Source organism: Coturnix japonica, chromosome 18 (genome assembly GCF_054131305.1).
Source record: "Coturnix japonica strain WE chromosome 18, WE-NBRP24, whole genome shotgun sequence".
Lineage (NCBI taxonomy): Eukaryota > Metazoa > Chordata > Aves > Galliformes > Phasianidae > Coturnix > Coturnix japonica.
The window spans coordinates 9,398,883-9,536,162 of record NC_140680.1 but is presented as its reverse complement, the minus strand read 5'-3'; the positions used below and the strand labels follow the sequence as shown (position 1 = coordinate 9,536,162).

The 137,280-nt window shown below is 52.5% G+C and overlaps 7 protein-coding genes and 1 long non-coding RNA gene across 58 annotated transcripts in view; 5 read left to right on the top strand and 3 right to left on the bottom strand.

Moving 5' to 3' along the window:
• SH3TC2 (SH3 domain and tetratricopeptide repeats 2) overlaps window positions 1-7,295 on the bottom strand; it is a 13,087-nt gene extending 5,792 nt beyond the window's left edge. The window contains 14 exon segments of the mRNA XM_015876347.2: window positions 1-1,362; window positions 1,454-1,495; window positions 1,755-1,891; window positions 2,669-2,864; window positions 3,372-3,445; window positions 3,714-3,915; window positions 4,010-4,153; window positions 4,471-4,576; window positions 4,765-4,892; window positions 5,100-5,201; window positions 6,140-6,259; window positions 6,904-7,050; window positions 7,053-7,125; window positions 7,128-7,295. The exon segment at window positions 1-1,362 is cut by the window's left edge and continues 342 nt beyond it. Of these exon segments, the coding sequence (XP_015731833.2) occupies window positions 1-1,362; window positions 1,454-1,495; window positions 1,755-1,891; window positions 2,669-2,864; window positions 3,372-3,445; window positions 3,714-3,915; window positions 4,010-4,153; window positions 4,471-4,576; window positions 4,765-4,892; window positions 5,100-5,201; window positions 6,140-6,259; window positions 6,904-7,050; window positions 7,053-7,125; window positions 7,128-7,295 (3,001 nt within the window).
• Window positions 7,296-16,004: 8,709 nt separating this feature from the next.
• On the top strand, window positions 16,005-49,687 carry ABLIM3 (actin binding LIM protein family member 3). 44 transcript variants are annotated; one of them, XM_085518917.1, is made up of 23 exons: window positions 22,029-22,204; window positions 35,303-35,440; window positions 36,886-37,069; window positions 37,163-37,275; window positions 38,703-38,829; window positions 39,040-39,133; window positions 41,436-41,523; window positions 41,912-41,970; window positions 42,180-42,251; window positions 42,603-42,758; window positions 43,204-43,233; window positions 43,463-43,592; window positions 44,250-44,348; window positions 45,447-45,497; window positions 46,603-46,737; window positions 46,953-47,017; window positions 47,167-47,314; window positions 47,549-47,578; window positions 48,042-48,100; window positions 48,435-48,495; window positions 48,684-48,691; window positions 49,200-49,280; window positions 49,517-49,687. In XM_085518917.1, exons 1-23 carry the CDS (start codon window positions 22,186-22,188, stop codon window positions 49,628-49,630), a joined length of 2,061 nt encoding a protein of 686 aa, XP_085375043.1. In that variant the 5' UTR covers window positions 22,029-22,185; the 3' UTR covers window positions 49,631-49,687. The 44 variants fall into 44 exon arrangements, with proteins under 44 accessions (XP_085375003.1, XP_085375000.1, XP_085375002.1 ...); XM_085518877.1 differs by lacking the exons at window positions 22,029-22,204; window positions 49,517-49,687 and adding an exon at window positions 16,005-16,277 and having other exon boundaries at window positions 46,618-46,737; window positions 48,684-49,280; XM_085518874.1 differs by lacking the exons at window positions 22,029-22,204; window positions 49,517-49,687 and adding an exon at window positions 16,005-16,277 and having other exon boundaries at window positions 48,684-49,280.
• Window positions 49,688-50,701: 1,014 nt separating this feature from the next.
• On the top strand, window positions 50,702-68,373 carry AFAP1L1 (actin filament associated protein 1 like 1). 2 transcript variants are annotated; one of them, XM_015876278.3, is made up of 19 exons: window positions 50,702-50,842; window positions 60,446-60,574; window positions 60,736-60,819; window positions 61,089-61,186; window positions 61,321-61,432; window positions 61,707-61,805; window positions 62,199-62,410; window positions 62,746-62,925; window positions 63,532-63,618; window positions 63,843-63,936; window positions 64,044-64,196; window positions 64,322-64,533; window positions 64,645-64,790; window positions 65,328-65,406; window positions 65,526-65,640; window positions 65,841-66,005; window positions 66,236-66,414; window positions 66,628-66,756; window positions 67,148-68,373. In XM_015876278.3, exons 1-19 carry the CDS (start codon window positions 50,827-50,829, stop codon window positions 67,169-67,171), a joined length of 2,313 nt encoding a protein of 770 aa, XP_015731764.2. In that variant the 5' UTR covers window positions 50,702-50,826; the 3' UTR covers window positions 67,172-68,373. The 2 variants fall into 2 exon arrangements, with proteins under 2 accessions (XP_015731764.2, XP_015731765.2); XM_015876279.3 differs by lacking the exon at window positions 61,707-61,805.
• A 164-nt stretch (window positions 68,374-68,537) lies between these two features.
• Window positions 68,538-75,480, top strand: GRPEL2 (GrpE like 2, mitochondrial). Its single transcript, XM_015876281.2, has 4 exons — window positions 68,538-68,633; window positions 70,120-70,288; window positions 71,027-71,108; window positions 71,960-75,480. The coding sequence occupies exons 1-4, from the start codon at window positions 68,572-68,574 to the stop codon at window positions 72,313-72,315; spliced, it is 669 nt and encodes a 222-aa protein (XP_015731767.2). The 5' UTR covers window positions 68,538-68,571; the 3' UTR covers window positions 72,316-75,480.
• Window positions 75,481-75,650: 170 nt separating this feature from the next.
• On the top strand, window positions 75,651-78,529 carry PCYOX1L (prenylcysteine oxidase 1 like). Its single transcript, XM_015876280.3, has 6 exons — window positions 75,651-75,860; window positions 75,962-76,168; window positions 76,470-76,644; window positions 76,725-76,936; window positions 77,011-77,151; window positions 77,729-78,529. The coding sequence occupies exons 1-6, from the start codon at window positions 75,770-75,772 to the stop codon at window positions 78,385-78,387; spliced, it is 1,485 nt and encodes a 494-aa protein (XP_015731766.2). The 5' UTR covers window positions 75,651-75,769; the 3' UTR covers window positions 78,388-78,529.
• Window positions 78,530-78,756: 227 nt separating this feature from the next.
• Window positions 78,757-79,924, bottom strand: IL17B (interleukin 17B). The gene is made up of 2 exons (XM_032447415.2): window positions 79,644-79,924; window positions 78,757-79,421 (listed from the first exon to the last, which is right to left on the bottom strand). Exons 1-2 carry the CDS (start codon window positions 79,901-79,903, stop codon window positions 79,163-79,165), a joined length of 519 nt encoding a protein of 172 aa, XP_032303306.2. The 5' UTR covers window positions 79,904-79,924; the 3' UTR covers window positions 78,757-79,162.
• Window positions 79,925-85,736: 5,812 nt separating this feature from the next.
• LOC107320490 (uncharacterized) lies at window positions 85,737-92,961 on the top strand. Its single transcript, XR_001558282.3, has 2 exons — window positions 85,737-85,989; window positions 92,438-92,961. It is a non-coding gene; the product is annotated as an uncharacterized LOC107320490 (long non-coding RNA).
• A 7,555-nt stretch (window positions 92,962-100,516) lies between these two features.
• CSNK1A1 (casein kinase 1 alpha 1) lies at window positions 100,517-131,444 on the bottom strand. Of its 7 annotated transcripts, none has more exons than XM_015876159.3 (11): window positions 130,912-131,444; window positions 130,153-130,259; window positions 121,429-121,555; window positions 120,013-120,111; window positions 117,547-117,630; window positions 114,142-114,281; window positions 111,840-111,918; window positions 110,780-110,854; window positions 109,722-109,828; window positions 108,735-108,883; window positions 100,517-103,240 (listed from the first exon to the last, which is right to left on the bottom strand). In XM_015876159.3, the coding sequence occupies exons 1-11, from the start codon at window positions 131,032-131,034 to the stop codon at window positions 103,233-103,235; spliced, it is 1,098 nt and encodes a 365-aa protein (XP_015731645.1). In that variant the 5' UTR covers window positions 131,035-131,444; the 3' UTR covers window positions 100,517-103,232. The 7 variants fall into 7 exon arrangements, with proteins under 7 accessions (XP_015731645.1, XP_015731647.1, XP_015731648.1 ...); XM_015876161.3 differs by having other exon boundaries at window positions 108,771-108,883; XM_085518870.1 differs by lacking the exon at window positions 100,517-103,240 and adding an exon at window positions 108,143-108,280.
• Between the last annotated feature and the right edge of the window lie 5,836 nt (window positions 131,445-137,280).

The window sequence follows — 137,280 nt, the reverse complement described above, 5'->3', positions numbered from 1 at the left end:
TGGCAAGGAGGTTGTGCACCACTCCACCCTGCGTCACACTGTCTGTCCCGTGCAGGGAATGTAAGAGCTGCCCCATGATGTCTGCTGCTGGGCCTGGCTGGCTGCTCAGAAGGTACATCCACCCCAGAGAGAGGGAGGACTCGAAAGCCTCCTCCTCGCCTATCAACCTGCTGAAGGCCACAGCCTGGGCTGCATAGCACACTGCCCCATCCAGCACACCATGCTGGAGGTACAGCCGGGACAAAATGATGCACAGACTCCTCTGAGTGGTCACTGCTCTGCCCTCACAAGAGAAGCGCAGTGCCTGCTTGAGGTAGGAACACGCCAGGGCTGGGATGCTGCTCCTCTCCAGCTGGTTTCCCAGGAGCTTGGATGTATTTTGGAGGATGAAGCCAGCTTTCCAAATGGGTGTTGGTGTCCCTTTGATGCCACTGGGAACAAAAGACCTGGCAGAGGCAAGTGCAATGCTTGGCAAGCACTTCTTGTCATACAAATAGCTCAGGATGGGGGTGGCATCCAGTGGCACAGCTCTAGTGTCCTGTCTGAATGAGGTGGTGCAGAGACACTGAAGATGCTCAATAAATGGCAGCACTTCATCATTTTTTCCCAGCTGGAGAAAGAGCTTGACAATGAGGAAGCAGACTCGTGCTTCCAGAGGAGCATTTCCCACAGCAATGGCCTCTCTTAGGACGTACATCATCACCCTCAGCTCGTGCTCAGAGCTGAAGGAGCGGCTGGGCAAGCAGACAAGCAAGGCCACCATTTTTCCCAGCAATGAAGAGAACTTGTTTTTCATGTTCTGTTTCAGGTAGATGGAAGCAAGGTTCACGTGCAAGGCAGCCAGCAGGGGCAGGTCCTCAAGGCCCCTGTCCAGGGTGCTCACGGCTTCCTCAAAATAGACTCGAGCCTGGGAGAACTTGACTTTTTTCATACAGAGCTTACCCAAGAGGAAACAGAGCCTGACATGGGCCCAAACTGAATGAGTCCTCTTGGCCCAGTTTCTGGATGTCTCGAGGTACAAGACCAGTTCATCCTCATCAGAGAAACCGTAAAAAGTGGAGTTGAGAAAGGAGAAACTGAGATCGTAGAGGCTTTGAAAACAGGGCATATAACTGTCTTGGTTAAGGAAGGTCAGTATAGGTTCAAAGACATCAGCATCTTCCATGTGTCCAGCATTCAGGTCAATGAAGAACTTGGGATCATCAAAATCATTCAGCTTGTCCAGGAGAACATCTTCCCATGTAGCAGGGGCTGACTCACTCCCTGGGCTGGACTGCTCTGAGGTGCTGGCTGTGACCAAGCTGTTTATCTCCTCCCAGGACTGGAGTAGCTGTGTGTCCTTACAGCCACGGAGAACAGCCTCTGGAATGGGACAGACAAATGACAGTAGGTGTTTCTCCATGTCAGAATTCACTCTGTGGCATTGCTGTAAAAGCATTCTCCATGAACTCACCTGATGGTGCTTTCGGGAATGCGGCTGTGGGTTCAAAACCATCTACACAAAGAGAGAAAACAAACAGCCCATAGGCTTGGTTAGTGCCAGAATGAAGACAAAGCACTCTAAACTGCTAAGCCTCAGACCCTTGTCTGAGAGAGCAGGATCACTGCTGGCCACAAACACCATATAAATCTGCAGTTCCAGCCCCTCTATATTCTGGAGTTTGGCTTAGTGCATAACCATGGAGAAAAGGCAGAGAGAAACTAGGTGTGCTTTCCATGGGAGCAATGGAGCTATGTAAGGGGAGGGAACTCACCCAGGCGGTACACAGAGCTGATGTCAGTGCGAGCCAGCTCTCTGAGGAGGGTGGCAAAGTGCTGCTCACCACCATTGCAGGGGATGCTCAGGAGGGGCAAGTTTTCTTCTTCGCTCAGAAACACCAATCCCTCTTCCCTAGGTTGAGATATATGACACGGAAAAACAGTCAGTGTCTCTGCTATTCCATAGTGTCAGAGAAAACTGCCTGAGATTCATCTTGAGTGAACCTGTCCCAGGAAAGCCCAACAAATGCAAACAGACCTAGCAACAACTTAAGAACCCCATTATCCCATATGCAGTCTTGGAGGAGAAGCCTTTTTGGATGTGTATTGAACTGGAGGTGTCTTTAAGCCAGAAACAAAGACAGCTGCTGGGTCCTAAGAGAGCAGTTGCCAGCCATGCTCCTCAGATAGCCCTTGTCCCTGTCCTGGCATTCAGTTCTGCTCAGCGAGCAACTGTGCCAATTGCTGCACCCCACAGAAGGCAAAGGGGCAGAAGGAAGCAAAGAAAAATTCTGAGCAATGCTTAGAGCCCTTTCCCTTGCCAGACTCACAGCCCCTCAGAGAAAAACTAAGACAAGAACATTTCTATTTGAAACAGTGAAGCCAGTTCATCTGGTATACAGATGTCCTGGGCTGCCTTAGCCAGCTCTAACCCAGAGCCAAACCTGTTCCCCTGCAAGAATTACCTGAAGCAAGTGAAATATGATGGCTTTGTCTGGGCACAGACTCCTGCTGCGTGTTGACAGAAAAGCCTGGCTGAAGCTTCTGGATGGACCTCACATGGATCCTCTACAAAGTCCTTGCAAAGCAAACTACCTGCCCTGGACTCCCTTGTAGCCTTGAGCTGGGACTTGGAGTTGACCCTTCCTTTCCACCCAACTTGAAATCCAGATAGTAGCAGTAAACTTACAGAGGTTCACAAGCCTCAGCATTTACAGATCGTACTGGGACAAAGCCGATGTTCCCATTGCTTAGAGATTTGCCCACAAACCACGGGAGTCCTGGAAGGAGGAAGCCGATGACTTCTATGCTGTCTCCCTTGGAGAAACTCAGTTCATCCCATGCTGCTCCTCTGTGGTCCGCTGTGGCTGTGCATTTGCCTTTGACTGGCAAACAAAGGCAAACAGCAGCATTTCATTGTGAGGTTCACCATTACAACTTCCTTACTAGAAAACTTAGGTGAGAAGAGCATGTCAGCTTGAGAAGACTGCCTCTCTGTTCCCCAGGATTTGTTGTGCTCTCAGATTCAGATCTCTGCAGTTTCTTCATGAGAAAAAAGATATTTTGATAAAATATACAGGAGGAATGGGTAAAATCCCACAAAGCCAAAGAGTGAAACTGCTGGGAGCTGCACTATTGAAGGCAGCTGGAAAAATGAAGTTGCTGTAGTTTCACAGGAGATGGACTGTCTCAACTTTCTGCTAGGAGTGAAATCCTTAACAGTGCAAATGTCCAGGAGAATCTGAGGATGCAATCCTCCCCTGCAGCACCTCACAATGGAGTGCCATTGTCAGATCAAGAGATGGACCCTTTGCATTTTGGACCAAACCCAGGTCTTCAAGAGCCATGCCCATCACTGGGAAAGGCAGTGACCCTACATGGTTATCACTCACCAATCAGCTGAGAGGTTGTCCCACTGATCTCCTGGGAGGTGCCAAAACTCATGGCGTAATTCTTCAGGAACCATCTGCAAAGCAAAAGGGAACCTTGTTGGTCCTCTCCAAGCAGCCCTCAGGCCACCCCCAAGGGACAGTCTCACACAAGCCAGGCAGATGGACAGCACAGCAAATCCAGCCATGCCTTTCAATGGTGATGTGGGGCACAGAGGGCAGCTTGCACCTTCCATGTGCAGCTTATGGAAAATGTAAGAGCAGCTCCTTACTCCTGATTTGGTGTTAGCCGGTGTATCAGGAATGGATCTTGGCTTGAACACCATCAATTGCCTGTCTACTTACTGGTAGAATGGGTGAGGTACTGGCTCTAGGGCAGCCACAGGTACCAGACCTCGCTGGCCTGTCAGCAAGGATATCGCTTCCCATTTGGATTCCTCTCCAATGTTCTTCACATGGACAAGCTCGTTCCTGCAGAGCTGCAGACCTTCCTGTCCCTCCCCCTCTGACTGGCACGCACTGGGCACTGCTCTGGAATAAAAGTGACCTGTGGATAGAAAGAGTCATGGCCAGGTCAGTGGCACTGGCACAAGGCAGAGCCCAGAAGTGATCTACACCACAGCCCTGAAATCCCTCCTCACCTTCCTGGAGCAGCAGACCCAGATATATGGTGGCCAAGCAATTTTCATCCATGGACACTCTGACCTCTGTGTCCTCCACCAGAGCACAGTTCAGCCAGTACTCCTGCTCAAAGAGAAGCTGCTCCAAGCAGTGACCTACATAGCCTAAGAACAGAGGGAAAGCAGTGTCAGAACCCTGCTTTGCTGGGCTGCATGCACTGCTCTTCGGGTGTCTCCCAATCTGCCATTTGCAACAGAGCTGCAATAGAGGAATTACCCAAAAGACAACCTCCCACATCTTTATTACAGATCCAGAGAGTTGCTTTGTGAATCTGTACATGAATACCAAGGCCTTCTGATTAACATTCCTTCCTCTTTAAGCTCTTCTCTCTGTTACATTACATTTATGGCTTGCCACAGGATACCTTCTCCAAAAAGGCTCTTCACACTGTTTGGATCCCCCCCGACCTTGAAAACATTACCTAAAGTTAGATATGTAGAAAACTTCCAGACTTCTTCCAGGGTTTTGAAGGTGAGGAGGAACCGATCTTCCTGTGCCTGTATGCACAGCAGCCTGGCTGACAGCTCCTGCATGGAGACAAAGCAAGGCTGAAGGGCTGGGAGTCATCCATGGGGTCTCCTTTGGCAGCATAGCAAGCAAATCAGACCCCAGGGTGCAGGAGCACATGCTGGGGAACTTCCCAGTGGGTTGGGTGTCCCATCACACATCCACCCCACCAGGACAGGACATCCTCAGTGCCATGCTCTGTTCCTACCTTGAACAGAGCACAGACATCTCTGTCATCATTCTCCAAGGCCCACAGCTTCCTTCTGGCTGCTTCCTGCAGCTGGGCATTGGGGCACCGTGAGGAGCGTCTCTCAATGGAGAAGAAGAGTGAAATCTCTTGAAAAGGAAATATGCAGGGTTAGAAGGCAGGAGCTCCATGCAACACATCAGCATCACCAGAGCTCAGCCTTAGGAAGCATGATCCAATCCCATCCTCCTCATCCAGACACAGATGAGGAACTCAAGGGGTAACAGTGCTTGGTTACCACAGTGCCAGGCTGCATTAAGTTGCAGATATTGGTGATGCTGAAGGCAGAACCTTACCTGGTGGAAAGCCCTCCCCAGCCGCCAGCAACACTGAAGAGGGGTCTGGGGTTCCTTCCGCTGCCTCAGCTGGGCTGCTTGGCTCTGATGTGCCTGCCTTGCCTACACAAGGATGCAGAAGAGCCACTGTCAGGTTTTGTTGTGGTTTATGGGACTTAATGCCTAAACACAACACCCAAAAGCAGAGTCCATAGGCCATGCTGCATGTCTGGCTGGGCAACTGCATAAGTCCGGCTTCACCCTAAAATGATGCTCTGGTTGCTATCTGAAATCCAAGCTGTTCTTTCTCTGCTTTATACGTCATCAACTGTTGCCACAGAGGATTCAGTATAGGAAACTTTAGCTGGTATTTATGTTAATGATGGCTGCAGCAAATAAAAGTCCAGCTCACCCTTCCGCAGCTGTATTGGCTGTGGAGGGGTAACAAGATTGAAAAGCAGTTATTGTCAGCAATTGGATAGAACTCACTAGACAAACATACCCAGAGATCTGAACCGGGCCATGGTTAGTGGGCAATATTGGTGGTTGGGGGACAGCTGGATTAGATGATCTTAGAGGTCTTTTCCATGATTCTATGATTCTATCTGGAGCTGGAACAGTATAGTGGCTTTTCTAAACCACTCTTGTCACTGTTACATATTCTATAGTCATTGTGTAGCCAGCTTTGCTAGGGAATCAAATAAACTGTTATTTCCACAAAGAGTTATAATCCTTATATACAGTCAGCAGCAAAGAATGGCCCAAGGCCGGACATGCGATTAATGGGCTTTTCTTTGAAAGAAAAGCCTCTACATTTATCAACAGCTAATATGAGTGCTCTTAACAAAGGACTTCATCCAGGAACTCCTTCTCCCCACCCCCCAACCCCACCCTTGCATGGGGAAACAGAGGCTGGGAAGCAAAAGGAGCCGGAGGCAGAACTGAAACAGAGCGTCTGCAGCCAGGGCTGGGCTGCAACTCCTTCCCACGTCCCTCCCTTCCCCTCCACCCCACAGCCCAGCAGACCCTCAGCGTGGTGTTTCCTTCCCAAGGACAGGTACCTGATGCCATGGTCTTCTCCCACCACCATCGTCCCCGGCGCTCAGCTGTGCTGTGCTGCAGTTGGTCCCAGTGTGGTGGGAGCAGGGGTGAGCGGGGGCAGCAGGACTCACACTCCTCAGCTGGGAAAGAGGGGCGGTGGGGAGAAGCATTCAGAGCCCTGATGGGATGCTCCCAGCCTAAGGGCTCTCCTGGCATCTCAGGGGCAGCTAAGGTGAAGGAGGGGGCAGGTGGGGCACTGCTCATGCTGGTGCTGCCAGCAGTGCGACCAGGCATGCTGGGGTTCCTCACTGAGCAGGCCAAATGGATGGAGTAAGGGCTCCCGTGGGTGAGAGGAGAAGTGTGTTTGCTCCCAGCTGTGCTGGCTGCTACTTCAGTGTTTATTTTCATTTGGGCCCAGCTCAGAAAGGGAACTTGAGAATTTTTGGAGAGACCAATTGAAACTGCTGGTGGAGAGTTGTTCCTAATTGTGCTAGTGACTCATTTACATCCCCAGTGCTGAAATATTTTGTAATGTAGGGCAGGAAACAGACCCAGCCCTGAGCTAAGAGTGGTTCCAGGCTTTCCAAGCCCTCTCCTGGCACTCACTGGCTCTCCTTGCATTGCCACCCTCCTGCAGCACCCCAGGGCCCTGCAAACCTTCTAAGCAAAGGAAGCCAGCGCTCAGCAATGAGACCTCCCCAGCAGCACCAGCAGCACGATACCCATATATCCCACAGCCCCATTTGAACAGAGCAGGGCTCTGACCTCCCAATGGATAGCTTACCTGTACACCCCAGGGCCAGGTCCTGGTGCCAAGGGGCCCCCAAACAGCAGCCCATGTGTCCAGCATTGCCACCAGCCCCAAGCCGGCAGACTGCTGCTGTGCTGCTGGAGGAAGTGAGCCTCTCACTGCTGGCCTCACTGCAGCTCAGCCCGGCCACAATGCACAATGGGCTTTCAGAGCAGACCCTGTGTGCTGGCAAGGCGGGGGCTGGGCACATCCCACCAGCCAGCATCACTGCCCCACTGTTGCCCTGGGCTGTGCTCTCGCCCTCGCCTTTGGGCGCCTGTCACCAGGCCCACGTGGCACATTCCTCTCATTCCTCCTGCTGGAGAACCAAGCTTCAGTCTGGCCTCTCGGGAGATCTGCAGCCCCCAATCCAAAGCAACCCGCATCCAGTGCTGCTGCAAGCACCCCTCACCTGCTGGCACCACCTGCAGCTCCTCCAGCAGCTTCCATCTGCTCCTGCATTGCCTCCAGCTCTGTGGGCAGAGCAATGGCCCAGCGAGCTGCCCGTCACTACAGCACTAAGAGCCAGCTCACTTGGGGTGAGTGGGACTCATCTGTGGATCAGCAGAGCTGTCTGAACCCCAGCGTGAGCCCAGGTGGGATGAACAAGCAATGCAGACTCTCTATGCTGCCCGTGGTGGATTCTGGCTCTCTTTTTGCTTGTACACGCTGACCTTCACCCGGAGACAGCAGCAGGACCCGCTGGGTGGCCTCAGTGCGCTATGGGCTGCAGAGCTGTGCAGAGCATCCCTGGGAAAGGTCAACACAGCCCCTGTGTAAAAGAAAGAAAACACCACAAAAGAAAGTCTAGGGAGATAAGTCACAGGCAGAGAAGGCCTCTAGAGATGCACTTTTCCTTTAGGAATGGGCCGATTGCCAGCACAGCAGTGCCCTTCTTGCCATGAAGCACTGCTGGCACTCCCAGATGCCAAAACACTGAGGCTGCTGACCATCCTTCTCACCCTCCCTGCTTGCAGCACTTAGTGTGAGAGTGGAAAGCACCACTGTTATTTCCCAGCATGCCAACACTGAACTGATCCTTCCAATGCAGAAGAGGACAGACGCAAAGGTGAGCTGCTGGGACACGCTCTGCCCCTGGCAAGGAGGCCGCCTGCTCCCATGCACCACGTCCCAGGAAGCTCCGCATTTAGAAAACTCCTGCAGTCGACCTAGAGATGAGCTGACAGTGCGAGGGCTGGAGGAGGAACTGAGCTCCCAGCAAGGCTTCCAGAGCACCCAGGTTCTACATGCACATCCCAGGTCTGTGTGATGCCAGGCACAGCTTTGCAGTGAGGTGCTGCTGGTTTGGGGCTGCAATGAGGCACCTCTTTTCTAACAGCCTTTCTGCTTCACACAGGATGCTGTTTGTTTTAGCAATATCTATTAATAAATTACTGTCAAATCCTTCTGCACAGAGGACAGTGCTTGAACAAAGATGTCCTCATTTGTTGTTTTGAAATCTCTGTGCTTTTAAGTTTATCTAAGCAACCTAAGGACCAAACCCACCCCTCTGCAGGTAAAGGTAGACCTCATGTTTGACCTGGAATGTAATTTTCCTTTTGGCCATCAGCCCAAACCGCTCCCACTCTCCTGTTGTGCCTCAGTAGCACCAGGACTCATGCACAGCCCTTGATGCTGCTGATGCCATCCCAGCCTCCCACGTTAGTAGAGGCTGCAGAGCAATGCTGTGGGATCCCATCTGGTACAGCCCACTGCTGACCCCCAGGCCCTCCCCTCTCTGTGCAGCCCCAGCAAGCGCTGCTGCCAGCTGTGTGTCCCTCCCAGGGCACTGAGTGGGAAGTGGGTGCTGCCCAGCACCGCTCACCCAGAGATGCAGCACTGCCAGTCTCTGGGGCTGTTTGACAGCTGCACCCTCCTGGCACCAAATACACTTTGCTAGATCCAGTGACTGCTGGTACAATTTCTCCTATCATTCTCCTATTGATTCCTGCATAGGAAAGACCTCAGACAAACCTATTCCTCTCTAGTATGCTCATAACCCCTGAACCTCAGCTAACTACCTACCTGAACCTCAATCTCCAACAAGACTAACAATCCCGATATGGATCTATGCTGCTGTGCTCCCTCACCGAGCTTCTCCAGACACCTGCAAGAACTGCTTTCCCAAGCCATGTTTGCTCAGCTGGGGCTGGCCAGCACCCAGACAGCTAGGTATGGCCGTCCTGCCCCATACTGCCCCATACTGACCTGATCTGCAGGGCCCCACAGCGTGTCCTCCTCGCAGAACCTCAGCTCCCACCTCTCCATTCAGGTCCCCGTGTGTGCTCAGAGGTGCAGACGCGAGTGTGCCCAGCGCCGCCACTCCCTCACATGGGGAAAGGAATTTCTTCCCAGAGCCACTTATCATCTCGGGAGCCTCTGTTTCCCAGCAGAGCAGAGGTCAGCACACTGCCCTGCCATAATCCACCCGGCATGCTGGTTGGGTGCGGGCTCTGGGGGGAGCCCCACTGCTAATCCCGTGCCACATTGAAAACAACAGAAGGGTTAACAATCTCTTCCAACAATCCCGTTTCCTTTGGGGAGCACGCAGAAGTTGACCATTCCGTGGCAGGTTCAAAATGAAGCCTCCCTGCTTCTCATTTCGTGCTCTAAAAGTGAACCTGAAAGAAAAAGGAAATCAAGCCCCAGCCTGACGGCAGCAGGGACAAAGCAAACAAACGCGGTGGAGCATTTTGTTTCAGGTCAAACAAACTTCTCTTCCGTGGTTTTGATGCTCGATGCCAGGCAGAGCTGTACTTTCCTCCCCCACCCTCTGAGACCCCTCCGGCGCCAGCAGTGCAGCTGGGCACAGGGCAGAGTGCACTGGGGGCATTTCCTCATTCCTGCACTCCTGTTCCTGCTTCCACCTGCTGCAGGCAGGCTGTGACGGGCACCTGCAGCGCAGCTCCTGCTCTGTGTAGCTCAGTGCAGCCCAAAGGTGCTGCTCTGCACAAGGGAACGTGCTTCCATCCAGCAAGCAAAGGGTTACACGGCCACGGGGCTGTGCCCAGCTGAACTCAGCGTTTGGTGCTCAGAAGTGCTGAGCCCTGCGCCTCTCCCAGCTCGCATTGTTTGCAGTTCGGGTGGAGGAAGTCAGCATTGCTGGACAACAGGCGGTGCAGCTCAGCCGTGTGGTTTGGAGCCCCCCAGTTATACCGCTGCCCACAGCCTGTGCTGATTGTGGGGTCTGCAGCATGGGGGGCTGCTGCTGTGGTCTCATCCCCCCTGTTTAGTTTGGGATCCATAGCCTCGTCCCTGCTCCCCATGCGGTCAGTGTGGCACTAATGAGGCTTTGGAGAAGTTGTGGGAGGTGTTCAGCGAGTTTTGGAGCTGTCATGGAAAACCTCTCCCTGCCTCTAGAAGAGCTCCTTCCAAAGCTGTGGGACTGCAGAGGCAGCACAGAGCTCACGTCCTCTGTCTGATAGGAACTAACAACTCCTGAAAGAACCCTGAGCCCTCCAGCTGGGTCTCTCCTGCCTGCACTGGGACAAGGTGACAGGAGAACAGGGTGATTCCAGGCTCCCGCCACACAAGGGGACATGAGGAGATGTACTGTGAGCTTCTGATGTTCCCAGCTTGTTCCACATCCCAGACCCCCAGCCCTCATGGATCAGGTATGTCCTGGGCAGGTTTCCCTCGCCAAGTGCAGAGGCTTTTGTATTCCAGTCCAATAAACACGAAAGAAAGAAGCACCGTGTCCTTATTTGAGAAGCGCTCAGGAAGCCCCATCAGCAGAGTCGTGTGCCTGAGAGAGGCACACCTGAGAGCCTTCCCCTCTATGTCCAGCAATGCCTTACCAGACTTTTTCTGCTTTGAAGACCTGGCATCCCATCTGCACAGCTCCACAGGAGATGCTCATTAGCTAATAGCCAGCCCCGCAATGCACACAGCGCAGGCAGCCTCTCCCCCTTTACTCCTTAGTTCCCAGAGCCAATAGATGGCAGCAGCCGCCGCGCCATCAGCTTCCCGACTAAAGCATTTCCCCGCATCTCTCCCTCTATTACTCTTCCCTGCCTCTGTTCTTACCTTTTTCCTATTTTGCCGTTGAAACAGAAATGAATAGGACAAGAAATGAGAGCTAAAAATGACGGAGTGAGCACAGCGCCATGGATCTCCCATCATTCATTTTTCAATCTCAGCCGCTGTAGGAAAACACTCCCAGAAGCTTGTTTAGCTCATCTTATAGACAACAAACCTTTATAGAATCCCAACAGTTTCCTACCCCTTCCCCTACCAGTATTCATGACACAGGGTGCAGGGGGCTGAGTCACTGGGTCAGAGTCTACCCCAAGTCAGAAGGGACCCCTAAGGTTCATCGAGTCCAGCTCCTGGCAAATTCAGAGCTTTAAGCTCAAGTTCCGTGTTACAACCACACAATAAAAGGAAAGAATTTAAAGCAATGTTCCAGCAATTTTGGCCAGCAAGGAGCTGTAGGCTTTCCTCCAAAGGGACGGGAGTAAAACCGATGAAGATAGGAATTGCTTATGCTGATCTTGAGGGGTTTTTTGAAGAGCTTAATGAGCCAAGATGCCGGTGAAGGTGTTGGTCCTGGTGCTGTTTGCTTTTAAAAGGAAACAAAGCAGCTCAGCAAGGCTAAGCATCGTGTTTTGATATTTTCAGGGTGGAACATTGTGATTTGTCGGCTCGCAAAGCTTTGCCGCTTCGGTTTTATTTCTTTCTTTATGTCTTTATTTTGCATAAAGCAGAGGTTGAAATCAGAATGAAAGCTTTCGCTTTAAGCTAATTAATCTGAACACTTTGATGCAAATCCCGTTGTGTTTTCTCAGTTTTGTTCTCCGGGAATTTATTTTAAGTGCCTGCATTCCATTTTCAGACTTGGGGAAAGGAAGGAAAAAAGTGAGATTTCCTATAGAAGAGATAACCCACCGTCCAGCCAGGGCTGGCAATTCTGCAACAGTTCTTATGCTAAGAAGAAATGACTTTTTTTCCTAATAATAAGGTTCAATCTCACTCTGAACTGCCCAGGCAGAGTGGGATGGGGATCAGCCAAAGGCGTGAGATGGGGAAGGTGATGTGTGGTGGTGGGAAGGAAGACTCTGTGCCCCCAGAAAGGGCTGCTTGGTTCAAAGAGCTCAACACTCAGCCCCAGAAGTCCCCAAGTTCTGCAGGAACTGCTCCGATTCTCAGTTTCCCTGTGAAACAATATGAGGAACAAAAGGAAGAACAAGCCCTTGCGATAACGCGGCTCCAGCAATGAGAAAGCAGCAGCATGTGCCAAGGCTCAATGGCTCTTACGGGTAACACAGCCAGAGGGCCCTGGGGAGCTCATTGGGCACCGTGCCTGCTCCCCTGCACCCGCTCCTCCCACATCCCACTCCCAGCCCTCATTGCCCTGGAGCCTCACAGTGGGCATAGCTGCCCTGCAGCACCATCCTGCAATCCCAACTCAGGGCCAGAGGGAGTGTGATGTTTGCCCTTCCATCAAGTCCCCGCTGCTTCAGGGAATTTAAAAGGGAAAACTAAAAATAAACCCAACTTCCTATGACCTTTCATGGGTTGAAATGGAGCTGGCAGTGGGAAAGCGGGTCAGGTACCTTGGGGCCAGAACCACAGCTGGAATAAATCTCCCTTTGCTTCACTGTGCCTGGCCCTGTGGGTGGGTGTGCAGGGCTGGGAGCAGCAGCTGTACCAGCACAGGGCACAAACTCGAGTATGGATACAGGGGGTAAACAAAGCAGCCCCAAATGTGTAACCTGAGGGTGCCCTGGAGGCCAGCCTTGCTGCACACAAGCTGGCTTTGCAGGGTGGCCGCAGCCCACAGATAGCACACACAGCATCACCTGGAGCACACCCAGCTCTCAGCCTTTCTTCTTTGTCTGCTTCTATTTATTCATTATTTTTCCCCCTGAAATCACTCGCATAGCACTAACAAGTGAAAAATTCAAGTTTGCTTGAAAACAATCTATCATCTGATTATCGTTGTAATGCAGGCAGCCTGGGAACAGCTGCCGCTGCCTGTCTGTGCCTCCTCCTGCCGACACATGGAGCTGCTGGGAAGGAAGGGCCGTCGTGCTGCCGTGTGAGCTGGAGGAAAGCCAGGCTGCTGGTAGTGATGTGAGTGAGGAAGAGCAGCGGGTCCTGTGCTGGTGTAGTGCTGTGCTGCCAGTTTCTGCCATAGCCAAACTAAAACACCCACTGCCCATTTTGCTGCCTCTGGTCCCAGTCACCCTGTTTTCCTCTTGCAGCTGAGGAGCACATGGATAGCAGTGGATGTTGCTCTCTGAGATAACTGTCAGTCCAAGGGCAAAGGAAGTGCATTGCAAGCCTGTGAGCCTTCTGAACGTTCTTCCATGTGACTGTGCTTCTGCTTTTGTATGTACATGCATATCCAGGTGTGCTGACGGGAATGCTATAGCTTCAAGCGAAACAAGAATGCAAGAGCTCAGGCTGATGATAAGCTGACCCCTGTGTGTGCTGAGGACAGGGATGTTTATATGAATTTTAACTGTCTGACGTCTCCTGGGTTCATCGCTCCTCGCCTTGAGAGCTGTGAGCTGATTTGCCCTTGCAACATCCCCATTGCCACACACTGCCCCAGTCCCCAGGTCATGCAGCAGGGAGCAGGGGTTCCTTCCCTGGGGTCCCCGCAGCACCATGCTATGGGGGATGGGGCTGCCCCCAGCCCCAGGGGCCAATGCCCCTGCTCCAGGACAGAAGCCTGCAATGGAAGCCCACGGTTGTCTTCCTGAGCTGCTGTTTGGGGAGGTGATGGTCTGATTTCTGTGAGTTCCTGGTGCATGGCACAAGATATATTTTGAGGCCAGCCCTGGCAGTTTCACACACAGTCAGCAGCTCCTGGCTCTCCAAGGAACCAGCCAGCAGGAATCAGGCACCCAAGAAAGATGCAACCCAATTATCACCCATGTGGGGACAGCTCGGTCCCTTGGCATCTCACATGGGGAAGGAGGCAGGGATAAGAAGCCCAGTGTCCAGGGAGGTAGTCAGAATGATTAAAAGAAATTAGCACCATTTTTCCCCCTGTCCTCCTGCCCTCATCAGGATCCTGTCCTGTTTTGCTGAGCGCTGCAGGGTCCCACAGGCAGCAGCCCGAGTTACTCTGTGCACGCTGTGCTCTGAATGAGGCAGGCGCCTTATGGGAAGAGCACACAGCTAATAATTGCTGTGAAAGACGGTGTTGCAACTCACAGACACAAAGGGATGAAAGGAGGCTGCGCTCACATCCTGACATTTTCTCGTTTCTGAGTTCTTGTCTCAGGCATCCCTAACACACTTTCAAGGCAGCTTTTACAGCCGGCTTCCTCTGGCAGAGGAAAGGAAACGGAATTTCCAAACACCCTGGGACAGTGTGGGGAATGAGGGGCTCAACATGGAGACCTGCCAGCCCTTGTGTGGGGCCAGCCCCAGTTTTCCCAGAAAGGAAACATTTAGATACTCATAGTATTACAGAATTTCAAGGTTGGAAAAGACCTCTGCAATCATCTAATCCAGCCATCAACCCATCACCACTGAAGCATGTTCCCTATAACCTGAGCTCCATCCCCACCCAGACAGCACCTCTCCCTCTTATTTCTGCTCCTGTTTCTGTCTTGCAACAGCAAAAAAATCTGTAAGGGGAGACCTTTGCCCAAGTGCCTCTGTGAGACCCCATCACCCATGTTATCCCCACACTGCACCCTCCCCATGGGTGCCAGGATGGGAGATGAAGATGAGGACAAAAGAGGGCTGTACTGGAGCACCCGGAGCTCTGCCAAGGCACCGTGTCCTTCTCTGCAGCAATCCCAGCCTGTCTCTGCTGGAGATTTCAAGTTGTTCTGATGGCAGCAAGTTAACAAGATTTGGAAACCAGGTCAACGGAAGGAGCTTAATTAGCTTGCTGAACCGTGGGGACCAGCTCACATCTTGTCTGCTTTGTTGACTCCTGGGATGGAGATTATCGATACTGTTTTTGTGAGCCTGGCACCGGGAAACTTTGCAGCCAATATCCCCAAATCAGCAGCATGGAAAAGCCTGAGCTGCCCTGCTGTCCTGTATGGCAGCATTGCTTTATCCATGCCCGCTTTCCCTCAGCTCAGCCCTATAAGGACCCTCAGAGCCCCCACTGCTGCTGGCCCAGCTCCTCACACCCAGCCAGCATTGCTCGGTGGGGCAGAGCCAAAGGGGACAGGCAGTGAGCTGGCAGTGTCACTGGCAGCTCAAGCATTGCTCTCACAACCTGCTGCCTGTCTTGTCGTGTCACTGACAGCATCTGCTTCCACAACGAGAATAGCAAAGGAAAGGCAAAGCAAAAGGCGCTCTCTGACAGAGGAGTGGAAAGGGATGCAGGGCCCTCTATGCTACATGAAAACCCCCTTCATTAGAGGCATGGCCATGGCTTGTCTCTCTGAATGGCATCACAGCTTCTCGGGGCTCCATGGGCAGGTTGTGCTCAGCCCCATCTCTGCTTTCACACCAGGAGCAGCTCCATCAGGTGATGCTTTATTCTGACAGGGTGTCTCACAAACAAACCAAGGAGCTAATGGCTTTGAAACCCTTCCAGGAACTCTGACGTGCTGCCTGTGGAGAAGACTGTGAGAGAAGACAGTGAGAAATGAGCCCCCTCTCCATCCTGCAGCCAGACATCCTGCGCCCTGTGCAGGGTGGGCACCGGGGTTACCTGCATGGGGCAGCATGGATGGCTGCTGGGGGAACCTCGCTGTCAGAATATCCCCTCCCCACTCCTATACCCTGGGACAGCATCTCGTTGCCCCAAGCCAGAGGGATGGCAGGTCGGCGGTGAGGGCATCCCAGGGATGCCGGGGGCTGCAGCAGGACTCGGTGCCGCGGGCAGGCGGTGCCCAGCAGATGGCGGCGGTTCCGCGGCGGAGCCCCGCAGTCATCCTCCTCATCCTCATCCTCATCCTCATCCTCATCCTCATCCTCATCCTCAGCCCGGCCCGGCCGCCGCCCCCCGCGCTGTCCCCGGTTCTGCCCCTCCCGGCCCGGCCCTGCACGGCTCGGCTCGGCTCATCCATCCTGGGCTGCTCCACGGGGCGGAGCGGGGCGGGCGGGGAGAGGCGCGGCACCTCGCGGCCCCACACCCCGCTATAAGAGCGGAGCGAGCGGCTGCGCTCCGCAGTGTATGGCAGCGCCGGGCCTGGGGCCGCTCCCCCCGGGTCCGTCCGGGCACCCGCCCCGCTGCCACCACCCTGACCTTGGCATCGGGACGGAGTGGGCAGCGCAGAGCAGCGCTGGGGATGCCTTAACGAGAACGCGCGGAGATCTCTTCTAGCAAGGGGAGAGGAGATCTCCCCTAGCGCTATCGGAGGAAAAAGAGGATTTAAAGAGCGGCTGTGCCCCCTTTGTTGAATGCGAAGGGCAGGAGAGGACCGGCAAGATGAGCACCAGCAGTAAGTACGGCTCTGCCTTCCTTTTGCTATGGGAACAGGGCTGATGTTGCGTGGAGCTGGCGGGGAGGAATCGGAAAGAAAATGTGACACCGGGGCTGACACATAGGATGGGCTGGGTATCTTTTTCTCTGCCTCTTGCTTTCTGACAGGGGATGGCTTTGCCGGTGCTCCCTTCATGCGGGCTGAGCCGTGGTGCTTATCTCCCCTGAGTACTTCTTGGCTTGTGTTCCTGGGCTTGGAGGGCAGATCATGCAGTAAAATGTCGATATGCAACATGGTGAGAGGGAGCCAGGAGCAATCTGCCAGGCAGCAGCCTCACTTGCTGATGCCTCTACCCATGTATAATAGCAACTGGGGGGTGGGGGGGGCAGCTGATGGAGATGAAGAGCATGAGAAGGGGGTACCCAGAAAGCAGGGAGCTGAGCAAAGCACAGATGTGGTTCAGAAAAGCATGTGCTTTCTGCAGCTGGGGATGTGGGTGTTTCTATTGTGCGCGGGTGAGAGATGGGGACAGAGGCGCTCATGCACTACGTAAGAATTGCTAAAGAAGCAGAGCGTAGAAATGTGCTGCATGAGATGAGAACTGGCACCTGCTCCTTGTCTGGTAGCTCCTGGTTTTGCATCCCTGTTGCAAAGTCTGGAAAGATTGATCCAGTCACAGTCAATGTCTTCTCATTGCTGTGAGGGTGTGTGACAGCTGTGTCCACCTTGCTAGCAGAACTTTGGCCTCTTCCTTTAAAAGCACATGGCATTGAGCCTCCAGAGCTGGTTGCCATCCTGCCCCTCCTGAGGGTTCTCATGGCCATATGGAGTGAGGAGGCAGAAAGTGGCAGAGCAGTGACTCCTCCATCCCTTTTGGTGCGCTGAGGTTTCTCAATCTGAGAGCTTGGGGTGGTTCCCAAGCAAAACACCGTGAAAAATGTCTTGGCACGCTGCAGGCAACAGAACAGGTGATTCCAGATCTGTAGGGCTGCTTTAGAGGTGTGAACACTTTCCAAGTGCCCTCTGCACGAGCCATGCCTGTGGCACAAGTGGTCCCCTGCTTGGGATGGTGTGGCTGGCAGTGCCCAGGTAGGGGCTGCTGGGGACCCGTTTGTTTGCAGCCCTATGGGATGGTAACAACTGGGCATGAGTAATGGTCTAGTGCAGAGGGATGCAATGGCTCTCAGTGCTTGCTGGGGTCAATGATTGTGGTGGCCAAGTGGAGCTTTCAAGCTTCTTCTAAGCCAATTCCAACAAGTGCGTGTTAGTTTCCTCCTGGGGGTTCCTTTCCAGCTCTTAATAGCCAGCTTGGATGCTGACAGTGATAAGGGTTGTTTGTGGTGCCAGTGTATCGTAACTATCTGATTACACTGCAAAACTTCACTTATTCCTCTCCCACGTGGGGAGAGTGGTGCCAGCAGAGCCACACGTGCATCCTGCCTGGTGCTCTGTGATTCAATGGGAGGAGGCCATCAGGTTGGTGGATGCAGAGCTAGAGCCCCCTTGAATCTCCTCCTGCCACCAGCTCACTCAGTGCCCCTGGGGGCATCACTCATCCATGCCTTGGCTTCTGGGTCTCCCAGCAGCAGGTTGGCAACATGGGTCTTGCCTGTGCCTTTGGATGGTTTTGCCTAAATGGTGCCATTTCCCCTTCCCAGGTAGCCACGTGGTTTGGTGTGATGTGGGAAGCTGCTCCAGCTGCAGTTTGCTTGCAGTACTGTGGGCTGATCAGCTTCAGGCTCTGCCCTGCTGGGCTTCCAGCCTTTTGCAGATAGCCGAGGACTCAAAGCTGTTTACCATACTCACACTCTGGCTTGTCTGTTCTTAGCAATGACACGATTCTTTTCCAGCTGATACCAAGAGCAGGGGCAGGACTGTGGCTTCTACCTGCATGTTCTGTGGCTGCCATGAGCTGCCTTGCTGCTTCTCTGCCCAGCCTGCAGCCCTCATGCCTGTGTGTTCCTGTTGGAGCCCTTGGCACCTTCTGTGCCATCTGGATGTCGTCCTGCAGTGCCTGGCTATGACTTGCAGTGGTTCTTGCAGCCCTTTTCCAGCAGCTGCTGGCTCAGGAGCTCTCTGCCACTTGTTGCCTTGGGAGCAGCTCCGCTGCTCTCAGCAGGGATTCTCTCCTGTCTGTGAGTGAGGGCTCCAAAGCAGAAGGGCTGTACCTGCAGGTCAGCTGTGTTCAGCCTCCCAAACCTGGAAGACAGAGCTTGATGCCTGAGATGCTGCTTATGTTGCTGTTAGGGGAGAAAAAGAGGATGTCATCACTGCACGTAGTGGGACTTGCTTTGCACCCAGGGTTGGAGGACCTATCTCTTCTCTCCCACTGTGCAGAGAAGGCAAAGCCATATGAAAATGCTGCTGTTGTGGGGTAGAGGAGAAGGCCCTTGATCCTGGGTGTAAACTCATACCCTGAGGCTTCAGTGTGAGAAGACCTGAGGGTGCAGGGTTGTGCTGTCTGGGAACGCAGCCTCCTGGCACACAGCCGTGAGTGTTTGGAGGGCACTGTGTTGATATTTACATTCACTCCACTATTTATACCTCCCACTCCGGTTAGAACTGCTAATTGGTTGCAAATAGATTCATGCATTCCTAACCAGGTCCATCGGTGCTGCATTTCTGCCAATGCTGGATCCTGAGGTACAAACTTTTGCCCTAGACAACATCCCTTAAAATCACTTACATCCTTAACATCCTGAGCTCTGCACTCTAAGCCCTCCCTGAGAAGCTGGGGGGAGGACAAACCCATCCATCTCACCCTACTCCCTTAGAGCAGCTGCCACCTGTTGGAGGATAGGGAGGTCTGTGGGGGCTTTGGTATGAGAGGTGGAAAGTTTTCCCCATCCTATCCCATTCCAGCACCTCTCAGATCCCCATGCAACAGCTCTGCTGGTCTCAGAAAGCCCAGAAATGAGGTATGGGGAGGAGCCGGCCGGTACGGCGCTTGGGCAGGAAGGCTTCATGACACACTGATGAATGTAACGTGTTTGCCTGGTTATTTTTGTCTTTCCTAAGTCGTGTTCCCTGTTGCATGATGATCCACTAAGCGTAATTACCCAGTAATCTGCAGGCACATGCGGTTACAAGGTGTTTACCAGCAAACTCTATTAAGTCCCTGTGTAATTAAAGAGGAATCACACGGTGCTGTGCATCTCCAGGAGCCCCAGCCCTGCCCCATAAGCTCACCAGGTGGGGTGGGGGGTTCTGCATCTCCCCACCCAGCAGGTCAGGACTCACCAAGGAGGATGTGGTTCTGCTGAGGGACTTGTTGATGTGATGTAATCATCTCTTCCCCTTGAGCTCACAGTGCCAAAGGGATCTCCTGGTTCTCAATACCTAGACTTCTGCTGCCACCAACACCTCAGTACAAATCCACTCCTTCCTCCTAAGCAGCCAACCAAAGGGACAACTGTCAACAGCGTTCACTTTTGTGCCATAAAATTCAGTGCCCACGCAGTCGCTCTGTCCCCAGGCTGGTGGATGGACTCCGTCCACTCCCTGAGCTCCACTCGGGCTCTCCTGCAAACCCTCTTTCTTGGCATTTTGCCCCTTGAAGAGCAGAAGCCATGGGAAGTGGCCCTGCAGGCCAATGAAGTGCATGCTGTAAAGTCAATTGGAGCAATTGAATTATTTCAAGGGCCTGCCATGCTCTTATAAAATAAATAGCAAGTTTTCTAATGACAGAGTGACGATTGGTTTAGCCAGATAATTGTATTTGTGATGCCAGCAGGCTGGACTAATGGTAGATTGTCCTGTTATCAGTGTGGCGCTGCCCTTGTGCTCAGCAGAGCTGTGAAGAAGCAAAGGCAAAGCCACCAAGTTCCTGCCAGACCCCACAGTCCTATCATGACGATGCTATAATGAAGTGCTTGGAACATCTAATCAGATATTTTTAGACTAAATACATTAGTGCCTCTCTGTTATGAGAGCTGCAGCACCTCTGGAAGGCATCCTGGGGGTGGGAGAGAGGGATGGGTTTGTGGGGTGGATGAGGATGAGGAATGACTGCAGCAGCTGGAGGGAAGGCAGAGCCCAGCTTCAGATGTTTCAGCCCCAATCAGCCCTGCTGGAGTGCCCTGAAGAACAGCCCCATTGGAAATGCTTCCCCTTCCAGAAAAGGGCTGTCTGAAGCTTAATAGCACCAAACTGAGCAAGTGTGGCAGCAAACTTGAGCATATGGTTCCCATATATTTGATGGCGGTTCAGATTTTTGATAGGCTGCAGTTGATAGAGGCCTTTTTCAGTTCTGGTATAGCCTGAATGCCTTATCATTATCAGCCACAAGCCCTGGGTTGGGAATTGATGTGCTTTCTCTGCTGCCTGGGGCAGAGTTCTGCAAGAAAGAGGAGCCAATATGATTCTCTTATGCAGCCTTTCTGACCTTCCTTTTTTCTTACCTCTTTTACCTTGGCAAAGTCCTTCCCTGAGCCTCGAGCATCACTTGTTTTTTCTCCTCTTGCACATTCGACTTTACTCCCATTTTGAAATGTATTTGAGGCTTGGACAATTGGAGAAGTCTTCAGTTGGAGGGCATCTCTGAGAGCAGGAATGTGTAAGAGCAGAGTGCATATTTGAAGCCATCCTGCTGACCTGCTTGGCAAGCAGTACCCCATGGTAGGGAGCACCAGGCTGCCTTGTTGGTGCAAAGCCACCCCCAGAGCCCTTCTTAGATCTGAGTCCATCACAGGTTTAGGTTCTGAGTGTTGACCTGCTCACATGGGAAGGTACCTCAGCACAAGGGGATCATAACCCAGCACAGGACTGGAGGTGTGAGCCCCTGATGTGTTCACACCAGGCTCTGCAGCACCACACCCTATACAGCACATGTAGCATCTCACTCACAGAAGTGCAATGCAAGCACTGCGTGCCCTGTGCCGTGTACCCTCTAGACCTGGAGGTGTTGCTGCTCCTCCTACATCCATCCTTCTGCCAGCCTCGATGGAGGCATCCTGCTGAGGGCTGCCCTGCCTGGGGCGGTGGCAATAGGGAGCTATATATAAATAACTGGGGCTGGGCTGGGTCGGTCCGTGGCTCAGCTCTGCTTGCTGGGACATGTAAGGCACTGTGATGGGGATGTCACTGTCACAGCTGCTCCCCAAGCCCAGATTCCCTGCACAGGTGGGGGGGCCCAGCAGGGTGGCTGTGCAGGAGAGGCTGCTTCCCCCTTGGCCAACGATTTGTCTTCTGAAAGCTTTAAAAGAGGAGGAGGATGACAGGAAGCTGTGTGGGAGTCTGCTTCTATAGCATGGCAGGAGCTGCAGCTCGTTTGAGCCCTAGGGCTGCTCAGGAGGTGACTCCCTCCCCTGGCACTCCCCTCCCAAACCAAGGGTTTGCCTTGGCCCTGGCAGGGCTGCTGCTCTGCCCTCTACCTGCTGCTCTGAGTCACCAAATGCTTGCAGGTTAAATCACCCCCTGGCTGCAGCACTGCCCAACTGGGTCTGTGAGCAGCTTCATCACCAGGCTGTGCTATGGCAACATGGCTCTGGGCTGCCAGGAGGGACCCAGAGCAGGTGCCCTTGGCTTGAGCTTTGTCTGCAAGCCGGACATCGATGATCAGTTGCAGAGTGCAGCATAGAGGTGGGGAAGCTCCCTTGGCTGGGGCAGGTCCCAGAGCAGGGTACCAACCCCACTGCTCTCAGCATCCCGTAGAACACAGTCCATAAGGGCAGGGCACAGGGCAGACAGGCATCCTGCATGGCTCAGTGCCGGCTTTTCCTGTCAGCTCTGCTCCAGATTTTCGCTCTCTCTGCTCAGATTGCAATCCTCAGAGTGTAATAGGGTGCTTCCCCTGCTCTGCACAGCCGCTGTCTGCTTGGATCACAGTGCCGGTCCCTGCCAACCCTGCCTGCGCTGTGCTGGTGGCACTGGGGTGCCCCTGCCTAACCCCCCCCCCCCCACCTCAACACCTCCTGGCCATTGAAAGATGGAGAAGGGGGGGCAAGGTAAGCTGAGCTGTCTCCAGCTGCCATAAATAGCTGCGTCACCCACATGTCGTCTGAGAGTTCTGTGCCTGGGCTGGGGCTCCTGGGTGTGCTTGAACCAATGGAGAAGGGCCCTGTCTGCTGCCAGAGGCACAGTGTTGTCATGTTAGTGCCCAGTGGGATGCTGCTCAGGCTGTACCTGGCCTGTTCATAGCTGGCATCTCTCTGCTGGCAGCCTGCAGCAGGGAATTGCTGCAGGAAGTGCTGGGCAGAGCCCATCAGCTCCCACTAAGCTGCTGGGGTGGGGTTGGGGGGGTGGTCTCTGAGTGCTCCTGCACTCCCTCTAGGTTGGAGTTCACTTGGTCATCGTGGTGTCATCCAGGCTCTCTCCTAGGATTCAGGTTTTGGGGTGCTCTGTGTCTTTGGGGTATGACTGTTTGTGGGGCATCTCAAGCTTCTTGACCACAACATGCATGGGTGCACAGGGAGATTCACAGCCATTTTCCCAGCAATGGAGCTTCCCTCCTTCTGCCTGCAGACACTGGGACACCAGTCTGTGAATCCCAACTCAGAGCCCTTAATCAGTGAGAAATCATTCCTGAACCCATCTGCATCTCCTGCAGAGGGGTCTGACTGTGCTGCCCCAGCATCTGTCCCAGCCATCCCTAGGAGCAGTGTGGTCCTGCTGGCCAGGCAGAGCTATGTGACACAGTGTGCATGTTCTCCATTCCTCTGCTTCTTCTTTTCTTGTATTTTTTTTTTTTTCTGAAGTCGCTGTCTGCTTGGAGAGTTATGTGGTGATGACAGTTTGTGATGGGTTACATACTAAATCCCTTGCATCCCTGAGGATGCTACCAGTTGAAAGCTTTTATGACATCTTAAAAATAGCCACAGAGAGGGAGAGAATGAGTAGATGGATGGGTAGGTGGATCCCTAATAAGGAGAGAAGAGGAAACAGCAAGAGGGGAATGGAAAGACTTCAGTGAACGGCATGCGAGTGATTGCTGGGAGAGGGGGTGGTGTGGTCATACCAAGCTGCTGAGCTGCGTGCCCAGCAGGAGTGGGAAACCCTATAAAAAGCCTGGATCTGAGCTATGCTCCCTGCACGTGTCACAGGGAGGGATGGGGCAAGCATCAGTGTGAGCTGTCTCTCCTGTATGCGCTCGCTGTGCTCTATGAGTAGCTGTTAAAAATAATCCCTGACTCGGGCTGGCTTCTGCTCTGGTGTGGTTCCCTGAGCATCATCTGTGCCTCCCTCCCTGCTGCAGAGATTGGGCTGAGAGCTTCCCAGGGAGATGACAGGCAGGGCTGGCCCTGGTGTTCCCCAAATGTCGAGCTCCCAAGTGGGCTGTGCTCCAGGAAGGGGAGGAAGCTGCTTCTGTCTTCTGCCCTGCTGCTGGCTGACAGCACCCGGAGAAAAGACTTGGGGCTGTGGGTGAGGGCACAGCATACCCACACGATCCCATTGTGGGACAGCACTGCTCTGCCTCTCATCACTGCTGATGCAGCTCTGCAGCCCTCATGGCAGCTCTCCCCATCACTCAGGGAAGATTACACCGAGTGTCTCCAAGAAATGCTAATTGCTTTGGCTTGCGCTTGGCACAGCAGAGCCACCGGGCACTTGGAGCTCTGAGTCAGCTCAGAGATCTGCCAGATCCTTGCTTTCCTTCCCCCAGAGTCAGCAGAGCTTTGCTATGGTCAATCTGCTCCCTGCATCCCCAACCCCACAGAGCTGTGCCTGGTGCCCCACCTGTGGGACACTTGGGGTCCTGGTGCCTGTGATGTGGGATGGCAGGAGCTTCCTGTCCTGGGGAATGTGTGGCTCTTGTCCTGCAGGAGAGTCCATCAGCACCCTTCTATCCTCCCTGAGCCCCTCTGCTGCTGCCCTCTTGTCCTGCCCCCAGCAATTGAAGTCCTGTGAAGCCAGGCAGTCTGTTGGGAAGCATTCCTTGGCGGTGCCCCCATTCAGGCAACAGGAAAACAGGACTAATAAGAGTCCTCTGTCCAATGTGCCAGCCTGTCACATCCAGGCCATCTAGCCCTGCTCCCCCATAGTTGTTTTTCCCATGTGTGTTTGTTCCCCTCATCAGCAAGGCACATAACTGGGGAAGCTGGAGAGTGTGTGTTCCCTGGTCCTGTTGGAGTTCTGCAGCTCACAGCTTTATTTAGTGCTGTAGCAGAGGAGCTGCAGTCCAAGTCCAGCTTAACTGGGTGCTGTCCTCACCCTGCCCATCACCTGAGTGTGGTGGCATCCCATACTGCACCAAGTGATGCTGTGAGTCCCCCGGGGGTGTGGGCAGGGGGAGGTGTGGGTAGGGGGCTGTCCCAGAGCATCCCTCAGGTGTAGGGTGAATCGAGGCCTTATTGAAAGGTCATCTGTGGCTGTCCTGGCTCCTGGTGTCCCACATGGCTCTGGTCACAAAGGGTCTGATTCAGAACATAGTTTTGCTCCTTGGCAGGCAGTCCTTGGCTCGTTTAAGCTGAGAGCACGCACAACAAAGCCTGTGTTGATTATCCCTCATGAAAGGGGACTTGTTCCCTGAAAAATGCCAGTTCTGCTGGGCACGCTGACTGCCCATTAATTGGCACTAATGAGGAGCTGGAAGGTGGCTTCTAGGGACAGGCGGGCTGTGCTGGTGTGTTCAGGGATGGGAGCAGTGACCTCTGTTATGGGTATGCTGAGCACTGGGCCAGGGCTGTGCTGAGCAGCATCACCGTCCCCCTGCCTGCATGGACAACACTTAGCCCAGCCTGAAGCAGAGAGTGTGGAGGGTTAAGAGGATCTCTGATGCTTACTGCACACAGATGGATTTATTTATGCCTGTATGCAGAGAGGTGGGATAGGGAAGGCTGGACTCCCTTTGTCAGAGTGGGATGGAGCAGTCCCCATTAGGAGCACAGTGCTGCCGGGCAGCAGCACCCGATGCCAGGCTTGGTTGTCTGCCTCCAGCCCCAGCAGCAGAGGCTCTCTGCCTTTTTTCTCCAGGCCCTGATGAAAGGCACTGAGGGCTTTTAGCAGCAGACAGCCTTGTCTGCCTGCCCGCCGCTCCTTGCTGGCAGCCCCCCCCTGTGCCTTTTGAAGTCGGTTTCTGGGCGTATGCAGAAGCCAAGGAGAGCATGAGTGTGGGAAGGAGGAGGGGAGGATGATGTCTGTGCAAACCTTTGCGTGTACTTGGGGGGAGCTCATTGTTCAGTGATGCTGCTCCCTCATCTTGTCACATTGTCCCCTTCACACCCAGTGTTTCCAGCAGCAGGGATGTTGTATGTCCTGCACATGGGGGCCCAGAATGCAGCTGGGGTTATGAAGCACAATCTGAGAGCATCACTCCTCTGATAACCAGCTGTGGAGATGTCCTGCCATCATGCTGCTGGGGTCAGACCCACAGCTTGGCTGATCCCCCTGTGCTGGTGGAAGGAGGGAGCTGCTGAAGAGCTGGATCCAGCTGCACAGTGTCGCTTAACCCATGACACACAGGCTCTCAATACTTGTTGCTTTAAGGATGTCTCAGGTGTGGTGTTCAGTCCCAGAGTGTGGGAAGGGCTCCTCCTGGCTCTGTAGCAGAGCAGTGCCTCCAGGTACCTGTATAGGATATCCTGCAGCATGGCTTCAGGCCACCAGTAGGGGAATGGCCCTGGAGACAGCCACAATGGGAGCTGATGGGCACCATCTCGGTGGTATCGCTCAGTGCACATCCTGGGTCACATCCCCAGAGGTCATCCCAAGGAGAGCACTGGAAGGCAGCTCTCCTCCTCCTCCTCTCCCCCCACCTCCCTGTGCTGTCTCTCCCCATCGCTCCCTCCTGCCACAACCTTCCTTCCATTACTGCAGACCTGTCTCCCCTTCCTTCTTTTTGGCTTTCCCCCTTTCTTTCCTCTCTCCCCTTTTTTCTCCATCAGCTTTGTTCGCCCTGGCTGTGTACCGGTGTTGCCATGACTACTGCTGGAGCATCTCAGCATCCTGCAGTAGCAGTCCTGTGCCCACCCCGGCTCTGGGGAGCAGCAGGATGCCCTCCCATCCCTCACAAGGTTGGACACCCCCCCCAGAATGTCAGGGTGGGGTCATTGGAGACACCTCTGAGGCACATCCTCTGTGCAGGCAGGGATGGAGCAGGGCGTGGAGCTGTTATTGCTGGTCTGGATAGGGCCATGCAGCTCCTCATGCAGGGGCTGGGAGGGGTGCTGGCAAAGCCAGCCTGGGTAGGTGTCTCTTCATGAGCTGTGTTCTGGTTTTTGGGACTGAGATGAGCCACAGCTTGGAAGCAGAGTGTGTTTTGTGTCTCTGGTGCTGCTTTGCAGACAACATTTTCTTTCAGCATTTGTCAAAGCTTCTGTGCCCCTTTCATGAGATAATTAGGGTGACGTGTTATTAGCTGGTTACTGGGGGAAAAATATATTTACTGAAGATTTATTCTGGAAACAACATTAATCTCCTGTATAGTTGCTAAGTCCCCATACATAATCTGGTTTTGATAATCAATTGCTATTGCAACCTCCCTTATAAATCTCAATTAAATGCACATTTAATTCACATAAAGTTGCCAAACTTGCTTGTACATTTCTGTCCTGCTGTTTGCCGTAGGCAGCTGTCTGTGTATGTAGCTCAAGTCTGTTTATCAGCCACCCTGAAACCAGAGCATGCTTTGCCAAGGCAGAGTGGCAATGCTCCTCTCCCATGGTCCTACAAGGAGATCCCTGCACATCCCTGCTCCTTCTGGCAGAGCTGCACAAACACAACTGCTGTGCAAACATCGACATGCAGAGCCCTTCCCCTGCTGTTCTTTGTGCCAGGTTTGCAGTGGGGGAGCAGCAGCGTAGAATATCCTGAGTTGGAAGGGACACATAGGGATCATCCAGTCCAACCCTTGCTGCCTCTCTGCTTGTGCACAGCAAGGCTTGGATGGAAACCCAGGGCAGAGGGGGGGGCTCTATGGGGCTCTGACCACCCTGGGGCCGGCAGCAGGGACGTCTCAAGCAGCGTCCAGGTCAGAGTGGAAGGAAGCGGGGGCTGTTGTGGGGCGAGGCAGTTGGCCCCAGCCAGCAGGATGTGTCCTGGCCAGCTTCCTTTGGAGCTGCAGGGAGATTCCAGCCATGAACTGCTTCTCACTGGGGCCATAGTGATTTATTTCATCCTTATGTTTTGCAAAAAGCATGCAGTGAGCTGTGTTGGTGTGCACCCTGGAGAGGGAGCAGGACGAGGTTTGTTCAGGCAGAGCCCAGGGCCACCACTCCATGGCATCTACCAGGGGACACCAAACAGACTGGGCAGGAGCGTGCACAGCTCTGCTGCCATTCTTGGCATTGGGTTTTGTACCTCACCTGTGCTCTGGGTGCTGAAGCTGATGCTCCCTGCAGCGCAGCCTGCCTGCGCCAGCCACATGCCAGTGTGGGCAGCTGGATCTGTGACAGCCTTGGTGACATGGGGCCGTGCCAGGGGAGCCATAAAATAAATGATGAAGCTGTTGGAATTGCAGGGAAGATGTCTACTAAGATCTCTTCCTGAGCCTGGCTGGAGCCCAGCTTGCAAATTGTGGTGATAGGGGAAATACACAAACATACAGATGGCACAAAGAACAGAAACTGCTGTCTTTTAATATTGAGAGCTCTGCTTCGGGCCAATTGCAACCAACACATGGCAAAAGATAAAGGCTAACAGCTTTGGGCGAGACCAATACGCGCCAGCAGCCTGCATGGGAGCTGAAGGAACCCTGCAGAGCCCTGCACAGCTGTGCCTCACCTGGGCAGCAGCGTGGCCCTCCCCATTGCTGCTCTGGCTGTCCTTGCTGATCTTTGCAGTTGCAAGGGCTTGAGCTTATAGTTTATAAAAGATGCTCTGTCCCACAGAGCTTTAGCAAAACCCCTGGCGCAAAGGATGGGGTGGGGAAGACAGACACCAGGAGACAGCCAGGTGTCCTGCCAAGCTGTGCAGAGGGGGCAATCTTTTTATGACCACTTAAAGGCTTCATTTGCTACCTTCAACAGAATTAGAGCAGGGATTATGATAGATTAAAGAAGGCAGTAAACACCCTCTGTGCTGCCCGCGTAACATGCAAGGACCATGCGGGGGCTGTGCTGAGCCCTTGTCCAGAGCCGAACTTGCATGGTCTTTGTGGGATGCCCACACCAAATGACTGCAGGTGTGCTTTGTCTCTTCTGCTGTGGTTTGGTGGCTTAGCAGGGATGTAGCAGCGTCCTTCACTCCGCAGCTGTGAGCTATGGATCACCACTCCCAAATCCCAGTTGTTTTAGGCAGCACCTTCCTGGGATATAAGAGCAGTGAGCGGAATGTGGAGCCTGCTGGGGAAGCTCCTGGTGCCGTTTTGCTGCCAACCCCGAGCTGTAATTCATCCCCTGGAATGGCACTGGCTGCACGGCGGCTGGTCTGCAACCATCAGCCTCTGAGCACGCAGTGGTGGCAGTGAGATTGCCCTGTAACGTACACCCCTTCGGTGTGTCCTATTTATGGGGACAGTGTCCCCTCTGTGACGCCGATGCTTGCTTTGCCAGCTGTCACCCCCAGTCCTAATTCCCGTTTTGTTGCATTAATATCTATGCAGTGTATCTGGATGGAGATTTGATTTCAAGTTCCCTCCCTGGACTAGAAGGAGTTAAAAATAGCAAATCCGCCACCCCTCATTCCCTGGCTATGACGCAGTCTCCCAGGTTGGAATTACAATGCCAGCATGAATACGGGCTAAAATAAAACAAATGAGCGTATCACACTCTGCAGAATGAGAGAACGAGCTCCGTGTCTGGAGCGATGACATGGAGGAGGCTCTGCCTTCTACCCTGTGCCTGCAGAAAGCGAGAATTCATCTCTCTCGCAGTGCTTGTATTGGCCAGATAAATGATGCCATGCACGGAGCGATTAGCGGAGTAATAGAGGAGGCATTCAGCCCATCAGGGAATCAGCAGATCGCAGAAGAAACAGGAAGAAATTAGCTTTAGTGCATTACAGTTTAGAGCTGTCGTCTTCGAGCATCACGTACCAGCCGCCTTCCAGGCAGCATCCAGATGCTGAGCTGTGAGCTGTGCTGGGACATGGTACGTCAGCAAGGGCAGGGTGTGGGCTGCCTCCAGCTCACCTGATGGAGCTCTTTCTCTGATCTGGGTTAGAGAACCCCTAAATCCCCACATTTCTCGCTCTCAGACACTGCCCCAGTTTAAAAAATGCTGGCTCCTGCCTTGCTTTGTAATATCTTAAATATAGCATCCTTTATGTTTTTTGATGTACACACCATATGTTTTGAAAACTGCAACAAAATCCACGGCGCTCGTGGGTGGAGGTTAAAGGGAAAAAGCATTTCCATACGGGAAGCCACAAATACAAAACACAGCAGCAAACAGAAAATCCCTCCGTGCAGCAATAAGCTCCTTTCTGTCCTGGCTGTCTCAGTGTGTGAGGGGCTGTGCTGGGTGCTTCCACTGTGTCAGCCCCTCTCTCAACCTGGTGCTGACTCCTCGAGTTCAGTCTCCACCGTGCACATCTGGAGCCCCTGACGGTAGGGCCCATGGGCATCTGTGCACGTGGACACCCCAAACCTGCCCATCCCTCTGAGAGCAGAAAATAGCACTGTGTGGGCTGGGGCTGGGCTCCATCCCCAGCCAAGGCGCTGTCAGAAGCTGCTGGGTGAGTGCTGTGCTGCTGCAGCTCACCCACTTGTCACGCCTCATGAATAAAATCCGGGGGAGGTGATGGGCTCCGGCCGGCCCTGGGCTGCTTCTTTGTGGGCCAACTCATGGTCACTGTCACCCTGGGCAAGCAGGAGAGGGGGTGGCAGCGTCAGGCAGGGGGCTGGTGGGATGCACATAGGACCATCAAGGTCACCCTCATGTCTCTCTGCCCACCTTGGGCTTGGGAGCAGGCAGAGCTGGAGCCCCCAATGCTGTGGATGTGTGGTGTATCATCAGCACAGGACACACTCATCCGCCTCACTCCCCCGCGCTCATACACAACTTAGTGGTGTCTCCAGCAGCCTGGGCAAGATTTTTAAGCTGAACCAGATGTAAGGATGAAATTCCATCGTCAGCTTCGCAGCAGGGATCCCTCGTTGTCCGCCTCAAACAAGCCTTCCTGCAGCACAAAGTGCTGAGCTGGGGAGCACTGCACATCTGCAGGGCCAGCCGTGGTGGCAGCTGGGCAGCGGCAGGGCTGGGTACATGGTGGCTCCTGTCCCTCTGTGTCCCCTGTGTCTCTCCTGCTGATTATTGCTCCTGAAGTTTGGCTGAGCCCTCTAGAGAAGCCTGTCTGGGCTCTCTGGGCTGGAATCCAGTATTCTCACAGCCTCCCAAGTGAAGGGCTGATGTGTGTGTTGCTGTCTGCTCGGGGCACTGCATGGTGCTCAGGCAAGTGGAGCCCCAGGCAGAGTGTGTGCACTGGGTTCAGCCCCAGGGATGCCTGCATACTGTGTTCCCTCTGCCTCATGCACATGTACCCTGTCTCTTTTTCTCAATAGCTGCCTGCCCAGCCCTGCCAGCCCTCACCATGTCCCCACTCTTGTCTTTAAGTGATCCTCCTCCGGCAGATTCAGCCTGTAGGTGCTGGGCAGAGATGCTTTGCCTGGGTTGCAGCACCACGATAAGGCCCCTCTGCAGGCTCCCTTTGCAGCCTCGCCCTGCCCTCACATCTCTCCTCCCACCAGCTCCTGCAGTTTCCCTCTGTTTCCCTTTTGGCACGCTGAACATGCACATCCACATCATGTCTGAGGCTTGGCCTAACGCTCCCTCATTTCTTCTGGTTCAGCCTGAAGTCTTTGCTGCCAGCCCTTCAGCTGGAGCAAATCAGATGGGGCGGTGTCCTGGGATGCATGCACCCAGCTCCCAGCTCACTGCCAGCACTGCTGCTCCTTCCTTGCTGCGGGGTCTTCAGTGCAGCATCCCTGCTCCTGCTTGGAACCACCCAAGGCAGGACCCCGTGCCACCTGCTGTCACCCAGGGACTGCTGTGCTGTCCCCTCCCACTCAGTGTAAGTCCCTACTTCATGCTCACTGTGACTCCTGCCCCGGGTAGTAAAGCATTTCAGCCATTATTAATTAAAATGCAATCTATCCTCTCTCTTCCTCTCCCCAAGCCACCAAGAACTGCTAAAATATTCTCAGGGATAATAGGGAGGGGAATTAAATAGTTACTGTGAAATTCAAGCTGTGCCTTTCGGAGATTGATTGCTGCTCCTGGAGCCTCCAATTCCCCTTTGAGTGCTGCATACCCACAGCCATGCTCAGTGCAGACACCATCAGTGAGATGCACAGCCTGCCTGCAGAGATCATACCCCAGGTTCTTGAAGGGGGGTCTCTTTCTTTCTCCCACCCAGTTTCCACAGGAGTGAGCAGTGGTGGCTGCTTTTGTCCTATGGGGGATGAAAAGCACTCAGTTTCAGGGTATGGGGTGCTCTGCTGCTGTGATACCTGCAGGTGAGCAGTGCGGTAGCACCAGGCTGAAATGGCAGTTCAAGGAGCTCTGGTTGCCATGACAAGCTGAACAAGTATTGGCTAAGAAAAGGACCCTGGCAGTGCTTGGTGGGGATGGGAGCAAGGCAATGGGCACAGCAGGACCAGAGTGGGTCCGAACTGGGGATGGTGCTCCCAGGGCTTCGTGCTCAACCTGCTTTTCCCGGATGCTGTTTGCGTCAGTGGTGCTCTGTGGTTCCTGTGTCACGGTGACCCTGCACTGATGGTGTGGGGCTGCCAGCACAGGTGTGTTCCTGCAGGGCTGGGGTTGAGTTGTGCTCCCTGGGTCATTTGGGGGTTTCCTCTTCATAGCTCTCTTCAGGCCAAGGGAGGGAAGCACCCTAGTGTTTTCTTTTGCTGTGCTGCCCCACATCAGGGTCCTCATGCTTCTAAGCGGCATCAAAAACCAGACTGACAGCTTCCTCCTCTCCTTAGCAATCTGGAGAACATCATTTCTCCTGGTAGTGGGTTCTTCCAGCAGCCCCTCACCCAGCACTGCCCTCATCCCTTGGTGCTGGGGGTCTGCCTGCAGGTTGGGCTGACCCCACAGCAGGTCCCTGGGCTCCCCTGGTCCTAGCAGGGAAGTAAACATCCTGCAGGCCGGGGCCGGGTCAGTGCGGGGGACAATCGCCAGCTTCCTCAGCACTCACGTTTAGAGAATAATTTCCATGAATGCAGCCAGGAACTAACTCAGCTGCACAGGCAGGGCCCAGAATGTTCTCTGCTCTGTCTGCTTTCCCCTGCTTCTTTCTGTCCTCTTTCTTTTTCTCCTTATCCCCACCCATAGGAATGCCTGACCTCCCTCTTTTCTTTTCAGGCTGGCAGCAGTGTTTCCCCCAGGCCAGCTCCCACCTGGCACATGGTGCTGCTGTGCCCTTGCCACTAGCATGAGGCTGGTGCCACCTGTGTCACCCATAGCAGCAGTGACAGCATAGCAGTAACACCATGGTGGTGACAGCGTGCTGCCCTTTCCCAGCTGCAACATGGCGTTACCTTGGGGACCCCCAGGGCTGGGGTCTGGGGAGCAGAGCAGCACAAGCAGGTCCCATCCCCATCCATCGCGCCCACATCCCATATCCTGCTGTCACCACCCTTGGCAACCACATGTTGTTTATGTCCTGTGTCACACCAAGGGAGGTGACGTGGGGTGGGGGGACAGTGTAGGGCAGGTGGATCAGTAATTGGCCATGATCTGATTAAAGCTGGATTAGGGCGGTGGCACACTGAGGACTCACTGTAAGCTGTAGATGGTCACTGGGATTCCAGCCCTACCTGCTCCATACTCTGCACTCCCTAGCAATGCTGTGCTCAGAGCCCCCCAGCTATTTCAAGGCAGTTTGGTGACCTTCCAGCTGGGTCCTGGTGCAGGGTAGCTGGGATGCACGCACCTGCACTGTGCCTTACCAGGCTATACACAGCCCCAGTGCCCTTCCTTAACAGCAGAGCTGGGCTCAAGCACACCCACAGCTCTGCCTGGCTCACAGCTCATCCATCCCTTCCTCCTACAGCATCTTCACAACCATGGCTGAGCTCCTCCCACTCTTGTCCAGTGCATGACAGGTCCTCAGCCCCACTGTGATGAGAAACTCACATTCAAACCAGCCCCAGCAGCACCCACCCGCTTCAGTTTTCTGGTTATTAATTAAAGGGTGAATGCTTTTTTCACAGTCCGAGCATTGTGCAAGGATTAATTAACTGCGATTAATTACATCAGGCCTCTCCATCCCCCTGCAGAGATGCTATCACATAAACATACTGATAGCAAACATAGTGTTGAGGTGGGTGGGAGCCTCCCATTACCTGTTGCTAGTGGTATAGAACCAACCTGCAGCAGTGCTTGCATAATTGGCCTTACAATTAGAAGAGTTAACATGCAGAGGGAGGGAGATAGAGGTAGGAGCTGACCTAAAGGATGATGGATCTTCTTCAATGCATCTTGGTGTGCTGCCATGCAGGAAGGGGTGGCACAAAGCTGCTCTGGTGCTGTTTGTGGGCACTATCTCTCCCCCAGCTCAGGCTCTGAGCCCCTTGTTTGCATACAGCCAAACCAGCACAGGGCAGTGGGCTCTGACCGGAGGTGCCACCTTAATCTGGATCAGCAGAAATCTGCCACGTGCCCACACGCAGTGTGCTGCTGTTATGCTCTGCCAGTCTGGTGCCAGCAGGGACGTGCAGCAGGCCTGGCCCTGGGCAGCATGACGGCACTAATCACCAAGCGGAGCCAGCTCAATGTCCTGTTGTACAGCAGCAAACCGGGCTGAGATTATGGCATTCCTCAGGCAGTGCCCACCCCTCTTCCCGGCTGCTGGATCCCAGCCTGGAGGCCACTAATACTACTTACATTATTAGGGGATTATTTGGGTGTAATGAGCTTTGCCCCGCTCAGCTGTCCCCTACACGGAGCTGCGGGGATGTGTGACACTTCCTGCACTGAGCCGCTCCCAACCAGGCACAGGCCCAGTGAAACAATGCCATAATGTTCCTGCTGAAAAATTCCAGCACGAGGCCAAGGTTAATCCCAAATCAGGAGCGCTGGGCTCAGCTCTGAACAAAGGCAGTGCCAAGGGGGCAGCAGGGCTCAGAGCTGGGTCTGGCACATCACTGTGGGTGCCAATAGGTGCCACGATGCAGCAATTGGTGCCCTTCTGTCCTCAAAGCCTTTTCCTTTCCTCCCACCAAGCACAGGGGTTTGGAGATACGTTGCTATGGCCACAGAGAAGTTTCCCCTGGAGACCAGAAGCCCCGAATAAGTGATGCCTGCACTCTCTAACACCGATTTCCCCCCCTTTATTTTTTATTATTAATATTTACTCAAGTGTTGATTTAATTTGCAGCCTCTCACCACCCCGCTCCCCCCGCTGCTTTTCCGGCCGTGGATTGCCATGGCAGTGTCCCAGGGCTCAGCTCCCACCTCGTTCAGCACAGCATGAGCACAGCGTGCATGCAGGGGATGTTCCAGCTCTGTAACTCCTGCTGTGCTGGACACCCCTCCATGATGAGAACCCCCTTAGTGGGGTTAGTGTAGGGCATTGTGTCCATGGGCACTTGGCCTTTGAGATGGGCTTTTACCGTGAGACCATTTCTCATGTCACCTTAACTTTTCTTTCTGTGCTTTACGAGCCCATAATGGGCTGTTTCTCTTCCCCGTCACCTGATCTGCCCCTCGCTGAATGAAGAGCTCTGTGATGAGTGCACTCCTCTGTCCCACACCCGTCCCCTCGCCCCGTGGGGTGTGCACACCTCCAATTATCTGCTTCTCCTGTTCCTGGGAATGCAGCACAGTGCCTGCTCAGGAAGCCGCCATCCCTTTGAAATCCCTACCCCTTCATAGCTGGGTATTGCCCAAATTGCAAGCTGCTCTCTGAGCTCTCAGCAAACAAGCACTCTGCTTCTTGGCTGTGCCCACAATGGGCAATGGACAGCCCAGAGCTGCCACTTGCAGGTGGAGCAGGGAAAGCAGGAGCTCGTCCTTGCAGCGTTTGCTGAGTGCATGTCTGGGGCCTGTGCTGAGCCAGCACAAAGCCCCTCTGCTCAATGCAGTTCCTGCCCTGGATGTCCATCAGCAGCACTGTTGTCCATAACAGGGTAGTCAGTACCTGATGCCTGGCCAGGCCGTGTCCCAAATGCTAACAGACCCTTTTCCTCCCATTTTCCCCTCTTTCCTTCCTGCCAGCAGTTCCCTACCAACAAAACCCCTACAGCGCCGGGAGCGGCTCCACCGTCATCCAGTGCTACCGCTGCGGGGACACCTGCAAGGGCGAGGTGGTGCGTGTCCAGAGCAACCACTTCCACATCCGCTGCTTCACCTGCCAAGGTAGGACGGGACACGTTGGTGCAGTGCTCACAGTGTCCCTGAGCGTTGCCAGCATCACCAGGCTGTGTGCATGGGGGGCTGACACCTGTGAGCTAAGTGAATGCCATCAAATACATCTCAGGGGGCTGCTGTGTTCTTCTGATCAACAGAAGGAGGATGAGGGGTTGCCACCAGCCTGGATGAGCTGAGTAGTAGCAGAGATGCCCAGGGCAGGCACATGGCACAGCTGTGCTTGAGGTGCCATAGATACTCTGTGCTCAGCTAGGAACCAACGGCCCCAAGGATGCCATGGAAATAGAGGGGAGAGGTTGCTTGTCCCCTGAGGCCGGGTGCAACAACAGAGCTGGGGAGCTATAAAAGCCAACGGCCCAGAAATGACACTGCAGGGCTCCTCAGCACATTTGTTAAAGCAGCCGCTCTCCAGCAGGCCGGCGGCTGGTTCTGTGCATTGTAAAGCATCTCATTACCAGGGCTCATAAAGGTCTCACAGCACCCTGTGCTAAGCAGGGCACGTATCCTGTCCCCTTGGCCCTCATCTCCCCACTCCCCCCAGGCACCCAGGGCTCAGCAGGAGGGGACAGTCCCCTGGGGCTGTCATCACTGTACAGCCCTGGCTCACTCTGGGGGCAAATGTTCAGGGGCCATGCCGAGCCCCCCTGGCCACTCTCCAGCTCTGGTGTCTGTGAGCAGAGGGAAGCTGCTTGCTCAGACAGCCGCTGGCTTCAAAGGGCACGGAGCTGCTGGAGAGCTTGGCACAGTTCACTGCCTGCTCTGTGAGTGAAAGGGAATAAATAATGAGAGGAAATCCTCCTGTCTCACCTTCTCTCTCAGCCCTTACCTCTGCCACTGGCTGCTTCCAGCTCCCGTGCCAGCCCTGAGGCTTGTCCCCATGTGTCCCCAGCTGTGAGGATGTCTTCTGGGTCCCACAGCAAACAGGGTCTGATCCTTCCTCAGGTCTTTCTTCTTCTGCTTCCCGATGCCACCCACGAGCTGGGGGCTGCCTGCCTGCCCCGTACCCTGTCACCTGGTGGGGTGGGTGATGGGCATCGTCCTCGTGCTGTCCCTGCTGTGCCTCCCAGAGCATGAAGCTCCTGGGGTCTGTGTAGATGGAAAAGATGTAGGAGGGAGATGACACCAAGGAGCAGAGCTCGCCGTGTCTCCTTGCATCACTCTGACGGGCTGAGCACCACCCACAGCTCCCACCGACGGGGATGCAGCAGGGCTGGGTTGGGTACCGACGGACAAACAACGATGCGAGCAGCTCCTCCGGGAGCCCCATCCCGCACCCGAGCGGCCCAACACTGACACCTGCTGGTGCTGGGGAGGGTCTCAACGGGAAACCCTCCCCGATGCCCTCGGACAGCCGGCCCCAAAGGCTGCATCAGGGGTACATCAGGGGTCCGAGGGCCGAACCCCCTGCTGACGGCTGCGTGTCCCCCTCGCAGTGTGCGGCTGCGACCTGGCCCAGTCGGGCTTTTTCTTCAAGAACCAGGAGTACATCTGCACCCACGACTACCAGCAGCTTTATGGCACCCGCTGTGACAGCTGCGGGGACTTCATCACCGGGGAGGTCATCTCGGCGCTGGGCAGAACCTACCATCCCAAGTGCTTCGTCTGCAGCACCTGCAGGTGGGACATCAGGCACACGTGGGGACACGCTGGTTTGGGGGCTCATCTCCCACACCTCATCTCACGTGTCTCTGTCCTTCTCCTCGGCTGCAGGAAGCCGTTCCCCATTGGGGACAAGGTGACGTTCAGCGGGAAGGATTGCGTCTGCCAGAACTGCTCCCATTCACTCATCAGCACCAAACCCATCAAGATCCACGGGCCCAGCCGTAAGTTGGCCACCAGGGTGTGATGTGAGGGACTCCAGGGGCTTCTGTGGGCTCTGCTCCTCAGGCTGACAGGGCTGTGTGCGTTCTTCCTGATGCCCCTTTGTAAGCAGGATTTTGGCTGTGCCTGTCATCACTGGGGTGGTGCTGGGCACAGGTGCCGGTGCTCAGGGATGGGAGGGGCTTTCAGGGCTGGCATGCAGCAGGGCACGAGCACTTAGGAAGGTTTGGCAGGAGCAGCAGAGCAGCCTTTGTCTCCACCCAGGGCTGCAGGTCACTGCTGGTTTCGGAAACTCCCTTGCCCTGTGTGTGACTTGGGTGGGTGCTGCTGTCTTGTCCCCATGTGAGGCTGCTTGTGCTCATTCCCTCGTGTTGTTGATACCAAATTGAAACTCGCCAGGACAGGAGGGAAAGCTGCATTTTGGTGGGTTTGGCCGGCCCTCACTGTGACCTTCCTTGAGTTTGGGGATGTGGCTGCACTGGTGAGCCACAGGTACAGCACAGGGCTTCCCCACCTTCCTCCATCCCCATCCTGAGCCCCACGGATGAGCTGCCAAGGGCTGCCTGTTGCCTCTCTTAGCAGGGCAGTAGGAAGGGCAGCTGTGTGCTCGTCCTCACACCAGCTTCCTCCTTTCTCACCCCTTCCAGCCAGTGCTCCTCAGCCTGCAGAGTGGGGTTACCCAAGGGCACTGGGTTTTGTTCACAGACAGCATCCTGATGTGTGGTGCCTTGGAGCCCTGGCACTGCCACCCAGGGGAGTGATAGGGAGGGCATGCCTCTGCAGGGCTGCCACTGGGGGCTGCTGCTATGCTGTGCAGGAGAACAGCCCTGGGAGCAAAGTGCTGTGCCTCTCCATGCAACTTCAGCCTGGGGAGCAACCTGAAAACCAGGCAAGCAGCACTTGTGTGAGGGAAGGACCAGATCCCAGCTCAGCTGAGCTGCCCCGTCCGCTTTCTGCTAGGGGCTCACCCAGCTTTGCCCTGTTGGCAAGGGCTTGGTGCAGAGCTGCCCGAGGCTGGGCTGCACAGAAAGCCTTGCTTCGCTTGCACAGTGCCTCAAGAGGGAGGATGGTGGCAAGGAGAGGGTTAAGGAGCAACCCCATGAAACCTGCTGCACCGGGGCAGAAGAGGATGAGAAGCCAAGGTCAGGGGTCCAAAGCCCATGTGCTTCCTGCTCGCAGCCTTGGCAGGAGCCAAGAGTAGCAGGGAAGGAAGGGAGTCTCGTAAATACCGTGGTGGGGCCGGATGTGGTGATGGAGAGCGCAGCCCTTCCTCTGCTCCACTCTGCTGAGCACTTCCCATCCCTCTGCCCCATGGGAGCCCTGGGCAGCACAGACCCAGAGAGCCCCGGCTGGTGCCATGGCTCAGGGCAGGGTCCCCATGGGGCAGAGGTTTCATCTGTTCCCCCTTCTTTTTGCCCCCCTACTCCAGACTGCGCAGGCTGCAAGGAGGAGATCAAGCAGGGCCAGTCCCTCCTGGCACTGGAGAAGCAGTGGCATGTCAGCTGCTTCAAGTGCCAAACGTGCGGGATCATCCTCACCGGAGAGTACATCAGCAAGTGAGTGCTGCTGGTTGAGCTTGGCTGGTCTGTCCTTGGCTGCTGGGGCTGCAGTGAGCACCTGGCTATGGGCTGCCAGCTGTGGGCACCTGGCTATGGGGGGCAAAGCAGCAAGTGATAGCCCAGTGAGCAGGTGACTCTCAGATGTGTGAGTGCAAGGTGTTCTTGGCCTGGCTTACCTTCCTCACCCATTTTCTTCCTCTCCTGAAGGGATGGAGTCCCATACTGTGAGTCTGACTACCATGCTCAGTTCGGCATCAAGTGTGAGACGTGTGACCGGTACATCAGTGGCAGGGTCCTGGAGGTGAGTCCTGTCCTGGGCTGCAAAAGGGACAGTCCCACCCGAAGTGTGTCCCTTGAGGAGCTGTGGGACATTCATCACCCTTATCACATCATTCCTTCCTCTGGGCCATGGTTGTCCCTGCAGTGGGTGTGTGGACACCGTTGCCTGGAGCATGGCAGTAGAAGGAGGAGCAGCACCACACTGCAGACCTTTGGGGTCTGGTACCAAAGCACCCAGTGCCTTGGACATGCCCCACACATGGGGACTGCAGCTCTAACCAGCTGCCACCATACCTGTCTCCAGAGCATCCCCAGCCTGCAAGCACATCCCTTGCAGCCTGCTGGTTGCCTTGGAAATGTGTTCTGCACAGCCACCTGACCAGGTGAGGGCTGCAGCACCCAGCCAGCCCTGTGCCCCCATTCCTCCCCAGGCCAGTCTGGAGGTGGCTTTACCCATTGGCCAAATCGTACTGCTCCTACCCAAATGTCTGCAGGGGATAAAAGGCTGGAAAACTCAGCCTGACTGTAATCCAAAGGGTCAGAAGGTGGGAGGCAGAGAGAAGGATGTCAGAATGAAACACGCTGTGGTTTTTTAGATCCGCTGGCGTTGCCGTGGAGCTGGGCTGTGGCAGGATGGGGAGGTGGTAATGCTGAAAGCATGCACAGCTGCTGCTGAGACCTTCCTGCTGGGTAGAGGAGCTGCTCCCAGGGCAGCACTGCACACACTTCTCTGCCATCCCAGAGAGCAGCATCCCCATACCACATACATTCATACCACAGCTCTGCAGTGAGGCAGGCACAGGTGCTGTGTGCTGAAGGAGCAGTGCAGGCAGCACCTGGAGGAGGGGTCTGGAGCCTGCTGAGAGCTGGGACAGGGCACCTCCAGCCTGGGTCACCCACAAGAAGTGCTCACCCCTCCCACAATTCCTGTTAGCTGAGCTGAGAGCACCAGGGAACTGCAGGCTGCAGCCTGGGCTCTCCAGCATCTTCCTCCAGTCCTTCTTCAGGAGCTGCCTGTGCCCAGGAACATTTTCTGCTGACTTCAGTCTCCAGCACTGGCTGCTGTGAGCATGAGCTCAGCACTGCAGCAGCTGCTGTAGGCCAGCTGCCCAGCACAGGGCATTCAATTGGCAAACACCAGAGAGGAGCAGGCTGAAGCCAGAGCTTCCTGAGCTCAGATCCCGCTGGCAGTGCTGGGTGGCACCGCTGGCATTGCTCAGTGCCTGCCTGAGAGCTTCCCCCTGGTGCCAGGGGCTCTGATTGTCTTCTCCAGCAGAGCACAAAATGAAAATGGTGCCTTTAAATAATGTGAGGCCTTAACAAGCCTTCCTGTGCTATCCATCAGCTGCTGGGCTTTCCGAAGGGCTGGAGCAGTGTGGCCAAGCACGAATGATTAATGAGTCTGTAAGGGACTCTGTGGGATAACAAGCAGATCTCGCCACCCACAGCTTCTGCCACCCTTTTATGAGCTGTAATGTTAATCAGTACAGGAGAGGCAAGGCACTCACACAGCTGGGATGGCTGTCTTTGGAGGGGTCTGCCTCACTTCCCTGCCAGCCTACTGCAGCATCATGTATGGACCAGACAGGAAAAGATGTGTGTGTTATTTCTTAGTGTCAGCACATTGAGCTGCTGAGAGGTCTGAAAGCACCGACCTCACCTGGCTGCAGCACATCCTGGCTCCAAGAGGGTCCACAGAAGCAGTGGAGCAGCATATCATCCATCAGGGGCCTGTGTCTCCAATGTGAGCTGTCTCCAGCAGCCCATAGTCCCACTCCCACATGGGAAATATAGAACTGCAGATACACTGGCCATGATGTTGAGGAGCTGAGGCTTAGCTGCATTGTTTTCAGCCTATTTTCTCTGAGCTTACAGCTGAGTCCTCTGATTGACGCAGTGATGGTGGGTCCCTCTTGGCACAAATCAGAGAGGAAAAGCCATGGGCTGCCATCTGTGCCCTGGGAGGATCAGTTCCCTGCTGATTTGATGGGCAACCATCTCTTCTCTGTGGCACTTCTCACTAATCTTCACATCAGATTTTTCTAGTGATCTTCCCCTCTTCAGAATTCTCCCAGCTCATCCTGTCATTGCCATTCCCATTATCAGCAAGAGCCTCATCTTCCCTCTGCTGCCCTCCATCACCCAGCATTCTGGTTATTGCAGGAATACAATGTCCGGTGGGGCTGTGCCCTGAGCCAGTGCTCCCAGCCTTGCAGGTTGGGTCTGTTTGTTGCATGAAACACGCTCTGCTTGTATTGCTCTCCCTGAGGTTCTGCCCCCTGACCATGCCCGGGTCCTGCCCCACTCAGGCTGTTCCTTTGCAGGCTGGAGGGAAGCACTACCACCCCACCTGCGCCCGCTGTGTGCGCTGCCATCAGATGTTCACCGAAGGAGAGGAGATGTACCTCACAGGTAGGGACTGCTGCAGTGATGGGAGCTGTGCCCAGTGCAGGGGACCCCAGGACCCCTTCCCACCTGTCCCACCTCCCCCTTTGTCTGGGTTACACTGAGGGTCTGAAGTTCTGTCTCTACTCAGCTGCTTTGGTTCTGGCAGGAGCTCATTCCAGCCCCCATAGGAGCCATTCCCAGCTGCACACCTCTGGTACCAGTAGCTCAGTGCAGCTGGGGACAGCACAGCCAGATCCCACTCGGGGACAGCAGGCTCTGGGCAGGGGCAGGAGGTGGAGGGTTGGGATGTGCAGGGACAGGGTTGGGGACATGCAGGGACAGCAGCTGAGTGATCTCTAGCAATGGGTGCAAGCTGTGCACAGAGCTCAGGCACTTTCCCTCTGCACTCCAGGCTCTGAGGTGTGGCACCCCATCTGCAAGCAGGCAGCCCGGGCAGAAAAGAAGCTGAAGGTAGGTGGCAGTCAGAGGCCTCTCCAAAAACTGCAGGTCCCAAGTGCTGACCTGAGTGCCTGGGCACTGTGGGAGCACTGCCCCAATCTGGGGTCGTTCTTTACCCTGCATGAGTTTCATCCCTGAGCAGCACTCAGCACTATGCTATGTCTGCTGCTCCTGGCTATAACCTGCCTGGCTCTCACCTGTCCTTCCTTTCGGCTCCACAGCACAGAAGGACATCAGAAACCTCCATCTCACCACCTGGCTCCAGCATCGGCTCCCCCAACAGAGTCATCTGCGTAAGTAGATGTCTGACCTCAGCCCCCCGGGGCAGAGCTGTGACCGTGGGTTTGGGGCAATTCAGAAGGGAGAGTGACAGTTCCCACCCCTGTGTTTGGGAACAGTATGGACGAGTCATGTCCCCTCTCCCCATTGGCACGTAGGGAGCACCCAGAGGGACACTGTCCCACTGTCCTCCATCCCAGCCCTTCTGCCCTCTCCCTCTGCTGCCTCTGCTCACATCTTCTTCCTGCTGCCGTGGTGCTTGGGCTCCACGTGCTGGTTCTGTGTACTGTGCGCTCCATCTTTCCCTTCCCTCTCTCCTTCTCTCCCTTTCCGTCCTTTCTGTCTCTGTCTCTCCCTCTCCCTAGGCTAAAGTGGATAATGAGATCCTTAATTACAAAGACCTGGCAGCTCTTCCCAAGATTAAAGCCATCTACGAAGTGCAGCGTCCTGACCTCATTTCGTATGAGCCCTATCACAGATACACATCGGATGAGACGCTGGAGAGATATAGCTATGGGGAGGTACTGAGCCGGGATGTGCCCAGGGCCAGACCCCCATTTGGGGACATGGCATGGGGCTTCACTCACTTCTGAAGGGTCCCTGTGGGCACACAGAACAGGGGGTTTCTCCCCAAGGTTTTCTTCCCGTCAGCAGGCTCTGAAGTCACTGCCAGCAGTGAGGTGGCATGGAGTTGTCCCATAGCAGCTCATGGGTAGGAGGGCACAGAGGGACAGGATTTGAACAGATCCCACAGAGAGGGGGGTGCTGAGGTAGTCCTGGCAAGGGCTTTGTAATGGGCTGCAACCACATCCCCCTCATCCCCCAGTCCATCTGCCCTAACAGTTGTCATGAATCTGCTCTCACTGAGTGGGCTGTGGCTTGGGAAACAAAGCTGCTATGTGGCCACCACCATTAACTATTTGCTGTCTCTCTCTGTCTCTCCTCCCTGCCTCCTGCTGTCTCCAGTCCTTGGGGACCCTCTCCCCGTACTCACAGGTAATGGCACTGCAGGTCTTCATCACCCTGCTGCTACCATGGGGCTGTGATAAGCATCCCCTGGCTGGTGCCTGCCCAAGGTGGGAGGACACAGGGACCCATCCCAGGGGTCTGCTCTTGTCCAGCCCCAACTGGACACACATACACTCAACAGCATCCTTGGCCACAGGATGCCTATGTCTATCCCTCACCCTCAGCTCTAACCTTCCACACCCCTCCCTGTCCCCAGGACATCTACGAGAGCTTCGACATCAGACAGAGACGAGCCTCCAGCCCTGGCTACATCGACTCCCCCACCTACAGCCGGCAGGGCATGTCCCCCACCATCCCAAGGTCCCCCCATTACTTCTACCGCTCAGGTGAGGATTTGGGCTGTGGCTCCATGGACCCCGCTGGTCTCGGTCAGGGACAGAGGAGGAGCAGAGGGGGCAGGTGGTGACCTGCTGTGCTGCATGCACCCTATGGTTCTGCCACTCTCTGTGCAAGCAGTAAGGGAAGGTTGAGGGGGCTCAGACCTGAGCTGGGCATGGAGGTGGCCCCAAGGTCCAGCAAAATGTAGAGGAGAGCAGCCCACTCAGCTGGCTTGGTAGCTCTGGGGTTGTGCATGGAGCACTCATGTTGCAAGCGCTGCTCCGGATTGCAGAGCTCAGCTGGAGCACGCTGTGTCTGCCCACTCTCCTGGCATCTGGAGCTCGATGGGAAAGCACAGCACAGCCTGAGGCAGTGTGTGTGGAGGTGCTGCCTCCTCCACCATCCCTGCACTGCACCACTCACCACCGCATCACACGCAGCTTTCATCTCACCAATGGTGCAATGGGGCACCTCCACATCTACCCTTATCAGGAGATGCAGGGCATCTGCTCCATCACGGCCCATCCTGGACCACATCACCCCATCACCTCACCACATGGGCCATCCCCTGCTCTTCTAACACCGTTGCCTTTAACACCCATTTTCTTCTGCCTCTTGTTCTTTCTCTCGGTCACTTATGGCTGCTTCTGCTCGGCACTGCGTAGGCACAGAGAGCGGGCGCAGCTCCCCCTACTATAGCCAGTTAGATGTGAGGTCTTCTACTCCAACCTCATACCAAGCACCCAAGCATTTCCACATTCCAGGTAGGCTCTGGAGCCCCTGGCCCAGGGGAAGTGCCGTATGTGTCGCATGCCCGCATGTGCCATCCCCTGTGTGCTGCATGCGTAGCTCCGCCGCCTGCCTAGAGCCAGCTGGCAGCAGGATCTACCCTGGTAGAGGCCATCCATAAGCAGGACCTGCAGCTTGAACCCTTCTCCTCCCCATCACCACCCAAATGTCTCAGAGCCTTCCAATGTCTGCTTGTCCCCTCGTCCCTGTGCCCACCCTCCCACCACCTGCACATCTCGAGGAGCCCCTGCAGAGACCAGTCCCCTGACCGCTCCCCCAGGACCACAAAGCAATGTGTGTCAGCCAGGGGCTTTTCTGCTCTTCCCCTTTACAGATGATTATTTTATACTCCCCCTAGGGCCCGCCGCTCCCTCCCCCCAGGCTCTTCTGGGCTTGCCAGCTGCCTGCTGCCCTCCTGCAGGGATTGCAGGGGCCCACCAGGTAAGGGCCACCACCCACTCCCAGAGCCCAAGGGGATGGGTCAGAGGGGGGGCAGTGGGTGGGAAGCAGGCAGAGCACCATCCATCCCCTGCACTACTGCAGGCACCTCCCACTATGGGATCCCCAGTGCCCAGAGCCACCCTGCACCACAAGGACACTCTGACCACGCTCCCATCCCATCCCCCCCACCCAGCAGGTCGGTGCTTTATGGATGGCCCCCCTCAACCCTCCGCCAGCTTGGCACCAGGCACTGGCTCGCTTTCCCTCCCAGCTGGCTCTTCTCTCTCTGCTGCAGAAAGAGGCTTTGGCTGAGTTTGTTGTGCCCCAGGTAGCTCGCAGGTGGTTCTTGCAGGTGTTCCCCCCCATGCTGCCCAGCTGCAGGCTGGCAGGGCCAGTGGTGCATCTGTGCCCCCCGCGGTGCATGCTGACCGGGCACTCGCTGCATGGCACTCATGCATTGCCACCTGTCCAACTGCGGTGGAGTCCAGCCTGGATCTGGCTGGATGCTGGGCTGCACTGGAGACTACTGTGGGGCAGCATCTCCTGCAGGACTGCCATCCTGCCCTCCCTGCAAGCTCGCACTGAGCTCCTCTCCATGCTTCTTTCCTCCTTTCTTTCCTTTCTCTATCCAGCTGCTGGTGAGAGCAACATCTACAGGAAACCTCCCATCTACAAGCGGCACGGTCAGTCTGCAAGCTGGGAGCCAGGCACGGTGGCTCTCGGTGTGGGTGGTGGGTAGGGGCATGGTGGGAGATGCAGGCAGGAGTTAGGGAGCAGGGCCTTAGGGATGGTGTTGCTGCTTCCCCTCTGAGCAGCACAGTGCAGGGCACAGTGCAAGGAGCAGGGTGCAGGGGAGGGCTGCTAGCTGTGGGGCATCCTTGGGATGGGGAGTGAAGAAGTGGGGGGGTGGCAGAAGGGATGAGGGTGGCACCAGGTGTCAGAGCAGCCCATGTGAAGGGCTGTAGATGGTGATTTACAATTACACACTGAGCCCTGCAGGAATAACAGCCCATCCTGGATGGCTGCTGCAGGTTGAAATGCACCCAGGAGGTGCAGGAGGATAGGGAGGGGGAATCCTGGGTTGGTTCATGGCTGCAGGGCTTGCAGTCTCTCTGCTTGCTGGCATGTGTAGCTGGGCTGCAACTGCCCAAAGTAGTAACTGTGTCTCCTCTCTCTCTGTGGGCTCCCTTTCCCACCTGCCTGCTGCCTTGCTGTGTGCCTGCACCACTGCTGTAAGTAGCTGCTGTCGGTGAGGTACCCTGCGCTTGGGTGGTGGTCTCTGCCTGCACCTCCCTGCCCCTGCTGTCCCCATTACAGCCATTGAGGGTGGCTGGAAGGGGCCGGGGGTTATGCATGTTCCCAGTGCCCATCCCCCTACCAATGTCCTGGCCTTCGAGTTGAACCCCTTCCTCAGTTGCTGGCGTCCCCCTCCTGGCTCCCCAAGTGACCCATAGGCTGCCCTCTGGGCTCTCCTCCATCCCTTCCTGTGTGAGCCCTGCTGTGTGCCTGTGCAGCCATAGAGAGGGGACAGCCTGGGGGTGTGGTGCTGCTGGCACTGAGGGTGCTGCAATGCCAGACCATGAACTGGTGACCATTGTCTGCCACTGCATCCTCATCTCCAGGAGGTGTCAGCCATTTGAGAATGGGTTATTTCCAGCTCTGCTCTGAGCTGTGCCAAACACAGATTGTTACGAAGTGCTGGGAAGAGAGGAGGGTTTGATTTCATCCTGGCATGGAACTTTTCTAAGTGCAGCGTCCCTGTTACAGAGCTCCATTCTCCTCTTGCAGACAACAACCCTGCAGCCACCAAAAGCAAAACCAGTGAGGACATTGCACAGACGTCCAAGTACAGCCCTGCCTACTCCCCCGACCCCTATTACCACTCGGAGTCAGAGTACTGGTCCTTCCAGGGATCTCCCAAAGGTAACAGCCATCTGCAGCACTATGGGAATGGGAAACCTGCTGAGAGGGCATCACCCTGGGACTGCACCTGGACCCAAAGATGGGGCTGAGCTGAGCTATGTGCCACAGTGATCCCCACATCCCAGCAGTCCTTAGGATCTGTCTATCCCCATGTCTCTGGGGGCTGCCTCCTGTCTCTACCCCAATCCGACCCCCCCCACCATGTCTCCTTGCAGCTCCCCGAGCCCGACGGTTCTCATCAGGAGGTGAAGAAGATGGCTATGAGCGGGGCATGCACAAGGTGAGCAATGTCCCTGCCCACAGCCTGGTGAGGTGGGCACAGAGGGTGACAGAAAGGCACAGAGCAGTCCATGTGTCACCTCCTTGCCCAGTGGTGCCATGTGCCCTGGGATGCTTCCCACCAGCATCACCATCTCTCTGCATGCCCAGATCCAGAGCGGCATCGGCAGGCTGATCCTGAGGGAGGAGATGAAGGCACGCTCCAACTCCTATGCAGACCCCTGGACCCCACCCCGCAGCTCTGCCAGCAGTAGAGAAGCCCTGCACACAGCTGGCTATGAGGGCTCCCTCAATGGCTGTAAGCACAACTGCCCGTCATTCCATCCCATGAAGGAAGGTGATGGGAAGGGGTGGTGCACCCAGGAGATCCCTTTCCCCCTGGGGCTCTGTGCAGTCCCCATGCTCTCAATGGGGCTGGGGCTGTGTGTGGGTGCTTGGGGAGCCCCAAGGAGGATCAGGGGATGGGGGGAGGAGGATCTCTGCATGGTGCAGTGTTCTCAACCATCTGACCCTGGCTCTGCTCCCCTTGCAGCCCCCCGGATGCACTACCTGGCTGACAGTGGTGAGTGTACCACCCCTCATCCTTGGGGCATGGTCATGCCCAGCTGTGGAGACCAGAGCTTGAGAGCTGAGCCCAGAGATTCGTGCTGGGACTGGGGAGGTGTGAGGAGAGGAAGGAGCCCTGTGCTGTGCCAGGGCAGAGCAAGGAGGGAAGATGATTTTGAAAGGGGCCATTAGGATGGAAGAGAGAGGAGGGAGGTCTGGGGGAGAAACACACTGGGAGGAGTTGGAAAGGGAATAGAGCCAGGTGAGTTTGGAGCTGGAGATGAATGGAGAAATACTGGAAATGCAAACAGACTGTGAGCAGCTGGCCTGGGGAGGCAGGAGCACATCTGTGCCATGCATGGGAGCAGTGGCAGAGGAGATATGTCAGAAAAGGGGAGGTGTGGGCATGCAGCAGTGCTGCCGGGTGCATTGGGCTGGCCCTGCGGTCTCACTCATGCTCCATGGTGGTCTCCTTCCAGATCCCCTCATTTCCAAGTCAGCCTCTCTCCCTGCCTACAGGAGGAATGGGCTGCACAGGGTGAGTGCCTCCTGCTGCTCCCTTCCCTGCATCCCTTCTGCCACTCCTGGCTGTGCCAGTCCCAAATAACCCTCAGTGGGCACTGCTGGAGTGCTGTGCCTGCCCTGCTGCAGGTCTCGATCCCCATCCTGCAGATCACATTGCTTTGCTTCATAATTTATAGTTTAGGAGACTTGGGCTTGTCACTTCCTAGTCTCTTCTGCTTCCCTTTCCCCACTGCCAGGCATGGGGTTGCCTTCCCCTTTTGGGGGTATGAGAGATGCTGTGCTGGGAGGAAACCTGTCTGGAGGGGCCCCCTCTCACCCCTCCTTCTGTCCTTGCATCCCTCCCACAGCCACCCAGTGCGGAGCTTTTCCACTACGACAGCACCAACGCCGTCAACTGGGGGATGCGAGGTGAGGCTGTGGGGCAGGGCCGTGGTTGGGGGGGTGGCTGCCATCCCACTGCAGGCAGCTCCAGAAATGGGATCTAGACCAGAGGGACCAGGGGAGAGATGGGGGAGTCCCTGCAGCTCTGGAGGGGGCTGCTGGTGGGGAGGGGGCAGTGGCTCATGTCTGGTGTTGTTTTTTTTTGTGTCCCACAGAGTACAAGGTAAGATGGCTCTCAGCAGTGACTGCCACCTGGAGGTAACACCCAGAGGAGGTCCCAGAGAGGTGCCCCTTTGTACCCAGGCCCTGTTAGAGAGAAGCTTTGCCCTCTCCCTGCCTTCATCCCCCTCCATCCCCATACCAACAGTGCCATCCCGGTACCATAGGGCTCACACCAGAGCCCCAGCTTCCTGCCAGGGTCCCCAGCCCTGTGTTAGTGTCTCACTGGTACGAGGCAGAGGTGGGTGGCTGTGCTCGTGTTCCCAGCTCACCTTCACCTCTGGGTGACTCCTGGCTTTGCAGAGCAAACAACAGAACTTCAGCTCACCATTTCAGAGCCACACAGGTGGATTAGGGTCACTCCAAAAGCAAGCTGCCCTCTGCCCTGTCCCACCCAAGCCCTGCTGTGCCACTCAAGCCCCCACAATGAGGCAGGGGGAAGCACTGCCCTTGTGCCCCATTGCTGAGCTCTGGCTATAGAGAGCTGCCATAGTACTGCTGTCCCTGCACAGATTTACCCCTATGAGCTGCTCCTGGTGAAGACAAGGGGAAGGAACCAGCTGCCCAAGGACGTGGACAGGACTCGGTTAGAGGTGAGGCATCTCCTAGTGGGCAGATCTCCTTGGGGCTCACCCTACCTGGCTTACGGTGGTGCAGTGATGGGATCATGGCCATGCGAGGAGCATCTCCAGGGCGAGCAGCGCTGCAGGCTGCAGTCCCCTATTGCACCCCATGGGGGAGTCCTCGCTGCCAGACCCCCCCAGCTGCAGCCCCGCTCTGCCATCAGCCTGGGACGGTGGCCCCAGCCCAGCAGCCCCTCTCTCCGCAGCGGCACCTCTCCCAGGAGGAGTTCTACCAGATCTTTGGTATGACCATCGCCGAGTTCGACCGCCTGGCCCTCTGGAAGAGGAACGAGCTGAAGAAGCAGGCGCGGCTGTTTTAAAGGCAGCGCATTATAAATATATACATACCTATAAATATATACATAGAAAGATCTCTATATTGCAGCTCTGTATGATTCTCACTACTGTACGTGGCAGAGGCTCCCTCTGCAACCCCTGAGAGTGAATTGGAGTCTCACAGATAATTCTGTGCTCTTTGTTTCTTTTTCTTCTCGAGCTTTGATTCTGCATCCATCATCCTCGGGGGCTTCTGGGGGCTGAAGGTGGCAGGGTGGGGGGGTGCTGTCAGTGCTGACCCTCTGCTGCAGCTCTGGGATCCCAATGCTGTGTGCTGGGGGTGGGAGTGGATGTGATAGCACAGCGGTAATTGCTGCTGTCGGCTTTAGTGCAGCAGTAATGAGCCAATTGGGTTTATAATGATTTCACCCATATAAACTACAGCTCCCTAAATCAAGCTCGGCTGTTTGAGGCTATGAGGATCTTCCAGCAGCAGCGTGAGAGATAAAGCCTGGAGGGGCCAGAGCTTCAGTTAATTCATAATAATAGTAATATCAGCACCACAACAACCAGAAGCTTTTAATTTTCAAAGCATTTTGCCAACATCAAGTAACTGTTCCTCATCGCTCCCAGCACAGCCATGATGGGATAACTGGGGCACACACCTCTGGGACAGCAGACAGCAGCACCACACGGGCTGCCATCCCTCAGGATGTGCAGTGACCCTGAGAGCAGCGGGTGGCTCACAGTATGGCTGTGCCCACGGTGCTGCTTTGGCTGTGCCATAGGGTTGGCTGTGCCCTGCCCATGCCCTGTGGGCAACCCTTTGGTTTGAGAGGGAACCGGGGCTCAGTCCCAAAGGGAGAGAAGAATGGGAGCAGGGCTGGGCTGCAGCCTGGGCACAGGGGATCAGAACGGGCTGCGGGCTCTGCGGTGCCCGGTGCTACCGGTGCTCCCGTCTAACCCCCAGTTCTTGTTGGGGCGCAGCAACACAGGACCAAAGGGTGCATGGAGAGAATGGATACGGAGGGCTCCGGGGATGCCGGGGCAAAGCACCCAGCTCCGCACACGGCTCCGGCGGGGCGGGGGCACCATCCCGGCGGGCGCGGCTCAGGGCGGAGCGGTGCCGGTGCTGCCCCGCGCCGAGGGAGGGGAGGAGCGTTGCGGGACCGCCGGCACCGCGCTGCCACTCGCCCGTCCGCTCCTCCCGGGGCGGTCACCGCTGCCCGCGGTGCGGAACATGGACCGGCTGAGCGGTGAGGGCACGGAGCGGGCGGGGGGAAGGGGATGGGGGTCGGTGCGCGTTGTCACCTGCGGCTGAGACTCTGGTGTTGGTCGGGAGGGTGAGCGGGGGATGAGCGCTCGGTGCGCTCGTCGAGAAAGTGGTGATCCTGGGATTGAGTTTCCTCGTCGCGGCCGTGGCACCGAGCACCCGGAGCTGCCGGGTTGGAACGGGATGGGGAGGGACCTGCTGCTGTCCGGTGCCTGAGATACGGGGAAGGAGCGGTGTGATGCTGCCGGGCACTGCCGTGCGCTACCCCGGGGCTGTGCAGCAGCGGGTGGTGTCGTCGGGCAGCGCCCGGGTCCCGGCCTTGGTTGGTGCCGGAGACATGGCCCTCCTACAGGGCAAAGCTGCTGTGTGTGCTGCTCGGGGTAGGCACCAGAAAGACCCGAGGGTCAGGAGTTCCCCTTCCCGATGGAAAAGGATGGGGTGGTGTTTCCGCGCTGGAAACGTGATGTGAGGAGTTCGGCTCTGGGGATGCAGCACGCAGTGTGGGTGCTGAGGAAGCAGTACATTGCCTGGCATCACAAGAGAGGACAGGGACAGCCTCCCCTTGCAGCACAGCCAGCTCACCTGCCCCACAGTGCTGGCTCTGAAGGAGGCTGCTGCTGCAGGAGGAGTGTTGTCGAACACATGCGGTGCCAGGGCCCAGAGGACCTCATTGATGGGCAAAGGGGAAAGCTGTGCAGGCTGCTGGAAGGCCGTCCCACCTGTGATGGGCATTGCTCCCGGTGCCACATGATGAGTACTAAAGGCTGTAGGATCCCACCATGGGGAGGTGATGGCGTGTTGCTGAGCCCAGACTAGGGCTTAGTAGAGATGAACCCAGTCATGGCACAGGATGTGCATGGAGATCCACTACCCATAACCCCAGCATGGTCATCCACTGCCCCAGTGCCTGGCATGCCCCACGTTGCATAGGTTTCCCCATTGAGTCAGAGCTGCACTGCTACTTTTACTGCCTCATAGGTGCCTTCTATGGTAGTGGTGAAGGTGCCTGCTGCTTTACTTTCAGTATGTGTAATGAATGGCTGTTGGCACTCGGATTGCTCTATGCTAACGTAAACCTTCTCCAGATCCTCCTGCTCATCACCAGAGCCTCTGGATCCCTCTGAGGCTGTAGCTGTGCAGGGAGGGCATGGAGTTTTGGTGGACGAGGGGCCTCTGACCCAGTCCCCAGCTTCTCTATGCTCTCTGGCAGCTACTCCAGGCTGCACTGATGTGCCTGTGATTTGGGGATGCTCCATACCATGAGCCTTTGCTCCAGCTGGGCTGTGCTTGCTTCTCCTCATTAATAACTCTTCTCTTGACCTTTCATGCCACGAGAATTTTGATCTTGCACCATATCTGTGGTCTAAATCCAGTGAAGCCAGCAGAGATGTGTCAGGGATAAACTTGGCTCCAGCTCACCCACAGGAATGGGGAGGCATTGGGCTGGGAGGGAGGCAGACAGGCTCATTCCTGACCTGCAGCCTGGTGAAGGGGGCGAGGAGCTCTGGGGCCAGCTGTTAGCACCAGGCAAGTGCCGAGCTCTCCCCCGCATTGCAGCCATTCCTTCCGCTGGAAGCTGAGCTGCCTGGTGGTGGGGTCCTGTTTATAGCCCAGGGAATGGGGATGAGCTGTCCCTGGGCTGCCCTGGTCCAGGCAGGCAGTGTGTTATTGCCCCATGCAATGGTGGGGCTGCTGGGCAGGATGGGAAGCAGTGGGTTCCTGCCTGGTTAGCACCTTCCAGGCGGTGACCCCAAGGACTCCTATCACACAGGACTGTCTGGAAACCTGCCTCTTTCCAGTGCTTTCTCTTGACCTGGAAGTGCTGTTTTCCGGTGGAAACGTGCTGAGCTGCATGCTGACGTGCCCTGTGCTATACAGCATACACCAAAACGCTGCCTGCAGGAGGGCCGGCACTCCTCATCCCATCCCAGGAAGCTTTGTATAAGTTTTTAAAGTTGTCTCATCCTGAACAGTTGGAGGGCTTTGTAGAGGAGAGCAGGGAGTGAAAGCTGGGCTCGGCCCAGTGTTTGCCTGTTGTTCTGTGGCCAAGTTGCTTGCTGGGACACAAGATAAGGGTTTTGCAAAGTGGAGGCTTGAAGTGGTTTCTGACATCCCAGACTCACGTCCTAATCCTTTAACTCTTCCCTACACCAGTCCAGTCTGGCACAGCTAAAGGAACAGGTATCTCTTCCTGCATGGAAGGTATCTTTTTCCCATGTCAATGAATGGCAAAACTGCCATTTCTATATAACATCTACGAAATATCCCTCTCCCAGGGCAGGCAGCTTGGCCAGAAAATCCCCAAGGAGCTCTGCATTGTCCCTGCCTCACACACCAGCCCTGGCATGAATAGTGCTGGGTCCTGCCACCCGCAGCCCAGGCACCGCTGTGGCCAACAACACCCGGCTGTCATCATCCCTGGGTGCCAAAAGCCGTGGCATTCAGTGAGCTCCAGTCCCTCTGTGCTAATGATCTGCAGCATCCGTGGTGGGAAAGGATGAAAATCTCTGATTTGATGGTCCCACCCTATGGAACCTGCCTCGGCTTCTTCAGCCCCTTTGATTTTTGCTTCTGATAACGCCTCTCATCAAAGGAGGGCTTTTGGCAGGCAAGGGAAAACACTGGCATTTCGTAACAGTTTGGAATGAGCGCAGATCTTTGCTGGGAGGAGTTTCTGTGCTCAAAATCTTGTTGTTTTTTTTACTTTTTTGAAGTGGGTTTTGCCTGCATGTGATCCTGGAAGTGATATGAGTGAGGTCTGGGTGCTGCTGTGTGCTCTGATTGGTGCCAATTAGCAGGAGAGCTCTGGGGAGGAGTGTGATGAGCAGCCCAAGCAATGGCTGTGGCTGAGCAGTGGCTGTTCCCTTCCCCCTGGTGTTTTTGAACATTTGACCCACCAGACTCACCAATGACAGAGCAACCCCTCTGTGTCTCATTGTCCGGCAGGCTCTGCCTCCTGCTCGACACAATCCTTGTGTCATCTTATGCTTTGGGAAACTGAGGTTGTACAGGGCAGAGCTAGGAGTAGGAGATGAGTGGGAACAGGTTTGATAGCTGGCTTTTGTGTACCGAAGCTAAAAGCAGGTAGGGTGAATCAGTCCCGGCACCATTGGAGACATCAGCACCTACTGGGGTGGTCACACCATCCCTTGTGCTTGGGTTTGGCTTTCCCACCATGCTGCACTGGCTGTCCTGGCTCCACTCCTGCCCTGAAGGAGTTAAGTGGGTAGGAAATGCTGCAGGCTGGTGGCCTTGCTGCTGCACCTGATGCTCCCCAATGGAAGGAAACGGAAGGGCTGTTCTCAGCTGAGCAAACACACTTATCCTGCCCTTGAGGATGCTACAGCAGCACGGCTCCGGTCCCCAAAGTGCAGAGACCCTATGGGTATCCCCACTGTATCTACCCCACAGGGCTGGGCAGGGCTGGCTCTGGGGTGCTGACTTCATAGCGATTTTGCCCATGTGATTTTTCTGCTCCTCCTGGTTTTTACTCCTACCACCACCCCCTGGGCATAGCTGGATGCATTCAGAGAGGCAAAGCTGGTTCTGGCTGATTCCCCATCCATCCTATTCCTGCAGCTCCTGTGTCGCCCCAGCCCACCCCCTGCTAGGGGAGAGTCCTGTGTCCTCCTGTACACAATGGCCCCATGGCACTTTTCCTATACAAAGCACATCTGCTGTATGGGGCTTTGGGGAAGGGTGATGCCTGGGACACAGAAAGCTACCATCCATCCATAGGGCTGAGATGCCCATTCGGGAGGTGCCTGCTGTGTCACCTGCACACACAGGGTGTGCACTTGGCATTGCCTGCAGCCACCCTGTGCTGCTCTGTCCCACTGCTGGGGCCTCTTCCATTGTGGGGGCACGGCAGCATCCTGCTGTCTGTGCTGCTGCAGGGCTGGTTTTGAAGAGGCCAATGCCAAAATTTTCCTTGGAAAAAGCAGAGTTTATTCTGGGTTCTGGCTAATCCTAACATCTCTCCTCAGCCTGAAGCTTGTTTTTATACATTGCTCAGCAGGTCTTGCCCCTGCCCGACTATTCCTTTAAAAGGGCATCTCAAACCTCTCTTTTCCTTTCATTACTTAAACACGTTCTCAGCCAGCAGCTCTTATCAACCCAGCCCCGCTCCCTGCTCCCGGGCTCCCTGCAGAGCATCACACTGATTGCTGAAATGTCACCCGCTGAGCGCAGCCCTGTGTGCTCACAGAGCTGTGTCCTTGGCACTGGGCTGTGCCTGGGCTCAGGGAATCCTCACCCAGAGGCTTTGCCACATCCCCGTACCTTTGTTTGCTCAGCTTCTTGCTTCACTCAGCAGTAAAAGAAGGTGATGCAGAAAACTCTGGGGTCAGCTGCAGCCTCATAGTTTCAGAGGGGGCAAGTTTGCTTTGGGTGAGCTAAAACAGCCCCTGGGTAGCATCCACAGCACGGGGCACCAAAAGGCTCCTTATCTGTGTCGGTCACAGGAGGTGGTTGAGGGTGATTCAATCATTCCCCTGTTAATTATTACCTGCACAGCTCAGGCTCATGGAGCCATTCTGCTGTGGTGCAAGCACTGTGGGGATCATGTAGCAGGCAGGGCATGGGCCTGGGGGGCTGAGAGAGGGGGCTCAGGCAGAGCGTGTCTGGAGCATGATCTGAGCTCTCCCTGGGCTGGGCTCACAGCTCAGCTGCTGGCTTCTGGGGTCACTGAGAGCAGGGCTGCCAGATAAGGCTTTCAGCAGAGCTATTTATATCAGGGAGAGAACTGCTGCTGGCACATAGCTGGACCAGGCACAGGGCCCTTCTCTCAAGGCGTGCTGAAAACAGCAGCAGTAAACGTGTGCCAGTGGTCAGCACAGCCCTGAGTGCCTGGGGTGCACGTTTCCAAGGGTAAAAGCATTCCCTGGCTGCTTTGTCTCCCTGGTGTCTCTTTCTCCCCTGGTCCCAGTGCTGGAGCAGGGCAGAGGGCAGCAAGCTGTGGGCTCCTTACTGTAAGATGAGAATGGATGGGTCGCTGTGCCGGTGGGGACCTGCTGTCCCCTTGAGCAAGCACACTGCACGTTCAGATCTCAGGGCTGCTTTTTCCAAGGCTATCAGATGAGGATATTAAATACTGCAGTGTTGTGTTGATTAACTCCCCAGAAGGTGTGTGCCCCTGCCCTGTCCAATGAAGCTTGGCCACTCAGAGTGCTGCAGGTCCTGCAGGTCACTGCTGCCTGCTGTGCAATAGACACTCAGGAGGAATGAGCCACCTGTGCTCCGCAGTGCTGGGGATGCTGCAACCCCTGAGCTGGGGACACCTGTCCTAGGGTGGGGGTTAATGGCTGTGGGGATGGTTGGAGAGGGGGTTGGGGGTGCACAGGAGGAGCCTGAAGCACTCGCTCTGGCTGCCAGTGCTGGAAGTAGAGACGCTGCCCCCACCCACTCCTCTCAAGGGGCCCTTGTTCACAAGGAGGAGATGATTCATGGGCATCAAGAGGCCCCTGAGCAAATCTTCCACTGTTATGGGATGTTTCCAGAGCATGAGTGTGATAATTAATAGCTTGCTTTTCTCTTAAACCCTCTGTGCTGCAGTGTGCCAAGTTACTGGGTACGCACTCTGACAGGAGGGGACTTTCCAGGCTCTCCTTGCTGCCAGCCCAGTGCAGCTCAACCTTTGCCTACTAGGAGTTGAGATGCTGCAGGGCCTGGGGCAGCATGGATGTGGTGGAACAATGGTGGGAGCTGTGCGCCTGCCTCCTGTCCATGGAAACAGCCCTGTGGGAATGGAAATGGACCCCAGCACTGGGCTGGGAGGCTCCAGCCTTCCTTCCCTCAGAGCTGCTCTGAGTGCTCAGTACCACTGTCCTCAGGTGCTGTGGTCGCCCCCTCCCCTCCTGCACCCCACCTATTCGTGGCATCCCAAGAGCTATAAACATCTGTTTACTGCTGGTGGCGACTCCAAGCAGTGCTCCTCCGCAGGCAGAGCATCCTGGGGCCCTGCCCACGCCAACAGGAAGGATTTATTTTTGCTCGGTTTTTATTTTAGCTACAAACAATGGCCGTCACTCCCAGCATCCGATTTCCCCTGGCCCCCCTCACCCCCGGCCTCCACCTGGCGCAGGAGGAAGTGGGACCTGGGGGATGGGGGGACAACGGAGCCATGGGCTGAGTCCCTGCAGTGATGTTGCAGTGCTGCTCCATGGAACTGTTCCCCCTCCTCAGGGCTCCCTTGGGCTTTGGCTGCCAACCAGCTCTGCTTTGCAGCCACACGTGCATGGTCTTATCTCTGCCTCTGTGACAGTCAGTCCATGCATACGGAAACGGTTGCGTTAGCTTGGCCGGAGACTCTTCTTCCCCTTCCTTCTCCTCCTCCTCTTCCTCCACCTCTCTGCAGGTTGCTGAAGCAAGAGCTGCTGCTTGCTCCTGTGACTGTGCATTGGCTGAGGAGAGGGAACATGCTCTGCAGCTGCGCCCAGAGCCTTATCTCCAATCCAGAGGACACAGGTTCCCAAGAGAAATGTGTTCACAGGGTTTAATAATAGAGCTGTCCTGGGCACAAGATGGGGGAGTGGTGTGGGGTGCTGCTGTAGAGGAGGGCACCTGCTTGATGCTGTTTGTGGGGTGTGCTGGGGTGCAGAGCAAGCGCTGCCTGCTGACCTGAGCAGCAGCAGCATCCTGGTGATGTCTTGAGCATCATTCTTGGTGCTGGTCCCCAACCCTCCTGTCCCAGGAGTGCTGCCCTGGGTCTTATCCCTCCCATCCAGCCCAGCTTAGCTCATGCTAAAGCCATCTGCCTCCATAGCTCCCAGTCCTCCCAGGCACAGGGACCTCTGACATCTTCCCATTCCTGCTGCAGCAGATGTGGAGAGCTGCGCATCTCCATTGCAAGGCTCCCTGTCCTGGGATGCCCGCACCCAGCAATGAGAACTGACCTCATGGTGTTTGGGCTGCAGCAGCACCCAGCAGGTGGGACCCTGTGTCTGCACTGCTGCTTGGCAGCAGGGGACATGGGCTGGGCTGTCTGTGACTGGCGCCCTTGCTCACCCAAGGGCAGGCCGTGCTCTGGTATCAGACACCGAGCCCCTGTCTGTGCCATCCACGCAGTGACCCGTGGGCAGTCTCTCCTGGCTTCCTGCAGCCGCCTCATTAACCTCCTGTGGGCTGGGAGCTGAACAAGTGCAGGAAATTAATTTCTTCCCTCCCTCCGCTCCCCCAGGCGCAGGCTCGGCTCTGTGCACCCGCTGCACATCAAGGCCCCTTTGAGCTGCTCACCCCCTCACCCCCCTCTTGGCTCCCGGGGCAGCTGTAACAAGGGAGATGCAGGGGACAGCTCAGCTGGGGAGGAACAAAGGAGCCTTCAGTGCTCTGCTTTGAGCACTCGTTGGCCAAGGCGCTGCCTGCTCTGTGGCCCTTTGGCCCTCAGTTGGTCTGGTGCCCTGACAGAGGTCTGTGATAGATGTCCCGGGGGATGCACTGTGGGCTGCAGTGTGCTGTGAGAAGGTGGCATAGGGCATGGTCCTTATCTGCTGAGCTGGGGCAGGGAGTGGGTAAGTGTCTCCCCAGGTGCTGGCAGGACATCTTGCTTTTCTTCTCAGCTGCTTCCTCACTAGCCCAGCTCCCTGCCAAGCCCTGCAGCTGGATCCTGGCCGGCCAGAGGAAGATGTCTCACCTGGCAGTGTGTTTCCACCATTTCCATTCCACGTGTGTCCTTGCCTCGGTGAAAGGGGAGAGCAATGGGAGTTGAGCACCCACCCACCTATATGCTGTATGCTGCTTTTCCAGCTCCAAAGCTCAAGCAGCAGCCCTGGTCCTACTGTGCCCTCTTCTTCTCCATGGGCTGGGAGATGCTGCCTGCTCTCTGCTGCTCACTGCCCTCCTCGGGGTCTGCCTATGGGAGATGGGCACTGGCAGAGTCACGCTGAAGGGCTGTGCTGGTGTTTGGCTTGGCGCTGGGGAGGAGGAGGAAGCAGAAGGTCTGTGCAGATAGAAGGCAGAGGCAGCAGGATGCGAGCTACATCCTGCCCTGTGTCCTGGGGAGCAGTGCTTTGGAGCTGGGCACGCTGTCCTCTTGCTGGGGGGATTGCCTTGGCTGGGCACTGCTCAGCATCAGCTGGATCACACTGAGCTCCCCTTTGGCTGAGGGATATTTTGCTCCCCGCAGCAAACATCCCCTCACTGCTGCCTTGCTCCGCACTGCCCTGCAGTTATGGGGCAGACAGTCCTTCCTCTGTGTCTCTGCAGAGCAGTGATAGTCCAGCAGTATTCCCAGTGGCTCTGTGCTCTGTCCATGAGGCATGAGCTCTGCTTTCCAAACACCCCATCACTCAGCACATCCCAGCTACCACTGCGGTCCCCTCTGGCCTCTCCCCTGTCCCTGCAGACCTACAACCAGCTGCAGGGCCACCCCAGCTGTGCTCAGATGATGTTCAGTTGCTGCCAAGATCTCGCTCACATTTGCATTGAAAGAAACAGTTCTTGTTTTTTTCTCCCCACTGTTGATAGTCTCCAGAGCCACAGGTTTGTTGGAGTCCTGAGCTGGGTCACTCAGAGCTGGACTGTCGCAGGTGCTGGATGCTGCAGGTGCTACCCACAAAACACAGGAGCTGAGGTTTGTCTCCAGCTCTGTTCTGCTCAGCAGAGATCAGGGGAGCAGCCTGGGAGCTGTGTGCTGGAGCAGCTGAGGAGTCCATCCCAGCTCTGCTCTGGGGCTCTGGTTACCAGCAGAGCTCTGCCTCAGGCCATGGGCTGAGCAGGGCTGGGGGTGCTCTTGATGCACACTGAGGGGTGCTCAGCGCCCTGCAGCACATTAGGGGATGAGCAGAGCTGCTCCCCAGCACTGTGCCTGCAGCAGGGGTGCTATGTGGCAATGCCTTCCTTTCCCTCCTCACCAGCATGCCAAATATTGCCTGAAGGGATTCATTTTGTCTGTAATCCTGCTCTGAAATTCAAGCACGTGGAGTTGTGTTACGCACGGGTGCAGCCTTGCAGCAGCTCACAGCAGGTGTGCTGCTGCATCAGGTGCCCCATCCCAGGGAGGGAGCACCAGCAGCCGTGCTACACTGTAGGTGGGACAGAGGTGTAGTGTTATCTGCATGGAAATGTTCACGTGCTGAGCCCTTTGATAGCAGTCCAGCAAGCTTGCAGAGCTCAAGTTTCCACCCACGGGCTGCATCCCAGTGTCTGTGAGCGGGTGTGTGCAGAAGGAACACGTGTGCACTTGGCAAACAGCCGCGAGACCAGCCCAGGCTCTCAGCCCCATGGGGGTCTTCCATGTGTTGCAGCCCATTCTGTCTTCTCACATCTTTTTGCACCTTTATTTCAGCACCTCTGGTGTCGTCCCTGTGCATTTCATGTCTGGCTGTGATGGGGGGGAGAATGTCCTCAAGACAAAGGTTGATTGAGTTCCTGAGATTGTCACAGTTTTGAGCCAAAAGTTGACTCAAAATGTGCTGGACTGCTGGGCTGGCTTGGAAAGTGCCCCATGCCTCCCGTGTGCCCTTGTCCCAGCTGCCTTTTCTGCTGAGCCTCAGCTCTGTGTGCCTTTCCCTATGTGCAGAGGGGCTGTGGGTGAAGCCCAGCATCCTGACATCACCACATTCAATGGGCTTTTCTCTGCTTCCCCCAGTGCTGGACCAGCTCCTTCCAGAGCTCAGCATCCTGCTCAAGCTGCTGGACCATGAGTACCTGAGTGCCACAGCCCAGGAAAAGAAGGTGGCTGTGTCCTCCATTCTGCAGAAGCTGCAGCCACCCACAGGTCAGTGTCCCAGCACCATGGCACCCAGTTGCTGTCCTATTGGCATTGTGTCCCCAGCCTGCTCTGTGGCCATGAGTTGGCATGTCTAGGGGGCAAGAGGTGCTGGTGTTCGCCTGGCCATGCTGCCCTGCTCCAGGCTGAGCTTCCTTCCTCACTCCCAGGGAAGGACACGGACTTCATGTATGTGAACACGGCCTCCCTGAGCAATGGCACCAGCTTTGTGGAGTCACTCTTCGAGGAGTTTGGTATGTGGGACCATCCCAGGATGGTGCTGGGTCTCACCATTAGGTGCTGGGCTGGGCTCCCAGTTGGCTATGGGGGCTCTCAAGGGGGCAGGAGGGAGGCTGAAGCTGTGTCCTTGTGCCTGAGGAGGGCATTGTCATCCTGGGTGCCTGTTCCTGTTTCCCTATAGCCATACCCATGGGTGTTTGGCCTGGGGGCTCCCTGGGGACATGGGATGCCCATCTTTAGGGTCTTGCTACTCCCTCACCCTCATCGCTTGCTCCCAATCCAGACTGTGACCTGCGGGATCTCCGGGATATGCAGGAGGATGATGGGGATACTAATGACAGCGTTGGTGTGGAGCTCACGAGGAGCCAGCCAGCAAAGAGCGTATGTCCCAATACTCTGAACTCTCTGCACCAGCACGGGAAGGTGGCTGGGACCTGCTCCTGCCTCTCACACCAAAGTGCCTGCTGGCCCCTCAGGGACGCATGGCCTCTCACTCACTGGTGTTTCTGCCACAGGCTCCTGCAGACCCCCCTCCGCCTCTGCCCACCACCCCCCCACCTGAGGATTACTATGAGGAAGCGCTGCCCCTGGGCCCTGGCAAGGCCCCTGAGTACATCACCTCCCGCAGTGAGTCCTGCTCCCGGCCGCGTCCCACCTGCCCCACAGCTGAACAGGCAGAGCCAGACCCTCCTGGTGAAGGAAGTCACCCGCAATGCACCGCACCCACTTATTTCCCATCCCATCATGCTGCTTTGCACCGGGCTGTTTGCTCCTTGGTGGGGTGGGGACAATGAACAGAGGTGACAGCCTCAATGTCTGTGTGCGCTTGCAGCAGGCGCACGTTGCTCTGCCCCACTGCAGGCTTACCCACAGCCTTGGCCGTCCTCTGCTTCCCCTGCAGACAGCTCCAGCCCCCCCAACTCTATCATGGATGGCTACTATGAGGACGCAGACAGCAACTACCCCGTCACCAGGATGAACGGGGAGCAGAAGAACTCTTGTAGGTACCTGGGTGCCCTCACCAGGCAGGGAAGAGCTTCAGCAAAGTGGGCGTGAGACATGGGCTCAAGCAAAGCTGAGAATTGCTACGTGCTGAAGGTGCAGTGCAGCGCTGCCTGGCTGCATTGCCAGCAGGAGGGGAGGCACTGAGCTTTCCTGACCTGCTCCTCTGCTGCACCAGGAGTCTTTAAAAGTGTGAGACTTGCAAAGAAACAAGCCAGCCCCAGGGTTTGTACAGGCATGCCATGGACTGGCTTGTGGCCTGCAAGCATCATGAGTGATGTGGAGGGGAAATGAGGGACATAGGAGTAGTTGGGGTCAAAGTAGCAATGCTTTTGGAGCAGGATGTGGAGCTGCTCCATCTGAATGGGGTAACTTGCCTGCTCCCTTCCAGACAACGACTCAGATGCCATGAGCAGTTCCTACGAATCTTATGACGAAGAGGAGGAGGAGGGGAAAGGCCAGCAGCTGACACACCAGTGGCCATCAGAAGAAGCCTCCATGAACCTGGTGAAGGACTGTAGAATATGCGCTTTCCTGCTGCGCAAGAAGCGGTTCGGGCAGTGGGCCAAGCAGCTCACCATCATACGGGATGGCAAACTGCTGGTGAGCCAGGTGCTGGTGGGGCACCAGGGGTGGGAAGAGACCTGCAGGTGGGCAAGGGGGAGGGCAGCAAACCCTGCTCCAAGGTTGTGACTACTCCACAGCACGTGCAGGGGTTGCTGCTGCTTCCTTTGCATGCAAACAAGGGGCTCCTTGCTTTGGGAGCCTCTTGGCTAGTGAAGGGAAGGGAGAGGGCATCCTGCAGCCTTAGTATTGTTAAGTCTCTGCATAGCAAACACAGCCACCTCCATCTGTGCCATTGGCTGCAGGGTTGCCCATCCCTACCCACCATCCTGGGCATCAGCTGAGCCCTGAGTGGTTCCCCTTGCTTCTCCCAGTGCTACAAAAGCTCCAAGGACCGGCAGCCACACGTGGAAGTGCTGCTGAGCACCTGCAATGTCATCTATGTCCCCAAGGACGGGCGACGCAAGAAGCACGAGCTGCGTTTCTCACTTCCCGGCGCTGAGGCACTGGTGCTGGCTGTGCAGAGCAAGGAGCAGGCTGAGGAATGGCTGAAGGTAGGCTGCTGCCTCCCCCTCATTCACAGCCTTCCTCTTACTGCCCTTGGGAAGGAGAATGGGAAGGGGCTTTTCCTCTGGCTCTTATCAGCTGTGGGGATGTCTGGCTAACTGCTTCCCAAGCCCCGGGCGGCTCCTGTGCTGATAGCCGGAGCCCCTCACCAGGGAGTGGAGTGGGGATGTTTGCACACCCCCTCCTCTTCCTCGTGGCCCTTTCCTGCCTTTGTTCTGGGTGTGGGAGGCAGGGAAGGGGCCATCTCTGCTGTGAGCCCTGAGCTGAGAAAGGGGCTGTGCTGCCTGTCCTGCAGGAACAGTGACATAGGGAACAGTAGGGTGTGTAGTGCTGGCAGAGTGGTTGTGCAGCTCCCAGATCCCTCACATCCAACCCTCTGACCAGGCATCTCAACAGCAGGTGTTGTTTGGAAGGGGTCTCATGCAAGGGTTGGTGCTCTCAGCAGGACTAGTGGTGGGCAGTAAATCTGGGTGCTGCAGAGACCACTGTGACCAGCTGGGCTCAGGCTGTGCAGTGGGAGCTTGGCAGTATGGGGACAGTTGTCTTGGTCCCCAGCCCATTGTGATGGGCTGCTCAGTGGCCTTTCTCCACAGGTGATAAAGGAAGCAAGTAGTGCAGGAGCAAGTGGGATGGAAGTCCCCACGTCCCCAGTGATGCCCTGCAAGATGGACCTGGATAAGGTGATGTTTTCTGGCTGTGGCTGGGAGGACAGGGACCGGCCCAAGTTCTATGTGGGACTGGTGACCTTCCATCCTCACAGCAGGTCTGTGGGGCCAGTGGGCTCCAAGCACAGGCTGTATATCCCAGCCTTGTGCTGGAGGGACAAAAGCCCAAGCATGCTCATTGCTTGGGGCTAGGCAAAGGGATGCTTCTGAACCAGTGTCTGCCCTGCTGTTCCCCACAGAGGCTGTCACAGGAGAAGCACACCTCCGACTCAGACAGTGTGGCGACGGGTGAGACCTGCTCCCCCATGGCCCGCAGAGAGCACTGTGAGAATGGTATGGCCCTGGCGAGATGGGATGTCCTCCTGGCCCATAGAGCACAGACACTGCCATGGAGGACACTGCCATGGGTAATAGGGGCTATCAGGGCTGTTCTCTTCCAGGGAAAGGCAAGAAAAGTGGCTTGGCTGACCTGAAGGGCTCAATGAGCCGGGCAGCAGGGAAGAAGATCACCAGGATCATCAGCTTCTCCAAGAAGAAGCCTTCCCCCGAGGACACGCAGACCTCCTCCACTGAGGAGGATATCCCATGCTGCGGTTCGTGGGGCTGGGGGCAGAAATGGGTTCTGAGGGGCTGTGGGGTGGGAGCTCCCATTGAGCTCATGGAGAATTAGGGCACTCCTTGGGGCTCCAAAATGGTGCTGAGACATTTCTATCCTCAGGCTACTTGAGCGTCCTGGTCAACCAGTGCTGGAAGGAGCGCTGGTGCCGCCTCAAGGCCAACACCCTCTACTTCCACAAGGACCGCACCGACCTGCGCACCCACGTCAACGCCATCAACCTTCGGGGCTGTGAGGTGGTCCCAGGGCTGGGCCCCAAACACCCCTTTGCATTCCGTATCCTGCGCAGTGGGCAGGAGGTGGCTGCGTTAGAGGTGAGCAGGGCACACTTCAGCCCCTTCCCTGCAGCGGGGCTTTGTGTTTTGGGGTAGGAGTGAGGGTCACTTGAAGCCAGACATGCTCCCCAGCCCCTTCTCTTTCCACAGGCAAGCTGCTCAGAAGATCTGGGCCGCTGGCTGGGCCTTCTCTTGGTGGAGACGGGCTCCAAGACTGCACCGGAGGCTTTACACTATGACTATGTTGATGTGGAGACGATTGCTAACATTGTGACAGCCGTCAGGCACTCCTACCTGTAAGACTTTCCTCGTGCTGTGCTAAACCACGATGGGGTGGGATGGTGGGCTTCATCCTGGGCTGTTGGGCAGGGGCACAGACTAGGATGGGGTTTTCTCAAGATCCCAGGAGATAAAAGGGACATCCCAGAGGCTGGCATTTCTCAAAGCAATGCATCTTCCCTTGGGCAGGACTGAAATTAGAAGGTGCTTTTTGAGAAGTTGTGGATGCCCCATTCAAGGCCAGGTTGGATGGGGCCTTGGGCAATCTGATCTAGTGTCTGATTTAGTATTTGGCAACCCTACTTGTGGCAGAAGAGTTGGAATGAGAGGATTTCTGAGGTCCTTTCCAAACCAAGACATTTTATGATTCTTTATTAATGCTGATGAAGGACCTAAGGGATTTGTTTGCTTAGGTAGGGCAGGGCGAGCAGACAAAAGCAAAGCTGTGTCCCTGCCCAGAGCTGGGAGAGCAGTGAGATTAAAGAGCCCGTTATGGGGCTGGCAGGGATGTCCTGGATAGGAAGCCCATGGCACATTCATCCCTTGTCCCACAGGTGGGCCAGCAGCTCCCAGGACAGCCGACCCGACTCCTCCCGCGTGGTGTACGATGATGTCCCCTACGAGAAGGTTCAGGTGAGCGTGACTCAGGGCCTTACCACGTCCCACCGCTGTGAAGGAGGTGTCCTGGGGATGCTCGGTGGGTCGTGGCAGCCCCATAGATGTTTCAGTATGCTTTCCTGTCCCCGCTGCAGGCTGAGGAGGAGTCAGGACGGCCAGCGGGAGCCCAGGTGAAGCGCCATGCCTCCTCCTGCAGCGAGAAGTCGCGGCGAATTGACCCGCAAGTCAAAGTGAAGAGACATGCATCGAGTGAGTGGGGGTCTGCCAGGGGACACTCAGAGTGGAGGAAGCCCCCGGCCTCTGTGTGGAGGCTGATCCCACCAGGGGGTTCTGGGTTGAGCTGTGCCAGCACAGTGGGACCATGAGGGGTATCCTTGTAGTTCATGTTGGGCTCAGGTGGTGCTTTCATAGGCTGGAGTCATTGTGATTGGCTCTCTTTGTACATGCAGATGCCAACCAGTACAGGTATGGGAAGAACCGGGCTGAGGAGGATGCCAGGCGTTTTCTGACAGAGAAGGATAAGCTGGAGAAGGAAAAAGCAGCAATCCGCAGTGAGCTGGTGCTGCTGCGGAAAGAGAGGAGGGAGCTGCGGGAAGCCATGAAAAGCAGCTCAGGTAGGTTGCATACTGTGGCTGAGGATGCTCAAAGGCACCCGGGTACGATGGGAAGGGCCCGGATTGGAATGCAGGGCTTGCAGTGTGGCCATGGCACTTGTGAAGGTGCTCAGGCTTAGCTGCAGCACACTGCTGGGCCAACAGCCCCATCTAGTGTCACTACCCAAGAGAATGGATGGCTGCCCGGCCTTGGTAACCTCAGCCACTGAACCAGGTACTTATGTGTCCAGGAGTGAAGCTGCAGGACCTGGAGCAGCGTGTGGCTTTGTTGGAGGAGCAGTGCCGGCAGAAGGAGGAGCGCCGCGTCGACCTGGAGCTCCAGCTAAGCGAAGTGAAGGAGCAGCTGAAGCAGTCGTTGGCAGGAGGGCCGGCCCTGGGGCTGGCTGTGACTGGCAAGGCTGAGAATGGGGTACGCACCTCTTTTTCCTTGCTCTTCTGGTACCTGCAAAGGGGTTTGGGGAGGGAATAAGCAGCAGTGGGGATGAGAAGACACCCCTGATCTTTATCACATTGCTGTTAGAGGTAGGAAGCAAAGCACTGACGTAAGCTTTGACTCCATGACGGTTTGTGCTTTCCTGGCACTTTCTGCTCCTTAGGTTTTGTATATCCTTCTTTTCCACAGGAAGCTACAAACAAGCCAAATGGGAGCCCCCCTGAGCACTTGGTTCCTGTTAACAGCGCAGCTGAACTGAGAAAGAGAAGCCCTTCCATCCTTCCTGCCAACAAGGGCAATGTGCTGAGGAAAGCCAAGGTCCTGCTTCACTCCTCCTCTCTTCCCTGGCTCCCAAGGAAATCTCAGTTTTTCATCCTGTCCCCATATATGACCAAGAATTTGGGGGACTGTGGATGCTCCTTACTCCAAACACAAGGGATGCTGCCTGGGTTGCATCTGGGCTGGTCCCCTTCAGTGGCAGAGGCTACTGATGTGAACTTAGCCTGCAGGAGATTTGAGGGGCCCAGGGCTGGGTGGGCAGCAGTGAAAGCATTACCTCTTCAATGCCCACGGCAGCACTCACCAGCCTTTGGAGATGCTGGGGTGGTCCAAAGCCCCCGGGAGGGAAGGAGGCCCTCAAAGGGCTCAGTGCTCACTCCTCCAGCCTCTGATATCTCTTCATCCCCCATTTTTTCCTCTTCTCTTGCAGGAATGGGAAAAGAAGCAGACTTAAAGCAAGCAGTGGGAACATCTGCCAGGCTCCAATGGACACTGTGGCCCACTGAGGAGCTACAAGGCCCCACTCTCCCAGGCGTGGGGAGAAGTGCCCTCCCTTGCCCCTCTGCTACAGCACCTGCCACATGGGCAACACTATGGACTGTAGGGGAGGGGATTTACACAGAGTGGGGGTGAGGCGCTGGAACAGGCTGCCCAGAGAAGCTGTGGATGCCCCATCTTTGGAGGCATTCAGGGCCAGGTGGGATGGGATCCTGGGCAGCCTGATCTAGAGGTTGGCAACTCTGCCCATGGTGGGGGGGGGGGTTAGGGTTAGGACGATCTTTAAGGTCCCCTCCAACCTAAGCCATCCTATGACTGGGGAGGCAGGTGGGGAACAGGAGTCCTTTGGTGATCAGGGTCATGTATTACTGGGGAGCCTATCTCTGTGGCCAGGAGCTTGGCACAAGGCACATACCTGTGTGACACAGACAGCACGTGGGACAGATGCAGCCATCGGACACCCTGCTTTATCATGTTCTACCCACCAGAGGCCTGGCAAATGTTTTCCAAAGTGACTGTGGACTGCTTGGGGATTCGTGGCTGTCTGGACACTGGGGTTTATGAGCTCAGGACCTGATCCTTTGGACATGCCCATCATTCACCCTTCTGACTCTCAGCTCCTCGGGGTCTCATCTCAGGGTTCTTTGTGCCTCTGGCTGACTCTGCTGCATGCCCTCACCCAGTGCCCCCTCCTTGTCCTCCAGGCACACTTGCTTCCTTTGGGAAGAAACAAAGCTCAAGCATCAGCAAATTAACAGTGGACACCTTTTGATCTTATGGAGCAGCACAGCGCTGCTGTAAGAGCTGAGGCTGGAGGAGGCAGCCCGACTCCCCAGCCCCATGCTGCTGGAAAGGCCTGGGATATAGAGTTTGCCAAAGCACGTCGTCAATGTGGAGCAAGGGGAAGTTTGACAATAAAAACATTTAAAAAGTGCTTTCAAGTGAGAGGACTGGAACAGCAAGGAGGGACGGGGGAAGGTCGTTCAGCACAGGTAGAAACAAGGGAGAGGAACAAAAAGGGAAGACCCAGGCTGGTGTGCCAGGGACAACAGAGCACCATTTGCTGCTAGTTTCCCTCTGCAGCTTGTTCCCCTTTAACAACCCCATCAGCAGCTCGCAATAAAACCACTGGCACGGCCCATTCGGGGCTGCAGGGAGCGAACTGGTGTTGTTCCTCTTGCAATGGGACCCTCATAACGGCATGGGGGTGGGACGGGGACGGATCCCCGCACATGGCCGTGGGCTGCGGGGACACATCGCAGGCCAAACACGGCAGCACCACCCGCGGGAGGCGGGGCGGAGCGGGGCGAGCCGGGAGCTGTAGTCGCGGTGCGGGCAGCAGGCGGCCCGGGGAGCATGGCCGGCAGCTCGGTGCGGGCCGGGGCTCGGCTGTGTGTCCGAGCGGTGCGGTACGGAAGGTGGGTGTGGGTGCGGGGACTGTGCGGGATGCGGGAGGGCGGCGGGGAGCGGAGAGGGACGGGGCGGTGTGAGCGGGGATGGGCCGGGCCTAGAGCGGCGGGTCCAGGCCTGTCCCGGCCCGCTGGGTGAGCCGGGCTGCACCGCTGAGCTGGGCCGTGCTGCGGGGGAGGCGGCCCTTCATGCGGGGCAGCTCGTGTGATGGCCTCCGTAGGATCCCGGCTATCGTGTCTGTGTGGTTTGTGTGCTGTGGGGTCTGAGTTATGGAACAGCACTGAATCCATTCCTGCTGCTTTGGTTATTTCTAATAGAGTGCGGGCTGATGGAAAAGAAAGCGAAGAAAGTGGATGGTGCCTTATTCTGTTGGTGGTGGGGTTTGTTTGTTTGCTTGCTTGTTTTTATCCTTCTGGAAAGAACTGGAAGGTCACACGAACACAATAAAGCGATGCCTTAATGGAAGTAAGTGTGAAAGCTGCCTTGCCCAGGTCCTGGCAGCACAGTGGGAGCCGAGGACAGCCGGCTCTGTGCAGGGATTGCAGGAGCTCGTAATGCTGTTGGGTCCCAATGGGGAGTCCACGAGGTGTCCTCTGATACCACGACCCGGTGGGGGGTAATGAGGAGATTTCAGTCCAAAGGACCCATATGCAGATGTTCCTGCAGCTCAGCACTTGCGTGCTTTGTCATGTAGATGTGGGAGGAGAAGTGCTTGAGGAGTAGGTGGGGTAGAGTCCTTGTGTGGTCTGTAGCATTTGGGTTTGGGAAAGAGCAGTTGTTCTGAATGCAGGGCTGTTCCCATCGATAAAATACTCATCTTTAAGGATAGCTGACTTTGGCCATGTGGCTGCAATCAGCTTCTCCCCTCCATCTATCTCTATGCCCTCTCTGACATCAGCGTGTAAATCTTTCTGTAGCACCAGCGTAGTCCTGTGATCCTTTCACACCCACTGGGACTTCCCCACGGCTGTCACCTCAGGATGTGTCAGCTTCCTCCTGTGGGATTCCTCCTATTTTTAGGGCAGCTGCGACCAGGACCATGTTTAGGAGATAGAGGACAGGCTGTAAATAACACTCACCCTTTGTAGTGGTGCGTTTCTTTCATCCTCAAGGAAGCAGTAAATTGAGCAGCGTTTTCAGTTCTGCTTCACACTCCTCGAGTTTCCCTTTGGAGTCAAGTCAGCCCGTGGTTCTTTTTTCTTGCTTCCAACTTTTGAGGCAGACTTGTCTGAACAGCCCACGGGGCGTTGCGCTGTGCAGGAGTGCTCTGCAGCTGGGTTTCACTGGCTGGAGACAGCACTCCATACCGGCAGCTCTCTGCTTCACGTAGGCAGGGCCCCTGAGTGCAGACAGAACTCGCTCATAGCCCTCTCCTACGCACTGAAACACACCCCATCTGTGTGCTCTGAATCACATCGACTCGGTCAGCTTCACTTCTTGGATGCAAAAGACTTTGACTGTGTTGGAACTTAACTTTCCCTTTCTTGTCACTAGTTTGTATTTCAGGGAGCCCCTGTGTGTTTTCAGCACTGCAGCTCAGCAGAGAAGTACAGGAGATGAGTGTGGGCCTGAAGATCCCCGTGATGAGCCGAAGCATCCCCTTCCTGACTGTGCCTTAGAGCACAAAGCTGTCAAATTAGAAGAGCAAGTTCGGGACTTAACTGTGAGTTTGCAGCTGGTGGCATCACCGGCTTTCATTTGGGCCCCTTGACTTTCACTTTCAGCCTTATCTTGTTCTGTAAGAGTTACAACCCTTAGACGATACCTCTGTGTTGTGACAGCGTTCAGAGCAGCTCTGCCTTCCCCACAAACACACAGAATCACAGTGGGAGCGGGATGCTGACACTTTGATCCCAGCAGGCAAAACTGTATGTCAGAGGTGGGCTGTGGTCAGTTGATTTGCAGCATTGTACAGAGGGAACATCAGTAGCTTTGTCATGGTCAGTGTCACAGATTATAATGTCCTGGGTCTGTGTTGTCTGACAAGTCAGGTTTGGTGGCTGGTGGGAGGATAAATACTGCAGCACAGGGCAGTTCTGGGGATAACTATCCAGAGTACAACTTCAGCAAGTGACAAATGAGCTCGTTACTGATCTGTTGCTAAGACCTGCCTGCTGGAGAAAGGAGCATCTCAATGGGTGCAGTGAGTCATGCAGAAAGCAGCAGCCTGACAATGTGCTGAGCACTGAGTGCTTCTGGCCTTGGGTGTTTTGAGGGGGTTGCAATTGTGCTGATTAATCAGTAGGAGAGAGCTTGGCTTTGCATGTTGTAATGAAAACGCTGGAGCCTGGTGCAAACTTGGTGTGTAATGGCGTCTTTTTTGGCAGTATCAAAGGGATTGCAATTTTGTCAGAAAAATCAGCTTTATGGCACTGTCTGATGTCTCCTTTTGCTCTTATAGGAACGATACAGGAAAGCTTTGGCAGATTCTGAGAATGTCCGGAGGAGAACGCAGAAGTTTGTGGAAGATGCCAAGCTCTTTGGTGAGCAAAGTGACACAGGGCTGTGTTTGCTGCTGCATCCTGTCTGAGCACAAAATGCTGATCAGCAGCTTTTCTCTCCCCATTGCCCTGATCTTGTTTGTTGTAAGTGTAGCATGATGTTTGGCCTGGTCCGCTGGTGTCTGGGTGTTACTCCTCTCTGTGTCCAGCTGTGTCCTGTCAGTGTTATTTCAGTGCTTTATGGTCTTTTCTAAATAAAACAGGCCTGGTGCTGTTGAAGGTAGTTCTCAGTAATTACAGGTTCTTTTGTGTGCTGAGAATTGCCTCTTGCAGGATGTATTTTGTGGGTTTTCATCAACTTGTGGTCTTCTTTATTATATTAACAGTCTCTTCTGCTCTGGCTTTTAGGTGGTAGATCCTGTCTGGGACAAAGGGGGTGGTTGCTATGTCAGATGATCTTTACAGTTTCTCTGATAAACATTTTCACATCAGTGGAGTGAGCTGGATTGCAGGTTGGGAACTGAGGCAGGTGAAGGGGGAAAATTGCTGTGTAGTCATTGCTCTCTGCCAGCTCCGAGAATGAGAAAGCATTGTTTTCCATAGCATGTGTAAAGATTTCTTGTTAGTTAATTTTAGTGGCTTTCAGATTGGAGCTACGTCTGTTCCTGTTGTGCTACAGAATGGATGTTGAGCTCTGGGAAAATCAGCATTATTAGTTGGGATTTTTTTATCTTTATTTGCCTGCTTGTTTTGAGTTTTAACCTTTTATGTGCAGTGTGATGCAGATTTGTGGGGGAGGGGGAAAGGGCTTATTGAAGTTACTCCTGGAATAGAACACAGGGCATATGTTCTATCTGTTGTCCTTCATTCATTTCTTATTTCTTTGTTCATAGGGATCCAGAGTTTCTGCAGGGACCTTGTGGAGGTAGCAGATATCTTGGAGAAGACTGCTGAGAGTGCTGCAGAGGAAGCAGAGCCCACTAATCCAAATCCAACCCTACAGAAAATCTACGAGGGCCTCTCTCTCATAGAGGCCAAATTGCAAAGTGTATTTGCCAAACACGGCCTTCAGAAGATGAGCCCTGTTGGTGACAAATACGATCCATACGACCACGAAATAGTTTGCCATGTCCCAGCTGAGGGGCTGCAGCCGGGCACGATAGCACTGGTGACTCAGGATGGCTACAAACTCCATGGTCGCACTATCAGACACGCTCTTGTTGGCGTGGCCGTGGAGTCACAGGAGTGAGTGATGCCCCTTGGCATCTGGGACCTGACTGGGCTGAGGACCTCTCAGCACTCGTGACAGCTGCAGCTGCATGTCTTTACTTATTTATTAAGCTAGATTCGTATTGTGCGTTGGCTTCTTCATAATGCGTGCAGTCTTTTTTGCCATTAATTATAAGGTACTTGTATATTTAATGATCCTTTTTTTGGAGTATGTGGAGTAGTATTAGGAGTTCAGCTATTTGTCAGAAATGTGGCAGTACAGCCCCGTTCTCTGATGCTCATTTCTCCAGTAGAACTTGGATAGGGAAGGGGAGAAGAAACAGAAATTCTTTGAGATTTAGGGCATCTTGTCCCTCAGCTGCATCTCTGAGATGGATTCCAGCTGTGGCCTTCAGGCAAGTAACTCCTCTGCCTCAGTTTCTGTATCTGTATGGAGGGAACATAATACTTATTGACCTACCTCACAGGGATGCAGTGAGGCTTTTTCTTTGGTGAGCACTCAGAAGAGGAAAAGCTCAAAGGGCTGAGTATTATTATTGGGCTGATTTGGGTATCTTCCCTTGTCCCAGACCCCTTTGCTGGGGTCAAGATGATTGAGTGCTTGGAGTGACATTTAGGGCCATTTTAACTCCTCTCAGATCTCTCTTTCTCCAACCAAAAAAGTGTATTTTAGAGGAGAGTAATCTCTCTTCCCTGGTGGGTATTTGTGCATCTTTCAGGCATGATAAACGATCTGCTTTTTGTTGCAGCTGCTGGCAAAATGGAGATGTGCCCTTAAGTAGGAAATCTGGACTGCTTTATTTTCTCCAGCTCTCCAATAATGGTACTCAGATAACACTAACTTGTCATTGACATTCAGATTCTACCCCTGTGTACTCACAGTAAATGTGAAACCATTTGGTTGGGGTTTTTTTTTTGACTCCAGGAGGAAAGAAATCTTTTCTACAAAAGTCTCAAGTGTCCTTGAAACAGTTTCAGCAGCGGTGACAAGAAAGGAAGAGAAGCAGAAGGCAGGGAACTGAAGGCTGACCTCGAGCTATCCTCCTAGTTGGAGGCATGCTGCTGTCACAGTATGGCATATGTATTTCCCAGAGGTCCTTTTGCCAGGGAGTCCATTTATCTCAGCTGAAAGGATGCAGTCACCCATTAAGATCAGAATTTAACCCTTGGGAGAGCAGTAAGCAGCATAGTGACAAAACAACTGTATAAGCCAGTCTGTGGTTTGCACTATATAAAACCCCCAGGCATGGTGGTTTTCAGGTTATTTCTTACAAATTCAATAATTCCTGCCTTTTTAGCTTTTGGAATTGGATCTATGGCCCGGCAGTTATTTGAGATCTGCTTTCAAAAGCTCTTTATTGTGATGGGTGCCATCACTGGTTTGGAAGAAAACTCATTCTTCTCCTATTCCTTTGCAGGCTTTGGTTTTGTAACCCTTTTGTGACGGGCTTCAGGGTAACGGCAGCCTTCATTGAGCATCTATCAGCATTATTTCATGTGAGGAGACTGTACGCAGAGCATAGGCAGCTAATGGGTTGTCATAGAACTTCTAGGGAGGTGCTTGTTTTGATCTGCTGCACACAGGCTGCTTTGACTGCTATATGTGGGTGACCCGGTGTGGTTTTGTGCCTCCAAGTAGTTATGTTTGCAGAGAGGGACTTGAGATTTCAGCCCTGGGACGGTGCTTCATGGCAGCAGCATCACTTAGGAAGAAGCTCTATTCAGTGCCCTCGTTTTATCACACTGCAAATAGGAGGGGAGAGCCAGCTGTGCAAATGAATGTCTAACATGGAAGATTATTTATAAGGAACTGAACAGAAATGCAGGCATTTTAGGTAAGAGGTCATTTTCACTCATAGAAAGGCTGCAACTTAACCTGAGCCATACTTAAAGTGGCCAAAAGTGATGGGATCCGAGGCACCTTTAAACTGACCCACTGTGCAACCTGACTGTGAAGTTATGCTACATCTGCTTGGACTGTTTGCTAGGCCTGTCTGTCACCCCAGCTAGCATTCACTCTTTTTTGCCTTAAAGAAGTACCCTAAAATGCACTGCAGACTCTGTCTGTCTGCAGTATGAGGTTATCTGTTATATCTGGGGTCTGCCTGCACTGAGGCACTGCTGTGGCTGGAGCAGCAATCTGAGCTCAGGTTCCTGTGCTGTTTCTGAACCCCCTCCCCAAGCTATTTTCCCAGTTTGTGCCCCAGTTTTGTACATCTGTGAAACTTCTGTAGATCTAATTAGGCTTGATGATGGTTATTGCAAGATACAGGTAGTACTTAGTGGCTCTTGCAGAAGTTACCAAAGACTGTTGTTGTTTGTCCTGCTTGCTTTGAATTGTGAAAGGGGAATGAAAGAACCAAACGTGGATTCCATCACAGAACTTACATTTCCTTGGCAGAATGGGGTTCCCTTGCCTTTCAAGCACACTTAATGATGATCTCTTATTGTGGATGAGATTGCTTCCCAGCTTGTGCAGAGCTCACACAGCACAGTGGGATGAGATGGGTCCCACTCAGTGCTCTGCAGTGACACCAAAGAGTCCGACCCGTCAGCTTCTTCCCTGCTGTCACTTCATTCCAACCATCTTTGTTAGAAGGGATGGAGCAGCAGAGGAGAGCGAGTGCTGCATAACTGCACTGTACCTCTGCACCTCCTGCTCGTTTCCACTTGCTCACCCAGCCATGAACTGAGTGCTGCCCCACCAACATGTTGGCTCAGAGCAGGAGCGGTGCAGAACATGAATGTCTCTTTGAGGACCTTAAATTCTCAGCTCTTCCTCAGCAGAAGGAAGGGAGCAGCTGTGATAAGTCAATGGCTGCGAGAAGCCCTCTTGCTTTTGAAAACTATTTAAGTTTTAGATTGTGAATACGGCAGTGTTTTGTTGTTGTTTTAATGTGAAATGTTCTGGTACGACTCGCCGAGGCACATGAACAAAGCATTGCTAAGCTCCAAAAGTCTCGATTCTGTTTTAATTGGTGAGAATAACCCATATATATGTATATATATACTGTATGTTGTGTTTGGGTGCTGTGCTCACCCAACGGGTCTGGCTGGATGGAAAATAAGACTGGAGTGTGGGAGCGGTGCAAGTAACCGACAACAACATTGGAGTTCATGTTGGAAAGGGCTGCTTTTCTTTCCATGTCCAGATGCTGTTTGCTAATTAAACAAAGAATAGCAATTGCTGCTTTTCCTTTCTTTTCCCACTCGTTCCAAGCGGCGCTGTGGATTGCGAGCAAACGCAGGCGGTCCATCCATCGCTCCTGTTGGACCTACGAGCATCATCGTGCTCTGCCTGCGGCTCCTCCGCCTCCTCCCCCGGAACGGATCGCGGCGCACCGCCCCGTGCCCGCGTGCGGCAGTGACGAGCCCGGCGCGGGGCCACGCGAGCTCGGGCAGCGCAGGGCAGCAGGCGGCGGGTCAGTGCCGAGCCGAACCGAACCGAACCGAACCCAGCCGCATCCCCCGCCATGTCCCCGCCGCTCACCGCGCTGCTGCTGCCGGCCCTGGCCGCCCTCCTGCCCGTCCCCGTGGCCGCCCGCGCCCCGCCGCGCAGCATCGGTAGGTCCGGGTGGGGAGGTGGGCTGGGAGCACGGAGCCCGGCGGGGCTGCAGTGCCGTGCCCCGGGTGCGCCAACAACCCCCGCCGCTCTCTGCCCGCAGCCGTGGTGGGCGCCGGGCTGGGCGGCTCGTCCGTCGCCTACTTCTTGCAGCAGCACTTCGGGCCGCAGGTGCAGCTGGATGTGTACGAGCAGGGCGGCGTGGGAGGCCGGTTGGCCACCGTCACCGTCAACAAGCAGCAGTACGAGAGCCGGGCAGCGTCCATCCACGCGCTCAGCCTGCACATGCAGGACTTCGTCAAGACGCTGGGTGAGTGCCGAGTGATGGGTGAGTGTGTGTGATGGGTGAGTGCGTGTGATGGGTGAGTGCGTGTGATCAGGGTGGATGCAGTGGAACCTCGGCACGATGGGCACGAGGTGTCCCGGTGCCCCAACCCTGCTGTGACTGCACCGCGGGGCTCTGGAATCCCACTGCTTCATCCCATCCGGCAGCGGGGCCATCCCATGGGATGCTGGAGCACGTGTGTGCTGTCCCACTGCCCACACAGGAGCTCGCTCACCCCATTACCCGCACCCACCACCCGCCCGGTGGGTTCCTCTGCTCCCCGCAGGGCTCAGGCAGCGCCGCGAGGTGCCGGGGAAGAGCGCCGTGTTCAGCGGGGAGCACTTTGTGCTGGAGGAGACAGACTGGTACCTGCTGAACCTCTTCCGGCTCTGGTGGCACTATGGGATCAGCTTCCTGCGCCTGCAGATGTGGGTGGAGGAGGTGATGGAGAAGTTCATGAGGTGGGGCTATGGCAGGGCAGGGTGGGGAGGGGGATTCTCCTCGACACCAGGACCTCACCCTATGCCACCATCCCCACCAGGATCTACAAGTACCAGGCACACGGTTACGCCTTCTCCAGCCTGGAGGAGCTGCTGCGCTCGCTGGGAGGTGAAGCCTTCATCAACATGACGCAGCGCTCGGTGGCTGAGGCTCTGCTGGAGGTGGGCGTCACACAGCGCTTTGTGGACGATGTCATTGCAGCCGTGCTGCGCTCCAGCTACGGCCAGTCGGTGTTGGTGCCCGCCTTTGCAGGTGAGAATCCATTGCCCTGTGTGAGCATCCCCTATGGGGTCCCTCCCTGAGCACCCTCTCCATCCTCTCCGCAGGAGCCATGTCGCTGGCAGGGGCCCAGGGCAGCACGTGGGCGGTGGAAGGAGGCAACAAGTTGGTGTGCTCAGGCCTGTTGAAGCTGACCAAAGCCAACGTCATTCATGGCAGGGTGACGGGTGTCTCTCTGCACAGCTCAGGTGAGCCCAACTGCAGGGTCTGCTCCAGCCTTGTGCACCCATGGGTGCTGCTGGCCTTGAGGTTGTGGGTCTGCGCCTGGAGAAGCATTGGTGGGGACACGTTGATGGTTGGACCTGATGGTCTTAGCTGTCTTTTCCAACCATAATGGTTTTGTAAGGTGGGTGGTGGGGGCTGTGGGGATGCTGGGGGCTCTCTGTCTTTTGGAGAGGCTGTCTGTCTGTCTGAGAGGCTTAGCCCTGTCCTGCAGACCTCAGCCCTGGGGTCCCTTTGGTCCCTTCTTTAGGCTCACAGGTTCCCACTGGCACTGTACACGCTCCCACACAGCAGGTTGGACAGCTGTGCTTTGTGGAGGGCGGCTTTGTCCCTCTCCTCATCACCTCACCAATACTTCTCTAGAAGCTTTTTCCCACAAGCTCCGTAAAACGCTCTTCTTATTGCCTTAATGCAATCAGATGCTATGGTCCAGCACTGGAAAAACAGGGGGTGGAGGCACTGCTAGGAAAAAGTGGAGCTGTAGGTCTGGGTCCATACAGCTTGGGGTCAGTGCTACACCCACTATCTGCCATTTCTCTTCAGAGGGGAGGGCCCTGTACCAGGTGCACTACACCAGCAGCGAAGGCCAGGGCTCTGCGTTCTACGACATGGTGGTGGTGAGCACAGCCCTGCACCCCAGCAGGAGCAACTTCAGCTTCCAGAACTTCGAGCCGCCCATTGACAACTTCCCCGGCACCTTCCAGCCCTCCGTCACCTCCGTGGTGCACGGCTACCTCAATTCCTCCTACTTTGGCTTCCCTGACCCCAAGCTCTTCCCCTTCGCCAGCATCCTCACCACTGACACTCCCGCCCTCTTCTTCAACGCCATGGACAACATCTGTCCTGTCAATATCTCAGCGGGGTTCCGTCGCAAGCAGCCCCAGGAGGCAGCAGTGTGGCGGGTCCTCTCCCAGCAGCCACTGGACAAGCAGCAGCTGAAGACCCTCTTCAAGTCCTATTATTCGGTGCAGGTGACGGAGTGGCCGTCACACCCCCGCTACGACTCCACCAAGTCGCTGCCACCCATCGTGCTCCATGAAAACCTCTTCTACCTCAGCGGCGTGGAGTGGGTGGCCAGCTCCATGGAGATGATTGCCGTGGCGGCCAAAAATGTGGCCCTGCTGGCTTACAACCGCTGGTACCAGGACCTGGAGAAGATAGACCAGAAGGACTTGATGCACAAGGTGAAGACTGAGCTGTGATGCTTTGGGTGATGGTGGGCCAGGAGCTGCTTCCTGTAGTGGCCGGGGATGTATTTATTGCCTTGGGGTCACCATGGGGCTTGGGGCACAGGGTAAGGGACAGGCTGTGTCTGGATGACTTGAACATGTTTTTTCTTCAGTAGTGCAGCCCTTGCTGTTTGTCTGTGCCATGCACGGAGATTTCTTCCTTCCCCTCCTCGCATGGCACTGGAATGTGCTGTGGAGAAGGGTCATCTTGCTTTGGGAGGGACCTCATGGGGCTTCAGAGCCAAGGCCAAGGGGGTAGCGGGGCCCTGCTCCTCCCTGCTCGGCACAGCCCCTCCAGCCCAGGCATCACTGTGGGCCAAGGCATGGAGTGGGTCAGACGGGGGCCAGCAATGCACTTTATTATTTAGGACCTCAAAAGCTGCCTCAGCTTCCCCAGGATGTCAGCTGTACCCCACCCCCTGCCTCTGTGGCAGGCCCTGGGCTGCAGTTTGCACATGGGGCTTGGGGGTGGTGGGTGAGGACCTTCCCCCTCCATTCTTCTTGGCCTTTCAGTGGGGGTTCAAGAGCTCTTGGCAAGGCCAGAGGCAGGATGATGTGCCGGGCTGCTTGCAGGGCTGCCACAGTACTGGGTGTCTCCAGCTTGGGCTGAGGCTGGTGGAATCAGCAGGGGGTTTTGGAGAGCCCTTGGAGGTACTCCTTGCCCCAGTGCTGAACCTGGTAATGCTTGGTAAGCAAGAGCAAGCTGCTTAGATGCCCATAGATGACTTTGGGACTTTGTTATGCAGCCTCAGAAAATGCAAGTGCAGCCCACAGCGATGGTCTCCATGACTGTCTGGTATTTCTTGTGACACTTCTTCCTCCCGGAGGCCTTGTGCCCCACCTCTCCTGGTGCCTGGCAGAGCAGCCTGCGGACAGGCAGCCGGCTGTAGATGGGGATGCTGGCCATGGTGCGGTCCTCCTGCATGGTGAAGGGGTTGATGCAGCCGGTGCAGAGGCACCGGGCCTCAGGGATGTCTGCCGGGATCCGTGTGGCATCGTGGTTGATGCTGGAGGATAAGGAAAGCAGTGGGAGATTAGGAGGATAGTGAGATTGGCAGGTGGGAGCAGTGGGGTGGGGATGGGCAGGGCAATACCACTGCAGGGTGACATGGGGAGCACTGCGTCGTGCTCACTTTGAGATGCTGGAGCTGTGATCAGCACTACACCTGCCAACATGGGATGGGTGATGCCGGAGCTCCCCAGCCCTGAGGACCCCACCCCACACTTACCTGTAGGCCCAGGGGGACAGACTCCTGCGGTTGGACCTCCAGAGCCGCAGGTTGACCTGGCATTTGGTGTCTCCTGGCTCGGAGCCGTTCCTCAGCTGGTGCACCATGTCCTGGATGCTGCGCTCATAGTCCTCCATTGGAGTGTAGGGGTCATCTGGGGCCCAGGCCAGGGCAGGATTGGCTGTGGGGAGCCGTGAAGGGCCCCTTCTTCTCCCTTTGGCTGCTCTGCTTTCATCCTTGGCTTCTGGCACCAGAACCATGGCAAAGGTGAAGATGCAGAGGAGAAGCTGAAGAGAAAGGAGGGCAGTGCGTGGCTGCCCTGGGCTGCAGGGCTAGTGCAAAAGGATGTATCTCTGCTGAGGAGATGGACGCTTTGCTCAGTTCAGCTCAGCGTGTACCTGGGGCTCCTTGCATTTACAAGGAGTCTTAGAGATGAGACATGCAAGAATGAGATCTTTATCCGAGCCCTCCTCTCCCTCTGTGCTCTGAGGATTAGAGAAAGAAAGGTGCCTTTTCCTTTCCTTCTCCCTCCGGCCTCGCAGGGCTGAGCTCCGTGTGCCGGCAGCCGGCATGCTGCCCAGAGCCGAACAAAGTTGCTTTCTGTAGCACTGCTCTCCTTTTTGTAGCACTGCTCTCTGTGTGGCTGCAGCCGGCAGAGGCAGCCCCACGCCCTGCCCGTGGTCCCGCTGTCACACCGTCCTGCGTGCATGCAGGGTCCATGCAAAGTGCTGCTCTCCCCTGCTGGGCTGTGCCATGCTTCCATCAAGCTACTGCAGGTTCGCTCCCTGCTTTGTCCCCTCTGTGCATAGGGTTGATGGGCCCAGCAGGGTCAGGATGAGCATCTCCAAAGCAAACAGAGCCAGGTAGCCACCCACAAACACGCGTGTACATAATGGCATTAAAGAAGGGAAGCAAACAGGCAGCCCCGCGCCACGGCGTGGTACCTACCAGGTTGGGAGCCCGCTCCATCGTGACACAGGGCCGGTCGGCTGCCCGCAGTGCAGCTGGCACAGCCGTGCCCCACAGCTAAATAGGGAAAGCCCCAGCCTTCCCCGGAGGTGTGTCCGGCGCGTCCCCGAGGTGCCAGCAGCTCAGGGCCAGCGTGGTCTGGGACTTGGCCACTGCCTCCTCCTGGGTACTGGCTGCAGCAACACTGGCTGTCCCTCCTGGAGCGGGCAGCACATAGAGGTTTGTGGGCAGAACCTGTCTCAGAGAAGGGTCTGGGGTTCTGCTGGCAGTGACAGCACGGTGGCCACATGGTGACAGCCCCCTTGGCTTTAGGGGATGCTGCTGGAGCAGGTGCTGGCAGGAGGATGGTGGGTTGTGTGCTGTGCTGGAGACAACTGAGGGTCCCCAATGATGTGTGCACCACCAGCAGCTTGCTGTGCCCAGCAGCCCCCATAACTCACACCATCAGCGAGACAATGGCACCACTGCCACCTGCACCTTGGTTATCTGTCCACAGACCCTTCCCTGCTGCTGTCTGCAGTCCCTGACGGCTGTGCCTGGGGCTGTGCCCTGAGCTGCAGGCTGGGGGTGTCCTGGAGGTGCACTGAGGATGCTGCCGTGAGGGAAACTGAGGCACGGGAGGTGCTGACCCCGGGACTGGAAGATGTGGGCGCCCCTAAAGGAGGTGGAGGGATGCAGGGTGGATGGAGGGATGCAGTCCCGGTCCCTGAAGCCAGGACAGCGCTGTACCACACGGTGGTGCTGTCCTCCACCCAACCGCAGCGCAACGCCTTTCCTCCATCCCTCCTCCATCCCACCCTCTGTCCCTCCCAAACCCCGCCAGCTTCGTTCACTGCAGAGGTACATGGTGCTGTTCCCTGCTCCTTGGGAGGCACCTGTTGAGCTTTGAAGTCTGGGATGGATGCTGGAGGAATGCCCCCTGCTTACTCCACATGCCCCCATCCACAGGCTGGAAGGCCCTTGGGCTTCATATGGCAGTAGAAAATTTCCTCTTCATTTTCCCAGTCCAGGAGTTGGGCCTTAACCCAGAAAATGGGGTGAAAGTCATCGCCTCCTACTGTGTCTCCCCTCCTTTTGGCCACCAAAACCCAGAGCTGTCACAGGAAACATGCTGACATCTCCAGGGGCATTTACCAGCACAGCACTTTAGGGCTGTGGCATCTCCCAGTCAACAAGCAGTGACACCTCTGTCACCTGTTGGGGGCCTGGTGGGTCTGCAGCCACCTGCAACCACATTATTGCAGTGCTTGGGACCCCACAACCCAGGAGCCAGCCCTGGTTGTGTGCTCTCTCCCCATGGCAGCCCCAGCCATGCCCAGAGGGTGCCGGGCTGCGCGGCCGCCTGCGTTGTGTCAGCGCTCGGCAATGCTGTTTACACATGAGAGAGGCTCAGAGGCATCCGCACTGGGAGCCAATTACCCAGTTTTGATCTTTTTTGGTGAAAAGGAAACCAGGGCTTTTCAGACATGGCCAAATTTGATAAGCTGGGGGAGGAGGCTTTTCCCCACCAGCTTTGCGCCATGGATGGGGCTGGGCTGCGTGGCTGGGAGGGTGACAACACTGCACTGGGGTGGCTGTGAGCTGTGCCCAGCCCAGAGCAGGGTGTGCAGGGTCTGCCATGTGCCCCTGTGATGGAAGGAAGGGCTGGAAACCCTCCAGGGTTCCCCTCTGTGCGGACACCATAAGGGAGAGATTTGGGGTTTTGCTGTCCGTGCTTGTCCCTGCTGCCTCCCTGCTTTGTTCCCTCCTGCCCCACTGCTGTGGGATCCGTGATGGAAGCTGGAGCCTGAAGAATGAAAGCCAATGCCCAGACAGAGTGGATCTGATCTGCCAGCCAAAGGATACCAGGGCACATATTTTATAACCTTCCATCATGAGATCTGCTGTCCTGCTCTCAGCTGAGCCGGAGCTCAGCCATCCCCAGCCATGGGGCTGCTCCCTACAAAGCAGAGCTGTCACCCTCAGTCTGTGTGGGAGCCTTGCACTGGGCAGTGCCACACAGAGCACCTGTATGTGTGCCCAGCTGCAGATGGAGCCAACAGGGCCACGTCTGCAGCATCCTCCCATCTCCCATGAGCAACATTTTCCACTCATCAGATATGAGCGTGCCGCAATGAGCCGGCCTGGCTGGAGCCTGCCCTGCATGGGGGGAGAGCTGGGGTTGGCAGTGCTGGTGTTGGGCCCCCATATCCCTGTGCCCCTGCAGGTAGCACCCGCCTGCAGCACGGCGCTCACATCCATATTTGCACATACGCTGTGCTGGTGTATGAGCAGCTCTGGAGCCACCCAGACCAGAAGGGCTTATTTTAAGCTCACTGGAAAAAAAAAAAAAAATAATAAAAAAAAGTTGGTTGGTGGGAATTAAAACTCTCCATTCTCAAAAAAGGGAAAAACAAAAAGATCTGAGTTCTGCCTGCTCCTTCGGTTGCATAAACACAAAGACACATCTGGAAGGAGCAGCCAGGACATCACTGTTTTCATGCGGGGTCGGTGCCCTCCATAGGTGCCCATCAGGGCACCCTGCTGGCAGCCCTGACCAGGCAGTGCCCACAGCCCAACTGTGTGCTGCAGGGCACAGCTCCGTGTGTGCTCAGCCCTGCAGGACTCCCGGCAGCACATCCTGGCCCAGAGGTGGCTGCCAGCAGCGCTGGGAGGTGGGAGGGAGCGCACATCCTGCACAGCCCCAGCAGCATCCATCAGCGTTTACTGCGTGTCGCCCGTTACACGATCCAGACGCGCAGGTTCCTCCTGTCCCGCTCCTCTCCTGCCTTTTGTTTTTCTTTTACTTTCAGCTCTTGGAGACAAAGCACCTGATGGAAAAATCCTGTGTGTGCTCCGGTTCCTAGAAGCACGCTGCTTCCTTCCGCTCCCTGCTGCCCTGAGCTGGGGGGGGGGACAGCGGGGCCACGGCCGGGACACAGCAGGGACAAACTCAGCCCAGCAAAGCGCTCTGAGCGCTCCGTGTCGGGCAGCAGAGGTCACTGTGAGATGGACAGAGCAGCTCTGATGGAGCATTGCAGTCCCCACTGCCCCTGCGGGGATGCGTGGAGCACCCAAGGCCGTGTTTCCAGGGCAGCGATGCCCTTATTTTTAGGGCTTTGGTGGCTTTAGCTTGCAGGCAGCCATCCAAGTTCCCAGTTTCCCAGGGCGCGACGCAGGACTGAGGTAAATGGAAAGTTGAGCAGTGACACTGACGTCTGCCCCAGCTCCGCATCTCCTCCCTGCAGAGCTGGGGATGGTGCAATGCACGTGCAGGGACCTGAGCCCTGGGAGCCCAGCAGGGAGGTGCTGCCCTGCTCCTGTCCTGCACTCCCAGCTGGGATGCGCTGAGCTCCAGCTGCTGAAGGTCACCTCCAAAGCTGCTCCAGCCCAGGCTCACCCACTGCCCATGTCCTGCCCGTGTCACAGGCACTGCAGTGCTGTGCAAAGCCCCCACAACCCTCCTGTATGTAAGTGAGCAGATGAGGATGTAAGTTCAGTGTTTAGTTCTGAGCAGGGCGGGCTGGAAAGGGAATTCTGCCATCATTCTTCTGTCTCTTGGGAGGGTCGGAGCCAGCTCAGCTCCGGGGGCTGCTCTTGTAGGGCCCTGCAGCAGGACTGGGGCTGCAGACCTTCGTGCACAGCTGAGGGCAAGGTGTGGGGAGATGTGGCTTTGTTGGGGGTACAGAAGCAGAACCTGCTGCAGAGAAGTAGGGCAGCATCCGACTGAAGGAGTAACGAAAACAAACCCGCGCCGTGGAATCCTGCTTTGCCCTAAATGTTTTTCTTATGGAGTTGTAATAAGACAAGAGTTGTAAAGATAGTAACCTCCTAAACATTACCTTATTAAGGCTTCTTAGAAACCACAGGGCACGACCCCACTGGGTCATGGAACAAGAGAGCAGCATCCAGTGAACAAACAGAGGCTAACGTTACATTTTTCACTTCATTTAGGAAACCTGGTTTCTAATTATAGGCGTTGTTTAATGGCAGCATTTATCCACGCTTCGCTCAAAGCCAGCTCACCGACAGCAGGGGCTGCACAGGGGACAGCAGTGAGATGCTGTGTTCCCAGTGTGTGTGGTGCTCAGCGTGGCTCAGCCGGATCAGTACCAGTATCCACTGCCGACAGCGTGGGGCTGAGTCTGGTACCAGCACAGGGTGCCCTGTACAAGGGCAGGTGTTGAGCATCACTGGGGTCAGCACGGCAGAATGCTTCCCAGCCCCCAGCACACGCTGACCCTCAGCCTCCTGGGGAACTGCCCAAGCTCTGTTTTTCAGGGTACAGGGGAACAACAAATTCTGACACGCTGTACAAAGCCTGGCACGAGGGCATGGAGACCTTGGTCCTGGCTCTGGGGCTGCCTACAGCCCACAAGTGATGGGGATGGGGGTCCTCTCTGCAGACCCTGCCTGCAGACTGGGCCCTTGGAACCGCCTGGGAATGAATGCTGAGCCGGAGCATCATCAGGGCTGGGGACACGCAGGGCACTGCTGCCAAGAGCAGAAGTGGCTGGGGCTGGTGGTGGGCCCATGCTGAGCTTTGCAGAGCGGCTGTGGGCACTGGATGCTATCTGCACAATTCAGGCTCTCATGGCCACAGCCAGCCCTGTGCGTGCAGGCGGCCCCGTGGCTGCCGGAACGCCGTTTTCCCAGGCCAGATGGAGCTCCTCAAAGTGATGGGAACCACAAGCCCGGCCAGGGAGCATCTCCGCTTCCTTCCCCCAGTGGGACAGCCGCCAGTATCATCCCGCTGCAGCCCCGCTGCCGCCCTGCCGCCAGCCCCCAGACCCACACAGCAGCACAGACAGGGGCTGTGGGGATCCAGCAGCTCCGGGCTGCTCTCTCCGAGGTGTCCCCGTGGTTCCCAGGCACAGTGCTGGCTGCTCCCATCTCCTCCCCCCGCGCCCCACACCCCTCCTTCCCGCACTCCGCTCTCCCCCTCTCTCCTGCTCTCCCTCTCGGACTTAATGACTTCCACATGGGCCTCTGGCATCCTGAGCCAAGCCTCCCAGCATTGTCTGAAATCTCCAAATTTAGAAGAAATATGAAAATTGTCAAGCAGCCCTTCCTTAGGGGGTAAAACCAACACTCAGCTGAGCGGCGGCGGGTCAGGGCGCGGGGCCACGTGACGGCACCCCAGCCAATGGGTCCCCGCGGCGCCCCTGACAGATGCACCCGCCAGAGCCTGGCCTCCTTCTCCAGCTCATATAAGGTAAAAAGAAAAAGGTTATCCAGCTTCTGAGCCGCATGGAAGGAGATTTCACCCAGCGCTCCCATGCCAGCTGCTTAAAAAACCCCAGCAGGCAGTGTGGGGCCACAGTGCCAGTTATAATGGGACAGGAGGAGGTGGCGGTTGCGTGCCCGCGCCCCGCGGTGATGTGGGAGAGGGCAGCAGGTAGGTGCCCGCGGGGTGCATGGGGTGAGCGTGGCATGGGGTAGGGGGAACAGCAGGGGATGGTGTGGGGTGCCCTGGCGTGGTGTAGTACTGAGCACAGGAGCCCCAAATGTGCCCCAGTGATGCTACCGAGGGGTGCGCGGGGTGAGCAGCATGCGGGCAACTGTGTGGGGGCAGGAGTGGTTGTGTGGGATGAGGGGAAGGATTGCTCTGCACACACCTGGGATGGAAACAACGGCAAGGCAGCAACAAGCCGGGTTAGGGACGGCTCTGCAAAGAACAAGGCCGCTCTCTGGGCGCTGCTGCTGGGCAGGCGGCCGCCAGCTGGGGGGTCACAGCATAGGAGCCATGGCTGGGCCCCCATCCTGGTCCTGTGGCTGCAGTGGGCATGGTGACAGCAGATGGGGCACTTCAGTGTCTCTGCGACACCACAGTCCCAGGTTGTCCCCGTCCCACTGTGTGCCCCTGGGATGCGGCAGTGGGGTCATGGCGGGCAATGAGAAGCAGCTCAGCTCTGCCGTGCCCCTGTCACTGTGCTCATTTTGCCCTTTGTGCATTAGTGAAGGACAGCTGGCTGTGTGCATGTAATGCTCATGCTACTATTGGTTCCACACATAGCAAAGCTTCACACAGAAAGCACTGAAGCACTCATCAGGTGCTCCGACAGGCCATGCCGTGTCTCACTTCTGGACACGTCTCCTCCAGGAACCTGACCGTTCCCTCCACGCAGCTCTTTCCCTGCCACACCAATGGGGAAACTGAGCAAAGAGAGGGGTGGGCATTCAGTGAGGACCCCAGCTCTGTGGCTGCCAACCCTGCAGCACCCGGCCTGGGAGCGCAGGGCACTCAGTGCCTCTGTGTTGTCCCCAACACGGTGCCCATGTCCCCAGATGTGGGACCCAACGCTGGCCCCTGGCCCCATCCCACAGCACTGTGCTGGTGGAAGAGGAGCTCATTTCCAGTACACACACACACACACATAAGCCTCTGCCACAGATTTCCCAAGCAGTTATCAGCAGGAATTTGGGGAAGGCTGTGTCTAGACAGGCTGCAGCTCTGGGTGGCTCCTGGATGGAGTGGCATTTCCCTCCACGCTTGTCAAGAGTCTGGAGATGATTAAGGGCTTTTTTTTTTTTTTTCTTTTTTCATTTTCTTGGTCTCCATTTCTGTTCTAACAGAGGATCAGCCTTGTGCCTGATCAGGTTTTTCCTGCTCACCCCAGCAAAGCCTCTGCCCATCATCACCTCCATGGGGGTTGAGCAGGGTGGGTGTGTGGGTGCCTTTGGGCACCACGTTACCCCTGTGATACTGAGTAGGAACTGGGGCTGTAATGCTCTGTAAGGCCCATGGCAGGAGAGCGGCTGCCAGCTGTGGGCATCTGCCTAAGCTGTCACGGTGGGTTGCTGTGGGGTGCAGCTGCAGAGCTGAAACTGATGCGGGGGATAAGCAGCACAAGCTGCTCATGTCTGTGGGAGCGCGCCGGAATCGGATAGCAAACGATGAGGCAAGAGGCTGGAAATCTGAGCTCTGGAGCCGTTTCACCATCCTTTGACCTTGGCCAGCTACACACACACACACACACTCACACGGAGGAGGGAAGCAGAACAGACCCGGTGCGGGAGGGAGGCTCTGCTGGGAACCAGAGCTCACTGCAGCCAGTGGTGCCGGGCAGTGCTGCTCTCTTGCTTTGAGCCCTTTCTCCTACCCGGCATCCCCTTCATGGCAATGGGGCTGTGCTGGCTCCCTGCTCTGAGGTGTCCCCACAGCTCCCCAGGCACTTTGGCTATGAGAGTGCACAGCATGTGCCAGGCTGGCATGACACTGCCATGGAGACCAAGGGGAGAAGCAGAGGGTTGACCCTGTGCCAGGGATACTGGGGGTACCCGTGGTTCCCATCTTGCAGCACAGTGACCCCAGCCCAGGCCCTGGGATGGGACAGGGGCTTCTCCCAGCAGCAGCAGCCAAATCTCAGCTGCACACTCACCCCTGCAGTTGGCAGCACACGGGCCCGTATGCCAGCACAGGGAAGGGAGAGCCACAGTGCGGTGCAGAGTTGGCCCCATGGGGCAGAGCAGTGCAGTGGGACCCATCCCACGCTCCAGCACTATGGCTGAGGATGCTGAAGCAGGCATCTTCCCTCTGCTGGGCCCAGGTGAAGGATGGAGCTGCTCAGTGCTGGCTGAAGGAGCTGGGGATTGTCATGCTTTGATAGGGATGGGCACTTCTGGAGAGCTGCAGAGCCCTGAATCAGTTAAGTTCCCTCTACGTGCGGGCATGAGCTGCACAGGGCATCACCATGAAAGCGGTCTATAGGGACTCTTTCCCTTTGGCTGCAGGACAGTGGGATGTCCCAGCAGTTCCTGATGCTCCCTGTTGCAGCCAGCAGTGTGCTGGCAGCTCATGCCTACATTTGCCTGTCCCACCGCATTGAGCTGCTGCCAGCATGGCTCTGCCCTCTGCAGCCCCACCTGTGTGTCAATGGGAACACCAAGGAGGGATTCCCAAAATGAGAGCGAGCGCCCAGATTGCTGTATCAGTGGCTGTGGACTCAACTGTTGCTTTGAGGACAGGCTCAGTGATGTTTTCATGCTCCTGTTTACTGTGGTACTACTACAGTACTACTCCCATAGCGTGTGCATGGGGGGCAGCCTGGAAGATGGCACCTTGAGAGCTCAGTGTTGTGCTGGATTATCCTCCGTGCCTTGGTTCCTTGCAGGGACCTGGCACGTTTGGGGTATTTTCTTTCAGTGTCTCATACCAACTGGGCTCAATGGGATTGGGAGAGCCGAGCTGGGGCCGTGCTGGGGGGGTGATGTCCAGACAGGGCTGCTCTGTGCAGGATGTATTGCACACATGCACAGCGCTCTCCCACTCTTTGCTGGAGCAGAAATAAGCTGATAAAGGCCCGATAAGCAGCCAGGAGTGACGACAGCTCCATGTGCTCCAGGCCATGCCTCTGTGGACATAAACCTGGAGCTTGGCTGGTGGTGTCTCACAGTGCCCCGGGACTGGGATCCTCATGGCCAGGAGGGGTGAGGAGCAGAGATGGAGGCAACAGGGAAAACCATGGATGCTGGAGCAGCCACTGCTGTGTGGGAGAGGTCTCACTGGGGAGCTTTGCTCTGGGCTCCTTTCCCCTTGGAGGGCTGGGGGCCAGTGACGTGATGCCCTCCCACTCCTCCCCCCCGCAGGGACTTCACCCCTGCACCACTTCCTCTGGACCGGGAATGTCCATGTAAACAGCACAGCAGAGCCCGCCCGGGCTGCTCCCACGCTCCTGCTGCCCCGGGCTGTATCAGGGATGCTTACCATGCCCCATCCCCAATGCGCCGTCCTGTTGGGATGGGGAGGATGGGGGAGATGGGGCTGAGTCCTGCCATGCATAGGGAGGGAGATAAAGACAGGGGTTATGGTGGCTGGCTGGGAGGCAGCAGGAAGAAGCGAGGCCGTGGGAAAGGCAATGGATGGAAGCTGCGGAGGAGGTCAGGCTGCTGTGCAGCTCTGCTGTTCCTTGCACAGATCCCCATCGCCCTTTCAGCCCTGCTGAGCTCTGGTGGTGCAGTGCAGCCCTTTTCCCCCTGCACAGCCATCTGCATGGACACAGCAGGGCCAGCCATGCTGCAGTGGGGAGAAGAGCATTTTCCCAGGGGCAGAAGCTGCCGTGCCAGGAGGAGCTCAGGGATGATCCTGCTGCCCACTGTCACCAACAGGGAGGTGCCACTGGGGTTGGCAGCCTGGAAGTGGCCCTCACAGCCTTTGCTCACCTGTCTGCTGTCTCCATGGCATCACCACCCTGAGCCCTGCTGGGGATGCAGACACACCGGATGAGGCCATTTGGCTCCAGGAGGGGGCTGCATGCCCAGGGAGGAGCACAAACCAGGCACATTCTTCCCCTCCGCATCCATCCCCTGCTCCAAGATGCAGAAGCAGCTCCCCCCCCCCAGACCTGCTCCTTTGTTCTTGGCATCATAATTTATCCCAGCAAAACCCACAGAGAAAGAGCAGCATCCCCCTGGGCCCCCTTGGCTCGCCCCCAGCATGGGAGATGTGGGCCTGCACGGGCTCCAAATCTGCCTTTTTGACCATAAAAGGGCAGAAATTCTGCAGCCCCGGCGGGAGGATGGGAAAGGAAAGGCAGAGCTATTTATAGCCGAGCATCAGGACCGCAGCCTGAACTCGGGGTTAATCAGCCTGTGACCAGATTAGGATCTCCCTTGGCCCCATCATTTTCTCATAAACCTTTGATTTAATACCACATAGGCAAAGGGAAGGAAGGAGGAGGTTACTGGGGCTGGAGGGATGGAGGTGCCGGTTGGGCTGGTGCTCTACACAGCCCTGGGGAAGGAGCTGCATGAGCCAGTGGGTTTTGCTTGCAGAGCCATAGAAGGCAGCGCCCATTGGTTGGGGGCTGCTCTCATCGCTCAGTGGCTTCAGTCTCCACAGAGCTGAGTGAACAAGGGCTGACTCCTTCACTGTCCCATCCTCTGCTATCAGAGATGGCACTGCGCATGGAACTCATATGGTGCCCATGGGCAGCGCTCACCTCTCCGGCTGCCTCATGGTGGGTGCTCATCCCATTGGAGGCGGCACTGGGGGTCACAGCTGGACCCCCATTAGGGTGACTTGGTTGGGGGGCACCAGGGCCAGATGGGGGCGTGTGGTGCTGATGGCACCTGAGCTCTCATCCTCCACTAGCACGGCACAGAGCCCTGCTGAGCTCTGAGATGAAGGCCCAGGCTGAAGCAACAGTTGGGACGGGGCCCTCAACGCTGGAGAAAAAGGCCGGGGAATTTCAAGGAGGAAACAAATCCCAACTGTTATTTAAAAAAAAAAAAAAGGACATTTCCTGCAGGAGCGGCCGCTGCAGAGAGAGGGGAAAGGGCGCAGTGTTGTAACCGCGGGGAGGGCTCTGACGCAGCCCGGAGCTGCCGGCTCGCCCAGCCAGGGACGCGGCTCCGCGGAGCAGAGGTGGAGGTGAGCGAGGGTACGAGCGATGGGGCAGCGCCCGTGGGGCCGGTGGGATGGGGTGGCACAGGGAGCAGCTCGCCCGGCCTTTCTAAGGGCACACGGCAGCGCCCTGCCCTGCAGACACACGGCACATCCGTGCCCAGGCGAGCGGAGGGATGAGCAAAGCGGGGTGATGGAATTCAGGAGTGCGTGGTCGCTGCAACAGGGAGAGGAGGGCGAGCGTGGGCTGCGGGAAGGCTGAGGGATACAGCGCTGTGTTCCCATAGCAGGGCTGGGGGCTGCAGCAACGCCTGGGGGCTGCCCCCTCCTCTACACTGTAGTCCTGTGGCTGTGGCAATGTGTGTCAGTGGGGCAGAGCCCCCTGCCTGGCTGCAGTTTGGTGGCTGCACTGACCCCACGCACTGCGCTCTGCTGTTCTTGTAGGCAGCAGTTTGAGTGTGGGGCACGGAGGGTGGCAGCCACATGCACAGCTGGGTGAGCCCGGATTCCATGCCAAATTGGGAAACAAGAGCAGAACAAGGGGATGGGGAGGCCTCGCCATGCTGGGTTTTTTTGCCCCTCCCGAGGATGTGGAGACCACAACAGGGACAGGGGCAGCTCCTTCTCCAGGACCCCCTCCAGGCAGAGCGAGCACCCTGCAGATGTTTTGCTTCCCAGCCCGGTGGGATGCAGTGCCTGGTGCATTCCATGGCATTCCTTCCCCCATCAACACCTCCCTGAGGGCAGCAGCTGAGGTCCCCAGCCCCACACTGCAGGCAGGGAGGAGTCTGCATTACAGCCTTAACCACAGAACTGGCCAGAGCCTGTCAGGGTGGTGGCAGTGGGGGATGGGACTGTCCCCAAGCCCCCTACACAGGGCTGGGGCAAGGCACCTCTGGTAGCTCTCTGGGGCTGGGGACAGTGCATGGAACAGAGTGTATTTGGCTGGAGCTGAACAGAGGCTCTTGTCCCCAAATGTCAGCTGCCTGCTGTGCCTGGCTTTGGCAAGGAGTTCACCAGCACTGCTGCAAGGGGGACAGCTGGCTGTGCTGGAGAAGGTCCCCATCTGAGAAAGGAGGTTCTGAATGCTGCGCTCATTGCAAAGCTTTGTGTGTGCACAGAGCTGCTGGTGTGGCTTGGGGACCCTGTCATGCTGATACGGCCCAGTCAGGTCTGGGCAATGCTTGGCTCATGAGGAAGGGAGCATGAAGCCGGGCGGTGATGGGCAGTGGGAGGAGGAGAGCTGGGGGGGGGGGGTCGGGGTGTTGGGCCAGGCAGGAGATGGGCTGTGCTTTGCCCTACAAGGGATGCATGGCACTCTCCAGGTGTCTGATCGCCCCCTGCTTCACATCAGACCTGAGTCCCCACTTGTTGGGGCTGCACCTGGAAACTGCCTGCAGTGCCTTGGGGTACCAGGCAAACCGAGGGGCTGCCTGCAGAGACCCCAGAGCTCACTGCCCCACACAGCTCCACACTGACTGCCACCCTCTGTCTTTTACAGCCTTGGCCACAGGAGTACCCAGGGACACAGCCATCACTGGAGATACTGGAGGTGCACAGAGATTGTACATCCCCGGACAGCAAGAGAAAGGCAGATCTGGCGTGCCAGTGTCCTGCCTGCATTGGATGCCCTTTGGGCGCTGGCAGCAGCAAGCACAAACCCAGCAGCTGGTTCCCAGGGCAGTGCTGAGCCTGGGGTCGCTCCCTGCTAAAAGCAGCCTGGCCCCTTCCCAAGGAGCTGCTCACAAGGAGTGCACGGGGCTGGGAGGCTGAGCTCTGACATGGGACAGCCAGGAGGGGCCCTGTGAGCAGTGCTGCCCCGTGGCACTGAGCCCCATGGCTGTTCCCACACTTGGCCAGTGCTCAGGGCTGGCCCAGCCCGAGCTGGGAGCAGGGACAGCCAGAGCTGGCAAAAGCAGCTCCCAGACATCCCTCCCGAGTGACTCACACCGTGATCTGCACATGGAGTTTGGGGCACCGTGAGGTTCTTCCCTTTCTTTCCTCCCAATAAATCGGGGCTGAGGAGCTGGGGGATGGCGGCTGGGGGAGCGGGGTGCGAGCAGAGGCTGTGGGTGCCCGGCTCCCAGCTGGGTGCGCTCAGGGGGGGCCATGCCGGATGCAGGGCGTCATGCTGGAGCTGCACCATCTGCTTCTTGTCAGGCTGCTGGGAGCACTGCGGCCGTGGCTGTGATGAATGGTGTGTTTATCGTGCTCTAGCGCTACTCAGGATGTTAGTGCTCGCCTGCAGGAGATGTTTCTGTGCTCGGCTGCTCCCCCTGTCCTCCCCTCCTCCTGCTCCCCCCAGACTGTCTCCCTTGGGCCCACAAAGGGGAAGCGGGGGGTGTCCATCCCACAGCCTCCAGCTCTGCCTGCAGCTGAGCTCCTGGGACCAGCACTGAAGCCTTCCCATAGGTACAGCCCAGCTGCAGGCTCCTCTCTGGTGAGGACAGGGATGGGGGCAGGGATGGGGGCATCCCACATCACCCCAGGGGTGTCCTGGCCCTGCTGAGTGGCAGACCCATACTCCACAGCCACCCCAGCAGCCACATCAGTGTGGTTTGAGATCACAGGCAGTGACTCCCCAGTGCTGGACCACGTTCCAGGTCCTGCAGCCCCACAGACACATGGTTGGGATGCAGTAGTGGCTGCAGCCCTTCTTCAAGCACAGCAGTTTAACTGTGTGATGCCACAGCCCTGTTTACCCCACCAGCCCCCAGCCTCATCCATCCTGCAGCCGTGATGCCCAGTGGAACAGCCACACGGCCATGCGTGGCACGGCACACATCGAATGCAGCCGGGGGCTCCTCCATGTCTCCCAGCCCAAGGTGCAGTGCTGCATCTCTGGTCAATTGGGAGTCTGAGATGAAGCACTGTAGCTCGGGAAGGGAGGAACTGTGCCCTGGGACCCCGACAGCCCTTGGACTGAAACCTGCTGGGAGCACTGATGCCAACGGAACGTGGGAGCTGCGCAGTGAGATGGGAGCACAGCTCACGGCTGGATTTGGGGTTTCCCTCCCCCTTCCCAGCCCACTGCCTCTTGCTGGGTCCTCAGCTGTGGGAGCAGGGGCTCTCCCAGCCGTGTTTTGGACATTGCCTCTGATGGAGAAGCACAGTGAACGGAGCTTGCTGTGTCCCCTGAAGGTCCCATAGAGGCTGCAGACCCCCAGCCGTGGGGCAGGGCTCACCCCTCTGCTCCATATCCTGCGAGTGAAGGGCAGAGGAGGAGAGGTTTGCTTTGAGGCAGAGGAACACCCGTGTGCCCGGTCAGGATCCCCAGAGCACCCAGCTCAGTGTAGGGTGCAGCGTGGGGGCAGCGGGGTCACACACAGAGCAGCCGTGCAGGGTAAAAGGGCCGGTGGGAGCCGCGGTCGCCGTGCTCTCAGGGTCCAGTTTTCCCAGGAATCCCTTAGGCGCTACGTTGGGGATTCCTGGAAATACTGTTCTTGGGGCCACGGCTCTGCACATGGACACAGCCCGACCCCGAGCGGAGCCGCAGCCCCGCAGGAGCCACGGACGAGGTACGGGGATGAGGCTGCGAGTGGGACCCCCCGGGCGGCCCCGATATAGGGCGGTGGAGGGACCAGCCCAGGTAATGCCCCCCTCCCGCAGGGCTCGGGGATATTGCCGGCCCTTCGGTGCGGGCTTAACACCCTTCGCCGCCCTCCACGAAGGACAGACCTCCGCCCCTGTATCAATAAAGGTCTCAACCCCAAGGAACTGTCGGAGCCATTTCTCCGGGGCTGGGATGATGCCGGAACCGCTGCATCGTGCGGGAGGGAGGGGGCCGGGAGCAGCAGGGACAGCAGGGACAGCAGGGACAGCAGGGACAGCAGGGACAGCAGGGACAGCAGGTGGCAGTGCTGCCTCGGAGCAGGCAGTTCGTTTCGGTTGTGGCTGGCGGATGAAGGGTTAAATGCCATTCGGCTTCTCACTCCCATACACACACACGGTACTTAGCGCAGGAAATGCCAGCTCCGCTTTCGGGTTGTGTTGTGTTGTGTTTCTCGTTTTAATTGTTTCCTTCTTTCTTTTTTGGTCCCTCTCCCACCCCCCAGACAGAATATTTATCAAAGTTCGGTTCTGTTTGGACCACACGGGTAACCCACGGCCAAGAATGAGCCATTTAAGAGCAGAAATCCCACCCCAGCAGCTGTGGAGCACTGAGCTGTTTTTCCTGATAGGGAAACTGAGGCCCAGACCCCTCCCTGACCACAGCATCCCTCTGTATGTGGGACAGGGAGGGGATATTATGGCTCCCAAGCAGGGACCTGCTGCCCCCATGCCAGCACAGCCCTCTCAGAGACATCAAGAGGGTCTCAAGGCCTCCACGGGTGGGCAGGACAGTGTTCCATGTCGATGACCATGAGGACAATCACACCTGCCCTCTGCTAAACACAGCCCTGCTGTTAGTCACCAGCGTTGCTCCGTGCCTCAGTTTCCCCTCTGGGCAGTGCTGGCACTGAGTCACACCTGCAGCAAGGACACGAGGCTTGGGCTGGGTCCAGCAGCATCATGCAGGCACCATGGCTTCTCCATGCTGATCTAAGGATGAACCCACCCGCAGACAGCAGCAGCACCCGCAGGGACCTCCCAGCAGCTCTGGTAGGCAAAGCCAAGCCGCCACACTCCCTTTTTTGGGCAGCTCTTATCCCTCTTCCCCCTCCAAGATCCCTACAAATTCAGTGTGTTTGCAACACTAAACCACCCCGTGCCGCAGGGATAATGCTCTCCCATCTCCAAAGAGATGTGCTGCACCACACTCCCACTCCTCAAAACACTACAGGGGGTCACTGCCCACCCCGCTACCACCCCTTGGTGAGGCCGAGCCCAGCAGGTTGGCAGCCCAGCTGTGCCCCCAGCAGCCCCCCAGGGCGGCCATGCATCCTTCACACCACGAAGCATCCCAGCGCCTCCCAACAGGCAGCAGCAATCGGCTTAAAGCTAATCCCTGCCCACTGCTGGCCTCTGGGCTCAGGGCCCGGGGTTGGGGGGGGAGGGCATGGAAGGTCCCAGGCAGCACCGTGTGTGCTTTCATCTGCTGCCAGGCACTAAGGGGAAGCGGGGGATCCGATGCAGCTGCCCCATAGCCATCCCTGGTGCCCCTGTGCTCCTTGGCAGCATCGTGCTCTGCCCTGCGGGGAGCTCTGAGCACCGGCTCATCCCCACCAAGGGCGAGCAGCCCTTTGCCGGGAAGGTCTCGCAGGATAAGGGCTTTTTGCACAGCAGATTTACACAGATCAGCGCTGCTCGGAGGAGGAGGGCTGCGTGCAGACAAACATGCACTCGTGTGCTATAGGAGCAGGTGGGTGGCTGAGCCCATCTGCACCCCTGTACCAAACGCACATAGGGGTGAACCAGCCATCCCGACCTAACTCAGCTGGGACAAGGAGAAGGGACTGAGCTGGTGTCTGCGGGCAGGGGGAGAGGAGCTGCTGGCAGAGAGAGCTGTACCCAGCCCTGCCCTGCAGCGGGAGGCACGGCCGGGCACGTTCAACCCGACACAACGCCCGAAAACCCTTCGTCAGCAGCTCCCGGCTGTCCCCACCCTGCACAACAGGCACAGCAGCTCCCGACCTGCTCGACAGGCCCGGCCTGGGAACAGCACACACCCAGCAGGGAAGAGGCAGCCACCTCTACTGCAGGTTCCCACCGCCATCCCTGCACTGCCAGGCCCGGGGGGTTGGGGCTGCTTTGATCCTCCCTGTGCAGCCCTGCCCCAGCATCGTAGCTCCAGCCCAGCTGCAGCGTGGCCTGCAGGGCCATCAGTGATCCAAGCACACCTGCATGGTACAGCGCTGCTCCCCCCCAAGCCCCCCACACACACTCCCACCCCATGACTTTGGGATCACCACGGAGCTGGCAGTGAGGGCTGAGTGTGGGCACGTGCAGCCCAGGCAGAGCTCCAGCCAGACCCCCCCGCTGCCCTTGTTTGCATGGTGACAAGGGGGAAACTAAACACACGCAGGGCAGGCAGCTGCTGGGACACAGCCCAGCTGCTCGGGCATCCCCTTACTGCTGGGGCACCGCTGGGGGTGCTGCTGTGACAACGTGCCCACAGGGGAGGTGACGGTCACAGTTGTCCCCTGGTCTGCACCCACAGCTGGCACAGCACTGCGTGCACAGGGCCGCCATGAGCTGCTTCCTGCAGGGCCTGGCTGGGAGGGAGCAGACAGAATTAGCATAGGGATACACAGAGCAGTTCTCCCGTCTGCACCGCAACCCTGTGCAAATAGAGAGGTTGGTGGGTGAGGGAAAGGTCTGCAGGCAGTGAGCCCAGCCCGGCCCTTCCAGCTCCATACAGCACAGACCTGGAGCCAGGACCAGCACTGGGGCTGCAGCAGGACCCACTGTCACCCCCAGCCCCGCAGCTCCCAGCAGAGCCATCAGGCCCAGGAGGAACACAGCAGCTCCATATCTGCCCTCAATTAACCAGCGACCTACTTAGAAATCTGGGCTAAGTGGGATGAAGGGAGCTGGGGGCATGGCACAGAGCAGGAGAGTCAGTTTGGTACAGGACAGAGAAACTCACTCCCATTCTGAGCACTTTCAGGAAGGCCCTAGAAGTTTTTATAGCTGGGGGAAAGAAACCCAGTCTGGGAACAACCTCATTGAACACACAGCCCCCAGCTCTGCCCACATCCCATAGCGATCTGCAGCTCCTGCAATGGGGCTGGTACCACGCCTGCTGCACCAGGAGCAGGGGAAGGAGGAGCACACAGGTCAACCCAACGCTTCAGAGCTGGCTCTGGGTTGGACATACAGGTCTCCAGATCAAGGCAACGCCCTGAAGACACCAACCATCAGCTGCAAGACAGCTGACGTGGCACTGGGTCAGCCTTCCACTCCGAGCAGAGGCTGGGATGCGGACTTCAGCCTTGTTCCCGATGACTGCAGCAACAACGAAGGCAGCCATGATCTGCAGGGCAGGCTGCCCCCCCTCTTAGACAGGGGATCTGGGTGCAAACATTGCTTTCCTGGAAAGTGCTCCCTGGGGCTTAGATTCCTTCCTATCCCACAAAACCCCCCTTGCAGCACCTCGCATTCCCCCAAGGACCGCAGCTCATCGCCATTAACAAGCACCAGCAGCTGGCAAGCTATTTAGAGGAGCAGGACTGCTCCTAGCCATTAACACAGTGGCTTTCTCACCTTGCTGCCCTGCCAGCAGCAGAGCTCAGCCCCCTGCAGCACAGTGTGTGCTCCCTCCTACTCCATCCTCCTCAGAAAGCAGCACATTGTGCTTGGGAAGAGCTAAGCTTGCTCCTTGCATTTCACCTTCTTGCTGCAGGTTGCGGCGGGCAGGGAAGCTGCTGCAGATGGGGCATTTGATAGACCTAAGGGATGGGTGGGGGGCAGGCAGCTGCCAAGCCCTGAGCCTCTCCACCAGGAAAAGCTGAGCACAGCACGGCTCGGATCCTGTGAGCTGTTTGCATGTCGGGAAGCAGAAAACAAGCCACTTCCAATCAACATCATGTTGCCAAGCCTGAGCTCTGCCCTCTGGGAACCGGCTGCCAGGCTCCAGCAGAGCTGCCATTCGTGGTACTGACGCAAACCCGCAGCCTGCAGGGAGCCGCCCTGCTACCAGGTACCAGGGAGGTCAAGGGATGTAATAGAGAGCTGTCACTAAGGAGAAAGGTCATTTAGCAGAGTGACAGCCATAATCAGTTTATAGGATTTGTTAACAGCTTCGGGTGAGCCAGTCAGAAACTTGCTACAACCATGTCGGGAACCTTTAGCACAACAGCACCTTCCAACGCCTGGGGTGAAACGCAAGCAGGGAAGGCCTTACCAACCACTTATAGCATGAGCCCACCTAAGAAAAGCAATCAATTAATACATCCTGAGAGAAGAATGGGCCCAGCTGTTGTACTCTGCTTTCCTCCTCAGAAGAAAAGGGTCTCAGGAGGAAGGAGAAAGGCTTCCAGGATGTGAGTCACTGAGAATTCCTGGCCGTGCCTACTAACAACCCTGCAACAGGAGCTTCCTGACCTTCCACTTGCACAATGCGTGTACCAGCCCCCAGGGCACATGAATATACCCTCATTGTGCAAATACCTGGGGAGCCGTTAGCAGGGCTGGGCCCACCAGGTGATCCCAGCTGCAAACATGGAGAAAGAACCAGCTCAGCACAGGGCAGAGCTGTGCTCATCCATTTACTGCCTGAGTGACTCTGTTAGCTGAGCACAGCGGATTGCCCACCTCGTTCTAACAAGTCTCACTGCGTTTCCCTTTGGCGTTGGTATCTACCGAAGCCACGCAGCAGTGACTCATTTATGGCATGAGGAAGGGAAAGGCTTGTTCTTAGTGCCCTTGGCCCGATAGACCACAAGGCCCCACCTCAGCAGGGACACTGAATGGTGTGTAATGAAGCATATGCTCTGCACTTACAGGAACATAAAAAGATAAGGCCCTTATTTATCATACAACACGGACTTTGGCAGCAATCAAGGGAAGCTCAAAGCCGGTCTATGCCATGTAATAATGTGCAGTCATTGAAGGTCTTCTGATCTCAGCTCCTTTTGGCCACAACCTTGTGCTAACGTCCGACCTCTCCTTTGTGGCTGAGGAAAAACAACCCCGGCCTGTTTTGAGAAGTTCCATTAGAACATCCCCATACCCTGGCACAACAGTCGGCCATTCTCTATTCTTTATACGCAGACCTTGCACAACCCCCTCCCCCCACACCCCCTTCCTGTTTAGCCCTAGATAATAAGGATTACATTAAAGAGCAATTTCCACATTAGAACGCAGCATGAATGCAGTTGTTCCACTCAGGCCCAATTAGGAGGGTGGGCACTTCCTCTGCGTCGTCCCTTGCCTCATGTTTCCAGAGGCATTAGTGCTCAGAGCAGACAGCTCTTCCTCCCAACCCACTTTTCCCTTTTGTCTGGAGCCTGCAGTGCTCATAAACTTGCATTATGACATCAAGTTGATATGAAATCATGATGATTTCACTGTGACTAAGTAAGGAGCAGATGGGCTGACCAAGCTGGCCTGGCAACAAATCTTCTAAATTGAAGAATGCTGGCAGGAGAAATTAAAGCCTTATGTAAAAAAAAACACCAGCCTGGGATCACAGAAAGAATCCCGGCTGGAAGGGATCTAGTGCAACCTCCAGCCCAAAGCAGCAGCAGCTGCCTTAGAAACCTTCAGCCCTGCTGTATCCTTTCAGGAAAAGCACAGCACACAAAGGCTTTTAATTGCTTGCAATGAGAAATGCTTTGAATGAGTTAAACAATTCTGAATCAGCACACCACGCAAACACTCCATCCTCCCACTTATGAAAGCCTTTTAAAGGTGGCCTTAAAATGCCTCAGTTGCTGTAAAGAAGTTAATAAATTGCTTTAAAATGCTGTTCGTAGCTTAAGAAGATGGTTGAGAACCTGCTGGTCACAGACTAGTTTTGTTCTCCAAATTCCAGCACCTTCCAGGGAGCATGAGGTTGTAGTTCTTGCACTTTATAACCACTGTTGTAAATAAGTACTTGTGAAGGGCCTGAGTTTGCTTGCAGATAGTTCACTTTGCATCAGAACAGCAGATAAACCTCTCAACACAAAACCTTTGCAAAGCTGCAACCAGAAAGTCAAGATCCACATAGTTTTTAATGCTTTGTTTTAAATCTTCCTTACAAACCAAATAGATCATACAGCAAACGAGTGTTCAATATCATCACAGCATCTCTTTGAGAAGGGTTGCCATCCTGGTCAGCATGTCTGGCGAAGGTTGGCTTTCTGCAACGAAGCACGACAGGGCTGACAGGTTCAGCTCACACCTCTGTGTAGAAGTAAACTCTATTTAAACATAGCAAGCTTTAAAAACTAACTGGACTCCGTGCTCTTCTGTATTGCAAGACTTGCAGTAGCAAGAACTACAAACCAACGCATTCTGACACACCAAGCATTTCAGGCTGTTCTTGCTTATTCAAGGACAGTTGTTTTTAAACTTTGATAACCCTCCTAGAAGTCTGAGTTAAGTTTAATGAACAGAGGAAATAATTTCTTCTCCCGAAACCAAATTATTTCCTCTCATTTTTGAGCATCGTATGTCAAAGCAAGAGAAGAGGTACCAAACAAATCCAAGCAGCCACTCTGAAACCAGCTGCCAAGGAGGCGTTTCATTGCTGTGTCTTCCAGCTATGCCAATGCACGCTGACAATGTATTGCCTGGACATCTGAAATCTTAACAAAAAGAGTTAGCATAGTCTTCTAGACACCAGTTCTTAGAAATGATACCAGTCTTCAAACGAGGCATGGCTTGTAAAGCATCCATTAGTGGATGGGGGCGATACTCAGAACTTTATGAACACCCTGGCCAAAAGAGTGAGCTACAATTCCTTCACCTCCCAGGTAATAAAGAATGCTCTTAAACAGCAGACAGGTTTCCAAAGCTGCACAGGTATCTCTGAAGCCTGGCAGACTTTCACCTCCCTGTACTCCATCTATCCACGCATTAATCAGCACACACAGCTCTCCAGCTCAAGTTTTAACATCTCCTCAGAGCAGATCCTTCTTGTCTAGGGAGTATGCATAGTGACCGCACAAGTGAGCAGCCTTGATCCAGATTACAACGCTAAGATGACAGAGTGCACAGTGTAGTTATTATGACCTTGAAGAGACAGTTTGCAAAACAAAAGATTTTTTGTTGTTGTTTTTTTTTTTAAACAGTAGAAATATGAATTGTGACCAGAAACTCTGTTACATGCATGGAAACTGTCTAAAAAGCTAACATACAAACAACATTTACACAATAGGCGTCTGGCAGCATTTTCAGACATTTTTTTTTTTAATTTATTCTGACATGCTATAAAGGAATAAATTACACTGTTAAAGAATTACCAGCAATAAAATTATTTCTGTCTTTCAGCTGGGCTAGAATAGGAGTGAGAAGGAAGACAGCCTGGGGCAGTAACCAATGTGAACTCTGCGTGGATTGAGGCTGTCCCCGAGAACAAGAGTAAAATCCGGTCATACCCACTTCACAAGAACTTAAAAGAAAATGCCTTGGTTTAAAAACCATCCAAATACTCCGTCTGAACTTTTCTCAACGGTAGCGATCACAAGTCAGTCCAGCCGGGGCACGACGTGGCAACGCTTGTGAAGCTGCCAATACTGGGTCTGCAAAAGATGCCGTGTGGTTTTAAAAGTATCCAATCTCGGTATGGAGGGATGAGGGTCTCAAACAACGGGTTAGAAAAATGCTGAAGTGCCCCTTTCCCCCTCGAGAAAAAAAGAAATACAAAATGTATTTAAAAAACAAAAATGAGGAAGAGTTACAACACTAAGTCTAAAATGATTGAGGAAGGAAAATACGACTTCTTTTGCTTAACAAATGGCCTTGAAACCTGGTTTCAAAACCAGGGTAATGCAGATTTCTCTTGAACTGGATTAACAAGGCAAATTAAAAAATAATAATTTCCTTACAGAAACAGTTTTTAGTTTTTAATGAACTTGTAAACAAAAAAAAAAAAAAAAAAAAAAGCTCCCGCTTCAAAATAAAAACAAAATCCCAGATCATATAGATGTTTACAGTGATTACATTTATCTAAGCAACTTACATACAGGTTCAGTTGTAAGATGTTAACTAAATTTCGTGACAAATATGCTGTTTTTCCTTTTATACCAAGAACATTATAGAGTTAATGCAGAGTCCTAAAGATTATCTAGTAGTCGCTAAGTTTCTCTTAAGTCTTCACTTTAGATGCTGTTATTTCTAGCACAGGTAAGCAGGCAGAGTCTTTCATACGCTTAAAAACTGGAATCTTTGGTTACTACCATGTCAGCTGGCTTGGTATGTTGCACATAGAAGCCAACAACTTTAAGAATGTTTAAGTGTACAACTTTCAAAACCCAGGGAGGAATAACCAGAAAAGAGTGCACAATTGTGAGCATTTACAATTATCACAACTGTTGCCGAAGACTGTTCATGCCATTCTTCCAAAACAATGAGATCTCATAAGCAGTGTAGTTCAAAGTAAAAAGGTAACAAAAATTGGCATATGCACAATTTTCTCCACTCGTGTGTCAACCATTAGTTAACTTTTCCACTTGAAAAAAATGCAATAGAAAACTGGACACCATGTTTCACTATCTCAGTAATATTCACAATTACAGCTGCTACAACTCAAAGTGCAGCATCGTTGACGCTGCCCAGAGCCAGTTTATACTGATATTAAGTTCTTTACACCAAGTAAATGGTTGCCCACAGCCACTGGCAAGTGTACGTATGAACTAAATTTCTAGGATTTGGGGAGTGACAAGTCCTGCTCCGATCTGCTCTGCTTTGTCCCATCCTCTCCATGCTCAGAAACCTGCAAGACAAACACAAGGGCAACTTACTGATACAGGATGGAAGTGAGAAATAGCCTTCACGGTAAGAAAATTAAAAGTCAGTTATGGTCACAGGGGAAAGTGCTGTTCCGCCTCCAAATTTTGCCAAGTTCTTCATGTCCTTTTCCAAAGCTTAACCAGGATTTGCCATCATCTTTTAACTCAAACACATGGCTCTCACTCGCACCTACCGCTGCACTGGAACAAGGGCTCAGGCACCAGCTGGATGCCACATTACTCAAATAGGAATTCAGACCAACAGTTTGAAAGATGTATTATTGCCACTAGGAAGCAGGATGTAATTTCATAGGATTGTTTTCTACTTGTCTGCAATGCCTCACATTCGTATCCTTGAAAGTCAAACTGCCATCTGACTGCAGTGGTGCTCTTCAGAGACACAGTACAGCAGTGACACACAGACAGAAGGAAACAAAACAACTTACCTTCCAGTAACCAGTGCTCACTACACACTCAGATGTACGATGCTCTGGGGAACCAGAACAGAACCTTTATAGTGACTAGAAAGACAGAATACCTTCTGTCCTTGGAAGGACTAGTCTAACTGATAACGTGACCCAGAGGGGGGACATACAGAACAACTGTTTAAGAGTTCAGAGCTCTAAGTGACAAGTTTAATATGTTGTGGAAAGGGGAAATAAAAGGAGCACAAGCACGGATCTCAAAGAACCAGTTTCTGCAAGCTAAGCTAGTCTTATCTTCATGAGACTGCTTACGTACTCATTTCTGATGAGTCAGGTAGCAGTGCTGTGCTGTAAGAGATAACAGGAATTTCAACTGAAGACTGAAACAAGTTTCTGCTGTGGATGCCCTCCAAACAGCACTGTATGCTCAGAATGTGTTAATTCCTTTGAGCAACAGCTCTTTTTTTTGGCAACAGAATTGTCTTCAGAATAAGCTCTGAAGCTGACCTCAGCTACAGCTTGTACTATCAGCTACAGTGAAACAAATGTAAACAAGTCTTAAATATGGCCTGACATCCCATCAAAAATATATCTGGGTTACAACCAGAAAATAGCTTTAACTCTTCCAGAATAAGTTACAGGTAATTCAGAAGAGATTCAATGGCTTTGTCTGAATCCAGTCTTGAAATGACAGACTTCCCCTTATGCAACAATAGCAGTTCTTGAAGAAAAGTCCTGCAGCAGCATCAAAACAATCCTTCCTTCTGGAGTGCAAATTCTCACAGAAGCCCCAGTGATTCTTTAGTTCCACTGGGATGAAGCTGTTCACAGCCCTTACTTGATACACACAACTGATATTGACACTGTTTTTCCATGTAACGTGTTCATCTGTGAACACAGACTCATCACTTGAACCACTTTCTCCATCTAAGCAGCCAAAACTAACTTAAGAATGAAGGAGTGTGTTCACCGTATGGAAACAAACAGACTGACTCACTGCTCAGGAGCCTGGACGTTTCAAACAGAAATGGGATCTTGAGCCTGAGGACAAAGGATACACTAACAAAGGATACGTTGCTGTTTGTTTTGGAGTAATAGCCTTTGCTGTACAAAAGTCTGGAAAATTAAGTCACTTTTGTAGGGCAGATTATAATGCTCCAGATTCCAATCTGACAACTGATACACAGAGAAATCCATGCAGATAATGCCACACAGCTATCTTTGGCTGGGCTTCTCCATAGTCACACAAGCATCTAAGCTCTACATACATAGGTATCAGTCACTCAGATCATGCTTATGTTCAACACAGATCCATTTCAGCTACCTCAAGAAGCCAGATTTGTATGGGCCAAAGTAACGACACTATCAGAAGCAGAGCAAGTACACTGCTTGCCTTCTCAGAATAAATCTCTCACTCTCAATTACAAGCACTCAGCACCAGTTCCTTCAAGCAGCAGGGATCGCTTTTCTTTGAATCAAAAATAAGAAACCAGAAGTTTGTATCCCCGTGTAGCAGATTATTTGTTGAATAGCTGTTCTTCGTGGTCGGCACACTTAGAAATAAACCATTTCAAAATCCAGTCTGACTGAGCAGCACAGCAGTGCACACAGTGCTGTTATGAGCACTCACTGTTCATCCTGCTGGTCATGGCTCCTCTCTCCACTTTCCTGAACTACTTTATCCAAAACCTGGAAGGCAACAGTGACACAGTCACTCAAGGCAAGTTGTTTCCAGCTGGAAAACCTCGAGTTTAGGGTACATGGCAGCATAATGCCCAACTCTGCAAGTATCAGTAGGGAACTGGATTCAACCCATAATGGTCCTTGCAAGTCCTATGTAGATAAGTTCATCATCTATAGGGCCAGCTCAGATCTCACCTATTCAGGGTGTTACCCCAAGCTTTCATGATCGCAACAGTATACAAGGGGGGCTCAAATTGTTTTAATATTCCTGTAGCTACAGAACTATTTGGTACTTGCAGAAACAAGCAGCAAGAATTGTTTAGTTGTCAATTGACTAAACCTCATAAAATGAATAGTCTGTTCTGAGAAACACTGCCATGACCAAAGGTATCCAGTGAATGCTAATGGGACTGCTTGACAGGCTATGCAACTCTACACTGAAGTGAATTAAAAACCATTTCTCAAATGGAATGACAGTTGATTCTGGATAATGACTATTTCAATCAGTTTTATGTCTGATGGAAGCTGGCTGTAAGCAGCGTTACAAATCGCACCTGAACTACTGCACTGTCAAGAGATTGAGCTGAAGTTCCCAGAATCAGCAGGGAAGCACTGTGCAGTTCACCTCTCCCAAGATCAAAACCAGCTCATCCTGCTGTTACAAAAGACACTGCACAGAGTTCCAGAAGACAGGGACAGGAGGAAAAAAAAATACTAAAGGCCACTGAAGGGACTACACTGGGAGCAAGCAGAACATTCAGCACAAATAACCTGTGAAATGGTTTAACTTGAAACACAGTTAAAGACAGCCAAGGATATCTACAAATGAACACGCTGTCAGCAGAAGTGATGAAAGTCATTTGAAATGTGACTTTTCACTCCCCAGATGCACACCTCCAATAGTACTTGCATATCATTCTGTAATATTTTCATCAATGAATGCACCTGTAAATTGCTATTTCCAGGACTCCTGTTAAACTGGATGTGTTTACCAAGTGGGTATAATTTGATATGGTAAATGCCCTTAAGATAGTTCAGGACAGCCTTTACTACAGCAACTATGGGAGAATTTAACTGAACATCAGAGAAAAATAACCGTGTATTATTTCATTAAACTTTGCGACAGCAACATATGAGAGTCCTGCAACTTCCTGCTTGAGTTTAGCTGGCTCCATTATTAACAGGCAATATTCCCCTCCAGAAAACAGCATGTATGATTTTTGTAAGCTAATATTTTTACTCTGATTTACTTTGAGATTAAGCTATCCGTTTTAAGAAGCTGGAATGTCTTCAGATGTTCACATGCATGACTTTAGTGCTTTATCAACATCACAGCTTGATTGACCTAAGGATCATGGATCTTCTCTTCATAATGGAAGAGGGAGGAATTGCTCAACTAAGAGGCTGCTATGCCAAGAGCCAACAAAATTCTACCAGGAAAACATTTCTTCCACAGGGCTCAGGACCCACGGATAACTCACAATAGGGAAAGGTCCATCAAGGAACAGAAATGGTCTCAAGGTTCAGTCATATGACTGCTTGTTATTCATGCTCATCACTTAACTGCAGCTTTGCATTCTGCCAATAACTTATTATTAGGAAGTGGAAGCAGATAATGATTACAGTCTCTACTTACAGTGTAGCAGTTGACCAGATAACTCCTGAGCCAGGCAATGAGCACATTAAATGTTAGAATAACAGCATTTCAAATGCATACAAAACTTGAAAAATCAAGACAGCATCAGTTCACAGATCATCACAACCTGCAAAACCTTCACTGTAAAGAACAGTTGTCGGGAAGAATGTGTGTTTTTACTCAGATTACTTCTTCCTGCTGTAGTAACCAACCTTTCCATGCGTTGAATAGGACTGGCTCCTGCACTGGGTTCTGAACTCCAACCACAGCTTCCTGTTTCAGGAAATAATTTATGCCTGGTGCGTTATCACTGAGTCAGCTACACACCAGTTTCAACCAAGGGAATTGGTTCATAGCTTTCAATGTTGTAACACCTGTCTGCTCCAACAAACCAGGGAGTCTGACATTATATCCTACCAATCCTCTTTTTTCTTCAAGAAAATTCAAGACTGAGTCTTGCAAAGATTAGCAGGTATTTTACCTCAACTCAGAAAGGTGAAAAGTTGCACTTCTGGATAGTTATTTTGACTCAGGCTACCTGGTAAAGTTTGAATGCTGCCATAATACATAAAAAACAATGTTATGAGAAGTCCTCTGTGAACACTTCTGCTTTTATTTGACAACTAAGTCTACCATGTTAGACTAATAACTACGTACATAAAAATACACAATAAAAATTAATCCAGACAAGAACGTACTGGAGGGCAGCAAGCAGCAGCAACATCTCAGTACATAACTTGAACCTGGTCTCTCTATGTTATCAACCCCATGACTTCAATTTTATCCAAACCTCTTTCCGAAGAATCAGTTTCATGCTAAAACCAGCTGTAATAGCTGTAGCAGTGTTTCATTCTAGTGGCTTACTAGACTAACACTGGCAGAGGTGTTAAAAGGTGTTAAAAATAAAGCCGGTAATATGTCTAAAAAATTCTAAGTGCCTCTTCAGAACTTAATTTTTTAGCTTTTACATAACCATATCTTGAACATTACGCAACATTTCCCCTTGAAACCATAACCTAGAAACATTAAAAATAGTCAAGAAACCTGAAAACCCACCCAAACCATCCATGTACTTTAGAAAATTGTGACGTGGCAGTCCACAGCAGTTCAGGGTTGCTCCTCAATTTAGGCAAGACATTTTGAGCTCACTGGTCCTTTCCTTTAACTGTGGATCAAATGTCTCCGTGTAAACCCACCGGAGGAAGCCAGATGGTTCACAATTTTCTGTTTGTGATGTTTGAGGCATTCAGAACAGCACTAAACCCACCGCTCTACAACAGCTGTAGAGTAGAACCCAAAGTCTCTAGATCCTTGTCTAGTTGATGAGAATTATCCTTTAAGAAGTGTTAGGTCTAGGATTTTGGATTGTATTATATATTTATACATATATAAATATATGTATATATATATACATAAATAAAAATAAATAAAAATGTCCCATTCCCAACACCAAGTCAGTTCCTTGTTTTTGGAAAGTGGTTAATGCGGGAGCAAAAGATGCAGTGGTTAAAATGACCCAACATCCCCAGAAGAAATGATATGAAGAACAAGGACATTTTGGTATAAAGTTAGTAGTCAAATTCTCCAAGGACGTCTTTTTGTTTTTGCTTTTTCAATTAGCAGCCAAATATATATTTTTAACCACCTCCTTGATCTAACACTTAAATTGCCAACATTGTCCAAATTAGTGTAATTTTTTTGTCCTGTAACGTCACTTGGTTCTTGGCTACTAACCTTTCATGTTACTCTTGGATTTGTCAGTTTGCTTGCCTGTGGGGGTTTGGGCCTGCTGCCCCTGCCCACTGGAAGAGGCTGCCTGCTGTGCTGCTTTCTGCTTTAACATTGTCCAGTCGAATGTGTAGTCATATTGGTGGTTCAAGGTCCTAGAAAAGAGTGAAATGCGTTACTACAACATCGTAACCACCTTCCTGGTAACGTAGGTGTCTTTGCTGAAAACCCAGAACTAGAGATTAATTCTTTTTGTAAGCTGCTTTGGAGATTATGAATGATATACAAATGCTAAGTATTGCTAACTTAAACGGATTCTTGAAGTAAGCCCAAATATCATCAAGCAGCATTTTCTTCGTTGTTTATGCAAGAGTCTCCATTTGCTCAAGCAGCAGCCCAGATTATTGCTTTGTCTGAACTGTGATTCTCAGACTTTTAATGTGTATGTAGTTCCATAAGGAACTGCAGTATAATAAAACCCACATTTAGCAAATACAATTTCTTTCAGTTCTAGAAGCTTGGAGACTCTTAAAACATCAGTACCAGCTCCTCCTTTTGCAGACACTACTCACTCTACAAGCTTGGGTTCAAGCTCTCGATTCTCTAGCAAACTCAATGGAACAGCACTATTCCTCTCTTCTGAGATCCTGTATCTCCTGGATCCTGCTGCTATTCCCATCACTGACTGTGGAACAGTCATATGAAGGGGCCAGCTTCTCAATCCATTTGCAACAGATATTGAAGCACGGGCTCAACTCTCTAGCAGTAGTGGGTGGCAAGAACACACAACTCTAAAGAAGAAGAATCTTTTCCTTCATAACATAAACATTGTACAGTATTTTTTCAGGGTCTTTTAAAAAGTAACTGCAATCACTTTTCCAACTCTGAAGGAATAAAGTCCCAATACTCCCTCCAGCAGACACCGCAGCTTTCTGAGGTGAAAGTTCCAGTATAATTACTGACTAAATTCCTCTACTCCACTTTGAGACTGACCTGAAAAGAATACGGAATAATTGCCTCAGATACATGTAATCTGGTGCCTCTTCAAAACGCAGGCCACGACAGTAGTTCAGATACATGGCAAATTCTGCAGGGAATCCCTGTAAATCAATAGTGTTAATCAAGCCATGACTTGAAACAAATGGCTTCATACAATTCTACAAAAGGCAAAAACCATCTATAACAGAAAGAGCAAACTGGCTGAAGATTATTGACTAGAACTCTGAAATATGTAATCCTAGTAATTGCTCTTAAAAGATCACACTAGTTTCTTGATAACCTGATTGAACATACTAAATGTAATTTACCACCAGTAAGCATGAAGACTTGAATTATGAAGGCCTCAGCCTCTTACAAAGTTTCTGAGCTCAGTGTTATGTATTTCTAAATTTAGAATGTGTTAAAGTAGGTATGAGTAGGTAACTAAATACATAATGCTAGACTACAAGAAAGAAAAGATGGTGTGCAACAGTTCAGTAGTTTGCAAGGTGCCATTCTGATGTGCAAAAACCATGGGTTCTCAAGGACCTTTGTCAGCCAGCATGTGGTTGGTACAGCCCAAGAGAACTCTTAAGACACAAATAAAAGTACTGGAAAACCACTGTTCTGTGACACAGCTCTAAAGATCACTGACAACCAATTCTACTATGGGCTGCACTTGAGACAGAGAGGACAACCGAGCAGGTAAAGGCAGCCTATATACACATCTACCTTGGTTTTATTTATCCAAGAGGGTTAGTGCTGAATATTAGCTGTGAAAGTTTAAGAAATGGATAAGCCTTTCCAGAGAGAGGGAAAGCTTGTACAGCTGATGGTTTCCAACAACTGGAATCGTGGTGGCAGGAGTTATCCCAAGAAACAGCAGAGAATGCCTGCCCTGTTCTACAAACTGATGTTCTTGTTGGGTGGCCAAACAAGGCATTTATTGACTGCCAGAGAAGTATTATTTCAGTAGCAAATGCTATATGAGATTCATACATTGGCTCTACTTTTAAAAACAAGGAATAAAAGAACTCCCATCTCATGGTATGACATCATTTGGAAACTCTTACCTTACACAAAACCTCAACAGGAGTGGACATTTTCTTTTCACTAATCTTCTCATACTTTTGCTTCTTTGTTGCAGCCTGTGGAACATGTGGGTCACAATATAAGAGATATTGTGCAATACTGGATTAACAAGGACAGTAGCAAAAAAAAAAGACAAAAAACCCTTTGGTCAGCCCTAAGTATTTTATGTGAAATCTCCAAGTCCCACACACTTACTGCAAAGAGAATGAAGGTCAATCTGGTATTAAGATTTGGACACAGTTTAATACCATTTGTTGCAGTCTAATGCTTCCCTCACATGGCATAGCTCGTGTACTTCTAGCTACTGCTTTTGTGCGCTGAACAGGCCAGACCAGCACATCTATTTGGTAAAGTTACATTAATTCTCACTCAGTACCCCATTCAAATTCTGCCTGCTTCAGTACGCAGTCATTAGTGCAGCTGAAGAATTCCTGTGTTTCACAAGATACTTGCCTTTAGAAAGCTAACATCTGCAGCTGCAACACTACTTGAGTTACACAACTCTCGTATTGAGGAAAAAAATGATTAAAGCATGGATACAAGTCATTGAAGTGCATGTAACAGAAACAAGAAATATGTGCCATGCTTGCACCTGGCCACTACCACACATAATAATATCTGAAACAAGTAGGTTTCAGCTGACAATAATTTTGTTGTGCCATAAACTAGACTGAAGATATCAAAACTTAACCATGTTCTCCACAGCAATTAAGAAAGCCACTAAAAATGATATTTTCTACTTCCCAAACAGGGCCTCAGCCTTGGACAGGACAATAATGATTTATAAAGCTGACATAAGCTATTGTTTAGCATAATTGTTAGGAGAGTCAAACAATACACACGTTGCCTGCTGCACAAGAAGTAGGCAGAACCTTTTCCTTCTATATTCTATAAATACCATGCCTTAAGAAAAGCTACTTTGCTGAACCGGAACTGAACATTATATACAGCAACCTGACCAGAACAGGAGGCAAAACCATGGGTCCCAAAGAGGCAACAGAAAAGTGCACAAGGCTTGAGAGGGAAAGCAACGTTACCTACCTTTAATCCTTGCCAAGGCAGACTGGTTCTGTTGAAGTACATCAATACGTAGCCTAGAGACTCCATGTCATCTCGGCGACTGTTGAAAGGGAAAGAATACCCTGAATTACACATTTCAGCATTTTAACTTTATTCCAAGCAGTGAAATCGTTGCAAAACTAAAAACTAAAATGAAGGAGCTACCAGCGCACCGGTCTGTGTCCAATAACAAACACCCCTGCCCAAAGAGCCATGTATTTACAAAGGGCATAACTCCTTTTTCTCATTTTTGTTTAAACAAACCAACATGATCATCTCCTTAACAGCAGAACAAGTGACATTCAGAAAGGTGCAGACATCAGAGAGGTGCTTCCTTGCATTCTCCCTACTTCAGTACAGCCAAAGAACTCAAGTTAACCATCCTTAGACTTCACTGAGAACCAGCACACAATTTCATGTAAAAGGCCTCAAATGTTCTCTGTACTGCATATGCTCCAGATCCGTGCTTCAGCCACACGAACACCATCATACTTTGCTACACAGCTTTCATGATCACTAAGCTTAGTACAGTTCAGTGAAGTGGAAAAAGCATTCCATGATTTTTTCCTCTTGGCAAAGCTGCCTCTTCCCAGCTGTAGCAGATTTTTCCTGTGACTACCACTGTGCAGCTGACATCTACCTGAAGAGAAGGAACAACACCAAAAAAACCCCTAACAAAACCCTTATTTTTCTCCTAGTTCCCTTCTAAGCAGAAACTGACAAGTATAGCTGCTGCAAGAAAAGCATTTATATGATAGCAGGAAAGACTACACACCTCCTATCGTCACAAGGGAGTAAAAGGCTTAGAGAGTGGGAGTGCTAACAAGATTATACATATGGATGAGGGTAGAAGAGCTTCCTTGAAGTGAGAAAAATTCACAAGAACCCAGACAGCTCTACCTCCAAGTCATGGTACCAGAGGAAAGAAGCAATAGGTGGTGAAGCTTCGTTTTAGGGCCAAGCCAATATAACCATCAGTTATACCCAGAGCAGCTATACCTGTGCTTGTATCTCTTTGACCCCTTGGGGAATTACTAAAGGGAGTTACTGCAGAAGAGAATCAGCTTGTCTCCCTAATCCACTGCACTACAAAGGGCACTAGCTGTGGTCAGGGTTGAAGGCTGAAAGACTGATTCCCTCCTCTCAACAGGAAGGAGCAGTCAAGTCATCTCAGCTGTAACATGAAACCACAGCCAAGGTCAGAGGGATGAGAACTGATACTAAGACCACAACCCTGCCTGTGAAACTCCAGTTCTATTAGATTTGTGTATTTTAATCATCAGCAGAACCCAGCAAACTGGTATGAGGTCATGACATAGGACTACATTTTCTGAGGAAGCAGTGGCAGATTCATGACCAGCTGGGAGATTAATGGCTTCTTTCTCTCACCTAGTTCATTCCTTAATGTTTAATTTCATGATTTTTTAAGTGGGAAACATTTATGAAATCTTCAGTGGCAATATTACATTTGGATGTACTATGATAAAAATTATTTTCAGGATTTGGAAAACAGGATGATACTCTCCATTACTGTAACAAGAAACAGAACACTGCAAACAGCTCCTTAGGAACAGTTGTTGCTACATATAGGAAAACATGTTCTGTAACTATAGCACTAACAGTTGGAGCACTCTGCCATATGCTTCAGACCTGGTTCCTCCTGATTACAGTAATGTGTTATCTGTTTGCTTCACTGTTAGATTGATAGAGGCAATTTAATAAACTGGCATGGACCAAACTGCATTTCTAATTATAGTAGAATTTCCAATACCAGCAGAGAATGGTACAAGACCTCCAAACAAATGCAACAGCAGGAAGGTTTTGCAGTTCTCTCCCTTCACTGTGAAGGCCAGCATGACTTCCCTTATGAGAATAGCCAAAGTTCTGCAAAATCTATTTAATTCAGAAATAACGCCTGTCATTTACACTACCTGACCCACACGTCATGTAAGCTTAAACAGGGATCTGACAATCAAATACTCTTAATGAGCACTAATGAAAGCAGAGATGAAATATGGAATTTTTAAGGTAACATCTTGATTAAATTCAAGATCATAGGCACCAACATAAATGAAACTTCTGAGTAAGAATCCTCAGCATCACAGAGTAAAGCCACGGTATTGCACTGTCACATAACACTTAGGCACACAAGTGTACAAGGAGTAAAGATGAAAAAAAAAAAAACCCTTGCAAAGGGATATACACACTTATCCATGCAAAATTAGTTTAGAAATGTCAGAAGCTTACAAATAACATCACCTTACTGCAATCTCTTTGAACTCACCTCTGCTCAATGCCAAGATGTGCGTTGATACTGGCATATCGAGCCGTGCCAGTGAGATTTTTGTCTTCTCTGTACGGTATGTGTTGCCTTGTCCTGTTGTCCCGGTACTTTTTGGCCAAACCAAAGTCAATAAGGAATAACTTAGAAAAGAAAAATGAAAACACGTTATACTCATACACAAAGAATCCCCAACCAGTTTCACTAGGCACTAGCTACACTTGAGGACATCCACACAACATAACAGCCTACAGTTACGAGGAAGCAAAGTAACAGTGCAGTCACAACTAGCTTTAACTACGAGTTCAAAAACTTAACAGTGAATTAGTTTAAGCCTTTTTTCAATTCAGTGGAATAGATTAGACTGTGCTATTCAGCAGCTCTAGTTTAGTTCTACGTTTACTTTGTTACTATTATAGTTGGTGTCACATTAACTCAACAACTGCAGTGCACAATGTAGAAGAACTAACTGTGCATCAGTGTATGTCAGGAAAACCCAGTCTCACTAAAGCATTTTAAACGTACAGAGAGTTAATGGCAGCTCAGCAGCTTAATGCAAATGATGCACATCCTGTATTCTTTTCCATGTGCTGTAAAGAACACTGGCCATTTTGCAGAACACTTGGCCAAAACCTTCAGCAGTAAACAGACATCTTGCTTTCAACAACACGCCCTTTGCAAGACTACTAGAAGACACGAAGCAGCAGCAGCATGAAACTCTTGCTGATGAAATTAATACAGCCAGGAAGCTAGAGCCTAGTGCATGGAATCCAATTTAGATTTCTAATAATCGAGCTTGCTCAATGACTTGGTATTTAGCAACAAGTGAGTGCGTTCTAATTAGTGTGCTAACAGCCAGCCTAACCACGTGTTAATACAGACAGCACCTCTGTGCGACAAGATTTCAGGAGCAGGCAAATAAAAAGCTGAGGCAGAAATACATCAGGAACGTTTTAAACTCTAGCAGTTGGTCTTCAAGCTACTCATCATCTGGCTGAGCAGATTTCAATGCAGGATTAATGATAGGGGATCAGGGACTACAACCCTTATAAATGAGTGAATGCTGAAGAGGTAAGTGGGAAGGAAAATGATGGAGAGATACAGATTGAGAAGTTCTCGGTAAAATCCTGTTTGGCATCACCTTAAAGATGAACAACAGAAGATACCACTTTCAATGCAAACAAGAACAGGAATTCCTGTGCAGCTGTATCTGCATTCAAGAATGAAACAGGTCACTGTCGTAAAATGGCAGTGGAATGACTTAAACATTCAACATGGAAGATTGCAAGGCAACAAGAAGAGTTTCTGAATGGCACCTTTTAAAATACCGGCTGAAGATCTTTCTAACTGTAGCAGTCTAGAAAAAGAAAAAGCTAAAAGCCTCTTTAAATGGCTGATGTTAAAGCTGAAGTTGTACCATGACTTACATACAATGTTCCTCTTCATCTGCTTTTTACAAACAGTTCTATGGAAACTCGCCCTGAAGGCCCAGAATGCTCTGAGCAAGAGAAGTTCAAACAAACTTTATAAATGAACTCCATAGGTCAGACAACAGCTTGGGAAAAGTGAGGGTCTTTTTTTTGTTGCACCCAGTGCAGCTACCACCAGACAGCTGTAGTGGTAGTTATTTGCTAAGTAAGCATGAAGATGTTTGCAAGCTACAAGGAAATGAGCAATACGGATGCTCCCAAGCAAACAGCATAAAGCTTGTATGTGATTACTACAGTGAAAGGCAAAGCTTGATCTCAGAGGCTATCTTGCATTTTCTGATGAAAGGCCTGATTTTGCAACAGTCTCTGATGCACAGTTTGTAGCAGCTACTTTGCAAGGCCTTTGCCAATTAGCTGAAGTAAAACACTTTGCCTAGAGAAGGAAGGAAACTGAACACTACACCCACAGAATCTTTTCAGTACAAGTTTAATTACACGCAAAGTGATTCAAAGCTTTTACTTTCTTTCTGGAATCCCGGGGTTCTAGCCATTAATTACTGCCACAAAGGGACAAAGTCACAGTTTGTGAATCAATATAGGCAATATCGAAAGCACACCTCTAACATGCCAAGAGCTGGTGTTGCATTCTTTGTTCAGCAGACTTAAGATTACTTCCCTGAAGGGCCAGAGAAGTAAACTAAGTGATGTTGTCCCTTGAACAGCTGCTACAAGCTCTGAATATTAGACCTGAACAAGGTGATTACACATTCTCATAAGCATTATGGGTAGCCCTCTTTAAAGACATGTATGTATAAAGTAGAATCAGTTTTGTAATGCAGTTCTGCTTTACACATTAGTGGAGCTATTAGATATTGTTTGGCAACACTGGCCTCTCTGGGGAAGATTTTTCTATTCCCTGGCTCAGGCTCACACTGTATTCCCCATTCTAGATGGGCTGAAGGCAAAGGAGTTAAGTCAATCTCAAAACAAGGGACACTTGTTAGATATAGCCTTATTTGGATGAATATAGAATACACCAATGCCAGCCAGCAAAGAAGTTTTCCCATAGATAACCTCATGCCACCTTAGCTCAGCTTACAGCATGATCAGTAGGGAACTAGAAAAGTAGGGCAAGATTTCTGCCAAGAGCAATGACAAAAGTAGATCAAAGTCTCTGCTTCAACTGATAAGTGAGTTTCAGAAGCAGACAACTGAAGTCTATGCCTGCATACAGCAGCGAGCTGGCTGGGATTTAATTCTTGAAGACTTATTGTGGAAAACTATGGGCTGAGTTATTCGGCCAAACTCCTCAGCTATGAAACACTCAGCAATTTCCAGCTGTTCTGCTAGGAAGAGGCATATGTCTTGATGTGCTTCCAATTCATCTTCTCCTTAAGAGTCAAGAGTACTACATTTAGCACTAGACGCTTCTTCAAGGCATCAGAGTAATTTAATTTTATAAGCACAATAGATGAAAATATGAGAGTCCTTATCACACAGTTTGGAAAGATTTTGAAGAAAAATGGTATGGGAAAAAGTCTGGTTGAACAGCAGAACTTGTTCACGTGGGTGAAGATGCTACAGGAACCCTATGGGAAGGCAAGCAGACACCTACACAGAAGCCCTGCTATTTCACTGGGGTGGCATGCTGTTCTTTCACACATCCAAGACCTCGCCTTTCAGTTCTAAAGGACAGAAATGAAATCTGCTTCTGCATCTGAAACCAAGCACATACATTTAGCCCTTTATAAAACCAAGTTTAGAAATAATTCCACGATTTAAACAAGCGCCACAGGGAAACATCTTAGTAATGTTACATGTTTGCCAAGTATGTCTGAATAATGCCAACATAAGAGGTGCTTTTGCGAGATCTACATTCTCCAGATTAAAAAAAATAAAGAAAACAAAACGAAAACAAAACAAAAAAAATAAAGCACATGAATTTGGGGTTGAGGTTGGAATAGGAGACAGTTCAGACCTGGTTTAATCCTGAGAAAGATGGGTCCTGAGAAGTACTAACAGTCATGCTTCTTTTCCTCTTCCCCACTGGAGATTCTAAACACTGAACAAACAATAGAGGGTGGCAGTGCATCAAACAGTATTGCTTACATTGCAACAATGGCCGGCGCAGACAGGCAACACCGAGGCGTTTGAGAAAGAACAGGGTAGCCAAATGCCATCCTTCTTCCACCAAGCACTGTAGCTTTCCAATAGCTCTGTTGGTTTGTTTTTTGATTTGAATTTATGTTTTTGTATGGAGAAAATTTAAAAGATATGGCAGGGTAAATTTCAACTGCGAGCCGCTCCAAAATGGCACTGCCTTGGCCAGGGATAACAATGGTGACATTTGGCTCTATTAAAAAAGGAAATTGAAGTTTTGCTTACAAAATTACATCCTTTGGTTCCACAAACTGCCCTTCCCCCAAAAGACATTTAGAAAAAGTAAATCTTCAGTAAGGAAGAGGTAGAAGGCATTTAGTCACCTTAAAGTTTACTTTCATAAGCATGCAGGGCTTATTTCTAGCAGAGCTGAAAATTCACCTTTTAAGGTGGGAGCAAAATTTCTCCCAATCACCAAATTCGAATTTGAATGTATTTGTTTTTAATATAACTGACAGGAAGCTACTGGAACAAGATTACCATGCTATTCTTGTATTGGTGGCTCATCTTAATTTAGGTATGTACAGTCAGCTTTAAAAAACCCTGAACTGTCCTTTACTACAAAAAGGAGCGAATGCTGTGTGCTGGCAATTGGTCCCTAGATACAACACCTAAGTGCTAAACTTAACCAACTCGTTTTGCTCATGTCAACCTGTCAATTCGAGTTTCTCTCCAGTACCTCTCTGATTCCTAACACCCTGCATCGCTAACAAGGCCCATACTCACAGCTCACAGGAAGTATTTACCACCATAAGCTGCACGGCTCTCTAAGTACTGTACTAACGGGAAAAGAAGAAAAATAATGGTTTACTGGCAATTTTTTTCCCAGCTGATAGAAATCTAATGTGTTCTTCCACTAAAGTAAGCACAGCAGTATCTTCTAGGCCATTAATCCAATGAAGATGAAACAAAGCACAGCAATGCTAACCTAGCGTAACTGCAAAAGTACAGATAAATGGCCCAAAAAGAACAACTGGAAATCAGAAACTAAAACTAGGAAAAAAAAAAAAAAGCTATTTTTATTTTGTGAGAAAATTAAGGAGCCTAACTGCTTGACACAGCAGAGGAAAACAGAGCTCTACAGAGTGAAAGTATGAAACTTGGGAATGAGCAAAGTTTAATAGCAAAAGGATTACATAAAGACTGCCTTTCAATTAGGCTTACAAGCTTTTCCAACAACGGTTGCATCTAAACATTCAGTGCGTTGCACCTCTTCAGACAAGAGCTGTTACCTGGTGTTAATACATTTCCCCCTTCTAGTGTTCATGGCTCTGAAGTTGGCATTCATACAGGCAAACAAAGGTAAACATTTTAAACACTAGTGGTGCCTAAGGAGATTAGACATTCTCTAACGGCATATATAGAAAATAAGTGGGAATCTTGCTTCCAATAAACAGCTTGATCGTGTACATTTGTCCTGAAGTTAATTTCTATTAAATAGCATGCTTAATGCATTGCCAATGCTGCCTGTCTGCCCGAGCTTAACATACAAATTGCCGGATTAAGCATATTTCACTTAAGACTAAAAAGAAAATAAAGCCTCGTGTAGAAGAAAACTTTTTTCCCCCCCGCATCTGCAAACATGCACTTCTGAGTCTCTTCAACCATCCAAACAGTGCAACAATTTCAGCCCACCTCCCATCCCCACCCCTCTTTTCTTCACAAACTAAACGAAGAGCAGTTTTTTTGTTGTACAATACATTCAGGTAGTCTACAATTCAAGTTTTTCATTCACATATTAGCAGAAATTCATTTATTTATAGAGACGATTGATCTACACGTTGACTACTAGAGTCATATCCACAGTTCTGATGGCTGAAGAGTCCTCTTTACCAGTCTGTCACTGCAAGTCTTACTGCCCTGATGACTGGTAGGTCAGGAGCTCCCACGTTGGCACAAACACTTTCCATCCCAGGAAGTCATCCCAAAAGTCAAAGATTTGACTTCATTATTAAGAAAAAATTGCTATTACAGCAGTCATCTCAACAATGAAACCCCATTATCGATAAAAACAGCAAAATATTCTCTACAGTTAGTTTATGATCTTGTTGCAAGACTTGAAGTCACCTTGCAATCAAGTCCATCTCACAGTGTGGGTCAGAGACCCACAGGTATATGCTGCTGCATTTAGCAGAGGAAACTGACAAAGTCAAGTTCTCACATTAAAGATTTGTGGTTTAGCATCTAGAACATCAGCTTCAGCAATGAGTAAAAAGGCTGTGCAGCTCGAATTAAGTAACATAGCCATTCTATTTCAATCTTTTAAATACAGCATTAGACTAACCTTATTACAGTGACGCCCAATACCCATTAGGAAGTTATCTGGTTTAATGTCTCTGTGTATAAAGTTCTTTGTGTGCACATATTCAATTCTACTGATCATCTGTAAAACAGAAAACATCAACAACAAAAAAAGATGAGATCCATTGAGAGCATCACAATTCACTTAAGCCTGAAATTAAGCACGACTTCTTAGTGCTACCTTCTTGTGCAATTTAAGTTTATAATTTGCTCAATGAAAACCAAGTCTTTTTCATATGCTTTTTAAAGAAATTCCTTTTACATGTTAAAATTCCATACTGGCTGTGATTAAATACCTGACATTGCTTCCCAGACATTCAAGTTCATCACGTAACTGCAGCGTCCAATTAAAGAGTAATTTATTTTTGCAGTAGAAACAAAGCTTTTCAATACCTACCACAAGACAATATTAAAGCTCGTCCCTTTGTGCAATGCCCACCTCAGTCATTCATTCCATTATTCACTTATCTCCAAGTACTGCTTTCCCAGCTACTTTCATAGAGCAAGTAACAACTTGATTGTGGCCCATCGTATTCTGCCTAGACTACTACAATCCAAGAATGACAGCGAGCAATGAAGATGCAGAGAAATTCTGGCACATCTTAGCATCATATATGGTTGTGCTATTTTCCATGTGTGAGATCACAGCATGAGTTTATGTGGAACAGCTTTTCAGCTGCACTTTACATAGACTTTAGTGAGCTGAATGATGTTACAAAATCATATCCTTGACAGCTGTTCTACTTTATTATGTCCTAAAACCCAGTTCTGTTCGCTGACCTCATACATCTCCCTTCTCTTCCCAGATGACAAAAGGTTAGTACTCACCATACAAAGGAATACTGCATATTAACTGCAAAGGTACCTCAGAAACACTGTAACACCCTGACTCTAGCTAAGCGAGCATTGTAAATGCTTTCTAGAGCAAGCATACCAGCCATTTAAAGCAGCAGAAATAGGGGACAGCTGATCTAGTCTCTAGACAAGCACCCTGAGCTTCCCTGGCCATTTGCCTGGGATTCTACAAGCCCTGGCTAAGTGACAACTTGGTACTAACACTGATTATGTAATATTAGATTAAATTTAAATTTACTCATGAACCCCTTACTGCTTTCCAAACAGCTGAGGACAGTACAACCAAGCTATTTACTAAACAGCAAGTGTCTATTTTAAAAGCTGTACTCTCAGAACCAACTTGAAGAAACATCAATTGTTAGAAAAAGACTAAATAGACAGGCACTCCTGAGGCCTTAGTTAACAGACCTTGGAGGCCTTGAGTAGTACAGCATTCCAACTAATGCAGAAGGCTGTTTAACACATTTAACCTACTTAAAAAGAACCATGATACACAAAATAATTCATGTTTTTTTGACATCCTCACAGCAATGCTTGTACATACCTGGTCTGCTAGCATAAGTACTGTTTTCATCGTAAACCTGCGAGAACAGAAGTTGAAGAGGTCTTCAAGGCTGGGACCGAGAAGATCCATAACTAGAACATTGTAATCCTTTTCTTGACCATACCACCTGCAAGAAAGAAATGTGTTCAGCATTAGCAAGAATCATACAAGTCTCAGCCTTACGCTTTAATTCCCTGCATTATTTAATTTCATGGAAGCACTGTTAATTGCTTTAGGCTTTGTTTCACGTAAGGCATCCCTGCAATGCAAAAGAATTCATGCAGTTAACTCATACTACCTCCTCATTTATTCACTCAAGTGTAGCAAATATCAATCAAGTACTAATGTACTACTAAGTAAATGACAAGAACTCTTTACGAGGTTTTCAATATCATACAGGGAAAGAAAGTTAAGTGTCACAGAGGCAGAAATAGTTGTTGCAATATATACACGTCCAATCACAGCCAATAAGATCAACCCTTAAGTTCCTCATCATGCATCAACTGGGGGCAAAAAAATAAATGTTTATTTCAGGCATTACTCAACACGATTACACCTTGTTTCCTATCAAAGTCACCTTTGCAAACTGCTGAGTAGTAATGACAAGGGCCTATAAGCAACTCTACAGGTCACAGTTCAGAATGAAATACTGCAGTCAACCAAAGCAATGAAAACTGGATTGGATGATCGGCCTAGATATTCTGCCATGAAATTTAGCATTGCTGTGAAAGTCTAAGCAATAAAATGAATCCAAACACTCTAAGGCCTGCCATTCTAAAGAGTAAGTCCAGATTCAGATGAACCATGTTTTTCTTTAAGTAGAAACTTCATTTCAGGTGCTGATCATAATTGTTCATTACAGTCCAAGGGAAAACAGCCTTACAGCAGCTATCAACTGAACTAAGAAAATTTAGTTACAAGCATCACAAAAGAGGAAAAGCTAAGCAGATGAAAGGAAACCCTACCCTGGGAAAATCAATTGATTTGGTTCCTCTGTAGGGATCTCTGTTTAGCACACGCAATAACTCAGGTTGATTGCACAACCTCCACTTGGCCTACTTCTGCATAGGCACAAGAACTTCATTTTTAATCCCCTGATCACTGAATGTTTCTGAAAAGCAGAATCAACTTTGCAAGACAAAGACAACAGGACTCCCAAACATCCAGTTTTTGTGCTTACAGGCCTGTACTGCATGAGGAATTACAGCACCCCATTTATTCATTTCACTGACAACAACTGAAACTTCTAGTAGAATCCTAGAGTCACCCATGCTTTATTTACTTTGCTAACACTCAGTTTTCATTTCCCTTGGATCATTTCCATGGAAAATGAGATTAAGAAGTAAAGCTACATCAGGTCCATTCACAGCATGTCTACTAGCTGCTACTGCTGGCAGTGCAAGAAAAAAACATAATATGTGTTGGCCCCTCTTAGGAATCCTTGGAAATTATGATGCTCAAGAGCCTGGCAAATACCCGCTGATCCCACAGTACATGTAAGATGACATCCAGCCACACCTTCTGGACATGTGCTTTGCCACACAAGTCTTAATGCAAACATATATATATACACACACATATATATACTTATGCAAACATATATATATAGCATATAGCAAAATACAGTTTATCAGCTTTCCCAAACATCAGTACAAGACCTTACTGGAAGGCTTCACTAATTATTAGCAGGACAATATAATTACTGTAAGAGTTAGGAGCTATCTTTGAACACACCACGTAGCACGGTAACCCCTGACACAGCCATTAAGATACACAGTCCATACTTGAAGCTGTGGGATGTGCCTAAGCTTGTGTGCATAAAAATGCTTCGTCACTCTCATATGCCTCATTTGTCCAAGGCTACTGATCAGTTGGAGCACAGCTGATAAAAGCAAAGCAAAAAACCAAAACTTCTGAAGCTTCCATGGTTAGAACATTATCAAATTCAAACAGTGACCTTCATTTGACTTGAGCAGCTCATCTCATATGGAAGACCAAGACTCACCACGTCAACAAGTTTCCAAATCATGTGGCTTAGCAGCCTGCTACACAGCTCCCATATGCTCACATGCAAAACTTCTTGTAACATCCTGAACAGTCTGCAGCTCCATGCTAAACAACCAAGTCACATGATACGGTAGTTTAAAAGTATTTTGTTTCCAAATCCCACCCAGTGAAGTGAGCACGAAGCCAGATCATATGACAAGTGAGCGCTTACTCAAATGTTCTTTCATTCCCTTAACTAACCTTGAGACAAGCGAGCGAAGTACTGATGCACATCTGGCACTTAGAAGCAAAGATTGTAGGTCAGCTTGACCCAAACTTAAATCCTCTGTTTCCAGAGCTGCATCTTTAAAAATCATTTCATCTCTATTTCAGCAACCATATGGTTCCTAAATAATACCAATGGTAAAAGAAGCCTTTCAGAAAACATTTTAAGAAAACTTTAATAAAATATTTAGTTCTAACTATATTCACATTTTGTTTCTTTCATCCAAAAAACCCAGAAACAGGCCGAGGAACTAGAGGCTCAGTTGCAGCCTCCTATGCCACATCCACACCCTCACTATGTAACCTTGTTGTTGTAACTACAACCAAAGCTGTGCAAGCTGGTCGAGTGATAAACAAAAGCATTCAGGAAATTCATATTTAAATAGTATCAAATGTAAACAGCAATGAATGAAAGGACTCACTGACTGGACCAGCTGTTGGTCACCAGCAAAGAAAACCCAAACCCCAGGTGCTCTGAAACTACCAAGGCAGTGAAGGCATGAGCATAATGCAGCATCATTTTGTATACAGGTGTCACGGGTTAAAAAGTGGATTCAAGCAAAAATATAATATTGATGAAAAGGGATCCACAAACAATTGTATTCTCATTCAACAAAAAAGGTCAATTTGCACTCCAATGTTCTACTAACTTCTGCTAATTCCATCGCTGTCCTATGTCACCCTACCATTACACTGTCTAGCTCTATACAATTAGCTTCCCAGCGTTTTGGCTTTCAAATGTCAGACGGAAGAGTTCACGTGACACAAAGGGGAGACTGTCAAATGAAAGTGGATTGAGAAACACTACTAGAACAAAAACAAGGCACAGTGAACAAGCAAGCTGGAAAGAACTACTGGGATTACCTGAGATAACCTCATCAATATGTCTGACAAGTCAGTACGCACAGGAGGGCGAATACACAAGTCTGGAAGACTTCACGAGCACAAAGGATTCAACGTCCGAAATAAAACCAAATGACAACGAAGTGATGAATGCCCTGGAACTATTCCACTTCTGCATCACTAAGGCATTTACACGAGTCTCCAAACTGGGCACTGGTAAGATAATGTGACTAAAGGGAAACACAGACCATCCCTATAACTTCTATATGCTTCTACAGGCTTCACTGAAAAAAAAATCAGAAATCCTAACCAGTGCAAACAAGGGTATTCAACTGAAACTGTGAAGGAGTTGGTGTCAATGATTACAGCACTTCATGTGGTAACCCACAAACATCACTGGTCTGATATCCAGGAAAGGAAATAAAATCTGAACAGGGACAGAGAAGGAGTTCAAAATGGATGGGAAGGTGGTGATCCTGGCAATCGTATTCACACAGCTCAGCAAGGCAGTCACCAAGTTACACAACTTCTCCTTGTAGATACAGGATGACTAAGAGGGAGGCAGCCATTAAAGAAATCAAGGAAGTAGTAAATGGGCACTGACTGCCTACAGGTACATGCACTCATCTTCAGGCTCTTTCCAACCACAGAGCCATGGGTGCTGGCCTAGGAAGATATGGAAACAACACACATGAGGAAGGCAATCTCCCACTCTCAGATTCACGTCTACATTGTCACATAGTCTCTATTTCCCTGAAGCTGGAAAAGCACTTTAGCTGCAAGCCAGCTTGGAACCAGTAACATAAATGAACCTCACTTAACACGGCATGACTGAAATACTGAAGTGGAATATTTAACAGATGCCATCTAATGTTAGTTGCCATGGTGAGTATGAATTAGGCCACCCAAGTACTAAATAAAGAAATAGCAAAGAACACCCTACGTTATCAAGTTAGGTAGGTTATAAATACGATTTTGTATCACTTTTTTGTACAGTTATGAGAAAAATATGAATACATGAAGTATGCCAATGCAACTCATCTGTTAGGCACAAGGGAAATTTCATCTGCCTGGTCTTACATTGCATATATATAGTTATATGAGTTGCTGCTTTGCTAGATGTTTAATGAAGTAAACCAACAGCTGGTAGGAAGCGAGGAGAACATAAGTCACATTTCTTCCATAGAAGTCAAAAGGCTCAATTGAGATTGAAGGTAAGCCATTAATCTACAGCATGTACTGCAAACATTGTGGAGGAAAACAGAGCCTTTCTGTAGGACTTGTGCTGATCATCTGTGCCAAATGGAGTTAACACTGAGCTGCAAGTGCACACTTCTGCAGCTGTTTCTGCAAAGGAGGAGCTAAGCCAAGAGAAAAATGATAGAAAAAACGAGTTTCTCCCAGCTGATTTGAAGGCACCATGGGCACTGATAAAGACAGAAGTTCAGACTGTTATAAAACATGAAATTTTGGTTAAACACATTCACTCTTAGCAGAAAAAGCTTAGGGATTTATTTCAGTTTCACACTGGGTTATCAGAACAGGAATGTTGTTATTCTTTTCTACAGTGGTTCTGTCCCTCAGTATAAAGGTGCTTGAAAGAAATATATTTACCAATTGTTAAGAACTCAAAATGCTCAAGCAAAAATCCATTGTGAGAACCACCTTAAAATTACTGAACCTGACCATGGTTTTCCACTGCATGTACTATTTAGTGAAGATGAATACGTGCAGGAGCTTATTATCAGATTATGCACCAGCACGGCACTAAGTATCCAGAGAGCTCTGATGGCTGAGACACTTTTACTTTTCTGACAGCAGCTTTATAACATACCACATGATTCAGGACATAATGTAGCAATACATAAGTGACGATATTTATTTCCCAGCTTCAAAATATTTTTCAAGTTCGAAATGTAGGATTTTGTTTGTTCGACTTGCAAAAAGTCAATAGCTTTTGTATTTAAACTTACCACTGACTAAACTCAAATATTCCCCTGATAAGCCTTGGATGCAATTGAATACTGCACCTCTACTGCTCTGCCCACAGAATATACAAGCATCATCTGTTTTACAGTCAACCCTGCTCTTTGTGTAACACTTTCATTCCCACCAACAGCAGCAGCTCCATCCAGCACAACACTCATTTCTAGTGGAAAGCAGGTAACAAGTTATAACCAAGGTGTTGTCAGGGGAAAAAAGAAAAGCCTTAAGCTTGCTTTTCTTTTAGAAGTACATCTGCACGATATCAAAGGAATCTTCATAAAGGATATGAGCCACAGTTGATAATCACCATAAATGGCAAAAACCAAGAGTGGCAACCACAGATGATTCAAACAATTGCTCTTGTCAAGAGTGCTTTAAGAGATTTACACCATAAACATAACACACAAAGCCTCCAACACCATTTCATGCTCTGAACAAGGACCAAAAATGTAGAAACGAGGGCAGATATTCCGAACTATTGGGATCAGCAGCCAGTTAACAAGAAGATCACAACTAAAAATGCTTTGCTACTAAAAAGAGCTGATGGCTGAGAACAATCAGAATAAACCTACCAGAATATTGCAGACTTTGCATTGTGTCCTAAGGCAGACCAGATCATTAGATGTTAAGCTTGACCCAAAGGCCCGTTGTCTTCATTTTTGACAACACAGCCCAAATTTGTGCATACCAGAGTCTGCAAAGTGTATTCACAGGTTTTGTGACAGTTCAGAATCCTCCCTGCTCTTCCAGAAAGCAGCAGGTAGCAGCAAACTTGAAGACCCCCGTGTGAATTTAAAGTTGTGTAGATATTCAGACAACAGACAAGCTAATCTCAATATTTTGCTATTTCACGTGCAAATGATGTTCTGTTACAGTACAAGTAGCAAGTCCTCGCTACACAGCAAGTGAAAGCTCTCAGTTAATCCTACAGAAGCAGCAGGATAAAAATGCTGTTGAGCCCAGCTTATACAGCACAGAAACTGGAAAAGCTTGGAACCACTTCTCAGTTTTATACCAGAGACTCCATTTCTGTTGTTGCTGCTTAAAGGTGCCACTTCACAGAAAATTTAACTAACTTACTGCATGAATTTCCTCAACCTGATTCATTCTCCTCAGTACGCAGAGCCAGGAACAGCTTATTCCAACTGGACAGCAAACCATTACAAAACAATAGCGGAATGCGTATTATCAATTACACATGCAGAGAGACCTAAGTACAAAGTCATACATTCTCCCAGTTTAGCTGCTGCCAAAAATGCACGTCAGAAAAGCTGGAGTTGTCTGGAACAACATGTGCAGCAATCTGATGTTGCTCCTAGACTTGGTTTAGCACCTCAGTGATGCACCTGATGGCGTAAGACAAGTCCTCTCCTTCAGATTCCAAGGACCATTAATTCTAACTACACAATATTTCAGTGTTTCTCAAGCAAACCGTGAGCTGAGCACCCCCTCTGCTTCCTCTTCTAGAAGATAAACAGAAGTACAAGTTTTTATTTTTTCAAGCGTCACCAGATTTCATATCACAACAAGAAAAGCGCAAAGAACCAGTCAAGCAACATCTAATATGTACGTAAATTTAAAGTAAATTTTAAGTCATTTCTGAAGACCAAAAAGATATTTCCTAAGTTTCTCTGAAAAGCTTTTCTAAAAAAGTCATCCTAAAACTAACAATGCTGGAACCTGAAGGTAGAAATCTTCAAGACCTCCTGACCTTATCAAACAGATCTTATCTCAAGCACAATGGAAGCCATCTGAGCTGCTTTGAGTGCTGCCTCAGTTGTCAGTTCATACCCAGATTCTTCTAATTTGGTTCTACTTTTCAGAGGCCGCATGTCAAACAAAGTTCTTAGTTCCTCTGTGGTGGGGTGGGACTTCAAACAAGAGTCGTAGAGAAGGGTAGGTCAGATAAAAGTATGTCAAATACAAAGGAAAGAAAACTCACACGATCTGCTTTATTTGAAGCAGGAAACAAGTTTCTCAACATGGAAGACAGCTTCCAGCATGTCAGCTTTGAACAAAATGCACTTGTGAGGCATGTAAATCAAATTCAAGAACTTACTTTTAAATAGTAGTTCAGCTTCTGTTGGGAAATTTGAAAAACATGAAACTTAAGTCTCATTATAGCACTAAAGGCTTTTAGAAGAAAGCATAAGCTTAAGAAAGCACGCTTTTCCAGTTCCATGATGAAACACCAGATACTCACATGCTTTGGCCGCTCTCCCAGTTACCCTTGTTTTAGCACAGAACTGTACCATGATGGATTTCCAATATGCAATTTCTATTTTTCAGCTGTGAAACAAATGTATTCGTATACAGAAAAGAGAAACTTGTCTAAAATAAAAAGTAATTCTGGTTACAAACAAGCAACTGTTGTTAACTGTAGCTGTTCTGTTTCATACAGGTAAGTTTGTTCTATTCCTGTAGAAGGCTGCCATAAATGGAGAGGACTGATGGGTGAAACAAGGCCATCTCCTGTGTAACTCCAGCATATAATCAGGTCTACAATCGTGTTTACAGAGCAGGGCAAAAAGCTGGCAACTTCCAGGTTCTGTTAGAATTAATAGACAATCTGAAATACACGAGTATTTCACCCTACAGCTTGTACAGGCCACTAATTTATACACCTGCAACAAAGCGAGTTAAGGGCAAAAAGGCTAAATGGAATCCACAGTTTGATTCATTAGCCCTACTGAAGTTGATCCTGTAGCACAAGACACCAATTCCTTTTATAATACAGAGCAAACAGCAGAAATACTAACTTTAAAAACATTTTAAATACTCTTGGCAAAGTGTTTCTGGAAGGGAAAGAAGTTTCACTTACACTACTCTGATGCAGATTAAGTCGTCAGAACTACACAGAATAACACCTCAATAATCTGAGAAACAACTCCTCCTAGAGTCTGCTGCACCAGAACAGCAGCAAACTTACTTCTAGATCAGGAAATGATTGAAAACTCTTGAAAGTTTCAGACAGAATAAGAAACAAGAAAAACGCCTAACAAGCAACTGGGAGGGATTAATCCTGGCACTTTAACTGTACGGAAATCCCTGTGACGCATCTGTTGCGGGTAACAGAAAGGGGCTGCCATTTCATTCCTGGTCGAGGTTCTCAGCAGTTCTCAAGCCTCGCTGCACATAACTATGAAAGGAAAAGATACATGCCTGAGCACGTCCCTTGTCCCAACAGGAGAAGGGGGAGGGTTAATCACGTCTATCCGCCATTTTCTGAGCGGAGGAGGAAGACATGTTGGAACAAAAAAAAAAAAAAAAAAAAAAACAACAAAAGAAAGCAGCCATTTCCAGTACCAGCTCCAAACTCTCAACCTCATCAACAGCACCGGCTCTCACAGAAACAATCTCATGCTTTATTCTGCTCACTTTAAGAACTCCTCACAGCTCGCTAAGTGCTGAAGATCTCACTTTCAATGCGCAGTATGTAAGCTTAAGAACACGGTCTGGAGCAGGGAGGGGGAGCTACAAGGATACTCAGGTAGTTGTTAAGCTTAGAACGGAGTATTTTACCCAGTTCAACTCTTTCTAGAACTAGTCTCTTATGATCGCGTCCCACCTCACAGGAACGCTAAAGGAAATCCACCATACTTGGCACACGCAACCGAATCTCACCGTATATGTGGAATGCCAACTCCTCCTTGCAGAATTTTGTAGAGTTTGCTCTCATACAGCAGCTGGGGATGTCTGGCCTTCTGAGACTCCAACTTCACAGCAACTTCCTGCGGTGAGAGGGAACAAGGGATCAGAGCAGAGCGTCCACCAAGCACTGCCTTGCCACCGAGGTGTAGGGGCACAGAACTTCAGTATTTCCCCCACGCTCGCTCTGAGCTACAATATGTTAAAGCTTTTGGCACTCAACGTCCTGCATTTTGTTGCCTCTTCAAATGAAATCCACAGCGTGACGGTTTGTACGTGAATATCCATCCCCAGGTCACAACATTGAGCTGGAGATGTTAAATCTTCAGATTCACAGAAGAGAGGGAGAACATACGTGGGTGTTTCTTCTCTCCAGCTCAGAGAAGTGAGTGGGAGGAAGAATTAAGGAACAAAAAAAAAAAACAGGAGAAGAAACAGGGGATCTTCTTTGTTTCTACTGCTGCTGAAGAACACGAGATAAAGTGTTCCCCAGCTGGTTAAAGGGACAGAGCTGACTGCCAGGAGCCAGACTTCAGCCACTGACAAGGTGCTCTTCTCTCCCTATCTCTCACAAAGCAAAGCAGCGGGTGGAAACCCGCTGTTCCATCGGGACACAACTGCTGACAGGCCCAGAGCGCCCAGGGATGGCGATCCCGGGAGAGAGAGGCTCAAAGCTTTGGCTTTAGCAGAGCATGGCCGCTCTCCGTGTCCCCTGGAGCTGTGAGCCGTCCTTACCTCCCCGTTGGTGATGTTGATCGCCAAATAGATGTCCCCGAAAGAGCCCGAGCCGATCTTCCGCACCAACTTGTACTTGCCCCCGACGATAAACTCGGCCTTGGAGCCGCTGCTGCTCGCCATGGCGAGAGGCGGCTGCGAGGCTCTCCCGGCACTACGGGGCTCGGGGGAAGGGAGAGGGGAGAAGGGGCTGGACCCGACAGGGGGAGAAGGGCGGGGGAACGAAGGAAGGAAGACAACAAGAACGGCGCTCGGCGCCGCTCAGCGCTCAGCTCGGGCCCTTCGTGCGGCCGCCCCTCTCCGCGGCTCTGCCCGGCTCCCGGCGCCCTCCAGAGAGGTGAGAGGCGGCTGCCGAGCTGCTGTAAAGGGGCTGGAGGGGAGAAGAGGGAAAAAGGGCGAGGCGAGGCCCGCTGGCTCCGCCGGGTCCCGGCCGCCGCCGGTCCCTCACTCTGCCGCCGCCGCCATCTTGTCTCCCAACCGCTGCTCCCGCGGACACAAAATGCCCCCAGCCCGCAGCCAACGCTTCTTCACCGTGCGGTGCACGCTGGGAGCGGGGCGGGGCGGCCCCTGCGCATGCGCGAAGGTGAGGCCGCCTCCTGCCCGCGGCGCGCATGCGCGTTGGGCCGTGAGGGGGATGGAGGGGGCGGAGAGATGGCCGCCCCGAAAGCACTCTGCGCATGCGCGCACGCCGCCCTCCCGCCGGGCCAATGGCCGCCGTCGGTTTCCATCCGCCCCCAGCTCTGCCTAGCGACGCGTTCGGGATGTGCGCATGCGCGTCACTGAAGCTGGGCGGAAGAGGAAGGGGAGAAGCGCCCTCCTGCGCCTTAAAGGGGCCGCGGCCTCAGGGCCTGGGAGTTGTAGGGCCAGCCATATTGCTGTGCGAGGATGCTGAGTGTGTTTGTGAGGAGCACGAGAGCCCATAGATGTCATTGAGCCTCCTTCCATGTGCTGGGCAGTGTCACCTGTGATCACCCATAGCTACGATTCCCCTGTCAGCTCCATCCAGGCTCACAGCACAATCAGCTCCTATTCCAGACCCTGTTTCTTGCTGTCTTTCAATATCAAGTTGTCTCCCTTGTCCTCTGGCTCTTACAGCTCCTTTGCAGGAGCACAGAGCTGTGAATTCCCAGTGACTCATTATTACTCCCTGTCAGAGCAGCGTCTTGTGCTGTGCAAGCCCACATTTGGGAAATGATTCAGTCCTCGGCAGAAAGAAAGCTCCTACATACAGTAATGCAGCTTGTGTATATAGAAACAATGTCTACTCAGGTTATTTAATTCAATGGGGGCATGCGGAGAAGCTGCTTTCCATCTTGTTTGTTGTACTTAAAGCAGTGGGAATAACAAACAGTTTTATTTTAAGTCTGGTCTGTGCAGAGATTGTTTTAAATAGCTGACACTTGGATAAAACTCACATTAAGAGGTCCAGGTTAGGGCAGTACGGTAGCAATAGGAAGTTGTTCATATGAAGAAAGGGGAGTCTTGGCATAACAGCATCCACACAGTAAGGGAGGCTTTTATTGCACCCACCATATTGCTTTCTAACTCGGTAAAGTTCCTCTGCTAAGAACACTTTCTGTCTGCACAAGTGCAAAAAAAGTCCTGGCTTGTGTCCATGTGGCTGTTGCCCAGTGAGGGGTGTCTGTGATTTGCTGTGTTTCTTCCTGTGGTGGACTCACTTAGCTACAGGATGACTCCATAGTGAGAGACCAGGAGGAATGGAGAGGGAAAATTGGCAGTCAGCGATGCTGTGAACTGCAAGTATAGGCTCCAAATTCCCCTTCTGTTGCAGGGAGTTTAAACCCAAGGTTCTGCTACAGGTTCTTCTGCATTTCCAATAAAAATAAAACGCAGAAGACTCAAAATGAGATCAGATTGTACCATATCTGACAGAATGAAAGCGATGCTGAGAGAGCAAGCGAGCTTAAGACTCATTCCTACCTCAATACTGTTCTCACTGAGAGGGAAGCTGGATTTTGTGCGGAGGAGCTCTGACACATCACACGGCACTTAAGGGGGCTGGAGCTTCAAGGGCAAACGAGGTGTATCCGAGCATCACACTCATTTCTAAATGCAGAGCCTTTCTGTCCTCACTTGCCCTCACATTACTGTTAATCGTGATTTGCAAACAGATTAGGACTGACGTGCACTTAGAGGCCTTTGGGGGTTTAGTCGTTTTTAATGATTGCGCTGGATGGGATTTTGAGCAGTCTGCAAACGTTCGAGTCACGTATCCCTTGGAGGAGCAGGAAAAACAGGTCTGCAGCTCCAGGGCACTGCCCAGCCCGTCCGTGGGGATGCAGGGGAGCAGGCTCTGCTGGGCTGTGCAATGCTGCCACCTCCTGCCTGCCGAACAGGGGACATTGCTGCATGGGGCTCGAGCACTCGGTGAGGTCAAATTGAACCTGCTACAAAGATGCCCAGGCACACACACATCGTCTCCCGAAGGTCTGCAGTACAGAAACAAACTAACTTTCGTTTCGTGATGATCAAATCCGGTTGGATGTGTTGTCTTTGTGTTGAGTCCCGCAACAATGTTAGGAATGGAGGGATTGAAAAGCAGACCTGTGTGGGCAATGTGGGAAGGGCTGCAGGACAGAATGGAGGGCAGAGATGGGAGAAATCAGCCAGCACAAACCAGGACACAGCACTGGGGCACAGAAGAGATGAGCTACCAGCACAGCTCCATCACCTCTGATCAGAACGCTGCCAGAACAAGGAGTGTGGGGAAAACCTTCCCCCCATCGCCAGCTGTGGCAGCTCCAGGCAGCTTGTCTGCTCTTGGTGTCTGTAGGACAGGTGAAGGAGCAGCAGAGCCCAGTGCCAGCATCCCACCGTGTGATGCTGGGGTGACCTCAGTCCTCTTCCTGTTTGCTCACTGCCTGTGGTTACAGCCACATTGGAGCCCACCGCTCAGGTTTATACCTTGGCCACTCCAGTTCTCTGCTTGTGTCTCTACAGTAACAAGGAGAGGTTTGTTCATTAGTGAGGAAGACTGAAGGTGCATGTGTATTTCTGGGTAAGCAGGATTTAACCTAGGGAATGAACAGCTCTATTGAGAGAATGATGGGGGAGGACACCGAGACTGAAGGACTGTAGATGCCCAGAAGCTGGAGGTGGGTCTCATCCCACATCAGGACAGATCCGACATCCACCTGTTTAAGACCTTTTGCTCTTCTCTATTTTGGCCTATGAATCTGTCCTGTCTTTGTTCCACACATAGGAACATTCCTTCCCCAGCTCCTTATGGTAAACCACATCCTGTGCTGCCACATGTGGGGTCTGCCTCGCTGAACAACAGAGATCCTGATGGTTTGAAAGCACTGTTGGCCTTGTAAAAAGCCCACACAGCCTGGGCTTGTGTCCTGACTCTTTGGAAAGCACAGACGTCGGTGAAGACACACAGTAGATGTGCACAAACATAAAAGCCACAGAGGTACCCACTGGCTTTAAATTGATACAACTTAAGAATCCTTCACCTGTATGTTGGGAGGAGTTCAGGCTGTGGTTTTGTAGCAGCTGACCTGATCTAAACTGACTTCTGCTTCCTTCTCCCCTCTTGTTCACCCTGCTCCCAGTGCCTTGGTCAGACCCTCTGCAGGTCACTTTGACCCCCTTTCAAAAATGGTCTGCATGTGATTCTTCGTGTTTTCTTTGGGTTAATCTTTTGCCAAACCAGAATGGTTGGAGGAATTCCAGGGTGCCCCTGTGACAGTGTAAGTGTTGTCCCTTTCTTGCAGTGGCTTGCTGTCAGCCAGAACACCAGACGGGTGTGGAGAAGTGTGGCCTTCTGTCTGTAAAGGTGCTCTGCAAAAGCCCAGGAAGAACACAACAGTTGTTGAATTCACTGCTAGTGAGGAAAACAGCAGTTTTAACACTAAGAAAAGAGAGGTGAATCTGGCTGCTGGTGCCTCTTGCAAGCTATTCTTCAGCTCCTGTTCATCACTATTTTTCACATCTTTCAGGGATGTGGAGGCCATGAAAGCACTTTATAGCTCTATCACTTGATAAAGAGAAAAGAAGAATTCTCCTCTCTTTCCAGAGGACAGGCCAGCAGTCCTGCTTTATGGCCCAGCCTCCAGCTGACCCCAGCATTGCTCACCCTTCATTTGTGCCTGCTTTGCAACTGAGCATCCCCACACCTCTTAATTTGATCACAGCAAATGAAGGGAGTGTTTTCAGTGTAATAAACCAGCTGTTTGATGCAGTGCTGATGGAGCAGCATCCTTTTTGCATGTATGTAACTGTGTCAGCAAATACTTGCTGCTGCGTTGGGTCAGGAGGGAGCTGTTCATCCTCCTGGGCAGCAGGGATATCCCAGGCTTCTATAAAAAGGCTTAGGGGGAGGGAGTAACATTGAAATAACAAGCTAGACAAAGTCATAACTGAATAAGTCAAAGGCCACATCATGCCTTTACTCCGGAGCCATCAACTTGTGTTTGGTTTGGGTTGGAATTTCAGAGCTGTCTGAGGTGGATGTGTCATTTCCCAGGGCTCTGGTTTGCACTGCTGGACCTGGGGGCACAGGGGGTGCACAACCTGAGTGCCTTTGCAATGCAGACCACAAAGGTTCACTGCAGCTGAGCTGAGCTGAGGGATCCCCCGCTGGGCTGTAGCCCTGCTCACTGCATGCAGTGTGGCCACTCACTGAGCTGGTTCACCCTCCTCACTTGGTGGGAGAGGACTCACTTGTTTCCCAGGCACTTGTTTCTGCTGGTTTGGGGATCCAAACTGCCTCATGGCAGGACCTGCAAAGCTGGAGCTGACACGTAGGAAAAAGAGGAGAGGGATAATCAGAATCCCAAATTCTTTGGAAGTAAAATATGTATGTTTTGCATTCTGTCTCATCAGCACTGCCACCCAGCATCAAGCCCATTCCAGAATGGCACATTTCCCATGTGTACCCTATGTAGCTAAGAATGAGTGAGGTCCAGAGCTCCAGCCGAAGGCCTGATCTTTCTGAAGTGCTTATTGTCTCGGGCAGGGAGATCCCGTGGTGGTTTAACCCCAGTTTTCATGTAAGTGGCCAAAGTCTGGGTGCATTTGTACAAACTGAGACACCACTGATGGATTTCCCTGAGGCCTGGACAGCCAAAATCATCACAGTATTTCTTTGCTCTTCAGCAGTAGGGACATGTGAGCTCCTGGCACTTCCCACAGCCGAGGGATCTGCACTCTAAATTAGATCTGGGTTACAGGTTTGTAGACACAGCAGCTGCTTGTCTCAGAGCACCAGTTCTGCTCACACATCATTCCACGCTCCCACTGCCTACACAGCCCCCAGCAGCGTGCCCTTCACACCGGCTGTTCGCCCTCCCTCCCTCCCCAATGCTGTGGGTTATGGCTTTGCTCTGACCTTAGCTGACCCTGCTACTTTTAACAGGGCTTGTGGTGCTGGAGAATATGGCTGGAGAGATGCTGTTTGTGCCAGGAGGAGCCAAATCCAGCCTGTGCCGGTGACTCCAACAGAGGAGACTGTATCATCACAGGAATAAGTGAAGTGATTTTGTCTCAAATTCAAGAAGTGGGGACCTGAAAGAGCCCTGGGGGTCTGGGCTCAGTAATGCTGCCTGTGTTTTAATTCCCCTGGGAAAAACAGGACTGGTAGGAAGGACTGGGGCCCCACAGCTCTGAGGCCACGGGGAGAAAATATCCCTGAACCGCCAGCACCATTGCCAAGCTGCAGAAGGAGTTGGATGGGAAATTCTGCGGCCTGGGATGTTCTTGGCTGCTTGGAGTGAGATTTTTTAAGCACAGCCGGAAAAGGGGGATTTTCAAGTAATTTTGGTGATTCACAGGAAATGCCATTACTGCACAGCTGATGCTCTACCAATGCACTTGTTCCTGGAAGACTTTCCTGCAAAGTTTCCCTGGTGAGGTATTGCTGCCAGGAGCAGTGCCTGCAGGCTGCTTGTGTTGCCTGGGCTCTGCTGCAGAGCTCTGAGCGTCCACCCAGCCAGAAAGGTTTGGAGACATGAGAGTCCTGCATGTTTCTGCTTTCCTTTAGGCCTGCAGCCAGGAGCAGGAACCGCAGGTCCTTTTGTTTGACACAGTCCTCAGGGACAATTTACTGAATGGCGGTGAAGCTGAGGTCGAACTTTTCCATGATGTCAGACTTGAAACTGCTTGGAGTACGCGGGTGAATGCCTTGTGAGGTGAGGAGAGAGGCTCCCAGGAAGTTATGGGACAATGGATGTAAATGGCAGCGAGGCTGATTCACTGCTCGTCATATCCGTGGGTACGTCAAGTCCTCAGCAGCAGCTTCTCTGGCACTGGTTAATTTATTATGCTGTTAGTGCAGAGTGCTGGTATTTGGCTTCCATACCACACTTCCACTGCTGCAATCACTCAGCTTCAAATTATCAGGGT

What these genes read in the sequence shown, in the direction of transcription:
- CSNK1A1 (XM_085518870.1), bottom strand. Translation starts at nt 131,034, where the DNA reads ATGGCGAGCAGCAGCGGCTCCAAGGCCGAGTTTATCGTCGGGGGCAAG. An exon ending in TACTTATGCTAGCAGACCAG is followed by an intron (nt 120,112 to 121,428) that starts GTATGTACAAGC and finishes TCTGTTTTACAG; the next exon opens with ATGATCAGTAGAATTGAATA. An exon ending in TTGGGCGTCACTGTAATAAG is followed by an intron (nt 117,631 to 120,012) that starts GTTAGTCTAATG and finishes TTGTTTGTTCAG; the next exon opens with TGTTTAGAATCTCCAGTGGG.
- GRPEL2 (XM_015876281.2), top strand. Translation starts at nt 68,572, where the DNA reads ATGGCCGGCAGCTCGGTGCGGGCCGGGGCTCGGCTGTGTGTCCGAGCG. An exon ending in CGAGCGGTGCGGTACGGAAG is followed by an intron (nt 68,634 to 70,119) that starts GTGGGTGTGGGT and finishes TCTTGTCACTAG; the next exon opens with TTTGTATTTCAGGGAGCCCC. An exon ending in GGAAGATGCCAAGCTCTTTG is followed by an intron (nt 71,109 to 71,959) that starts GTGAGCAAAGTG and finishes CTTTGTTCATAG; the next exon opens with GGATCCAGAGTTTCTGCAGG.
- AFAP1L1 (XM_015876278.3), top strand. An exon ending in GGAGCCAGCCAGCAAAGAGC is followed by an intron (nt 61,187 to 61,320) that starts GTATGTCCCAAT and finishes TTTCTGCCACAG; the next exon opens with GCTCCTGCAGACCCCCCTCC. An exon ending in GCAAGATGGACCTGGATAAG is followed by an intron (nt 63,619 to 63,842) that starts GTGATGTTTTCT and finishes TGTTCCCCACAG; the next exon opens with AGGCTGTCACAGGAGAAGCA.
- IL17B (XM_032447415.2), bottom strand. Translation starts at nt 79,903, where the DNA reads ATGGTTCTGGTGCCAGAAGCCAAGGATGAAAGCAGAGCAGCCAAAGGG. An exon ending in CTGTCCCCCTGGGCCTACAG is followed by an intron (nt 79,422 to 79,643) that starts GTAAGTGTGGGG and finishes CTTATCCTCCAG; the next exon opens with CATCAACCACGATGCCACAC.
- PCYOX1L (XM_015876280.3), top strand. Translation starts at nt 75,770, where the DNA reads ATGTCCCCGCCGCTCACCGCGCTGCTGCTGCCGGCCCTGGCCGCCCTC. An exon ending in CGCCCCGCCGCGCAGCATCG is followed by an intron (nt 75,861 to 75,961) that starts GTAGGTCCGGGT and finishes CTCTGCCCGCAG; the next exon opens with CCGTGGTGGGCGCCGGGCTG. An exon ending in GTGATGGAGAAGTTCATGAG is followed by an intron (nt 76,645 to 76,724) that starts GTGGGGCTATGG and finishes CATCCCCACCAG; the next exon opens with GATCTACAAGTACCAGGCAC.
- ABLIM3 (XM_085518917.1), top strand. An exon ending in GGGCAGAAAAGAAGCTGAAG is followed by an intron (nt 41,971 to 42,179) that starts GTAGGTGGCAGT and finishes TCGGCTCCACAG; the next exon opens with CACAGAAGGACATCAGAAAC. An exon ending in CTTCCAGGGATCTCCCAAAG is followed by an intron (nt 46,738 to 46,952) that starts GTAACAGCCATC and finishes GTCTCCTTGCAG; the next exon opens with CTCCCCGAGCCCGACGGTTC.